We start from the raw sequence: 144,179 nt of genomic DNA on the forward strand, positions 1-144,179 counted from the left end.
GAATCAATATATATGGGGGATTTCTTTCCATCTATAGAATATGTAACGGAAAAGGAAATTTGAGGGTGGAGTCTGACTGAAATTAGGCTCTGAAGTCTAATTTGCCATAAGTATTTGGTTTATCCTGTTGGATATAAAGCACAATAATTAACAATTTGCTAAGAATAAGGGGCTAGGGATTTGTAAGCGTGAAACTGCTGGGGGCCAGGAGGCAGAGCCTGTGGCTGCCATGGCGACGGCCGCCTGAGTGACAGTCCGCGAGGCGCTGCCATGGCGACGGCCCCCTTCCCCCCGCCACTCTGTCCCCGAGTGACAGCCGCACGGCGTTTGCCATGGCGACGGCCGTCTGAGTGACAGCCCCAACGCCCGGCCCGGCGAGACAAGGCGTTCAGACACCGGGGTGGATTCAGGTGAGAGAGAGAGAGAGAGAAACTCCCTCGGCCAGAGTGAGCGGGGGGGCGGGGAGAGAGGAAGCAGAGGCTGATCCGGGCCCTGCCTCCCCCGTCCGCACTTCCCGTCCTTTGTTTCCAAACACCGCGAGGCCTAGTTGGCGGCCTACGCAGCCTGGGACTCGAGTGAGTGAGTCAGCGAGCCTGTGCGGCCTAGCGCGAGGAGGTGGAAGGGGGCCAGGGCCCGGTCGCAGGCTGTTGGTTTAACATATATATGTAGAGAGAGTGTGAGGGCGTTTTGAGGTAGGCGGTGACGGGCGGCACTTCCTTTGTTTGGATCAAACCCCCATGTGGCCCTGGCCATTTATTTTGAAGACGGGGCATACGGAGTGCTGCCCCCGCCGCGTGATCCACTCCCCATTCTAGGCCGCTGCCGGGTAATTGTTCAATAAAGTCACTCATCATTCGGCTTTCATTGATGAGCCTTGTGGAAGGTAATTTTTCGATTTTAAGATCTTCGGCTGTCTTTTTTGCACCCCAGAGTTTAAAAGGCGTCTTATCCAACATCGAGCTCTAACTAAGTGGACTACTGTTCACTCACACTCTTTTGTTCCAGGTCCGTGTCACTCCACCCCCCTCCTCCTTTTCAGACTATATTAGACTAGTTACTGCGGTGACTTGTGCATTTTTACCATAATACTGCATTTAATGCCAACTCCGCGCAGCGTGATGATCCCTTTGAACGCATCAATGTTGTAAAAATCGGACTCTGATTCCTGTACTACTGCAGCAACCAGCTGTTAATGAAAAGTTCTGTCTGCTCTGATGGGATGAGATGCCTCTATATATTAACGTAAAAGAAGCAAAAAGGATTCAGCCACCCTCCTCCTACTCCCGTGTTTATAACTAAATTGCTAATTCACAGCTGTCACAGTGTACTTTGGAATGAAGTGGTTAGAAACTTTACCCTCACTTACAAATGTGGCAAAGTATTTGAGTTTAAAAGCCTGTGAGGAATTGAACGCTTTTATTCTGATCATCTCATCAAAGAAATATTGTTTGAACAATAAACATTTTAAAATTATACTTTGACCCCCATCTTATCTTATTAATAGCCCTTTTTAATGGGAAATAACCCTGTGTTTCAAGGTGAAACACATTGTGTTTAGAAGTGCCCCCCCCAATATCATCATCTCGAGGTGCAGTTTTATTTCCTGCTCTGTGGCTGCACATGTACTTCATGTCTGCTGTGAGATCACGTGTGCTGCCTTGTTCCATCCACTTAGGATGCGGCTCTTCTGTGCGCTATGGTAATTAGTAGAAATGAATGAGACTGTGCATGCAGCACTAACTGAAGTGACGGTCTTTGTGTTTTGATGAAGCTCCTAAGGACAAAGGATACCCGCCTTAGCAGTGTTTCCTCCTTTCACAGGCCTACTATTTAAATATTGGTAACCTTTGCATATATTATATATATATATATATATATGTACATGTATCTATTCCAGAAATTGGTTGCTAAACTTTTGCGTCTTAACTGTGCAGATCACTGTCTTTTGATGTTCTGTCTTTGTCTGTTATGTTGGGGCTTCAGTGTTGTTGGGGGTGGGGGGTGTGGGGGGGGGGGGGGGGTGTGGGGGGGGGGGGGGTGTGGGGGGGGGGGGCGGGGCGGGGGCGGCAATGTGGTGTGTGACACTGATTTAATAAGAGCCCCATATACTGTTGTTAGTGTAAAAGGTTATTAATTGGGCAACTGCAGTTGGGACAGGGAGTCTTTCATTGACTTCATATTTCCAATACATGCATGTCTTTTTCCAAAATTAATGTAACTAGGTAGTTTTTATTTACACTTATAACTATATTATATTTGGAAGCTGAATAGCTGTTAAACAGATAATTTATTTTGCCGTAATCTTCTGATTCCCTATGGCAGTTTTTTTTTTTCAAAAACATTTTTTTTTGTTTTGACAACTTACGATATTTTACAAATCTGTTGGAACCCAGCTCTAGACTATTGCATGAAGTTATGGACACTCTTAGCATGCAGATGATTGTTCCTGCAAGGCACTTTTATGATGAGGTTTCAAATAAGGGAATCGACAGTCAACAAATTCGTATTTGATAGAAGTTGCTGGTTCACATTTGTATTTAGAAACTAAAAATATGGGATGATATTAATGTTTTAAATAATACATATGAAGCCATACCTCATTTATAAGCTTCTGTCTTGAGAGGAAAGGTGTACCAATGGAAGGAAAATGTGAGAAAAGAATAAAAGGGGTGTTGCATGTAAATAAAATGTACAACTATTTAATAATGGTACTTGGCTATACTGAGTGAGGTCAGGGCTATACTGAGTGAGGTCAGCCTATCTTGGTCAACAAAAATCATTTCCCATTCTAAAGAGTTAACCAGCCTCATCACAATATATTCCATTTGGTCTCAAAGCCATAGATGAGTTGCTTCCTTTCAAGGAAAGAGATGGGCTGATTCAGTTTCTTCCCAACTAAATACTTGATATATGCCCCCCTGTATTGAGTATGTACTCTGGTAATGCTGCATTGTCAAAGTTGCCGCTATTCTTTACGGGCTGTCATTTTTGAAAATTCAGGCAGATGTTAAATAATATCATGATTCTTTTCAAAGCAGTGGGAGATTCTCCCAGGATCCTGGCTCTCCAGGACCAATTCGCTCTAGTAACACCATGCGAAATAGATGAACTTGACTTTTGACGTGTGAGATTCTGCTACACACTTAATCTATTGACCCAATAACGGGATCTTCAATATGTATAAGAAGTTACTTGACATGTTCGAAGATATTCTGTAGGAACATCTATTGATGTAAGAGACTACATAACTTTTGTGAAATAGTTTTTCTAATTTTATATACAAAGATAGTGTTGATTTATTACTAATTGATACTATTAAATAGTTATATACTTTTTTTTTTGTCCCCCAAGAGCAGAGTGACGTAGAAAAGGTCCTGTGATGGAGTCGGGACAGGACCAGGCTGATGGCTTACAAAACAGAACAGATGACATAATTAATTTCAGCATCCCTGTGGATTATTCTGTTGATTGTTCAAGAAATGAAAGAGAGGAGCTGCAGGCAAATGACCCTTTAGAACTATTGCATAGTGGGACCATGGATATGCAATACAATTTGTATACTAAAAACACAGCTGATGACTTGGAGACCAACACTGGGTCTACTGTACCTCAGACTGACAAGGTACACTTGGATGATGCCATCTCAAGTACCACAGTCACTGTTTCTTATGTCAATCGGCCTCACCTGTTCTCTTCCCAACGGATATTGCAGCATTCCTTGCATGAGCAGCCATTGTCATCGCTCTTTATTCCATCTGTTTGTGTACAGTCGCAGCAGATGGTGCCAGCCTCATTAGATTCATGCATACCTACCGATTTTGTTGACTCATCATTTGAGAGCTCTGTGTTGGCACAGTCTGGTGATCTGGAATCCATTAGAAGAGGCCTTGAAAATGGAATAGACTGTAGTCTTAAGAACCAGCACAGATTCAAAACATTGGACTTGGATTTACCATTAGCTGCTTCTGCAGACCTTGAACCTGAATCATGTAATAGTCCACTCGAACAGACGTTAGATACTGTGGAGGAAACCTTGTACGAACAGTCTAGTGTTTCTTCTGATTTGGAAGCGCATGACTCTGTATGCCAGTTTTCTGAAGAAGTACATCCGGAAAATGAATGGCTTGATCCTGTAAGTCCTGCTGAAACTGAACAAGACTCCAAACTGCTTGTAATAGAACTAACTGGATCTCCGACACCAGAGAACAATCCAAAAAACAAAGAGCAGTGTGACAATGGAAACCAGCTGGGTCAAATGGACCTCTTTGAAACACAGAATGGCTTCGCTGGTGTTAAAAGCTTGAGTAACCAGTATGATGAGAGAGAGCTTCAGCCTGTCCGTGACTTGAATCGAAACTGCAAAGACCAGGCAACAATGACAATAAAAGTAGAAAATGTCATTGAATGTTCAGAACTCGCAGTACCCGCTGAATCCGAAGCAAGATCGAGTGAGGATGCATTTGATCAAACATATCCAAAAGATTTAAAAGAAGGGGAGCATAATGTTTCACCAGTTTGTGAGGGAAGTGGAGTATCTTCAAATTCAATACAACTATTGCAAAGTTTAATAAGCCCAGATGGTTGCCAGAGAGCATATACGGAAAATGTCGGGACCAATGTGTTATCAACTTGCAGCGACGCACCCAATGCATATAATGTGCTGCAAAATTCAGATAAAGCGAGGCTTGCTACAAGTAACATTACAGTCCTTCAACATGTGCAAGAAAATGATATCTTATCACAGCACGGTATGAAAGCTGCAGAATGGCCATGTGACCAAGAAGTGGCTTTAACATCTGACCTAAATAACACCCAAAGTAACAGCCCAGTTCAATTTGAATACAGCTCACCAGATAGTGTGACTTCTGCATGCAGTAGAGATCTGACACCAAATTTTGAAATAACTAACCAACTTCAAAGTAATGATGATAGCTGTATGGAAGCTCAAAACCAAATTTCTAGTAATGATGCAAATGATACCCTCTCTGCAGCCAAATTGGATTTGAAGGAGATCCCTGAATCAGTGCACATAATTAACAATGTGTGTGAGAACAGCAGAAATTCAGCTTCATTTAGCGAACAAATGTCGTCTTCCTTGCAGAAGCCATCAGCTTCAGAAAGTAGCCATCCGAGGATAAAGCCTTGCTCTCTTGAATTGCACAAACTAAATGTTCTTGAAGCAGAGGGGAAGTGTGACATTCGAGGATATGTATTAGACTTGAAAAAAAATAATGTTGCATCGATGTCGTGCAGCATTTCTATGAGTCTCTCTTTAGCTAAATCTGGAAAAAACATTGATCCTGGAGAGGAGGGAGACCCTGATGCGAACTCTGAAGGGAAAAGTGGTCAGAGCTCCAGCAGTGACGATGTGTGCGAAGCCCTAGCTGGTCAGGCAGTACCACAAATTCCTAACCGAAGGAAGCAGACCTTGGTGGCCAAGTCCGAGGACAATGATGTAGTCTACATCTCTGATGAGGAGAGTGATAGCTGTTTGGTTACAGAAGCTGATCTACACCAGGATCAGGCTCAAACTCAGGATCTTAAGAATTGGAGGATGGCAAGCCAACAACATGTGAATCAGAAGAAACGTTCAGATCAACCTCTCCAAAATGATGGTAGTGCTGAGCCCAAACATTTTGAAAGGAAGATTCTTCCGCCAAGGCAACGAGGAATGAAACTGGAGCAGATTGTGCAAAATATTGTAACTCAGCCCAAGTCGAGAACGTCTAGCAGCCTCACTGAGAGACTAAGAAGAAGCAGAGATGCAAAGACTCCTACCCGGTTTCAACCACCAAGAAGCAAATCATTCAGCTCCACTGCAGAACAGAAGTCCAAGAGTGGTGCTGGACTCTCTCTCTGCAGCAGAGATTCCTCACAAAAAATGAAGTTGAAGTGTAAAATGCAAGAACAGAATGAGGCTAACAATGGAGAAGCAGGCACAGTAGCTGTGGAGAAACTGAACAAAAATAAATCTACCTCAATTCCAGGCACTTGCCAGGAACATGCAAAAAAACTGAGCACTTCTCTTTCCCCTGCCACATCTTTGTGCAGCGCCTCTTCATCTTCAAAGCAGTTGACAGATATTTGCTGGAAGGGGCATACTTCGGGCAGTAAACAAGAGTTTGGTAAAGCTGACCTCAAATGTTTAGACAGGAGCAGAAGGAATGCCAGTCAGCCAAAGAACTGCATATCGCCCCGTCAACAATCTTCACAGCAGAGGACAAGGGGCACAGCAAGGAAAAGAATACGCAAACCGGCAGGTAAAAAGCGACAGACACGGCAGGGACTACCTTCGACATTCTTTGCTCCTGATGAGCCTGAGATCAAGCTCAGAGCATTGACTCTTAAAACTGAGGACCGACGTGATAGATATGATAGTTTTTCACCTTACATTAGGATAGAGACAAAGGGTTATTCCATGTGCACAGTAATAAACTACGCCGAGGAGGATAGTAACAATCTTAAACAAAAAAAACATTCCCAGCAGCAGTCGCATGGTGCAGTTCCAAAGTCATCTTGCTTGACATTGGGTCCTACAATTAATGAGGCCTCTCAGAAAAGCTTTCTAGTCTGTTGTCTTTGTGGCCAGTCTGCAAATGCTATGGAGCAAGGTGATCTTTTTGGGCCGTTCTATCCTGCAGGATATACACCTTTGAACAACCAAACTGCCCGGTCAAAAGATATCAAGATTGATCAAGTTGGTACAGTTGTCTCTAGCCCTAGTTGTAATTCTATTAGGAATGCAGTAAATAAAACTCCAGGACAAAATCAGGAGTCTAGAACAAGGGAAGGGGCAACAACCCGTGGCCAGAAACGCAGAGGTTTGGACAGTGTTGAAGAGGCCACAAAAGGTTCCGATAGTAAGAAGCCTAAGAGTGAGCTGTCTTTGGAAGAATGGTACCAGCCTCCCTTAGTCCCAATGGACGTTAATGAATACTGGATGCATGAAGACTGTGTGACTTGGTGTGCTGGTATATTTCTTGTAAGAGGGAAGCTGTATGGTTTGCTGGAGGCTATCAGTATCGCACGGGAGACGGTAAGTAAGATGAGGAATTTTAGAGTATTGTACAGGTCCTGAACGTGTAAACCGTCTCAATCTTTTTTGATCTTTAGTGAATGAATGGCAGGCACTGTCTTTAGACCAATATTCTGGAAATTTATTACAACTTCAGAATATTCAGAAATAATCAAGGAGTGGAAAATTGTGATAACCATCTTTTATTTTCATTGCAGTAAATCATTTCAACCGAGCAGGTAGAAATAAAAGCAATTTTACAAATTAGTTTTGGTTAAAGCATTCCAGGTCTTAGAACCTTCTATAGACATTTTCTTAATCGCGTTGTATCAGAAATTTGAAGGAGGTGTGCTGGAGGTGTCCAGTAAACTATTTGGTGTGGTTTGCAATTCCAGTAAGAAAGCTTGGGAAAGGCAAAGGGATGTGAGCCTTTTCCTGTGGATAAAATATAAGTTAATTTGTACACCCAAGATTGACTAACCCATGTTAAACAACACTGGTACTTAAATGAGAATTTTAGGGAAACCATGGTTTTTGTCTGGAGCAGAGAAACTTCCTATTTTAAATCGCTTTCCCCTTTCTAATGAAGCAAATGCAAAGAGATTGCAGCTGCATGTTCCCAGTTGCACACAGCCTGATCCCTGGCTGCAAATTGTATACGACAGGCATTATAAGGTTTATTTACCACCTCTGTTTCTTTTTGGTGCTGATTTTGAATGTCCAAGTCCTCGCTAACTCACTGCATTACCCAGTCATCCTCTATTTGTTTCCTTCGATGTTGTCTCTCACATTGCCCAGCTCATTCCAGCCATCTTGCTGAAAGGAAATACACATGAGTAGGCCAGCTGATTCTCACTTCCGCACTCTTGCCTATTGCCCCTTGACACATCTAACATTGTCAAATTTGTGTCTTCCTGTTTCAGTCTACTGCTGTTGACTGTGTCAGAAACTTTAAATATCAACTTAAAATGAGTACATTTATTTTGTGAAAGTCTTGAGTTGGATAGTGCTTGGAGCTCCAGGAGGACGTAAAGTTGAATGCTCATTAAAGACCAGATAATTGCCCAGGAGGTGCATATAGACTTTGCTTTTTTGGAGATGGACATTGCATCACATTGCACAGTGCAACCTCTAGTTTACTTAATAGAGTGAGACCATTTTATTAAAAGTTTTTGTTTTTAAGAATTTGTTAGAATAGTTCCTGGTTTGTGTAAATTTGATTATAATTGATACAGGAGCTCAAACCTCTGATGCAAAGACACTCAGCAGGACAGTGGTTAGTACTGGTGCCTCACAGTGCCAGGGATCTGGGTTCGATTCTGGCCTCGGGTCACTGTCTATGTGGAATTTGCATGTTCTCCCCATGTCTGCGTGGGTTTCCTCCTAGGTGCTACAGTTTCCTCCCACAGTCCAAAAACGTGCTGGTTAGATGGATTGGCCATGATCAATGCGTGGGTTATGGGAATAGGGTGGGGAATTGGGCCCAGGTAGAATGCTCTCTTGGAGGGTTGGTGCAGGCTCAATGGGCCGAAAAGCCACCTCCTGCACTGTAGGGATTCGGTGGATTCTCTGATAGACCTTAGCAGTCCTGTAAGGTTGTAGTAATGAGGTTTGACTGTATTCACACCAGTGCCTTTATAATTAAACACAACCGCCAGATTTAATCTCCAATATGGAATTACTGGAGTGCATTTTCAGCTGTCCGGGGGTCAACTTAGCTTCATTTTGTAACATTTGCATTATTGATCAGTTAACAAAAGAAATCATGTGACCCTCACCTACCCTTTCCTTTGGATTGTTTACACTTTCTATTTATCATTCTGATAACTTGAATTTTGTATAGGTAACAAAGAATTTGATTTGTCTGTGGCCCTCGTATGAAGCAGGTAGTTGCATCGCGTTTCTGATTGGCTACTTAACTGGGGCAGTAACTAAATGTATTTTATGCCTGCAGCTTTAACATGCCTTCCAAAAATCTGTTTCTCTTGTCTGCTCTTTGATATTCCCGGTGTTATTTCAGTATGTGCTCTTAATATTTTTTCTTCAGTATGTGGTTGTTTTTGTATCGTCAGTCTTCCCTTGGAGAATAGTGGGAGGATTCTCGGGCTAATTGACAGTTGTAGTCCACCATGTGAATGTTCCTGTCATGGTCATCACCAGACCAATGAATGGTTAGTGCATCTGAAATGGTGAGGCGGCTTGCAGGGGCAGGGGGAACTCATCTGCTGGACATGAATATCCCACTGAATACCCTGAAACCAGAATTCAGAGCCAGAAACTGGCAGAATTCAGAGCCCAAAACCCCTATCTGGGCTGCGGTTAAAAGCCTGTACCTTCTGACTCTGAGGCGGGAGTGCTCCCACTAAGTTGAAGATTTGTCCCATTATGTGGTGTGTCGTACCCGCGTCATCTCCGTTTCTTGATTTGCTCGCTGCATATTTCACACTATTATTCTCTGCTTCCTCCTTTTTGATATTTTCAGTTTCTCCCTGCATGTTTTTAGAATCACTTGCTTTTCAGCTGCTCTGAAACCCTTGGTTGCAGAGTTAAGCTATTCGCTTTCTCAGTTGAGCCTCCTTTACAGTTTGCAAGTTTACGATGGTGATTTTTACTGTACTCTAATGCCTTATTAATACTGTGCTCCAATGCCTTGTTGATGCAATACACTCAATGTCCAGAGAAAATACTCCATTGTATTCCACTTGTTGAGAAATGAAGTGAAGTATGTTTGGTTCTTCTCCATCTAAATGCGTTGTAATTAACCATTTTAAATCACAATTTAATATGAACGTGCATCATTAAAGCTATCTTGACAATGGAATATGTTGCACATTTGGATGATTTTGTTTTTAAATTTAAAATATCCAATTCCTATTATTCAAATTAAGGGACAATTTTAATGTGGCCAATCCAGCTACCCTGCACATCTTTTGAGACCCACGCTGACACGGGGAGAATGTGCAAACTGCACGTAGACAGTGACCTGGAATCGAACCCGGGTCCTTGGCGCTGTGAGGCAGCAGTGCTACTTCTGTGCCCCCGTGCCGCCCCTTTGTTTTGTTGATTTTAGCAAAATGGCCTCTTCGCAAGCTCTGACACTGTTTGGCATATCAGTTTCGCTTTTTATTTCAGTCAAATATATTATATTATCAACTTTATAGATTTTCCTTAAGCCCTTATGAAGAGCCTTGGAATGTTTTTTCTATGTTCAGGGTGCAACATACATGCAAGTTTTAGTTTTACTACTATTTAAGATATGTGGCTAATAATTCTCATGTAGCTATAACTTGAAGAGTAAAACCGGTTGAGATCAAAGGGAGCACAACCTAGCCCTATAGCAGAGGAAACATTTTAGCCCCTCCTTTCTCCTACTAGTTTCTACTATGACCTCTATTTGGCCTAAAAGCAGTGACTCCTTTCCGAGGCGGGCTCTATGGTCAATGGCAGCACCTCGTGTCCCAAATGGTGCTAATTCTGCTCATGTGAACTTTGCGAATGAATCAGCAGGCTATTGAAATTTGTAGGACTTCATGTCTATTTGATCCTCTTCACCCAAGAGCTACACAACTGCTTTTCCAGTTGGAAACAATGGCAGCCTTTGCTATTTTTTTTTCTTCCCACTCTGACTCTTTAAAGTATGAACGGTGGTATGTCTGCTACCACTATCCAATCTAAGATCAGCTAACACAGCACAGACAAAGGAGTGACCCTGGATCTTCCTTGATCGATATGGCTCGGTTCTAACTTGGTGAGTCTTCAGGATGGATGGCTAAGATCTTGTGACTGAGTAGCATGGAGGTATCCAAAGAAGGATATATTGTTTAATATATTCATAGAATCCCTACAGTGCAGAAGGAGGCCATTCAGCCCATCGAGTCTACACCGACCCACTGAAAGAACACCCTACCAAGGCCCACTCCCCCATCCCACCTAACCGTTGGACACTAAGGGCCAATTTAGCGTAGGCAATCCACCTAACCTGCACATCTTTGGACTGTGGGAGGAAACCGGAGCACCCGGAGGTAACCCACGCAGACACGGGAAGAAAGTGAATACTCCACAAAGACAATATTGAAGCCATTGTGCACCTCATACGTAATATACTCGACCATGGGGGATCATCAATCTGCAGGATGTTCTGTTAAAAAAAACACGACCTTGACTTGTTTCTCCCAACCAAAGCAAGTATCTGTCTCAACTTCCATCCTTTGTTATTTAATCCTTGGCCAATTCCTTTCCATATTTTAATATCCCCATCACTCCAACAACCCAGGAGCTGGTGCACTCTGTAAGATGTGATTGCTGCTTTCTAAACCACAATCCCACTCCTAACTAGATAATCAGTCAACTGTTTTTATTCCCTTAAGGTGCTAATCAGTGTTATCTGCTTTAGGTGCTGGTTCATTCCACATATCCATTACTCTGGAATGGAAAAAATAATTCTCCCTCATCTTGAATCTTAGTTGAGGCTTGTTAATCTTGTATGCATGCCTAAGTTAAATAGCCTACTTTACATCTACATTAACTGTTCCTTCTAGCATTTTAAAGATTTGGATTATATTATCTTTTGGTTTTCAGTAACAATCAACAACTTCCTCAGTTACAAATACATAATCATTTTGATCCGTGAAAGTTTTTTTTTGCACCAAATGAGGTAAACTCAAGAAATGGATCTGACAACATTTTACTTTCTTGTAGAAAGGAACCAGAACAGCGCCCAACCAGAGTGTGTTTAACTGTTGCATCTTTATCATACATAATTTTTATCTTATTTATCACAAAACAGTCATGACAGCCCAGCAAGGAGTATTGCTGAATGCAGAGCTACAAACCATCAACAGCATTAACTACTTCATTTGCAGCCTGACAACTTGTTGTGGCAGGTCTTCAATTGCCTCGTGTCACTTAGCTGCTTCCTGGAATTGCTGCTGTGTTTTTTTAAAACAAACATACGGTTATATTGAGCAACTTTGTAATTCAACAGATTAGTCTTTCGGAAGAAGACTGACTGAAATAGCCTGGTGTTTTTGACCTGCTTTTTAGGCAAAATTCAGTTTTCCTTTTAAATTGGAAAATAAATCTGAAAATCAAGATACTTTTGACACCAATGTGGCTGCGCTCCAAGGGGATTACCGTATTCCCATTTTGTCTGCCCCAGCATAGCAAGCGCACACAGCCTGACGCCAGTTGAATTATTGAGAGTGCAATTGATTTAAAAGAAAATTAAGCTACCTGCGACTGCCTTAACTTTACCCGGACAGTAATAGTTTAGTCTAGATAATGGCTACATTTATCTTTGAGAAGATTTAAAGTAATTTTTTTCTCACTTCACTTCGCATGTATGATTCGCCCTTTTGATTGGGGACTTGACCTGCAGTGGACCTCTTGTCGAAAATGATTTTAGTTATTACCAGCCGTTTTGTAATTTTCCTTTATTCTCTCCCTCTTTGTGTGGTGCTTGCCCTTTGGAGAATTCTGGCCTTTCTTGAGTGCCTATTATCGACAATGCAACAAAACCCATTGTTTTAATGCTTGAGTTTGAAGCTTCATTTTTACAGATTCTGTGTTGGAACATCAATACACAGTTATGATTCTGTGCTCTCAATTAATGTTGCATCTACAGACAAATTAAACGCGTTCATCCTGACTCTTTGACGAAAACGTGCTCATTTCATTGCAGTGATGTCTTGTGCAAGTGATCTGATGTTTCTATGAAGTGATTAAGTGTGCGTCATGTGGTTGGGAAGCTAAAGTCCTTGCTGAGCACGTTTGCCTCTAGTTTTCAGACTAAACAAAATTCATGAGCATAAGCAGTCTGAGTATCAGACCTGCTGCCACACTGATGACTACTAGTTCCCACTTTTTTTATTGCACCTATTCATCAGTCTTTTGTGAACTCTCTTCTTTGTTCTCCTCTGTTTATCTGAACTGATTTTTTTTTCCACATTCCAGCTTCTGCTGTTGTACGTTAGGCTCATTTTGTACAATCTGTATTTTTAATTGATCACTAAATCTCAACCTTTTATTTAAATGTAAATCTAATTTTGTTGGATGTACAGTACTGGATGGGTGATTCCAGCTTGGGTCACTGTCTGTGCAGAGTCAGCACATCCTCCCAGTGTGTGTGTGGGTTTCCTCCAGGTGCTCCGGTTTCCTCCCACAGTCCAAAGATGTGCAGGTTAGGTGGATTGGCTGTGATAAATTGCCCTTAGTGTCCAAAATTGCCCTTAGTGTTGGGTGGGGTTACTGGGTTATGGGGATAGCGTGGAGGTGTTGACCTTGGGTAGGGTGCTCTTTCCAAGACTCGATGGGCCGAATGGCCTCCTTCTGCACTGTAAATTCTATGATGATCTATGAACGCATCTATCTTGCACTGCAGCCCTGAACTTCAAATGCTTCTTGCTGATACTTATATGGAAGGGCTTTTCTAGTTTGCACATTTTCCTTGATGGAGAGACTGGCCCAGATAGTCTAATCTCCAGATCTTCAGAGACCGGACGTATCCCCCAAGCTGTGCTGGTGGATCCCTCAGAAGCCCCAATGCACTGACTCTGGCAATTGCCCTGGAAGTTTAAGTTCCAATGGGCAATTCCTCACCTCCATAGAACCCTCTGAAAAAGTCTCTCGCTCAGAGTTAGGATCGAAGATGTTGGTTGTTTTTGACTTAAGTCACCTGAATAATTATCTAGAAAATGTTACGCAGAAAAATCCCAATCTAACCCTGGGTAATGAGTCAACTGATGTCCCCAACACCTGACTGCCCCTGCCTTGCCCAGTCCAGCCCTCACCTGACCCGACCTCACCGTCCTACTTGCCTGCTACTTGACTCCCTTACCCATTGACCTCTCAAAGCCTATCCCTTTTCCCACCAACATCAGTCGAGTGAACCTTCTCTGAACTGCTTCCAACACATTTATATAGTTTCTTAAATAATGAGTCCAAAACTACACAGCACTCTAGATTTGGTCTCACCAACACCCTGTACAACTTCAGAAAAACATCCCTGCTTTTAAATTCTATTCCCCTTGCAGTAAACAACATTCCATTTATCTTCCTAATCACTTGCTGTACCTGCATACTGACTTTTCTTGATTCATGTATCAAGACACCGAGCCCTCTGTGCCACTATGTTCTGCAATCTCTCTATTTAAATAATATGCTGCTTTTCTATTCTTACTACGAAAGTGAAAAAGTTCATTTTTTCCCACGTTATGCTGCTAAACTCTTTGCCCACTCACTTAAATCATCTGAATCCCTTTGCTGACTCCTGAAGCCCTCTTCATAATCTCATCTACACACACTTTTCAGCTGTGATATCTTTGGTTGTGTGTAGGGTAGTCCACTGTTAACCATTTGTGCACCACCCATATGCACATTCTTCCCTTAGTTTTCAGTTTGAATAACAAGTGACCTTGTGCTTGTTTTATGCCATTTAACACCAGTCTATCTCCTCTGGCGTTAAGGCTTATGATTAGGTTGGAGGGTGGTGGATAATTGGACCAGGATGTACAGACCATATTGTGTTCCCACTTTGGAGCTCCATTTTGCAGCCATAAATCTTGTGGTTTTTGTATTTTCTTTATAAGTTCTGATGTTCACATTTAATTGGAAACTGTAGAAATAAATGTTTCACACTGTAATTACACCTATGCTCCAGTGGGCCTAACTGTCCACTGCAAACGGAGTGGGGTGCAAAGAGAGTCAAGGAGGTTAATTACAATTCTCATGTGCCATTTCATCTGTAAAGAAATTGTAAGATTTTATTACAACAATCTTTTTTTAAAATATGAAGCAAGCAAATAATTTCACTTCTGACCTGGAGCCTGAAATTTATAAACAGCTACAGCTTTGCAGTTGTTGATTTTGGAGTTTGCGAGGAGCCACCACATCCTGGGTTTGCCTTTTAAACCAGCTCCTCACAGAGTGCTTGAGAAATGGCATTAATGGAGCCAACCAGGTTAGCTGGCCCACACACCAGTGCACCAGATCCCGGAGTACCATTGACTAATCCCACAGGAGGTCAGCAATTCTAATAGTGAGAATTCCAGATCTCGGTAATTTGCAAGATTTATTTTTATTGTTGAGAAAAATGAACTGTTCTAAATAACTTTTATTTCTCTTCATCGTTGTACTCCTCTGCTTTGTTGGTAGTAAAGACTTGAAAAGAAGAAGCTGCTTCATTTCTCGCTTCTAAACAAAGGGAATCTAATAAACCCTGTGAGACAAAACTAGCTTAAAAATCATCCTTCCTCAGTTAACCTAATAATGAACACTCCTAGACCAAACTTAACGTAATTGTACTGTATTGAAAGAAGGAGCACAGTGTCATTGATTTGAATTCCAGCCAACCACTATAGCCTTGTACTGGTACCAGAGTCTTGTATGAGACCCATGTGCCCTGGTAACGTGTCTCTCACAACCCAATCAATTCCGTTTTTTTTTTTGTTGTCCTTCAGCTCTGCTATTTGCTGGTAGAACTGTTTGAGAAAGGTTGTACCATTGGAGAATAGTGTCCGTTGTCTGCCAGTATCACCAGCCTGAGCTACGTGTAAATTAAGAAGATCATTGTATTAAATTTTGAGACTCCATAGCCATGAAATTAGATAAGTTCCAAAAATGGATATCGCGATCTCAATGTTTGATTCACTCCCACCCAATGCTTTCAATACAGGCAACACGTAAACATTGAGCTGCCTACTCATTTAAATGATTGCAGCATGCAGTCGGTGCTAAGCGCACTGCTGAATGGCTGCACACCTGAACAGCAGGGCAGAAAAGTGTGAGAGGCGAGCACAAGTTAAAGCCAGCCAACATTACTCAAAGCCAGCCTGTGCCTCTTAAAGGGAAGAGGTGCACGTTGACTGGAGCAGGAATTAGAAGTAATTGCTAAAGTGAGTTAAACTTGGGAAAGATCCAAGAATGGCAATACATGGCAGAGAGAGCAGGTGCTAATATTTTTCAAAGCTGAACTGGAGTCCTCGTTCAAGGAGGCCTCGCAGGGAAACATCTCAAAACATTGGAACCAGATAGAATGCAGCGGACAGTGTAATGGGTCGAACCCCAAGTATGCAGTGCCACGAGAAGTTCAGGATCAGTGAATGCATCTTTAAATGCCATAGCCACTAACTGCCCACCAGTCTCTCGAACTGCTTAATACACCACACCAAAATCACTTGACTACCGTCCATCTCTTATCAATTACAATTCATACATAACGTTTATAGCTTCACTTCACTCACACAAACTTGGCACTGCTGCATATCTTGCACTTGCATCTCACAGTTTGCACACAACGTCAGGTACTAAATCTATCATTTTGGCCAACCTTTGGGCCATGTGCCCTAATATTTGTCTTGGTGTCAAAGTATGCTTTACAACAGGAAGGGCCTTGGGATGTTTTGTAATCTAAAATGAGCAAGTTGTTTTTATGATAGCCACATCAGCCAAACACTGCACCACACTTGCTGACACGCTCCTTGCAGGACAGGGTGGTGCATAACTAGAGGCAGCAGTACCTAACTGGTCGGCTGCATGCGTATAACTCTTACAGAAGCAACAGTACACATCATAACCATAAGATACAGGAGCAGAATTAGGCAACTCTGCCCATCGAGTCTGCTCCATCATTCAATAATGGCTGATATTTTTCTCATCCCCATTCTCCTGCCTTCTCTCCATAATTAACCCCTGATCCCATATTAATCAAGAACCCATCTATTTCTGTCTTAGACTCTCATTGATTTGACCTTCACAACTTTCTGCAGCGAAGAGTTCCACAGAACAGATTCACCACTCTCTGGCAAACGAAATTCCTCCTCATCTCTGTTTTAAAGGATCGTCCCTTTAGTTTGAGGCTGTGCCCCCTGGTTCTAGTTTTTACTATTTGTGGAAACATCCTTTCGCATCCACTCTATCTAGGCCACTTAGTATCCTGTAAGTTTCAATAAGATCCCTCCCTCATCCTTCTAAACTCAAGTACAGGCCCAGAGTCCTCAACCGTTCCTCATATGGCAAGCTCTTTATTCAAGGGATAATTCTTGTGAGTCTATTCTGGACTCTTTGCAAGACCAGCACACCCTTCCTTAGGCCCCAAAACTGCTCACAATACTCCAAGTGGGGTCTGACCAGAGCCTTGTACAGCCTCAGAAGTACATCCCTGCTCTTGTATTTTGGCCCTCTCAGCATGAATGCTTACATTGCATTTGCCTTCCTAACTGCCGACTGAACCTGCATGTTATGTCTTTTGCTCCTATCTGACATTTCCTCTCTGCATAAATATCAAGTTGCATGACAATGTTTCCTGCCCTGAATTCATACCCTTGGGGGGGGGAAAAAAAGAACCTGCACGTTAAGCTTGAGCTAGGACTACTAAGTTCCTTTGTGCCTCTGATTTCCTAAACCTTTTCCCATTTATAAAATAGTGTATGCCTCCATTCTTCCTACCTACCAAAGTGCATAACCTCATACTTTTCAACATTGTATTCCATCTGCCACTTCTTTGCCCACTCTCTTAGCCTATCCAAATCCTTCTGCAGCCCCCTGCTTCCTAATAACTACCTGTCCCTCTACATATCTTTGTATCATCTGCAAACCTAGCAACAGTGCCCTGAGTTCCTTCTTCCAGATCGTTAATGTATATTGTGAAACATTGTGGTCCCAACACCGACCCCTGAGGCACAGCACTAGTCATCGGCTGCCTGAAAAAAGACCCCTTTATCCCTACTCTCGGCCTTCTGCCAGTCAGCCAATCCTCTATCCATGCCAATATCTTGCTCTTAATTTAATAACAGCCTCCTATACGGCACCTTGCCAAGGGCCTTCTGATAATTTAAATAGATTACATCCACTGGTTCTCCTTTGTCTAACTTTCTTGTTAACTCCTCAAAAAATTCTAACAGATTTGTCAGACATGACCCCCCCCCCCTTGACGAAGTTGTGCTGACTCAGTCCTATTTTGTCATGCACTTCCAAGTACTCTGCAATCTTATCTTATCAGGCCTATAATTTCCCACCTTCTGCCTCCCTCCCTTCTTAAACAAGGGTGTTACATTAGCCATTTTCCAGTACTCTGGGACCCTCCCTGTCTCCCGTGATTCCTGAAAGATCATCACTAATGCCTCCACAATTTCCTCAGCTATCTCTTTTCGGACCCTGGAGTGTAGTCTATCTGGTCCAGGTGACTTATCCACCTTCAGACCTTTCAGTTTCCCCAGAACCTTCTCCTGAGTAATGGTCACTGCACTCACCTGTGCCCCCTGATTCTCCTGGAGCTCTGGCATCCCACTGGTGTCTTCCACCATGAAGACTGATGCAAAGTAACTATTCAGTTCCTCTGCCATTTTTTTGATTCCTATTATTAATTCTCCAGCCTCACTTTCCAGTGATCCAATGTCTTGCCTATCTCTTACCTTTTATACATTAAAAAAACTCTTGCTATCTTCTTTTATATTACTAGTAGCTTGCACTCATATTTCATCTTCTCCCCCTTATTGCTTTTTTAGTTGTCCTCTGCTCGCTTTTAAAGACTTCCCAATACTCTGACTTATTGGGTTATTGGGATGGGCAGACACATGGTGGATGAAATTGAATGTAGAGAAGTTGAAGTGTTTCATTTGGTGCCTTTCGCTTTTTAAAAAATATTTTTATTCAAGCATTTTCAATTATTTACAGAAAAAACACGGCACCAATAACCGTCGCTCACAAACCATACTCTGAATACAAGACCCGATTCCCAACCCACAACCCCTGCCCCATTTTCAAAATATAATAACCCCCCACCCCACTGACACTTTACCACTCCTTTAAAGAAATCAATAAACAACCTCCGCTTCAAGAAGAACCATTCCTCTGAACCCCCAATAGCAAACTTTATCTTTTCCAGATGCAGAAATTCTGCCAGATCGCTCGCCCACGCCACTGCTTTAGGTGGGTCCAGGTCCCGCGAACCTAACAACATCTGCCTCCGGGCTATCAGAGAGGCAAAGACCACCACATCAGCCTCTCCTCACCTACACTCCTGGATCCTCCGACATCCAAAATATTGTCACCCACGGGCTCGGAGCCACTTTCACCCTCAGAATCTTCGACATAGTCACCGCAAAACCCTCCCAGAACTCCTTCAACTTCGGGCATGCCCAGAATATGTGGACATAGTTCGCCCCACACCCTGAACACCGCCCGTACCTGTCCTCTAATCCCGAAAAGAGCCAACTCATCCTTCATACTGCTTTATGCATCACTTTAACCGGAATGAGACTTAGTCTCGCACATGATTTGGATTTGATTTATTGTCATGTGTACCGAAGTACAGTGAAGAGTATTGTTCTGCATACAGTCCAGACAGATCGTTCCATGCATGAAAAAACAAAGGACATGCATAAATACACAATATAAATGCATAGGTACAGGCATCGGGTGAGCATACGGAGTCTAGTACTGCTCAGTAGAGATGATGTGTGAAGAGATTGGTTCAGTCCATAAGAGGATCATTCAGGAGTCTGGTAACAGCGGTTTTGAACCTGTTAGTGTGTGTTCTCAGACTCTTGTATCTCCTGCCCGATGGAAGAAGTTGGAAGAGAGAGTAACCTTGGTGGAAGGTGTCTTTGATTATGCTGCCTGCTTTCCCAAGGCTGCGGGAGGTGTTAGGCAGAGTCAATGGATGGGAGGCGGGTTTGCGTGATGGACTGGGCTGTGTTCACGACTGTAGTTTCTTACGGTCTTGGGCCGAGCAGTTGCCATACCAGGCTGTGATGCAATCAGATAGGATGCTTTCTATGGTGCATAAGTAAAAATTGGTCAGGGTCAATGTGGGCATGCCGAATTTCCATAGTTTCCTGAGGACGTATAGGTGCTGTTGTGCTTTCTTGGTTGCAGCGTCGACGTGGGTAGACCAGGACAGATTTTTGGTGATGTGCACCTAGGAATTTGAAGCTGTCTACCATCTCCACCATTGATGCAGGCAGGGGTGTGCACAGTACTTTGCTTTCTGAAGTCAATGACCAGCTCCTTAGTTTTGCTGATGTTGAGGGAGATGTTGTTGTTGTTACACCACGCCAATAGGTTCTCTATCTCCGTCCTGTACTCTGACTCATCATCATTCGAGATCTGACCCACGACCACTACGGTCATGTCATAAGCAAGCATGTAGCTGGAGTTGGAGCTAAATTTTGCCACACAGTTGTGTGTGTATAGGGAGTATAGTAGGGGCAAGTACATAGCCGTCCGGGGCCCCGGTATTGAGAACTGTCGTGGAGGAGTTGGTGTTGTGTATCCTTATTGATTGTGGTCTATGGGTCAGGTAGTCGAGGATGCAGTTGCAGAGGGAGGAGTCAAGTCCTAGGTTTTGGAGTTTTGATATGAGCTTGGCTGGTATTGTGGTGTTGAAGGCGGAACTGTAGTCATTGAATAGTAGTCTGTCGTAGGGGTCCTTGTTGGCGAGATGAGCGTAGGGCTAGGGATGGCAGCTCTGGACTGGTTGTGGCGGTATGCGAATTGCAGTGGATCAAGGCATTCTGGGAGTATGCAGTTGATGAAGATGAGTTTACCCATCTCAGGGCCTCACTCCATACCCAGCTTCTGATGCCCCCCTAGCTCCTCTTCCCATTTCTGCTTGATTTCTTTCCCTGAGGCACTCTATCCTCTGCCGCCTCCAAGCCCTGAACGTGGAATCTGACGCTGCCGGAATAATCCTGTGTTTGCCACGTTTCGGCACCCACAGTGACTTTCCATGCTCTGAGCAATGCAACCACCTCTGGGCTCATGGAGTATCTGGCCAGCTAGAACAGGAAAGGTGCAAGTAGCAATGCCCTTAAACTACACAAGGTCTCCTCGATCCACCCCCACACGGTCCTTTCCTCCACCGCCCACTTCCTGACGTTTTCAATGTTCGCCACACAATTGTAATTCAACAAGCTCGACAGCGCCAACACCCCTCGCCATCTGTCTCCCTCCAAAAATGCAATTTTAATCTGAGGTACCTTACCTGCCCATATAAACTCCAAGATAATCCTGACCGAAAAAAAGATTTGGGGACAGAAAACATGAGGTTTTGGAAAACAAACAGGAACTTCGGCAGCACCGTTACCGTTACTGTCTGGACCCTTCCAATCAATGAAAAAGGCAGGACTTCCCACCTTCTAAAGTCCTCTTTCACCCCTCCACCAAGATCGCCAATTTCAGCTTGTGCAACTGGGCCCAGCTATGCGCCACATGTATTTCCAGGTATTGGAAATTCGACCCAACCAGCCGAAACGGCAACTTCTCCAAGCCCTTCCCCTGCACCCAAGCGATTACCGGGAACACCTCGCTCTTTCCCACATTGAGCTTGAATCCCGAGAAGGACCCAAACTCCGCCAATATCCCCATAATCCTGTCAACACTCTCCTTCGGAATCGTAACGTATAACAACGATCATCTGCATACAGGGAGACCCGGTGCTCCATAGACGCTATTACCTTGGCTTCGCGGCCCCTCCGAGGGCATCATGATCATATTCAACAATTTCTCATTTTAGCCGACACCCCTTCATGAACCCCATTTGGTCCTCGTCTATCACTCCCTGCACGCAGTACTCTATGCGCGTTGCCAACAACTTTGCATCAACATTCAACAATGATATCAGGTGGTATGATCCACGCTTCTCTGGGTTCATGTCCTCCTTTAAAATAAGTGAAATAGACACCTGAGATCATGTGGGCGGAAGCGCCCCTTGCCCACTGAGTCATTGTACATCTCCACTAGTAGGGGTCCCAATTCCGTGCCAAATTTTTTATTAAACTCCACTGGGAACCCATCTGGACCCGAGTCTTCCCAGACTGCATCAAACCCACATACCCCATCACTTCCCCCAGCCCGATCGGAGCACCCAACCCCTGCACTTTACTCCTCCTTGACCTTGGAAGTTCAGGCCATCCAAAAACAGCCTCATGCCATCTTCCCCGCCGGAAGCACCAAACTGTACAGTCCCCAATTAAAGGCCTCAAATACCCCGTTCACTTCCCCTGCTTCAGTGACCATCTTACGCTCCTGAATCTTTCATCCCCCCCCCCCCCCCCCTCCCCCCCCCAATCTCCCTCGCCAGCGCCCTGCTGCCTCAACTGGGGCACAGACATCCTACTCGTTAACCCCTGCTCATTTATCGCCTCCTGCAGCTGCCCCACCACATTCCCTGTAGAGATCAGCTCAAACTCCAGCATAGTTGCGTATAGCCACCCAATCTTTTTGCAGTCCCCTTTATCGGCCAACAGCCCCACATCCAATCTCCACTGTGGCCACTGGGAACGTTCCCTTTCCACATGCAGGTCCACAAGATGCGGCACAATCGGCGCATCCCAGCAATCCCTGCCAATAAACATCTTGTCCAGGACAAAAAAATCAATCTGGGAATGCACTTGGTGTACATGCAGAAAGAACAAAAATTCCTCTGCCAAATGTGGCGTGTTCTGACCTGGAGCTGCAAATTTAAAAGCATCTGGTCAAGTTGCAAATTCCGCGGCCTGCCAAACTGCCATGGGTCGGACCCCGTCCCCCCAACCGCTCCATAAACCTCAAGAATTCTCTTGCCGTCGCCGACACCTTCAGGCACTTAGAACATGTCCGATCTGTCCTTGGACCCAGAAACTTATGGAAATCCCCCCCCACTCCCGGAGTCAACCGGTACATGTCCAGGTTCGGGACCTATGCCAGCACCCTCTTCATAAAATCTGCATCATCCCGATTGGGAGCATATGCATTCACCAGCACCATGGGCGTATCCGCTCCAGTCTCTCACCCACCATCACATACCTACCATCAAGGTCACCCACGTTATTGGCTGCCAAAAATGCCACCCTCTTACTAACCGACACTGCTACCCTCCTCGCCTCAATATCTAACCCTGAATGAAATACCTGCCCCACCCAAGCTTTCCTCAACCTCGTCTGATCCGCAACCTTTAAATGAGCCTCTTGTATGAACACGTCTGCCTTCAAACTCTTTGTGTAAAGACAGGTGACCTCTTGACTAGCCCATTCAGTCGTCTAGCATTCCAAGAGATCAGCCTGGTCAGAGGGCTCCAGGGCTCTCCCCACTCTAATCAGCCACATATCCATTTTTCAATTAGCTCCTCCAGGCCCATGTCCCACAGCACCCCCCAGGCCTCCTCAAGATGACGGTCGCACCCCCACCATAACCAACTGTGCAACAGCAACACCATCAAATTAGCACCCCACCCCCAAGCCAAACACCCCACCGCCCCAAACCCACTATTTTCCCCCCCAGCCACAAGCAAACTATCCCAACACAAACATTCCCCCCCCCCCCCCAACTTCTTGCACAACTCTACCCCCCCACTTCACTTTTCCACTTTTCTTCCGTTAACTAGCCTATCTGCTAGCAGGGTGATTTCCCCACCCGAGGAAAACAACTTTTGCCATAACGTAGTGCCCTTCCACCTGTTGCGCCCAGCCCCCCTGCCATCCCAGGCTCCTCCATGCCCACCCTCCTCTCTTTCCTCCCCCCCCCCCCCCCCCCCCCCCCCGCACAGCCCACCAAGAATCCCACACTTTAATGTATATCCAACACTGCTCCCAAAGCTGGGAGGGCAAAAAGGTACAAACAAACTGTTTTAACATACACATCTAAACAAAGTGAGTTATATAAACGCCAAACATTATATTCCAAAGCGATCATTGCAGTTCCCCATATTTCCTGAGCGCACCGCCACCAGTCCATTTCATGGTGAATCCCCTCCCAAAATCCGATGTTCCCACAAGTCCCCCAGTCCTTGGTCTCTTAAGAACTTACTCGCCTCCTCCGGCATATCAAAGTAGTGCTCCTGTCCCCCATGCATGACCCACAAACGAGCAGGATATAGTGTTCCAAATCGCACCTTGTTCCTTAATAGGGCCGCCTTGACTCTACTAACCTTGCCCACCGCTTTGCCAGCTCTGCTCTCAAGTCCTGGTAGATGTGAACTGCAAGCCCTTGCCAAGAACACACTCAGGCCACCTTCGCTCACCGTAAGATCTCCTCCTTATCCAGGTAGTAATGCAGCCACACAATAATTGCCCTCGGCGGCTCTCCCGCTTTCGGCTCCCTCCTCCGAGACCCTTGCGCCTGATCCTCTTCAGGACGTTGGTCAAAGACGCCCCCTCCCCCACCAACCTCTCAAACATCCTAGCCACATATTTCGTGGCTTGACTTCCTTCGATCACTTCAGGCAACCCCACCCACGATCCTTAAATTCTGCCTTTTTATGAGGGCCACGAAGAATCCAGCACAAGTTTGTCGAATAGAAATAAATAACTTTATTTACAGTTACATATATATATATATATATATATATATATACAGCAGCAGCAGTACTCTCTTGCTGCTCACTCCTCTCTAGCTGGTTCCATATTGGCCAGCTATATTTACTCAGGGACTCTGCTAATGATTTCTCCGCCCCCCCCCTCATTGAGGAAGCTTATACTCCGTGAGGATTGTGGGATTGCCATTATTCCCCAGCCAGTGGTAAGCAGGCAGGTTATAACGTTCTTCCCCTCCCCCCTCCTCGTTTTGTCGCAGGCCGGACACCATTTGCAGGAGGCGCTGGATCGGGGGGCGTGTAACGAGATGGAGAACGGTGCTTCCCAGATGAACAGCGTAACGGTTGTACAGCCACGGCCCTTGAGACCGAGGACTCCCCCTCTGAGACGTCCGGTGCCTCCATCTCGGAGTCGGGGTTCACTGCCTCCGTCATCTCTGCGTCCCTATCTCCATGCGGTTCTGCAACAACCTGCACAGGCTTTGAGTGCAGCGCCAGAGGAAGATTGTGAGGAATATCCTCCACTCTGTCTGGTCTCTGCGGCTGTAGAAGTGAGTTCCGGGGACAGGGAATCTTTGGAAGAAGCGGCCTTCTGGACTGTACATGGTCTACATGCTTGCGCTGGAGTCGACCCTGAGCTTGCACCTGGTAAGAGATGGGGCTTGTTCAGCGAAAGATAATGCCAGGGACCCACTGGGCACCACCAGCAAAATTTCGAACGAACACTGGGTCACCGGGCGCAAACTGCCGAATCGGCCGATGCCGAGAAATGCCATGTCCCTGCCGTTCTTGAATGCGACGTACTTCTGCGCGAATGTCTGGGGAAACCATGCTAAGGCGATTGCGAAGTCTTCGGCCCATTAGGAGTTCTGAGGGAGCTACCCCAGTCACCGCATGTGGAGTGGTCCTATATAAAAACAACAAACGAGCCAGTCTCGTGTCCATAGACCCGAAAGGCTCTTTCTTCAGGCCCCCTTTGAATGTCTGCACTGCGCGCTTCGCCAACCCATTGGAAGCCGGGTGGTATCGAGTGGAGCGGATATGGCGTATGCCGTTTATCTTCATCAACCTCGTAACTCCTCACTTGTGAAAGGAGTGGCGTCCGTGACGAGGCCATACGTACTGAAAGACAAACTCATCTTCTCGATCGTTGCGCAGGACATTCTGTTTACCATCTTACGCACCTCTAGCCCTTTAGACTGGGCATCGATTAATAGAAGGAACATGGATCCTTGAAAAAGCCGGCGAAATCCACATGCAAGCACGCCCATGGCCGCCCTGGCCATTCCCATTGATGTAGGGGCGCGGCCGGCGGAAGCTTCTGATGCTCCTGGCAAATGGAGCAGTTTTGGGCCACCTTCTCTATGTCGGTGTCGAGGCCAGGTCACCAGACATAACTCTGGGCCAGCATTTTCATTTTGGTCACACCCGGATGCTCATTGTGTAAGTCCTGTAGTATCAGCTCCTGTCCTTTTTATGGGATGACCACACGCATCCCCCTCAAGAGGATACCGTCTTCCACGCTAAATTCTGACAGCTTGGAGGAAAATGCCCGCAACTAGCCTGGAACTGTCTATGTTGCTCACCATACAGGACTATGTGCCGAACCTTTGACAGGACTGGCTCCGTCTGGATCCACTCACTGGTCTGTGATGCCGTGACAAGCAAGGAGTCCATAAAATCTAGGGTTGCAACCACCTCGCCGGTCGTGGGGGTCAACATGGGGCGGTCAACAAAGGCAATCGGCTTATGCTGTAATGTTTATGCTGTAGAGAATACTCTTGGGCAGTGAGCAACAAAGCCCAACGCTGGATCCATGCGGAAGCAATAGGCGATATTGGATTATCCTCTCGGGGAAAAGTCCCAGCAGAGGCTTACGATCAGTCACGATAGTGAAGTGGCGGCTATGCACTTAACTGGTGGAAGCGTTTCACTGCAAAGACCACCGCCAGGCCCTCCTCAATCTGCGCGTACTTCTTTTCCGCTGCAGTCAATGCGCAGGAGGCAAAAGCTATTGGCCGCTCAGCACCGTTCTCCATCTCGCGGGACAGGACGGCTCCAATACCATATGGGGATGCATCACACGTGATGAGCAAAGGCTTTCCAGGATTATAGTGGGTTAGTAACCCAGACGACGACAATTGCTGTTTTACCTGCCGGAAAGCGGTCTCTTGCGGCTGACCCCAAACCCAGGTGTGATTCGTCTTTAGGCGCAACGGGGCCAGCGTAGATTCCAGATTGGGAGGTACTTCCCGTAATAGTTTACGAGGCCGAGAAAAGAACGAAGATGCTAAATTGCCCTTAGTGTCCAAAAAGGTTAGATGGGGTTATTGGGTTACGGGGATAGGGTGTAAGTGAGGGCTTAAGTGGGTCGGTGCAGACTCGATGGGCCGAATGGCCTCCTTCTGCACTGTATGTTCTATGTCAGTCGGACCTGGGGCCTATTGAATTGCACGCACCCCGTCGCAGAGAAACCTTCGCGGTCCACCTGATAACCCAGGTAGAACTCTTCCTTCACCTGAAAGACGCACTTTGTGCGACGTAAACAGATTCCAGCCTCTGAAAAGCGTCTAAGGACAGCCTCCCAATTTTCCAAATGTTCCAGCTCCAACATCCCATCCTCGTCGCCAGTTTTGTGAGGGCCACGAAGAATCCAGCACGAGTTTGTAGAATAGAAATAAATAACTTTATTTACAATTACATATATATACAAGAGCAGCAGTAATCCTTTCTGCTCACTACACTCTAGCTAGTTCCATACTGGCCGGCTCTATTTATGCAGGGACTCTGCTAATTTCTCCGCCCCCCTCAATGGGGAAGCTCATACTCCCTGAGGATTGTGGGATTGCCATTAGTCCCCACCCACTGGTAAGCAGGCAGGTTATAACATGCCTCCTCGAGCGTTGGCTACCTTCTCTCTCGGCTACTTCTGACCATCAGCATTTCTGCCTCCAACAAGGCTAGCCGACCCTCATGGTCAGCCACTGACTCCTCCACCTTCTGGAGCGTCGCATCCTGCGCCTCCAGCCTCTGCCCCACTCTCTCCAGAGCAGCCGGAATCTGCTGTGCCACCCTAACCAAACCTTCTGAGGCCGCCTTCCTCTGCTGCTGAAATTCGGCCATCGGAAACTCCACCAGTTGCTGTGTTGAGTGTAGGCAATGGCACTATAGATCTCTGCCATCTTTCCCTCTGCTGTGCCACGCATGTCCCTTTGGCCTAACTGTGGCTTTTGTTTGTTGCATTCCTCGTTTGATAGGGTTGAGGTAAAGTTGTACAGCATGTGGCAAACTATGACAAATCTTGACATGAGGGCTAGCAAGCACTGCAGGGTTCCTCAAGGCATCAAAATAATTTAAGGATCCCAGTGGTCATGTTTTGTGTGGCAGAATGGCATTTATTTTGTGTATGCTCTCCAGGTGTGTGTGTGTGAGGATTGTGAACTGGAGTCATGGGCCATGTGATCAACAGATAGCCCTGGTCACCCAGTAGCCACTGTCTGGTTTGTTAGAATAGCTCAAATGTAGACTGTAGACCAGACTGCCATGAACTAAAGACATTGATTTGAAACAAACCTGTTGGACTTTAACCTGGTGTTGTAAGACTTCTTACTGTGCTCCCCCCAGTCCAACGCCGGCATCTCCACAGCATAGCCATAATACTGGGCATTAATATGAGTATGGTTGCACACCAGCTGGATGTTGAGCAAGTTGAACCCCTCATAGCTGCAGTACAACGCAAGTTGACCTACAGCAGGCCCATGCGGAAGGAGGTAGACCCCCTCCAGATTGCGGGCGCCTGCCGATAGGCCCGATCGTGGGCCAGGACCCCGCGGAGTCAGATCCCCCCCACCCCACCAGGACGTCCACCGCGGCCGTGGGTCCGAGATCCCGCCGGGAATACCAGGTTGGAGCCACGCAGGCGGACGTTCGGCCGGTCGACCGCAGAGAATCGCTGAGGGGGCCTCTTTCAGTGGCCCCTGACCGGTTGCCAAGGCAACTGCGATTGGCGGCGATTCACGGTCTCCGGCGAATAGCGTCTGGCGTCAGAGCGGCGTGGTGGGAATTTCCCGCATCCCCGCCAGTTCTCCGACCCGGCGCGGGCTCGGAGAATCCCGGCCGAGGTGTCCCAAAGTAATGAGTGCAATGATTGGCACCTTGCACACAAGACGTCAACAATACTCTCAAAGTCATATACTTGTTCCACCAGCTTCTCTCTGGCAAGTGATATAGAATATTGAAGCCGGTTAGAGACTAAAAGGGAGACTGCCTTGTGGAGGCCAAGAGCATGTCTGAGGTACTGAGTGAACATTTTTGCAGAAGATGAGGATTCTGCCAACATCAGAGGAAAAGAGGAGGGTACAGAAAATTTGGGTAGGATAAAAATAAAATGAAGGAAAAGGTTGGCAGCATACATGTGGAAGATTATCTACTTATTGAATGCTTCCTTACAAAGCAGCCCTCCAATTTAACTGTATTCTGTCAGTGTGAACGTCAGTTATCAGTAAAAAGTCAGTACAACTGGAATTGGGCGCAAATCCTCACTGTCCTCAAGTCCCAGTCTTCCAGTTCCAGCATTGCTCCTTGCTTTCTATGAATGTCATCTTCTTGAATCATTTAATGATAATCAAATCCATTTGACTCCATTTCCTAATATCAGGATGGTAATGGCGGGAAATTAACAGGTTATCCAAGAACACTGTCTAATCTAAGGATATTTCTTTCTCTTTCCAGCAGTGGGGATTTGCACCCAATTCCAGTTGTACTGATTTTTTACTGAGTGCTGTACCACCCAGGAGGTGAACCCTGGCCAAACCCAAACGTCTCCAGTACCTCTGAGGTACTTCCATTCGATCAGGTTGATATTAATAAAGAGGTGATGTTGAGCACCTTAAAAAGTATTAAAGTAGATAAGTTCCCAGGGCCTGATGGGATCTACCCCAGAATACAGAGGGAGGAAATTGCTGGGGCCTTGACAGTAATCTTTGTATTCTCATTGGCTACAAGTGTTATGGGCCAGGGTTTAGAGAACCCCAAAGTGTATCATGGAGTTCACCTGACCCACAACTTTTAAAAGATTGTGGTATGGGGAGCACACGGCCCACTTTACAGGTGTGGTAGAGCAGAAATGGAAAAGTATTTTTTAAAGCAAAACAATGTTTATTCTATGAACTCAAGTTAACCTTTTTAAAACATATAGTGAACATCAATTCAAATACAACCCCCAAAGAATACAACACTAAGTAATCCTTAATAACTTCCCAAACAACACCCAGAAGACAAAAGAAACACCTTTGAACAGAAGCACATTAGGTTTACATTCACGGGACTTCCGGTTGCGGCTATGCCTAGGTACGTCGCATGTTCGGCAGCTCCCGCCGGGAACGGACTTTTGGGCTCTTCAGAGGGGCCCCAACGGCAATTGTTCGACGGCTCCCAGTGTGGGAAGGTGACAGCAAGGTTCCCCCGACATTATATGGATTGGACCAGGAGTGGAGCGGTTAAAAACAGTGATCCTGGTGCAGTGGAAAGTGCGAGGGAGGAAAACCAAGATGGTGGCGGGTGGAGACCAAGCAGCATGGGCGCAGTGGTCGCAGGAGCAGCAGGAATTCCTTAAACGCAGCTTTGCGGAGCTGAAGACAGAAATGCTGGCGCCAATGAAGGCGGCGATTGAGAAGCTTGTGGAGACCCAGAAGGCCCAAGGGGCGCGGCGATCCAGGAGGTGAGGCAAACCGCCTCGGAGAACGAGGACGAGATCTTGGGCCTGGCGGTGGAGGCGCACGAGGCGCTGCACAAGAGGTGGGAGGCAATATTTCAGGACCTGGAGAATAGGTCGAGGAGGAAGAATCTTCGGATTCTGGGTCTCCCTGAAGGAGTGGAGGGGCCCGATGCTGGGGCATATATGAGCATGATGCTCAATTCGCTGAGGGGCGCGGGAGCTTTCCCGAGACCCCTGGAGCTGGATGTGCGCATCGGGTCCTGGCAAGGAGACCCAAAGCCGCCGAGCCGCCAAGGGCTGTAGTGGTGAGGTTCCACCGCATTATGGACCGGGAGCGTGTCCTGAGATCGGCCAAAAAATAACGGAGCAGCAGATGGGAGAACACGGAGATCCTTATTTACCAGGACTGGAGTGCGGAGGTGGCTAAGAAGGGAGCTGGTTTTAACCGTGCTAAGGCGGTTCTCCATCGGAAGGGGGTGAAGTTCGGGATGCTGCAGCCAGCGCGATTGTGGGTCACGTTCCAAGATCGGCACCACTAATTTGAAATGCCTGATGAGGCATGGAACTTTATCCAGGCTGAAATGTTGGACTCAAACTGAAGGTTTGTCGTGGGGGCATGTTTACTGCGTTTGGGGAATGTTCTTTTTGTTTCGGTGCTGGGTGGGGATGGGTGAATGGATTTGATATGGGGGCTGATCCGGCTGATAACTTGGAATGTGAGGGGCCTGAACGGGCCGGTCAAGAGGGCCGGCTGTTCGCGCACTTAAAGGGACTGAAGGCAGACGTGGTTATGCTCCAGGAGACACATCTGAAGGTTAGCAGATCAGGTTAGGCTGAGAAAGGGATGGGTAGGGCAGGTCTTTCATTCAGGGCTGGATGCGAAGAACAGAGGTTGCAATACTGGTGGGGAAGCGGGTGTCGTTCGGGGCACTGAATATTGTAGCGGATAATGGAGGTCGATATATGATGGTGAGTGGTAGGTTGCAAGGGGTGTGGGTGGTACTGGTGAACGTATATGCCCTGAATTGGGATGATGCCGGATTTATGAAACGGATGTTGGGTCAGATTCTGGAGGTAGGAAGCTTGATAATGGGGGGGGCACTTCAACACGGTGCTGGATCCAGCACTGGACCGTTCTAGGTCCAGGACGGGTAAGAGGCCGGTTACGGCCAAGGTGCTCAGGGGGTTTATGGACCAGATGGGGGGAGTGGATCCATGGACGTTTGCCAGGCCACAGGCCAGGGAATTTTCCTTCTTTTCCCACGTCCATAGAGCCTACTCCCGGATCGATTTTTTTTTTCATTTTGAGTCGGGCGCTAATCCCGAAAGTGGAGGGAACGGAATACTCGGCCATAGCCATCTCGGACCACGCCCCGCAATGGGTGGAGCTGGAGTTGGGGGAGGAGAGGGACCAGTGCCCGCTGTGGCGCCTTGATGTGGGACTGTTGGCGGATGAGGAGTGTGCAGGCAGGTGCGAGGGTGTATTGAAAGACACTTGGAGGCCAACGACAATGAGGATGTGCAGGTGGGGGTAGTCTGGGAGGCGTTGAAGGCGGTGGTCAGGGGAGAGCTAATCTCCATTAGGGCCCACAGGGAGAAGAGAGAGAGGAGGGAGAGGGAGAGGGGGAGATTTTAAGGGTGGACAGGAGTTATGCAGAGGTCCCCAAGGAGGGGCTACTTAGGGAGCGACGGAACCTCCAGACGGAATTCGACCTGATGACTACGGGGAAAGCAGAGGCACAGTGGAGGAAAGTGCAAGGGGCTGTTTATGAGTATGGGGAGAAGGCGAGTTGGATGCTGGCACATCAGCTTCGTAAGAGGGAGGCAGCGAGGGAGATTGGTGGAGTTAGGGATAGAGGGGGGAATACGGTGCGGAATGCGGTGAGAATAAACAAGGTATTTAGGGACTTCTATGGAGATCTGTACAGGCCTGAGCCCCCAGCGGGGAGGAGGGGATGTGACGATTTCTAGATCAGCTGAGGTTCCCGAGGGTGGACGAAATGAAAAAATGAAAATCGCTTATTGTCACAAGTAGGCTTCAAATGAAGTTACTGTGAAAAGCCCCTCGTCGCCACATTCCGGCGCCTGTTCGGGAAGGCTGTTAAGGGAATCGAACCGTGCTGCTGGCTTTCTTTGGTCTGCTTTCAAAGCCAGCGATTTAGCCCTGTGCTAAACAGCCCAGGTGGAGGAGCAGGTGGCTGGTTTGAGGGCGCTGATTGGGCTGGAGGAGCTGGTTAAAGGATTGGGGACCATGCAGGCGGCGAAGACCCCGGGGCCGGATGGGTTCCCTGTTGAATTTTATAGGAAATACGTGGACCTGCTGAGCCTGTTGCGAGTGAGGACTTTTAATAAGGCGAGGGAGGAGGGGACCATGCCCCCGACCAATGTCCAGGGCGCTGATTTCTTTGATCTTGAAGCGGGACAAGGATCCATTGCATTGTGGGTCGAACAGACCGGTCTTGCTCCTCAATGTTGACGCTAAGTTGCTGGCGAAGGTGCTGGCTACGAGAATTGAGGACTGTGTCCCAGGGGCGATTCATGAGGACCAACCAAACAGGATTCGTGAAGGGTACACCGCTAAATACAAATGTGCGGATACTCCTCAATGTGATTATGATGCCCTCGGTGGAGGGGGAAGCGGAGGTAGTGACAGCTATGGACGCGGAGAAGGCCTTTGATCGGGTGGAGTGGGAGTATCTTTGGGAAGTGTTGCGGAGGTTTGGGTTCGGGGAGGGGTTCATCAGTTGGGTTAGACCCCCGGTGGCGAGTGTGGCTACAATCCGGCGGAGGTCGGAGTACTTTCGGCTGTACCGGGGGACGAGACAGGGGTGCCCTTTATCCCCCTTGTTGTTTGCACTGGCAATTGAGCCGCTGGTTGGTGGAGCAGATGGAGGAGGATTTTAAAAGATGGGATCTGCTGCCACTCTCACTGGCGGGTAGGGTGCAGTCGGTAAAAATGACGGTCCTTCTGAGGTTTCTCTTTGTGTTCCAGTGCCTTCCCATTTTGATCCCCAAGGCCTTTTTCAAACGGGTAAGCAGGAGCATCATGGGTTTCATGTGGGCGAATAAGACCCCGAGGGTGAAGAGGGTGTTTCTGGAGCGTAGCAGGGATAAGGGGGGGCTGGCGCTGCCGAATCTGTGTGGCTATTATTGGGCAGCCGATGTGGCGATGATCCGTAAGTGGGTAATGGAGGGAGAGGGGGCGGCGTGGAAGAGGTTAGAGATGGCGTCCTGTGGGCACAAGCCTGAGGGCGCTGGTGACGGCACCTCTGCCGCTTTCGCCGACAAGGTACACCACGAGTCTGGTGGTGACGACGACGCTGAAGATACTGGGGCAGTGGAGGCGACACAGGGGCGAGGTGGGGGCCTCGGTTTGGTCCCCAATTCGTTCATCCCAGGAAGGATTGATGGGGGGTTTCGGAGCTGGCATCGGGCAGGGATTAGAAGAATGGGTGACCTGTTCATCGATGGGACGTTTGTGAGCCTAGGGGCGTTGGAGGAGAAGTTTGGGCTGCCCCCGGGAAACGCTTTTAGGTACATGCAAGTGAGGGCATTTGTGAGGCGGCAGGTGAGGGAATTCCCGCTGCTTCCGGCACGTGGGATTCAGGACAGGGTGATTTCGGGTGGGTGGGTTGGAGAAGGCAAGGTTTCGGCGGTTTATCAGGGAAGAGAGGAGGCCTCGGTGGGGGAGCTAAAGGGCAAGTGGGAGGAGGAGCTTGGGGAGGAGATAGATGAGGGTCTGTGGGCTGATGCCCTGAGTAGGATTAATTCATCCTCCTCTTGCGCCAGGCTCAGCCTAATACAGTTCAAGGTTACTCACAGAGCACATATGACAGGGGCGAGGTTGAGTAGGTTCTTTGGAGTGGAGGACAGATGTGGGAGGTGTTCGGGGAGCCCGGCAAATCACATCCATATGTTCTGGTCGTGCCCGGCACTGGATGGGTTTTGGAGGGGTTTTGCGAGGAATATGTCCAAGGTGGTGAATGCCCGGGTCAAGCCAAGCTGGGGATTAGCATTATTTGGGGTATCGGATGAGTAGGGAGTGCAGGAGGCGAAAGAGGCCGGTATTCTGGCCTTTGCGTCCCTGGTAACCGGCGGAGCATTTTGCTACTATGGAAGGATGCAAAGCCCCCTAGTGTGGAAGCTTGGATCAATGACATGGCATGGTTCATCAAGCTGGAGAGGATAAAGTTTGCCTTGCGTGGGTCTGTGCAGGGGTTCCTCAGGCGGTGGCAACCATTCCTAGACTATCTCGCGGAGCGTTAGGAGGAGGTCAGCAGCAGCCCAGGGGCAGGGGTTGCGGGGGGGGGGGGGGGGGAGAGAGGGAGGGGGTTTCTCTTGGGGTGGTGTTTGAGTTAAGGTGGGTTGTTTTTTTTCCCTATTTGTGCTTTTTACTGTTAGATGGTGGTTACTGTATATGGGGGAAATCCAATGTATAATTTCTACTTGTTGTGTTCTTGTTGCTTTCTTTTTGTTGGGGGGGGGGGGGGGGGTTGTTGAAAATTTGTTGAAAAACTTGAATAAATATATTTTTAATAAAAAAAGGTTTACATTCACTACTGAGAGCATTTATAATTCTGAATTCACCAAATGATCAAGAGATAGTCTTTTCATGGCAGAGAGATCAACAGTACACCTGCTCTGTCTGGCTTCAGCTCCAACACTGAAAACGAAACTAAAACACACCCTGCAGCAAACAGCCTAAAACAAAAGTAAAAAGCTGACAGACAGCCCAGCTCCACCCACACTCTGACATCACTGATAAGCACCCATTTCTTAAAGGTACCTTTCTTAAACACCCATTTCTTAAAGGTACTCTGACATGACACAGGTGAAATTCCTGAGAACTGGAGAGTAGCCAATGTTGTTCCATTGTTTAAGAAGGGCAGAAGGGATAATCCAGGAAATTCTAGACCGGTGAGCCTTGTGTCTGTGATAGGGAAATTATTGGAAAAGATTCTTAGAGATAGGATTGATTCACATTTGGAAACAAGTGGACTTATTAGTGATGGACAGCATGGTTTTGTGAAGGGGAGATCATGCCTCACTAATCTGATTGAGTTTTTCGCGGAAGTGGCAAAGATGATAGATGAGTGAAAGGCAGTAGATATTATGTACATGGACATCAGTAAAGACTTTGACAAGGTACCTCATGGTAGACTGGTACAAAAGGTGAAGTCACATGGGATCAGAGGAGAGCTGGCAAGGTGGATACAGAACTGGTTTGGGCACAAGACAGAGGGTAGCAGTAGAAGGGTACTTTTCTGAATGGAAGGCCGTGATAAGTCGCGTTCCACAGGGATCAGTTATGGGACCTTTTGTTGTTAATAGTGTATGTAAATGATTTGGAAGAAAATATAGCTGGTCTGATTAGTAAGTTCGCAGACGACACAAAAATTGGTGGAGCCACGGACAGTGAAGAGGATTGTCAGAGGATGCAGCAAGATATAAACTGATTGGAGCCTTGGGCGGAGAAATGGCAGATGGAGTTTAATGCGGATAAGTATGAGATAATGCACTTTGGAAGGTCCAATGCATGTAGGAATTACACAGTAAATGATAGAACTCTTGGCGAGTATTGACAGGCAGAGAGATCTGGCATTCATGTCCACCGATCACAAAGTGGCAACACATGTGGATAAGGTTGTCAAGAAGGCATACAGCATGCTGGCCTTCATCGTTCGGGGCATTGAATATAAAAATTGGCAAGTCATGTTGCAGCTGTACAGGACCGTAGTTAGGTTGCATTTGGAATATTGTGTACAATTATGGTCGCCACACTACCAGAAGGATGTGGATGCTTTGGAGAGGGTACAGAAGTGGTTTACTAGGATGTTGCCTGGTATGGAAGGCATTAGCTATGAGGAGAGGTTAGATAAACTCAGTCTGTTCTCACTGGAACGACGGAGAGGCAACCTGATAGAGGTCTACAAGATTATGAGTGGCATGGACAGAGTGGATAGTCAGATGCTCTTTCCTAGGGTGGGAGAGTCAAGTACGAGGGGGACATAGGTTTAAAGTGTGTGGGGAAAACTTTAGAACAGATGTGCAAGGCAAGTTTTTTTACACAGAGGATGGTAAATATATGGAACGCGCTGCCTGGGGAGGTGGTGGGAGCAGGTACGATAGCGGCATTTAAGGGGTATCTAGACAAATATATGAATAGGGTGTGAATGGTAGGATACGGAATCCGTAAGTACATATGGATTTAGTTTAGGCAGGTACCATTGTCTGCGATGGCTTGGAGGGCTGAAAGGCCTGTTCCTTAGCTGTATTGTTCTTTGTACTTTGACTCTGTCAAAGGCCTTTTCTGCGTCCAGGGAGATGATCACTTCTGGTGTTCTCTCCCCTGATGGGGTCATTATCACGTTCAGCAGGCATCTGATGTTCGATGTTAGCCGCCTGCCCTTGACAAAGCCCGTCAGTTCCTCCGCGACTACCTCTGGCACTCAGCTCTCCAGCTGCCTCGCTAAGGATTATTGCGTCAATATGTTAAGATGTGAGATAGGCCTGTAGAACGCGCACTCCGCCGGGTCTTTGTCCTTTTTGGATTATCAGCGATATTGAGGCTTGTGCCAATGTTGGTGGGAGAGTGCCCCTAACTAGCGAGTCTGCGAACATCTGCAAGTGCGAAGCCAATGCTGGCACAAATGTTTTGTAGAAGTCTGCCTGGAATCCATCTGGCCCCAGCACTTCCCTGCCTGCATGGAGTTGATACTCACCATGACTTCCCCAGTTCTAATGGTGCTTCCAGGCCCCATCTCTTATCTTTCCTCACGATCGGCATGTCCAGGTCGTCGAGGAACTGCTTCATCTGCAGGGGCTGGTTTAGCACAGTGGGCTAAATAGCTGGCTTGTAAAGCAGACCAAGACTAGCAGCGTGGGTTCAATTCCCGTATCAGCCTCCCCGAACAGGCGCCGGAATGTGGCGACTAGGGGCTTTTCACAGCAACTTCATTTGAAGCCTACTTGTGACAATAAGCGATTTTCATTTCATCTTCGGGTCCCCCTCCTTGGAGGTGTACTGCCCTTGGTATAAGGTTGCAAAGGCTTCATTGATATTTTCTGGCGCAGCGACTAGCCTGCCGCTGCTGTCTTTAGCCTGAGCTATTTCCCTTGTGTCTGCCTGCATTCTCAGCTGGTGAGCTGGTTTTGTCTCCGTATTCGTAAAGTGCCTGGCAGAGCTGGTGCACTGTTTTCCCAGTGGGGCGCAGGCCAAAGTTCATCTATAGCTTTTTCCTAACTGCCAGTAATTCCACGGACGGGGTTGAGGAGTACTGCCGATCCACCTCCAGTATGGAGTCAACCAGCTGTTGCCAAGCCGCCCTCTCCTCTCTATCTTTGTGCGCCTTGTACACAATAATTTCCCACGTTATCACAGTCTTCAGTGCCTCCCAGACGTGGAGGGTGAGACCTCCCCATTTTGGTTGTACGTACCCATCTATGGCCTGTGATATCCGTTCGCAGAATGCCTTATTGGCCAGGAGGGCTGTGTCTACCCGCCATGGGGTGGCGGGGGGGGGGGGCATTGCCGTTGTGCCTGGCCCGTCTCCAACCTCACATCCGCGTGGTGTGGATCGTGTTGGAGATTACTATTGCAGAGTACTCTGGTCCTACTATCCCTGGAAGCATCACTTTCCCAACTATGAAGAAGTTGATCCTCATAGAATCATAGACGTTTACAGCATAGAAACAAGCCCTTCGGCCCAACCAGTCCATGCCGCCCAGTTTTTACCATTAAGCTAGTCCCAGTTGCCCGCACTTGGCCCATAACCCTCTATACCCATCTTACCCATGTAACTATCTAAATGCTTTTTAAAAGACACAATTGTACCCGCCTCTACTACTACCTCTGGCAGCACATTCCAGACACTCACTACCCTCTGAGTGAAGAAATTGCCCCTCTGGGCCCTTCTGAATCTCTCACCTTAAACCTATGCCCTTTAGTTTTAGACTCCCCTACCTTTGGGAAAAGATGTTGACTATCTACCTTATCTATGCCCCTCATTATTTTATAGACCTCTATAAGATCACCCCTAAGCCTCCTACGCTCCAGGGAAAAAAGTCCCAGTCTATCCAGCCTCTCCTTATAACTCAAACCATCAAGTCCTGGTAACATCCTAGTAAATCTTTTCTGCACTCTTTCTAGTTTAATAATATCCTTTCTATAATAGGGTGACCAGAACTGCACACAGTATTCCAAGTGTGGCCGTACCAATGTCTTGTACAACTTCAACACGACGTCCCAACTCCTGTATTCAATGTTCTGACCAATGAAACCAAGCATGCCGAATGCCTTCTTCACCACCCTGTCCACCTGCGACTCCACCTTCAAGGAGCTATGAACCTGTACTCCTCGATCTCTTTGTTCTATAACTCTCCCCAATGCCATACCATTAACTGAGTAGGTCCTGGCCTGATTCGATCTGCCAAAATGCATCACCTCACATTTATCTAAATTAAACTCCACCTGCCATTCGTCGGCCCACTGGCCTAATTGATCAAGATCCCGTTGCAATCCTAGATAACCTTCTTCACTATCCACTGTGCCACCAATCTTGGTGTCATCTGCAAACTTACTAACCATGCCTCCTAAATTCTCATCCAAATCATTAATATAAATCACAAATAACAGTGGACCCAGCACCGATCCCTGAGGCACACCACTGGTCACAGGCCTCCAGTTTGAAAAACAACCCTCTACAACCACCCTCTGTCTTCTGTCGTCCAGCCAATTTTGAATCCAATTGGCAACCTCACCCTGGATCCCGTGAGCTTTAACCTTCTGCAATAACCTACCATGCGGTACCTTGTCAAAGGCTTTGCTAAAGTCCATGTAGACAATGTCTACTGCACTGCCCTCATCTACCTTCTTGGTCACCCCCTCAAAAAACTCAATCAAATTTGTGAGACATGATTTTCCACGCACAAAGCCATGCTGACTGCCCCGAATCAGTCCTTGCCTCTCTAAATGCTTGTAGATCCTGTCTCTCAGAATACCTTCTAGCAACTTACCTACTACAGACGTTAGGCTCACCGGTCTGTAGTTCCCAGGCTTTTCCCTGCTGCCCTTCTTAAACAAGGGCACAACATTCGCCACTCTCCAATCTTCAGGCACCTCACCTGTGGCTGCCGATGATTCAAATATCTCTGTTAGGGGACCCGCAATTTCCTCCCTAGCCTCCCACAACATCCTGGGATACATTTCATCAGGTCCCGGGGATTTATCTACCTTGATGCGCTTTAAGACTTCCAGCACCTCCTCCTCTGTAATATGCACACTTCTCAAGACATCACTATTTATTTCCCTTAGTTTCCTAACATCCATGCCTTTCTCCACCGTGAATACCGATGAGAAATATTCATTCAGGATCTCACCCAACTCTTGTGGCTCTGCACATAGATGTCCTTGTTGATCCTTAAGAGGCCCTACTCTGTCCCTAGTTACTCTTTTTCCCTTTATGTATCTGTAGAAGCTCTTTGGATTCTCCTTTGCATTATTTGCCAAAGCAATTTCATGTCCCCTTTTTGCCCTCCTGATTTCCCTCTTAACTCTATTTCGACAATCTCTATACTCTTCAAGGGATCCACTTGATCCCAGTTGTCATATTATGTACGTCATATGCCTCCTTCTTTTTGACCAGAGTCTCAATATCTCGAGTCATCCAGGGTTCCCTACTTCTACCAGCCTTGCCCTTCACTCTAAAGGGAATGTGCTTACCCTGAAACCTGGTTAACACATTTTTAAAAGCCTCCCATTTACCAGCCGTCCCTTTGCCTGCCAACAGTCTCCCCCAATCTACCTCTGAAAGTTCCTGTCTGATACCATCAAAATTGGCCTTGCCCCAATTAAGAATTAAGATATACACCTGTGTACCTGGGAGAAGAAGGAGAACACCTTCTCCCCTGGATGTGTGAACCTCCATGAATCCACTGCCCCCATCTGTTCCATGAATTTTCTTCGTGAATTTGTGTCGTCCTAGTTGGGAGCGTGTGCACTTGCAAGGACCACTGGTGCCCCTTCCAGGACACCACTAACTATGATGTACCATCCCCATGGTCTGTAAACGTCCTCGTCACTCTAAATTGTTTTTTAAAAAAATATATATTTATTAGAGTTTTTTAACACAATTTTTCTCCCTTACAAATAATAACACCCCCCCCCCCCTTCGTAACAAAGAAAAATGAGAAATCGCACAGAGCAAGATATATACATGGCAAAATGATATATTTACACAGCTTTGTACACTGGCCCTCACCCGTACGTGCCAGTTTCCCCAACCCTTCATGTTATCTCTTGCTCATCCATCCTCCCAGGCAGTCCACCCCCTCCCAGGATGTCGTCCCCCGCTGCTGCTCCTGACCGACCTTCCTCTAATGCTCCGCGAGATAGTCTAGGAACGGTTGCCACCGCCTGTAGAACCCCTGCGCAGACCCTCTCAAGGCGAACTTAATCCTCTCCAACTTTATGAACCCAGCCATATCATTTATCCAGGCCTCCAGGCTGGGGGGCTTCGCCTCCTTCCACATTAGCAAGATCCTTCGCCGCCGGCGGTTACTAGGGACGCAAAGGCCAGAATGCCGGCCTCTTTTGCCTCCTGCACTCCCGGTTCGTCCACTACTCCAAATATTGCTAGCCCCCAGCTTGGCTTGACCCGGACTTTCACCACCTGAGATATTGCTCCCACCACTCCTCTCCAGAACCCCTCCAGTGCCGGTCATGACCAAAACATATGGACATGGTTCGCCGGGCTCCCTGAGCACCTTTCACATCTGTCCTCTACCCCAAAGAACCTACTCAACCTCGCCCCCGTCAAGTGCGCTCTGTGGACCACCTTAAATTGTATCAGGCTGAGCCTGGCACACGAGGAGGAGGAATTAACCCGACCTAGGGCATCAGCCCACAGACCTTCCTCTATCTCCTCCCCCAGCTCCTCCTCCCATTTACCCTTCAACTCTTCTACCAGCGCTTCCCCCTCTTTCAACTCCTTGTGTACCGACACCTTGCCCTCCCCGACCCATACACCCGAGATCACCCTATCTTGAACTTCTTGTGCCGGGAGCAACGGGAATTCCCTCACCTGTCGCCTCACAAAAGCCCCCACCTGTCACACTAAATTGTTGAGCAGCATGGCCACCCCCATAGCCCTCGTGCCATAGCACGATTGGCAAGTCTGTCCCACCTAGCTCTTTCTTACTGCAGTCAGCCCTTCTCCCTCAGGGTGGTCACGGTAGCACAATGGTTAGCACTTCTGCATCACAGTGCCTGGGACCCGGCTTCTATTCTTGCCTCAGGTGACTCTGTGTGGAGTTTGCACGTTCTCCCCGTATCTAGATGGGTTTCCTCCGGGCGCTCTGGTTTCCTCCCTCAGTCCAAAGATGTGCCGGTTAAGTGGATTAGCCATGCTAAATTGCCCCCTTTGAGTCCAAACGTTAGGTGGGGTTACAGGGATTGGTTGAGGGCGTGGTCCTAGGTAGGGTGCTCTTTCAGAGGGTCGGTGTGCTTCAGGGTTTCCCTCTGTTTGGGGACCTCCGAGATGACTTTGCAGTGCCTTTGGTTTCCATTGTCGCTGTGTGCAATCTGTTGTAGCCAGCGTTCTATTCCCCATCACCCTTCAACTTTTCCCCTGGGCCTGTCTGCCCCCTGCCCCTGTTTTGAGCCTCAGCTTTCCCCCCACCTGGAGCTGCTCCCCGACTTTGAGTGAAGTGACTTGTGGAGTTTGTCCACTTCTGGGGCTTTGAGGAGGTTTTCCCTTCCAACCAGCTTGCCCAGCATCTGGGCCACATAGTCCATGGGGGTTCCTGCCCCCGGTACACTCCGATACGCCCGACAGCACGAGCGGTATTCCTGGTCCTCGACCTTCCGTTTCAGCGTCCCTTGTGTTGCCACTAACCTTGCCATCTCCGTCTCCAATGTGGTGATCTGGTCGCTTTGGTTGGTCGCAGCCTTCTCCAGCTCTTTGATTGTCATCTCCTGTGTCTCCAGTCACTCTCCGCTTTTTCCAGGGCCGCTTGGGAGGGGACTAGTGCCTCCGTTACCGCCGCCTTCACCGTCGCCATCATTTCTAATTTGATGGCATCTCTGTGCGATTGGAGCTCCTGTGTTAGGAGTCCCATCCATTTGTTTATCGGGGGGTAGCCCGGCATATGTCCTGTCGGCCCATCCCATTCGGATGCGGTCAATTCTTCATCACCTCACATGTTCGTTGTTGCCTCATTCCTCCTCTCCAGGCTTTTGCTGATTCTGCCGACCTTTCGGCTCCTCAAATTATTGCCTGCCATGTCTCGTTTGTTGTGGTGGTGTTGGAGGAGGGTGGGGCTTTTTCCTGGGTTTAGCGGCCTATGTTTGGACTAAACATGCCTAATTTCAAATTTCCAGGATAGTCACCTTTCACGAGTCCGCTCAGCACATCCCCGTCACCAGAACAATCTAGCTTGTTAAAGATTTCTCCACCCTTATCACTCGCATGGGTCAATGAGTAGTTGAGACAGAAAGTATTACATATTTAAAGGAAAAGAAATGGGCACATAATCGAAGGAGAGGGGACTTTCGGTGGCGGCATGTAGGGAGTAGATGCACATGAGGTGGCTTCCGCCAGGGCACCGTAAGCCCTTTTCACCCAGTTTTTAGCAGGTGTTTGGGTTAAAACTTCTCTGATTTGTTGGGATAAGATTCCCACACAAGAGAAATTCCCAGCAAGACCAGGACAATGAAGCCAGCAAATAAAGATTCGTCGACAAATTTAGAAGACTCTCGAGGCTCTTTTGCTGTGAAAACATCGCAAAGATGTTTGAGAAGATGGTGGGGAGGCCACCGGTCACTGAGACAGAAACCCTGTTCTGGCGAGCCACCACGGGCAATCATCGTGAGGATTCATAGTTTACAGAAAAAGGAACGGGTCTTGAGGTGGGTGAAGGATCATCAAGACGATAAATAGGGGGGCCATGCCATCAGTTCTATCGAGGTGTCGGTGAGCAACTTGCTAAAAGGGAGGCTGCATTTAACAAGGCCAAGGCCGCATTGTGTGAGAGCGTAGTTCGTTTTGAATGGTACACTCTGCATGCCTTCAATTGATAAGGTATGAAGGACTAATATTTCGATGAGGTTGATGCTCTTGCTGGGGAGCATGGGCGATGGGCGAGTTAATTGTAATTTTCACGAGGTCTTTGTATTATTGGGGAGGTCATGTGGTTATGGGGACTTGTTGGGGTTACTTGTACAGGTTTGTATTTTCTTGTTCTTGTGTGGGATGGATCTTTTTCTATGATTATTAAATTGTGTTGGGGGCGGGGCTGGTTGTTATGGCTATTTGTCTTTTCTCCAGGAGGATCCGCCCTGCTAGCTGAAAAGTTAGCTAACAGGAGCAAAGTGGTGGGTGTAATTGCAGCTCATTATTTTATGCTAGTTTTAGATAATGAGCTTGGGGTTTTTGATTTGTTTTGAGCTAGGGGTATTTGAGGTAGGGGGCTTGGGTTTTTTGGTTGTTTGATTGTTTATTTGGGTGTGGTATAGTTGGGAAACGGGGAGGGGGTGGGGGGCAGGACTAGGTTTCTGACGGTGACTATAGCTGCATCGTTGTTTTGCAGACTCTGTTTGATGAGGTGAAGTGGGGTGGGGATGAGCTGGGTCCAGTTTTTAATGGAGGGGGTGTGTGGAGTGAGGCTCTTCACAGGTTCAACTCAACCTCCTTATGTGCTAGGCTCAGCTTGATTCAGTTCAAGGTGGTGCACAGGGCACATCTGACCAAGACGAGGATGAGTGTTTTTTTCTCTGGGTGGAGACTAGGTGCGAACGTTGTTCCCGGAGGCTGGCAAATCATTCCCATATATTCTGGTTGTGTCCTAAACTTGTAAGATTCTGGGTCTCTGTCTTTAACACCATTTCATGGATTCTTGATATCGAGCTGGAGTCTTGTTCACTGGTGGCCAGTTTGGGGGTTTCGGATTTTCCGGTGCTGCAGACAGGGGTGAAGGCAGATGACCTCACCTTTGCCTCGTTGATAACCCGGAGGCAGGTTCTGCTGGGGTGGAGACCTCTGCCCAGTATGGAGCCTGGTTCGGTGATCTAATAGAGTTCCTATATCTAGAGACGGCCAAGTACACAATTAGAGGGTCGATAGAAAGGTTCGAATTGAGATGGCTAACATTCATATCCGTTTTCAGAGAGTTAGGCACCGTCAGCTGTTAGGGAGAGGTTTAGTTTTTAGTTTTATGTTGAAGGGTTTAGTGGTATTAATTATTGATTGTGCTATTCATGCCTTGTACCTTTATTTATTTGTGGTTTAGTGTAGCATTGCTTTGTTGCAATGAAAATTTGTTCACCGACAACCACAGCCACCCCACTTTTGCCAGTTGCAATCTGACGTCACCTTTGCATGGAGCTTTTTTGTGAATGTTTGGACGAAGGCTGTAATGAAACTGGAGTTAAGTGGCCCTTTCTGAGGAAAGAAACAAGTTACCAACCTGATGGAACGCAGCATTCATAAACATTGCAAAATATGTTTAGCATTTAAAAAAAAATATATATGAAAATATATTAGAATGTTTCTGTTTTGATGTAGATGCAGATGATTGCTTTCATCACTGATTCCAAGTCTTTTAATAAAACATTTTGTTCAACCTTTGACAGAAATGTTTTGATGTATTTCTTTCACTTTCCAAATATCATCAGCTTGCGATAATGCAGAGCTGTGATGCTTTTAACAATTAGCAGAGGGACTTCCGGTGGCAGCCATGGAGGAGTAGGTCGCACATTTAATAGCTCCCGCCTGTGACGGACTTTTGGATCTTTTCCCCCCGGTTTTTTTGCGATTTTATGGGATAAATCGGTGAAGAGTGAGACATTGAGGAGAACTCCCCCTCCAGTGTATGGAGATGTGGACCAGAAGTGGCCGTGTGAGAAGACAAAGTCCTATAAGGAAGACGAGCAGAGCTGGCAACGTGGGAAAGCATAGCAGAGAGCAAGGGCCACGGCGAAACGGCACAGTGGTCGACGGAACAGCTGGTGAAATTTTTCGAAGACTGCTTCGCTGAAGAAGGACACGCTGGACCCGATTAAGACTTCGATTGATCAAGTTGTGCAGAATCAAGAGACCCACGGAAGAGCGATCCAGGAGGTGGAGAGAAAGGTGTCCGAGCATGAGGATTACATAACCTTGCTGGAGACCAAGGTGGAGATGATGAACAATTGCCAGAAAAGAATGCAGGAGAAGCTGGAGGACCTGGAGAACAGGTCCAGGAGGCAGAATCTTAGAATTGTCGGTCTCCCTGAAGGCAGTGAGGGATCGGATGCAAGGGCTGATGTGACGGACATGTTGGAGAAGTTGATGGGAGCTGAGGCGTTTCCTCGGCCCCTGGAAGCCCCGAGGGGCTGTTTAGCACAGGGCTAAATCGCTGGCTTTGAAAGCAGACCAAGGCAGGCCAGCAGCACGGTTCGATTCCCGTAACAGCCTCCCCGAGCAGGCGCCGGAATGTGGCGACTAGGGGCTTTTCACAGTAACTTCATTTGAAGCCTACTTGTGACAATAAGCAATTTTCATTTTCATTTCATTTCAAGTGGATAGAGCGCACAGAGCCCTCGCGAAGAAGCCCCGAGCGAATGAGTCGCCAAGGGCGATGGTGGTACGATGGTAAAACCCTGCGAGTGAAGAAGCTGTTGCTGGAGCGCAGTCGGGGGGAGGGTGGATTGGCGCTGCCGAACATCTGCAATTACTACTGGGCAGCTAATATAGCCATGATTAGGAAGTGGGTAGTGGGCGTGGGGGGGGGGGGGGGGGGGGGTCTGTGTGGGAGCGGATGGAGGCAGCGGCATGCAAAGACACAAGTTTGGGAACACTGATGACAGCACCTCTTCCATTCTCGCCAGCCCGATACGCCACAAGTCCGGTGGTGGTGGCGGCTCTGAGAATCTGGGGGCAATGGAGGAGATATAAGAGAATGGAGGGAGCATCGGTTTGGACCCCGATTTATAATAATCATCGGTTTGTATCGGGTAGGCTAGATGGTGGGTTCCGGAGATGGCAAAGGGCAGGATTTAGGAGGATGGGGGATCTATTTATAGACTGGAGCTTTCCCAGCTTGAAAACCTTGGAGGATAAATTTGAATTGCCAGCAGGGAATGGGTTTAGTGCAAGACTTCCTGAGAAAGCAGGTTCCGGCCTTTTCACTGCTGCCGCCACGGGGGATACAGGATAGAGTAGTCTCCAGTACCTGGGTGGGAGAGGGGAAGGTATTGGATATTTACCAGGAGATCTCGGAGGGGGCGGAAACCCCGGTGTAGGAGCTTAAGGGCAAGTGGGAGTACGAGCTAGGAGGAGAGATAGAGGCGGGTCTGTGGGCGGATGCCCTAAGCAGGGTTAATACGTCCTCATCATGTGTCAGGCTTAGCCTGATACAATTTGAGGTCGTCCACCGAGCACACATGATGGTGGCCCGGATGAGCAATTTTTTTCGGGGTGGAGGACAGGTGTGCGAGGTGCCCGGGAAGCCCAGCAAATCATGTCCACCACATGTTTTGGGCATGATCAGAAGCAATGGCAATGGCCACGGTACTAAAAACACGGGTGGTGCCGAGTCCGGAGGTAGCGATCTTTGGAGTGTCGGAAGAGCCGGGAGTTCAGGGAGCGAAAGAGTCTCTCTCTCTCTCTCTCTCTCTCTCTCTCTCTCTCTCTCACTTCCTCCCTTCCTGGGTCTCGTGGAGGGTTGGGTCAGGTGGTGGCGTGGTTGGCTGGTCAGTGCTATAGTCACTCAGAAGTTAGAAGTGAGGGGGAAGCACGATGATGCAGCGATTAGCACTGCTGCCTTGCGACACCAAGGACCCGGGTTCGATCCCAGCCCCTGGTCACTGGTTAGGAGGGGTTACGGGGAGATGGTGGAAGTGAGGGCTTAAGTGGGTTGGTGCAGACTCGATGGGCCGAATGGCCTCCTGCACTGTATGTTCTATGTTCACTGTCCGTGTGGAATTTACATGCTTTCCACTTGTCTGTGGGTCTGACCCCCACAACCAAAAGATGTGCAATGTAGGTGGATTAGCCATGCTAAGTTGCCCGTTTATTGGAAAAATTGAAGAAAAATCAAGAAGCTAGAAGTGATTTTAATTCTTTTTTAAAAAAAATATGTTTATTCAAGTTTTCCAACAATTTTTGACAACCCCCCCCCATAACAGAAGATAAAAGAAACGCAAACACAACAATTAACATTGTACAAAACATTTACATTGGGTTTCCCCATGTACAATAGCCCCCCATATGACATTTAAAGGTACTCGCAGGGGAACCCCCCCCCCCCCCCCCCCCACCCTAGGGTTGCTGCTGCTGACCTTCTAACGCTCCGCGAGATAGTCTAGGAACGGTTGCCACCGCCTGAAGAACCCCTGCACAGACCCTCGTAAGGCAAAGTTTATCCTCTCCAGCTTAATGAACTCTGCCATGTCATTTATCAGGCTTCCACACTGGGGGGCTTCGAGTCCTTCCATAATAACAAGATCCTCCGCCGGGCTACCAGGGACGCAAAGGCCAGGATACCGGCCTCTTTCGCCTCCTGCACTCCCGGCTCGTCCGTTACCCCAAATAATGCCAACCCACAACTTGGCTTGACCTGGACTTTCACCACCTTGGACATAGTCCTCGCAAGACCCCTCCAAAACCACTCCAGTGCCGGGCACGACCAGAACATGTGGACGTGATTTGCCGGACTCCCCGAGCACCTCCCACACCTGTCCTCCACCCCAAAGAACCTACTCCTCCTCCCCCCTGTCATATGCGCTCTGTGAGTAACTTTGAACTGTATTAGGCTGAGCCTGGCGCAAGAGGAGGAAGAATTAACCCTACTCAGGGCATCAGCCCACAGACTCTCATCTATCTCCTCCCCAAGCTCCTCCTCCCACTTGCCCTTTAGCTCCTCTACCGCGGACTCCTCTTCTTTCAGCTCCTGGTAGATCGCCGAGACCCTGCCCTCTCCAACCCATACACCCAAAATCACCCTGTCCTGTGTCCCCTGTGCCGGGAGCAGCGGGAATTCCCTCACCTGCCGTCTCACAAACACCCTCACTTGCATATACCTAAAAGCATTCCCTGGGGGTAACCCAAACTTCTCCTCCAGCGCCCCTAGGCTCGCAAACGTCCCATCTATGAACAGGGCCCCTATTCCCCTAATCCCTGCCTGATGCCAGCTCCGAAATCCCCCATCCATCCTTCCCGGGACGAACCGATGATTCTCCCAAATCGGGACCCAACCGAGGCTCCCACCTCGCCTCTGCGCCGCCTCCACTGCCCCCAGATCTTCAGCATTGCCACCACCACCTTGTCGGCGAGAGCGGCAGCGGTGCCGTCACCAGCGCCCTCAGGCTCGTGCCCACACAGGACGCCACCTCCAACCTCTTCCACGCCGCCCCTTCTCCCTCCATTACCCACTTACGGATCATCGCCACATTGGCTGCCCAATAGTATCCGCACAAATTCGGCAGAGCCAGCCCCCCCCGGTCCCTACCCCGCTCCAGAAACACCCTCTTTACTCTCGGGATCTTATTTGCCCACACGAAACCCATGATGCTCCTGCTTACCCGTTTGAAAAAGGCCTTGGGAATCATAATGGGAAGGCACTGGAACACAAATAGAAACCTCGGGAGGACTACCATTTTAACCGACTGCACCCTGCCCGCCAGCGAGAGTGGCAGCACATCCCATCTTTTAAAATCCTCCTCCATCTGCTCCACCAACCGCGTCAAATTGAGTTTGTGCAGGGCCCCCCAACTCCCAGCCACCTGGATCCCTAAATACCGAAAGCTCCTTTCCACCCTTTTCAGCGGCAGATCGTCTATCCCCCTTCTCTGGTCCCCTGGATGCACCACAAAGAGCTCGCTTTTCCCTACATTCAATTTATAACCCGAGAAGTCCCCAAACGCCCTTAGGATCCGCATGACCTCCGCCATCCCCTCCACTGGGTCTGCCACATACAGCAACAGGTTCTCCGCATATAGTGACACCCGATGTTCCTCTCCCCTACGGACCAGTCCCCTCCATTTCCTGGACTCCCTTAGTGCCATGGCCAAGGGCTCAATTGCCAGTGCCAACAGCAAGGCGGACAGGGGGCAACTGGGGCTCTATATAACAATCTGACCCAGCCGATAAACCCCTCCCCGAACCCAAACCTCCGCAACACTTCCCAAAGATACTCCCACTCCATCCGGTCGAAAGCCTTCTCCGCGTCCATAGCTGCCACTAGTTCCGCTTCTCCGTCCATCGAGGGCATTATAATCACGTTGAGGAGCCTCCGCACGTTAGTATTTAGCTGTCTGCCCTTTACGAACCCCGACTGGTCCTCATGAATTACCCCCGAGACACAGTCCTCAATTCTCGTAGCCAGCACTTTTGCCAGCAACTTAGCATCCACATTAAGGAGCGAGATCAGTCTATACGACCCACACTGCAGTGGGTCCTTGTCCCGCTTCAGGATCAGAGAGATCAGCGCCCTGGACATTGTCGGGGGCAAGGTCCCCCTCTCCCTAGCTTCATTGAAAGTCCTCACTAGCAACGGGCCTAGCAGATCCGCATACTTCCTATAAAACTCGACCGGGAACCCATCCGGCCCCGGGGCCTTCCCCGCCTGCATGCTCCCCAATCCTTTAACCAGCTCCTCCAGCCCTATTGGCGCCCCTAAACCAGCCACCTCCTGCTCCTCCACCCTCGGGAACCTCAGCTGATCCAAGAATCGTCGCATCCCCTCTTCCCCCGCTGGGGGCTCAGATCTGTACAAATCCCCATAAAAGTCCCTAAATACCTAATTTACTCTCACCGCACTCCGCACCGTATTCCCCCCTCTATCCTTAATTCCACCTATCTCCCTCGCTGCCTCCCTCTTACGAAGCTGGTGTGCCAGCATCCGACTTGCCTTTTCCCCATACTCATACATAGCCCCCTGCGCTTTCCTCCAACGTGCCTCTGCTTTCGGAGCATATACATTTACCAGTACCACCCGCACCCCCTGCAGCCTACCGCTCACCATCACATCTCAACCTCCACTATCCACTACAGTATTCATTGCCTCAAATGACACCCACTTCCCCACTAGTATTGCAACCCCTCTGTTCTTCGCATCCAGCCCTGAATGAAAGACCTGCCCTATCCATCCCTTTCTCAGCCTAACCTGATTTGCCACCTTCAGATGCGTCTCCTGGAGCATAACCACGTCTGCCTTCAGTCCCTTTAAGTGCGCGAACACCCGGGCCCTCTTGACCGGCCCGTTCAGGCCCCTCACATTGCAAGTTATCAGCCGGATTGGGGGGCTGCTCCCCCCCCCCCCCCCCTCCCGACTAGCCATCTCCTTTTCTAGGCCAGTCACGTGCCTGCGCCTCCCACACCCTCCAGTTCCCCAGACAGCGGACCCCCGCCCCGACCACCTCTCCTACTTCCAGCTCCCCTTTGGCCAATGCAGCAGCAACCCTATCTCCCCCCCCCCCCCCCCCCCCCATTACCACCCCCCCCCCCCTCCCCCCGCTAGATCCACATCTAGCCCTTTTTGCTCCCCCCATAACACTCCCGTAAGTCAGCTGACCCCGGCCTCTCCCGCCATTCCATCAAACCCCTCCAGTGTGAGAATCCCCCCTCCCCCTCCCTGGCAGTCAATGTGCGCCCCCCCTCCAGCATCATCCATCCCGTCCTTCTCTAGCGCGGGGAAAAGCCCGCGCTTTCCTGAGCTGGCCCCGCCCCCTCTGGCGCAGCTCCTTTTGCGGCCTTACCCCAATCCCCTCCCCGGGCCTCCACTCCCCCTCTTCCCTCGTGGGGGTCTGCCCCTCCAGTACCGACGCACACACACTCCCACAGTCTCCCCATCAAGTCCCTTCACCCATCCCCACCCAGCACCCTGACAAAAAGAACATTCCCCAAGCGTAGCAAACACAACAAACATCCCCCCACACCAAACCCTCAATCTGAGTCCAACTTTTCAGTCCGTATGAAGTTCCATGCCTCATCAGGCGTTTCAAAGTAGTGGTGTCGATCCTGGAACGTGACCCACAGTCGCGCTGGCTGCAGCATACCGAACTTCACCCCGTTTCGATGGAGCACCGCCTTGGCCTGATTAAAACCAGCTCTTTTCTTAGCCACCTCTGCACTCCAGTCCTGGTAGATTCGGATCTCCGTATTCTCCCACCTTCTGCTCCGCTCTTTCTTGGCCCATCTCAGGACACTCTCTCTGTCCATAAAGCGGTGAAACCTCACCACTACAGCCCTTGGCGGCTCATTGGCCTTGGGTCTCCTTGCTAGGACCCGGTGAGCCCCATCTAGCTCCAGAGGCCTCGGGAAGGCTCCTGCGTCCATCAGCGAATTGAGCATCGTGCTCACATATGCCCCGACATCGGGCCCCTCCACTCCCTCAGGGAGACCCAGAATCCGAAGATTCTTCGTCCTCGACCTATTCTCCAGGTCCTCAAATCTTTCCGCCCACCTCTTGTGCAGCGCCTCGTGCGCCTCCACCTTCACTGCCAGGCCCAAGATCTCGTCCTCGTTCTCCGAGGCTTTTTGCCGCACCTCTCGAATCGCCGCCCCTTGGGCCTTCTGGGCCTCCACTAGCTTCTCAATCGCCGCCTTCGTTGGCGCCAGCATTTCAGTCTTCAGCTCCTCAAAGCAGCATCTAAGAAACCCCTGCTGCTCCTGTGACCACTGCGCCCATGCTGCTTGGTCTCCACCCGCCGCCATCTTGTTTTTCCTCCCTCTCACTTTTCGCTGCTCCAAGATCACTTTTTTCACCACTCCACTCCTGGTCCAATACATATACTGCCAGGGGGGACCTTGCTGTCACCTTCCCACACTGGAAGCCGTCGAACAATTGCCGTTGGGGCTCCTCCAGAGAGTCCAAAAGTCCGTTCTCGGCGGGAGCTGCCGAACGTGCGACCTACCTAGGCATAGCCACAACCGGAAGTTCGATTTTAATTCTTCGAACATCTAAGTAACTATTACTGTAAGGCAGTCAAAACCATCCAAGCTTTGCGATTTAAATCTCAGTATCCGATGGTTTCCATTCCTGGTCAGTTGCCCAATGGAAGCTTGAACTTTCCTTGTAACTGCCGTTCAATCCATATCTGAGGACGTGACGGGAATTTCCCAGCACATCTTTGGAGTACTGTTCAGTTAAGACACCCCAGAGCTTTCTCCTTACAGGCTGGTATGCTGCTAAAGTGTCACAAATGTAAACTTGATTGCTCATGAGAAGGGTTAACCGTGCTGAGCAGTTCAGGAGCCTTGTTTACTTCATGCAAACAGCTTCCTTGATGTGTAGACTTTCCCTTTTGCATGGTGCCATTTTTGTTACTGGGTTGGGGGGGAAGTTTGTAAAGAGACGGATCATGCAACTTGTATTGTTTCCTCAATCAGATAAAATAAAAGCTAAAATCATTTTTTATAACAATCCTATCCAGAGGAATTTTATAGGTTCTTCCCCCCCCCCCCCCCCACTTTTAAAATTAGGCATGGCATCAAGCACTCCTGGCATTCAAACAAACCCTGCTGTGCCTTCCATTGAGATTTCAAAGAGAATCAGTAAAATGGGTGCTTCAGCTGAAGAATGGTAAAATCCAGTTGTGCTGTCCTATAAAATTTTACCTAACTTGTATTTGTTTTGATTTCTGTGAAATGCTTTCTATTTTTCAAAAGCCTTTCTGATTCTGACCTTGTTTCTACAGCTCTGTTCCATGTGTCAAAAAAACGGTGCCACTTTAGGCTGCTACATCAAAGGCTGTCCCCTAAAATACCACTATGCCTGTGCATTAGATAGTAGTGAGTATCTCTTCAGTTATTTTTAATTACTGATTATTCGATAACTACGTCTGAAGAACTGAATGCAATCACTTTGTAAAGGATACTGGTGATTTGATTTGATGAACTGTAGTGTCATGTGTGACAATAAAAGTAATTACCCAGTTTACTTCTGATACTGTAGTTATTTTATTTTTTTGCATCCCCACAAATTTGAATAATCCAGAAATTCAAAATGGCCTATAGTGTAATTGGGATTGTTCAAGTTAACAGGAATGGGCAGTGTATCATTTATTCTATTCTAACTAACACTCCTATTAGATTTGATGCAACTGTGAAACTGCTGCAGAGCTGAGTCAGTATTTGGTGCAGCCCTTTAAGCTCTTTAAGACGAGTTTGGGGACTGGATCATTGATGCGTGGTTTAGCGTATTAATACTAATATGCTTCAGGCAGAATTGTACTTAAGTCAATGTACTTTCATGTTGTGTGTTATGTTCTTGCATGATGCTGTTAATTCATCCCCATTCTACCATTCTCGCCACTGCCCCATCAGCAATGACAAGCCAGTACTTCCCACAAGTGCTCTACAACTCAGAATATTCTCTTCTGACACAGTCCTAATTTGGGAGAACAAGCCTTGCTGTTGATAATTTCATGCTCCCATTGCAATGCACCGAAATCTCAGTGACAGTGCTGATAAAATGTATTTTTAATTAACCAGATGAATTCGTAATTTTGGGGGGGAAGGGATGGGTTAGAGGAAGAATAGAAAGGGCAAAAGAGACGGGGGTTGAAATTATTTTCGGTGATACGGAGAAAAAAAAGCAATTAAAGCACAGCCAGAGAGCTTGGTTCTGTACTGAAAGGCTTTGCATTGTCCTAGTGGGCTGGTGAATGGTTAATGGGATCTGTCAGTGTTTGATGCATTGCCTGATGAATCCATTATCCCGCTATTGACCTTTCGGTACTGAAGACTTCTCATGTTACAAAAATCTGCAGTGTCATTGCTTTCCCCCCTCCCTTTTAAAAGTGGAGGGAAAGATGGTAAGCAAGCACACTAAAAACCATCTGTTACAACAGAGCATCCGAGACAGATGACTGCCAACAGTTTAGGGGGGGGGGAAAACTTTGTTGCCTCCCCAAAATGAGCATCACCATGACCATGCAGTCACCAAATTATATGGGACTTTATTTGTTTTCTGCATTACAATCGCGTTGAGACTGATAACTTTTTTAAAATAAATTTGAATTCCCAGTGGCCAACTTAAAGGAATTTCACAAAATATTTCAAGTTTTAAGACTCCTACGGTAACAAACAAACAATAAGCAGCCATGGCTAAACATTACCTTGTAGGCAACAAATTCTCTAAACTATAAGAAAGGTACCCTTATTAATATTTTAACCCGACTAATATCCCTATGGGACAGCCATATACATTACAGCAAGCTCTTCATAGGATTTACAGGAACAGCCCACAATTGCTCCCAACTTCCAATGAGTTCATGTCTCAATGTTTTCCCCAAAGCGTAATGTTAAATGATCTTCAAAAGGCACTTCCCTCATTTCTCCGAGAAATCCTGAACCGACTGCCAGCAGTAAGGCCCCATTCCGGCAAATCCCTTCCTGACCTCACCAGGGCAAATCTTTTGAGTGCCATGGGATGGGTTTCTTCAACTAGGGACTGTCCTCCCTCCTGCGTTCTGCCTGGTAGCTCACAGAGGACCTGCACACTTCTCCTTTCTGCTGACCACATCAGCTACAACCTATTGTCTCTGTGAGACTTGCTCTCTCTCTCTCTCTCTCTCTCTCTCTCTGTCCAAATACCCAGAGATCAAAATTCTGTCCATAGTCAATCCAGCTGCGCGAGTCTTTGTTTTCAGGTGCTTTAAAAAAAAAAAACTTTCCAATTAAGGGACAATTTAGCATGGCCAATCCACCTACCCTGCACATCTTTGGATTGTGGGGGTGAGACCCACACGACACGTAGAATGTGTAAATTCCACATGGACCGTGACCTGGGGTCGGGGTCCTCAATGCCATGAGGCAGCAGTGCTAACCACTGCGCCACGTGCCACCATTGTTTTCAGGTATGAGTTACGTGTCAATAGCTTCTGACCTGGACCCCCAGTCCCCATGGTAACCAAGTCACATAGTCTTGTTGTCAGGCAGAACTCCTAGTACATCACGTGATTCTTCATTTCTTCAGTTTACTTGGAATTAAAGAGACAGTCCAGGACAATATCATCTTATAAAATCGCACATTCGTCACACCTAGGCTGGTCTTTCCCTTTTTAAGTGGAATTCTGAAATGATGCTCACTATTGCAAGAAAGCAATAACATTGTCATTTGCTGTTGGCCGCAGATGATATAATCATGCATCACATCAGGAGACCATTTGACCCATGACCCATTGTGCTTGTGCTAGCTCTTTGAAAGAGCTTTCCAGTTACTCTCAGTTTTGAGATATTGGTTAAAATGACATGAGAATGAAGTTGACAAATTGCTTTTACAAATAAATGAGGTCAGATGTTGTGTTTGCAGGGCAGGGGGTCAGAAGTATCGGTACTTAAACACATACAATGGTGAAGCAGTGATTTTTATCCACTTGTGGGCAGCAAGGTAGCAGGATCAGCACAGTAGCATAGTGGTTAGCACTATGGCTTCACTGTGCCAGGGTCCCAGGTTCGATTCCCGGCTTGGGTCATTGTCTGTGAGGAGTCTGCACGTTCTCCCCGTGTCTGTGGGTTTCCTCCGGGTGCTCCGGCTTCCTTCCAGAAGTCCCGAAAGACGTGCTATTAGGTAATTTGGACATTCTGAATTCCCCCTCCTGTGTACACGAACAGTTGCCGGAATGTGGCGACTAGTGGCTTTTCACAGTAACTTCATTGCAGTGTGACAATAAAGATTTTAATTACAGTGGTTATGTAGTCTGTGTTTTGACTGGTAATTATATTATTGACTGGTAATTGATTTCTGCATATTGAGGCATGTTATTAAAAGCGAGGAACCCTTGATGAAATGCATTTACTCTTTATTCCAGGATGTTTCTTAAATGAAGATAATTTCTCAATGAAATGTGAAAAACACAAGGTATGGCATTAGTACATCTTTTAACATCTATAAATTGAGCATTGATTTTACGTAGAGATGATATTCTGCTTTTCATATATTTACTTATTTTTGTCTCTGAACTTGTGTAATCGGATTGTGTCTGGTAAAGATGTCTGTGAAATCCTGATTTGCGGAAGAACTTTTTCTCTCCGAGTGGAGAATATTTGGAATTCTTTGCCCCAGGAAGCTGTCAATAGGTCCTTAATCAGTAGGGTTATGGAGATGAGGCAGGAAAGTGGACTTATTGAGTGTTGGATCAGCCATGACCTTATTAAATGGCAGAGCAGGCTCGAAGGGCTGAATGGCCTACTCCTGTTCCTATTTCTATGGTCTTAGACTTGCTGTTCTGTTTCTCTACCGCTAGACAGTAACAGAATAATTTGCGTGTTTTGTGAAAGCATGTAACTAAATGACACTCTTCAAATTGTGAATTCTCGTCAGCGCCCACCATTCAGTGGGAAATTGCATTGCAGCTTTTAGGATAAATGAAGCAATGCTGTTTCTCAATGCAGGAAATCTTGGATATGTTGCACATTTTTTTTTTAGGAAACATTCTATTGAGGCATTTATAATTTTAACATTTAACATATTAACATTCTAAATAACAGAACGGTCCGACACACGCAAAAACCCCACAGCGTCATAACCAACTTCTCCCTGCCCTAACTCCTAGCTACCCATATATTAGATTCCCTGCCCTCATTCTCCTCTTCCATGCCTCCCCATTCTCTTCCCCCCCCCCCTTCTGCTGACGGTTAGTTTTCCTGAAAGAAGTCGATGAACTGATGCCACCTCTGAGCGAACCCCTATATTGAACCCCTTAAGGCGAAATTAATCTTCCCTAGCCTGAGAAACTCTGCCATGTCACTGACCCACACCCCCGACAAGAGGCCAAGACATCAGCCTTTCTCCCACCTGGGCTCCCGGACCTTCCGACACTCCAAACATTGCCACCTCTGGATTCGGAGTCACCCTCCCTTCCAGGACCTCTTACATGACATCTGCGAATTCCTGCCAAAATCCACTTGGCTTCGGACATACCCAAAACATATGTACATGATTCGCCGGACTTCCCCCGCACCTCCTACACCTGTCCTCCTCCACCTCAAAAAACCTGCTCATCCGGGCCACAGTAATATGACCCCTGTGGACGACTTTGAACTGCATCAGGCTAAGCCTGGCACACAATGAGGATGCATTGATTCTTTTCAAGGCCTTCTCCCACAGCCCAACCTCCAACTTGTCTTCCCACCTCCTCTTCACCTCCCCGATTGGGACCCCTACCCACTCCATCAATTCCTTATATATTTCAGAGACCTTCCCCTCCCCAACCCCTGTTTTGACATCACCTTATCCTGTAGTCTTCCCTTGGAGGGAGGCGAGGGAAGCATGTGACCTGCCTCCAGACAAAGTCCCGAAATCCGTTCCCACCTGGTAACTCAAACTCTTCCTCTAGCTCCTCCAGGCTCAGGAAACCCTCCTCCATGAAAAGGTCCCCAAATCTCTCAATCCCGGCCCACTGCCACCTCCTAAAGCCCCCATCCAGTGATCACATTGACACCCCCTCCAGTCTCATATGCTGCCTCCATTGCCCCCACACTCTCAGGGCTGCCACTACCACTGGGCTTGTTGAGTACCGAGACGGCGAGAACGGCAGAGGTGCCGTTAACAGAGCCTCCAGACTTGTGCCCTTACACGACGCCGCCTCTACCCGCTCCCACACCGACCCCTCCCCCACTACCCACTTCCTAACCATCAAAATATTAGCTGCCCAGTAGTAATTAATAAAGTTTGGAAGGGCCACTCTCCCCACGCCCCCGCTCAAGTAGGACTATCTTCACCCTCGGGGCTTTCCCAGCCCATATAAAATCCGAGATCGCCGTGTTCATTTTGCTAAAAAATGCCTTGGGGATAAAGATTGGGAGACACCTAAACACACACAGCAATCTCGGGAGGACTGTCATTTTCACAGTCTGTACCCTCCCCGCCAATGACAGTGGGAGCATGTCCCACCTGCGGAAGTCTCCTTTCATTTGCTCAATCACCCTGCCCAAATTTAGTTTATGAAGCTGACCCCAGTCCCTTGCCACCTGAATCCCCAGATACTTAAAACTCCTTCCCATCACTTTGAACGACATCTCCCTCCATCTTCTCTCCTGCCCCCTTGCCTGGATCGCGAAGACCTTGCACTTGCTCATGTTTAGTTTGTAGCCTGAGAACCGGCCAAATTCCTCCAGTATTCCCATAATTCCTGCAATCCCCTCCAACGGGTCTGTTATATACAGGAGCAAAATGTACGCATAGAGCGAGACCCTACGTTCCACCCCCCCTCTCACTATTCCCCTCTATCCATGGCCACCTCCATCTCGACCTCGTGCCCCTCCGCAGGCACCATTATCACATTTTGGAGCCATCTAATATTGGATGTCGGGTGTCGTCCCTTCACAAATCCCGTCTGGTCCTCCCCTATTACCTCCGGGACACAATCCTCTATGCGCATGGCCAAGATCGTTGCCAGCAATTTAGCAGCTACATTCAATAGGGGGATAGATCATACGACCCACAACTCTCCAGATCCTTATCCCGCTTCAAAATAAGGGAGATCGATGGCTGCGATAATGTTGGAGGGAGCACTCCCAGCTCCTTGGACGCATTAAAAGCCTTTACCAGGAGCGGTCCTAGCAACTGGAGAACTTTTTATAAAATTCAACCAGGTATCCATCAGGTCCCGGGGCCTTACCCGATGGCATCGCCCCCAACCCGTCTATAACCTCCCCAAGCCCAATTGGGGCTCACAAACCCTCCCACCAACTCCTCATCTATCTTCGGGAACTCCAGCCCCCCCAGGAATTGCTTCGTACCCTCGTCCCCTGCTGGTCTTCCGATTTGTACAATCTACTGGAAAACTCCCAAAATGCATTGTTCACCCCTGCCGGATCCAAAACCAACTACCCCCCCCCTGTATCTTTTACTTTCCCAATCTCTCTCGCCGCATCCTGTTTCATGAGCTGGTGTGCCAACATCCTCCTGGCTTTTTCCCCATATTCACATACAGCCCCCTTCACCCTCCTCAGCTGTCCCTCCGCCTTACCTGCGGACAGGAGCCCAAATTCCAGCTGCAGTCTCTGACGCTCCTTCAGAAGCCCGTCATCCGGAGACTCCACATACCTCCTGTCCACCTGTAAAATTTCACCTACCAGCCTGTCCAACTCTGTCCGCTCAGTCTTCCCCTTATGTGCCCAAATTGAGATGAGTTCCCCCCCCCCTAATAACCACTTTCAGTGCCTCCCACACTGCCCCTGCTGAAACCTCAACTGTGTCATTGATCTTTATATACAACACTACCCCCGAATGGCCTCCCTCACCTGCTCGCACACCTCCTCCTCTGCTAACAGCCCCACATCCAACCTCCATTGCAGCTGCTGAGCCTGTCCTTTGTTGACTTGCAGGTCTACCTAGTGCAGGGCGTGGTCTGACACCACAATTGCTGAATATTCAGCATCCACCATCTCAGCCAGCAGCGTTTTGTCCAACACCAAGAAGTCTGGGAATATACCTTGTGTACATGGGAGTAGAATGAAAACTCCTTACTCCTTGGCCTCCCAAACCCCCCCCCCCCCCCCCCCCCCCCCCAAATGTGCTCCATAAACACCCGTAGCTCCCCCATAGCTGACACCTTCCCAGACCTGGAAATCGGCCGATCCAGCCTCGGATCCAGGACCGTGTTGAAATCACCCCCCATAATCAGTCGATATAAATCCAGGTCCGGGATCTTCCCCAGCACCCGTCTGACAAATGTCCGACAAACTCAACATCATCCCAGTTTGGGGCATATATATTTACCAATACCACGGCCATTCCCTTCAACTTTCCACTAACCATAACATATCTACCCCCCCCATGGTCCGCCTATGTCTTCCCCACCTCGAATGCCACCCGTTTATTGACCAGGATTGACACCCAGCTCGTTTTAAAGTCTAATCCCGAATGAAATGCCTGCCCAACCCATCCCTTCCTCGACCTGATCTGATCTCACACTTCAGATGTGTCTCCTGCAACATGGCCAGGTCCGCCTTCCGTTGCCTCAAGTGCGTGAACACATGGGCCCATTTGACTGGCCATTCAGCCCCCAAACGTTCCACGTGAACAGACTGGTCGGGGGCAACCACCCCTGCCGATCAACCATAACCTCTCCTAGGCCAGTCTTCGGCCATGTCTCGCATCTCCCCTGGCCCGTCCTCGGGCAACCACCGTCATCAACCCTCCTCCTCTGCCACTTTGACAGTCCCCTCCCCGTCAACAGCCTAGTCCCCCCCACCCAAACCCCCCTCCTCTCCCATCTCCTCCCCCTCCACATCGGTCTTCAGCTCACCTCCCACTTTGCTTCCGTGAACTAGCCCTCCCAGCTAGCCTGGCAGCCTCCGCCTATGGTGCCTAGCATGTTGCCTCCCACTGGTTCCCCTCCTCCTCGCACTTAGTGCAAAGAGTCGAAACAAAGGAAATAAGCAAAAACAAACAAACAATCCCTCCCAAGGTCCGAGCACAAGGCCCACCCCTCCTCCCTTTATAAATTGCTATATACCAGCCTAACCCCAAACCGAACCGAAAGAAAACAGCAAGAAACGAGCAAAACCTCCAAAATAAGTCCAAACAACACAGATCCAAAGTTTTACAAAACATAGTTCAGTTCTCCTCAGTCAAAGTTCAAGATCCTCCTTCATGAAGTCGCTGCCTCCTCCGATGAGCCAAAGTACCACTCCCGGCCCCCGTAGGTCACCCATAGGCAGGCCGGGTACAGTCGTCCGAACTTTATGCCCTTTTTGTACAGGGCCGTCTTGACCTTTTTAAAGCTCGCCCTCCTTTTTGCGAGCTCTGCCCCCAGCTCTTGATACACCCGGATCTCGACATTCTCCCACGTACATCGCCTCGACTGCCTGGCCCACCCCATAATGTGTTCCTTGTCCAGGAACCAATGTAATCCCACCACCATCGCCCTCGGCAGCATACCCCTCTGGAAGTGCCCTGTGGGCCCGATCCACCTCCAGTGGTCGATCAAACACACCTTCCCCAAGCAGCTTCTCCAACATCTTTCCCACATACGCACCAGCGTCCGATCCTTCGATTCCCTCCAGCAGACTCACGATCCGAATATTCTGCCTCCAAGAACAATTTTCCAGGTCCTCCACTTTCTCCAGCAGCCTCTTCTGCTGGCCATGCAGCATCCCAATCTCTGCTGCCATCGAGGTGGACTGGTCCTCATGCTCCCCGCCAGCACCTCCAACCTCTGGATCGCCTGACCCTGGGCCGCCAGTTTCGTATCCACGCGGTCAACCACCGCCTTGATCGAGTCCACCGCCCATGCCAGGTCCTCTGCACTCTCCTTCCGTTGTTGAGTGAACTTCTCATTTAAGAAGCTCGCCAACTGGTCCATCGACCACTGAGCTGACAGGGTCTGACCCTGTTCGTCCGCCATCTCCACTCGCGTTGTCCGCTGCTCACTCGCCACCACTGCCTGGTTCGTTCTATTCCGATGACTTCTTGGCCGCATCTCCATAAACTGGGGGTCCCTTTTGTCTGTTCTTGTTTCTACACCCCTTCTCTACAAATTTCCTGTTTAAAAGCCACACAAAGACCACCATGAGTGGGAGCTGCCAAATGTGCGACCGTTCACTCCATGGTCACCACCAGAAGTCCGATATGTTGCACATTTAATAACTGAAATCCCCACAACTACCTCACTGTTTTAAAACTTTGAAGTATTTTTTCTTCTATGTACCCATTGCATGAGTCCTACAGTATAGTGTTTACTGATGTTATTTCTCAGTTAGGCTGAATACTGGCTAATTTATTGGAGGTTAGAAAATAGACTAGAAAGAGTAATATTTTGCTCTTCTCACCCAGTTGACCAAAGGTTGCCTATTGATATGTAACCAACTGGTGTTTCTGTAAACGTGCCCTGCACTCGTGGGTCCCTTTATAAAATAATTTTTATTAAAGGTTTTCATAAAATATCAATAACAAAATGAGAAAGAAAAAGAACCCAACAGGGTTAAGTACAAAACACAATCTAAAAAAGCAACCCCCCAACCCCCCCCCCCCCCCCCCCGTACCTAAATAATAAATTAACATTAACACCCCGACTTAAGACAACAGGTGTATACACCCCCTCAGACCCTTCCAGTGTAAATAACATAAACAAAAATAAAGTAACCCCCCCACCCACTGCTGCCATTGACCAATGTCTATCGTTCTGCCAGAAAGTCTAAGAACGGTTGCCACCGCCTAAAGAACCCTTGTACCGACCCTCTCAAGGCGAATTTCACCTTCTCCAATTTAATGAACCCTGCCATATCGCTGATCCAGGATTCCACGCTTGGGGGCCTCGCATCTTTCCACTGAAGGAGAATCCTTCGCCGGGCTACCAGGGACGCAGAGGCCAGAATTCCGGCCTCTTTCGCCTCCTGCACTCCCGGCTCCTCTGCCACCCCAAATATTGCGAGCCCCCAGCCCGGTTTGACCCTGGATCCTACCACCCTCGACACCGTCCTCGCTACGCCCTTCCAAAATTCCTCCAGCGCTGGGCTTGCCCAGAACATATGGGTGTGATTTGCTGGGCTCCCTGAGCACCTAACACACCTGTCCTCACCCCCAAAGAACCTGTTCATCCTTGTCCCGGTCATGTGTGCCCTGCGCAGCACCTTAAACTGTATGAGTCTGAGCCTCGCGCACGAAGAGGAAGAGTTCACCCTTCCTAGGGCATCTGCCCACGTCCCCTCTTCCATCTCCTCCCCCCAACTCCTCCTCCCACTTACCTTTCAACTCCACCACCGAGGCCTCCTCCTCCTCCTGCGTCACCTGGTAAGTTTCCGAGATCTTCCCCCCCCCCCCCCCCGAGAGCACCCTGTCCTGTACTGTGTGTGGCAGTAGCTGTGGGAATTCCACCACCTGCTGTCTGGCAAACGCCCTTACCTGTAAGTACCTGAAGGTGTTCCCCGGGGGGAGCCCGTACTTCTCCTCCAGCTCACCCAAGCTCGCGAACTTCCCGTCCACAAACAGGTCCCCCAACTTTCGTATCCCTGCCCTGTGCCACCCCGAAAACCCTCCACCTGTTCTTCCTGGGGCGAACCAGTGGTTCCCCCGTAATGGGGTCCACGCCGAGGCCCTAACTTCCCCCCTATGCCGCCTCCACTGCCCCCCAATTTTGAGGGCCGCCACCACCACCGGGCTCGTGGTATACCTCCTTGGAGGGAGCGGCAGCGGCGCCGTTGCCAGCGCCCCCAGACTCGTACCCACACAGGACGCCGTCTCCAGCCTCCCGTGGGTCCCTTTAAACATTGCAAACTCAAATTTTAAATAGAACTCTTGCGAATGAATGGAGCACATTTTGATTGCAACATCTTCTGGTAACCTCTATAGTCAGCCACATGGGATCATTTTAGCTCATCAGGACTCTGGTAAGGGCAACAAATAAGCAGAAAGAGTCCGAGCAGCAAGACTCTGGGCAAAGAAACGCTTGGGGACTTGTTCTTACACCGAAATCAGCCCAATTTCACCGGTATTGTGTAGTGCTGGTTGTGTGAATAACTCTTTGACTCCTTTATTCAAGGATCTCTTGTCATACAAAATATATGTAGGATTATCCTTAATTTACAGTCTGCAAGGGTTAATTATTTTTAATAGATAGCATTGTTATAGAAATATTTTAAATGATCAAATAGGTAGGAATACTTAATGAAAATGTCATCTCTAGATTCAGATGATAAATTGTTTTTTGTTGTTTTATGACATCATTTGAACCACTTACTGTGATGATTTCCCTGTGACCCATTCCATTATTCTCCACATCCAACAGTAACACCTCCCAACATTATTTTTTGCTAATTTTTATGTAATGCAGACACAGTGGCCATCTAGTCACCAGAGAGTCAACTCTATAACTAATGTTGTGAAACTGACCATGATTATTTGAACAATAAACAGCAGTGTGATTTTGTTTTAACTGGAATTCCGTACCTGAAGATATCTTTATTCAGTCAGCAACATGTTGACTTGATCCTGTGGAACATGCCATTCAAAGCTATATATTATTTTTAACTTAATCTGCGGCTATGTTGGGGTATACCTCACAGGCCTTGTGGATTTTTTGTAGAGAGAGAACACACATCTGTGCTTGATGCCTTTGTTCAAAATGCAGATAATTTTCTGCCACTCCCGTTACATATTTTAAAACTTTGTTTCAATCATTATCCCGATGTTCACCAAGCAACTGGCATTTAATCTCTGTTAAAGGAGGAACAAATGGCAAAACATTTGCTGGTTACAATATTAAAAAACTGGAAAAACCACTTCAGAAACAGAATTGAAGTATTGCATGGATAGTGAATGCAGAAATGCTCCTGCAATGGAATCACATTGCCACTATTTTAATGTGACAGTGAATTCTCCTATTTCTTGGGATAGTTAACTGGATTGTCTCCATGGCACCTGTAATTTTTTTTAAACATTCTTCTTGTTGACCTGCCACAATTTTATGATATGTGATAAGCTGATGCTTTTAGCGCAGGAGTGCTACATTGTTTAAGGTGCCATCTCTGATGACCCAGTGCCCTGTCTGCCATTCTCAAGTGGACATAAATCTGAATAGAGAAGACCAGGAAGTTCTCCCCCTTATCATGGCCAACCTTTCTCACGACATCCGAAATAGATCATCGAGTAATTCATTTATTTGTTGGTTATGGGATCTTGCTGTGTGGCAGTTACCTAACCAACAACAGTGGCTACACTTCACTCCATGAGCGTGTGGAAGGTATTATTTATTGGTGAATAATTTTTATCTCCGTAAGGCACTTGTGATAGTGCACAATTATTCCAGTGATTAGTCACTTTCTTTGTGCTAATATCTATGCAAGTGTTTGGCTCCCTACAGCGTAATGTTCCAAAGACACGGTAGTTTGTAGTGCTTTAAGAGGGATGTTAGTGTTTGCCTAAGGAAAACAAAGTAACTTTAAAATCTTTCATAAAAAATAATTAAAATCCGCAGAAATGATTTTGTAAATTGCAACTCTTCTAATGAACCTCACAGTCATGTCAAACTATTCATATATAATTTTTTTTAACGCAAAGTGTCCTGTAATGTCTCAATTTGTGCTATGAAAGCATACGCAGCTTTTTCTAATAGGTAATAAGTTTGTAACATTTCAATTTATTCTGTAGGTCGCAGTGATTTTAAGAACAAATTAATTAAAAACTTTGGTTTCAGCGTTTCTGGGACTCTTTCTCCAGGTACATAATTAAACAAGTTTTTGAAAAAAAGGCCGGTTATTCATGAATGCTTTAGCATTATCAAATTCTTGGCTTCCGGTGGTGGCCATGGTGTGAGTGGTTCCCGTCCCCCCGGTGTGGCATGTCTGTTGGTTACCAAACATGGCAGAAGAAGTTGAAAGACCTGGCCAAGGAGTTGGAAGAGACCTGTGGCGCAGCAGCTATTGGAAAGATGGCAGAGGGGGAAGCGTCAGTGCAAGTTGGAAGGCCCCAGATCAAACAGTTGATGGCCTTCAATAGGGAAGAATTCTGTCAGCAGAGGAAGGAGATGCAGGAGGACAGATCAAAGTGGCTGTGGCACCCCTGAAGGGCATGATGGAAAGGGTTGAAAAGTGTCTGGGCACAGGGGCCGCAGGGAGCTGGGGCTCTTGGGAGACATCTGCAAGACGTTGAGAGCAAAAGTGAAAGAGCAAGTAAACGGGCCGAGAAGGCAGAATTTGCGAATCGTCGGCCTGCCTGAAGGAGTGGAAGGCACGAGTGCCTCGAGTTGTGTCTCGAGGATGCTGGCGGCTAAGGGGGTGCTGGACAAGGCCCCGAGGTGGACAGAGTGCACAGGTCTCTGAGGCAGAAGCCAAGAGCTGGGGAGCCTCCATGGGCAGTGATCGTAAGACTCCACAAGTTTGTGGAAAAAGAGAAGATCCTGCTGTGGGCCAGGGAGAAGCGGAACTGCGAATGGGAGGGGAACAAGGTCCGAATATACCAGGACATTAGAGCTGAACTGGCAAAATGGCGCGGTGGGTTCAACATGGCTACGGCGGTGCTGTACAGACGACAGATCAGGTTTGGGCTGCTCTACCTGAAGAAACTGTGGATGACTTCTGAGGGCCAGGAATATTATTTTGAGACTAGCAGAAACGGCCAATGACTTTATCAAGGAGCTCAAACTGAGGGAGAACTGAACATTTTTGGCAGATGGAGGTGCCGGCATTCTGGAGTAATGGAAGATACGGGTAGAATGGGGGTTGGAGGGAGGGTTTTTTCTCTCTTCCTCCCAGGTGGCGGGTATTTCTGTTTCCTGTTGAGTCGACGATGGGTAGCAGGGGTGAAACCAGCCTGTGGTGGTGTTTTTTTGTTTGTCTTTGGGGGAGGGGATCTGTGGTCTGAGATGTGTTTGGGTAGGGAAGGGTGAGGTCCATGGGGAGCAGCCTTCACAGAACAAGGAGATTGGGGGGCGGGGGGGGGGTCGTCATGCTGGCAGATCATCTTGGTGAACAGAAATTAGGTCTGTGTGTGTGTTTGGGGGGTTGTAGAGGGAGATGTGACGTGGCAGGGTTGGAGAAGAAGCGTGGTCAGGGGCGGCGAAGGGGACCACCTTGGAAGGATCAGGTACAGGGTGAAATCAGAGGGGGGAGAGCTGAAAGGGGAGGACTGCGGACGGTGGAGGGGAATGGAGGCCCAAGCCCCCGGTAAGACATAACATGGAACGTGCGAGGGCTCAGTGGACTGGTGAAAATGGTGGTCTTTCTGCAGGAGACGCACCTCTGCGTGAAGGACCAGGTTAGGTTGAGAAAGGGATTGGTGGGTCAGATATTTCACTCGGGGTTTGACTCAAAGTTGCGGGGTTGTGTGGGCGGCAGGGTTGTGGAGTGGCTAGCATTGCTGCCTCACGGCACTGAAGACCCGGGTTCTATCCCGGCCCTGGGTCGCTGTCCATGTGGAGTTTGCACATTCTCCCCGTGTTTGCATGGGCCTCACCCCCACAACCCAAAAGATGTGTAAGCTAGTTGGATTGGCCACTCTAATTTGCCCTTAATTGGGAAAAGAACTAATTGGGTACTCTAACATTTTTTTTTTTAAAGCCGCCGGGGTTGGCCATCCTGATGAGCAAGAAGACGGGATTTGTAAGTGCAACGGAAGTGAGGGATCCGGGTGGGTGATATGTGATGGTGAGCAGGGTATCGGAGGGGACACCGGTGGTGTTGATGAATGTACACGCACCGAATTGGGACGATGTAGGTTTTATGAGGGGGCTGCTGGCAGCGATCCCGGACTTGGACACACGCACCAGTTGATAGTGGGAGGGGATTTTTTTTCATTACTTTATCAGTTACAAAGACAGAGCTCAGCGTGTGGACAGGGGAAACCCCTAATGCAGCTCCTTGCCTGCTCCAAAAACCAATTCAGATTGGTTTAAGAACCCATGGGGAAGGGAGTACTTTTTTTTTCTCTCATGTTTACAGGGGGTATTCAAGACTAGACTATTTTGTGGTTAGCCAGGAGCGGTTGGTAGGGGTGGAGGGGGCGAGAGCACACGGGGATAGTAATTTCAGACCATATGCCCCATTGGCTGGAAATTTGGCTTAGATCTGGAGGGGAGCAGAGACCAGAGCGGAGGCTCGATTTGGGATTTTTGCAGATGGAAGGTTCTGTGATAAGGTGCAGTCAATGATTAAAGGCACTGAAGAGTTGAACCAAAATGGGGAGGTGTCAGCGGCCTCATTTTGGGAGGCACTGAAGGCGGTGGTCTGAGGGGATATTATCTCATTCAAGGCACATGAGGATAGGGAAAGGAGGGAGGAGTATGAGCACTAAATGAATAAGATAATCAAAGTGCATAGGGAGTATTTGAGGCCGTCCACCACGAAGGGATTGGCGAGAAGGAAAATGTTGCAGGGGCAATTTGATGGGTTGACGACTGGGAGGGTGGTGAGGCAGCTGCGCAGGACAAAGGGGGGTGCAGTACGAGTATGGGGAGAAGGCAAGCCGAATGTTAGCACATCAACTACGGAGGCAAGCTGCATCCAGGGAAATATTAAAGATACAGACAGAGACGGGGGAGGTGGTGACAGACACGGGAGGGTAAATGAGACGTTTAGGGAATACTATAAGGAGTTATACAGGGCGGACCTGGAGGGGTGAAGAAGGGGACATGGGGTGGTTTTTGGATGGGCTAGGGTTTCCGCAGTTGGAGGAAGAGAAGAAGCAGGTGCTAGAGGAGCCCTTTGGGGCTGAGGGAGGTATTGGACAGTATAAGGGGTATGAAGTCAGGGAAGGCCCCGGGGCCTGACGGTTACCTGGCGGAATGTTATAAGGAGTTTGCGATGGACCTGGCACCACATCTCTTGGGGCTTTTAATGAGGCGTTGGAGAAGGGGAGCTGCCGGAGACGATGATGCAGGCAACAATCATATTAGTACCAAAGAAGGGGAAAGACCCGTTGGAATGTGGGTCGTACAGGCCCATATCACTGTTAAATACAGATGTGAAAGTGCTGGCTCAGTTGATGGTGGGGAGGATGGAAGGTTGTGTTCCGGGGGTGGTCGCGGAGATCGAGACAGGTTTCATAAAGGACAGGCAGCTCTCTAATAATATAAGGAGGCTGCTGAATGAGATCATGACTCTGTCGAGAGGTCGGGTACCGGAGGTAGTGGTGTCCATGGATGCGGAGAAGGCGTTTGACCGGATGGAGTGGCAGTATTTGTTGATCCTGGGGAGGTTCGGGTTTAGGCCGAAGTTTGTGGCATGGGTGCACCTGTTGTATATGGCACCGGTAGCGAGCGTACGGACCAACGATATGGACTCACGAAACTTTGAGCTACACAGGAGAACAAGGCAGGGTGCCCGCTGTCGCCGCTGCTGTTTCCACTGGCTATAGAGCCTCTGGCAATGGCTCTTCGGGGGTCCGCAGAGTGGCAAGGGATTACAAGGGGGAGGAGGGAGTATCGGGTGTCTCTATTTGCGGACGACCTGTTACTGTACGTGTCGAACTCTCTGGAGAGCATGGGGAGGATCACGGGCCTGTTGGGGTAGTTTGGGGCGCTCTCGGGGTATAAATTAAACGTAGGGAAAAATAAAGTGTCCTGGTGAACGGGCTGGCAATTAATGATTTTGAAAGGAAATTGAATGGGCACTTCAGGGAAATAAACTTGCAGGGCTGTGTGGATAGAGTGAGGTAATGAAACTGATTGGATTGCTCTACTGAGAGCCGACAAACAATCCAAGGGCCAAATGGCGGCCTCCTTTGTCGTAATGACTGTGTAAATGAGTGCATGAATCGACACACTGATGGATTAAAAAAAAAAGTAAGTTATGCTTTCCTGGGAAGCTTGAACACTCTGAGGGTACAGTTGAAGGTACTTTATTCTGAATCTGACTATGGTGTATTGTGTGCCCAAAGTATTCCATTTGCTAGTTGCAGCAGAAACCTTTCACAACAAATTACTTTTTTTGGTGAAAATTGATTAAGCTAATTCCTTCTGACTTAATGCTGTGAAAATAGTTTATTCTGGTAATATCCTGATTTCATCCCATTGGGAGACTTCTGTAATTAAACCAAAACTAATCTGAACCTGAATGAAGTATTCTTTTGGGCAAAGGTTATGAGTTCTGTTTGCCTCACTTTCTATTTGCTCACTTATCAGGACAAATCTCTGAAAGTTTCAGTGAAGGGGGAAAGCAGGTGACAGTGATATTGAGGCTCAAGTCTGCTGAACTGTAAGTAAATTCAGTCTATATCTGAATAATTTATTTAATGTGACCTGTTTATAATGTAGCAGCAGTGCTGACTTGAAAGTGCAAAATGTGTGGCTTTTACCCATGATTAACTTCATGCAGCCAGTCTGTTCATGTGATACAATCGGCAGTTACTATTGTTTTCTCAGAGTCTTGCCACAGATGAGCCTACAGATTTGAATGATTAATCCCCTAAAGGTGAATCCCAAAACTAGGGTCAAAACCTGGAACATCAACATGTGTAACAGTTCTGTTTAGTACAGGAAGCACCGGCATCTTCAGCCACCTGTCCCACAGAGGCAGCATGAAGTTCTGTAGGGGATGAGGTTCCCTGGTCCATTCAATGTATATAACACTACCTCTTGGGAAGATGGTCGGCAGATTTTATTATTCTTGGTACCGTCTTTTGTATGCAATATTAAACCAAAGCATTGTCTGCCCCCTTCAGGGATGGACATAAATGCTCCTATGGTGTTAAGAAGATTAACGGAGTTTTCCCTGGTGTCCTGGCCAATATTTATCCCTCAACATCACTAATACAGATTATCTGGTCATTTTATCTCATGCGCAAATTACGTACTATGTTTCCTACATTACAACAGTGATTGTACTTCAAAAGTGCTTCATTGGCTTTAAAGTGTTTGAGATGTCCTGTTGTTCTGAAAGACACTACATAATTTTAATTTTTTAATTTTTATATATCTGTATCAGCTGTGGCTGATTCACCTCCAGGGAAGGTCATGGGTTCAAGTCCTAGTCCAGAGACTAAACATAATATAAAAATTAGGGGCAGGAGTAGGCCATTCGTCCATCAAGCCTACTTTGCCATTCAATAAGATTATGGCTGATCTGATGTGTTCTTAACTCCATTTTCCTTCCTGTCCTTGCAACCCTTGACTTTCTTGTCAATCAAAAAATCTCTATCCCACTCCATCTAGTCTATCTCAGCCTAGAATATTTGTAATAACCCAGCTTTCACTGCCCTCTTTGGAAGAGAATTCCTCCGAGTGAAGAACTTGCTCCTCACCTCTGTCTTAAATAGGAGACTCCTTAATTTTAAACTGTTAGTTTTGGATTTCCCAGAAAGGGGAACATCCTCTCAACATCTACCTGTCATGCCTACTCAGAACCTGTTAGCATGTTTCAATAAGATGACTTCTCATTCTTCTAAACACAAATGAACATAGGCCCAATCTGCTCAACCTTTCCTCTTAAGGCTACCCTTTAATCCCAGGAATCAGCCTGGTAAATCTTCCTTGACCTGCTTACAATGCAATCCTTCCTTAAGGTGAACAAAACTGCACGCAGGTGGTCACACTAACACCGTGTACATTTGTAGCAGCGCTTCCCCACTTTTATACCCTATCTCTCTTGCAATAAAGGCCATCATTCCCTTTAGCACACATTCTTGCCTGATGCTTCCTATGCGGTGCTGAAGGAGTGCTACTGGTTGGATAAGACATTAAACTAAAGCCCCATCTACCCTCTCTGGTGAACATAAAAGATCCCGTGGCAACATTCAAAGCAGAGGAGGAGCATTCTCCCAATGTCCTTTTCAGCACTTGTCTCTCAACCAAAATCTAAAACCGATCATTTGGTTGTTCATTGCTGTTTATGAGATCTTGCTGTGCACAATTTGGTTGCCATGTTTTCTACATTAAATGGTAACTATACTTCAGAAGTATTTCATTGGCTGTGAAACATTTTGGGATGTCCTGAAGTTGTGAAAGCGCTATAAATGCAAACAATTCTTTTTGTTGCGGACATGAGCCTAATTCCATTTACAAACATTCTATTTTTTTTTAACCTGAACACAGTGATTTAGTCAATTCTGTTTTCACTGGATTTATATCACGTTTTTAAAAAATCTTCAATTTAGGAAAGATGAAATCTGACAGTTTTATGAATAGAGTTTTGGTCAGCAGCGAAGATAGTATAAATGAAATTCATTGTGTTTAAAGTTCTGCTCAGGCGAACCAGTTAGCAGTTTGGAGCTACAGTCTGCAGGGAGACCGCTGTTCAGCACCTTCATTTCAGGAGGAATTAGACCCACATAAAGCCCCAGTTGTTGCACAATCGGATGAGGGTTTGGATTCACATCAGTAGTTGTGCAGCATGGAGAGAACAGCAACTTAAAAAAAAATAAAAAAATTTAGAATACCCAATTCATTTTTTCCAATTAAGGGGCAATTTACGGTGGCCAATCCATCTACCCTGCACATCTTTGGGTTGTGGGGGCGAAATCCACACAAACACGGGGAGAATGTGCAAATTCCACACGGATAGTGAGTACACCAGATCCGGGATCGAACCTGGGACCTCGACACTGAGGCATCAGTGCTAACCACTGCGACACCGTGCTGCCGAACAGCAACTTCTTTGAGTTTTATTCTCATGAAAATATTATCATTGCAAAACTGGGGCAAGTGTAGCTCTGCAATAGGAGTAAGAGTAATTTCAAGCAGTTCTCATCCCCTCTTTATGGTGTTACGCCACCCTGGGCAAGTCCAGCTCCATGTGCCCCTGAGTCCCAACACAAGTGAATTAACCAATAATTCTACAAATTACAGTTACCAGGTTTGTAAGTTGAAACACAACTTGCTGCTTATTTATACCAAGAACTATCATGAAATATGTAGTAAATATAACTGAATAACAACAAGCTAATCCCTAATTCCTACTATCCCCTTTAACTGTCTCACTCTCTATCCACATACACAAGACAGACAAACACAGGGATGGAAAGGGGTAACATAATGAGGATGGAGGTCAAGAGATAAGAGTCTTTGCTTCAATTGGTGATTCTTTAGCACACTTTCCTCCCAGCACACTGGTTGGTCAAAGTCTCTGGTTTACAGCCCATTGGAAATGGTCTTGCAGAGTCATTCATTCAGGGTCCTCGCAGGCTAGAAAACACAGTACTTACAGGCTTCCTGGAGCAAAGGTTTATTTCTTATCAAACTGGGTCTTCAGCTCGGGATTCGTCTTCAGGCCTATATCTTTCTGTACAGACACTATTTTCACATCAAATCTTGCTTACGGCTCGTGGTTTTATTTCAGGCCTGTGCCATCTCAAGGGAATGACACCCAGACTTCCTGGGGAGAGAGAGAGAGTCAGTCCACACAGTAGCCGACTGAAGAGAATTCGTTAGATCTTTTTTGGAGAGAGTTAGTTAGATCTCTTCATCCAGGCTACAGAATCAAATGTTAAACCAAAAACTCAACCCTTGAAGCTCTGAAACATTCCAGTAGGATCAACCCTTGAAGCTCTGAAACATTCCAATGGGATCAGATCCAATCACCATCTGTTACCAGGCAGAGCACAGCCCCTGGGCAAATTCATTGGCCACCAACCAAATCAATCAAACAGTCAACACTGATGCTGGCCAATCTGACATTGGTACCGGTCCACCTGCAATCACCAATTTAAATCAGCACAGCCTTCTGGATCCTTCTGTTTGAATTAAAAACATAGCCCACTGCTTTCTTCTGCTTGAATTAAAGATGCAGGCTGCCTTAAAGACACATGTCCGTAAATCATCCATGGATCAAAAATGTAACGGCAAAAATAAAAGAAAGGGGAAATAAGGGAATAGACAGGAAGGAACCTTACAATGGGAGCTTACCGATGAACTGGAGCCACTTTTACATTGGTGCCGTTAAAATGCAGAGTCTAAAAGGTGCATATTTGTCAGCTGTAACTGCAGCTGAGCTAAGGAAGCCAGGTTTAGGAGCAACAATATCCTGAGGAATCTGCTCTCTGAGAATCCCAATTGCTTTAAAAAGCAGGTTTTGACAATGGCTTGTGAGCTGATTACCTCCCTAATGTACAGGTTCAGGATTGTACAAAACGGAGTGAAGGGAATTGAGTGAGGGGTAAGGTAATAAATCTACCGTAACATCACTGAGCTGAGCAGTTGAACGATATGCTTGACTTGGTTGACGAATGAATATTAATTCCACTGTCAAGCTGCACTAAATTGCATTAATTCATTAAATCTTGCATGTGTTCTTCAGACAAAAAGAAACATGCGAAAAGCCTTGCTCGTTTGATGGATTAATCATATTCCTAGATAACACTTCAGCTCTGAAGACCTGCAACACCATCTTGTATAGAAGTTCAAGGAGACAACTCGCTACCACCTTCTCGAGGGCAGTTAGGGAGGGACAATAAATGCTGGCCTTGTTGTGGAAAAGAATAAAAACAGAAGATGGCCCTATGATCCAAAACGCCACAGCTAAACAGTGGTTATTTTAAAATATAATTTGTGCCTTGATTCAAGGAAGTGCAATAGAGGGGAGCTGCTAATCCAGTCATTGTGCTACTGAATTGTCAATTGTATTAAAGATTTTGGTGGTGTGAACAGTTTCAGACCATTTCAGTTTCTGTGCATCTCTCACTTTGAATAAATAGCAGTGTGCCTATACAGACAGTGCATCGTTGCTATGTTTGTGAAAGAAATGAGATTGGGAACTCTTGTGTAATATTCCGCTAAAATACTTTTATAGGCCATAGGCAAAATGTAAAAGGGTTTCAGTTTATGTAACATAGTTTGAAAGGAGTTCAATGGAGATAAAGAAATAAAATGTGCATTTATATGGTGCTTGGTGCTTTTTCTAGCCTCTTAAGTCCCAAAGTGCTTTACAACCAATGATGCACTTTTGAAATGAAGTCATTCTTAAATCTAAGTGCACAGTTAAAACAAACTTGCTACAGTTGTCACTAATTTGCATTGTAATCTTTTATATTAATATTCACTTAGGTTCCTCTTCTTCACAGATTGCCTGGAGATGGACAATGATGTTTTGAGAGAGAGAGTCAGGCTTCACTTTAGCTGCTACTTGTTGCCTTTACAATGAAGCAAACTGAAGACCTGAAAGAAAGCACTGTGGTTTCCCATGCCCTTTATTGCATCTGTTGGTTAAGTAGAATGAGTTAATGTTCACGGTACTTCCAGGACCTTATGGCATTATTAAGAAGATTCTTTTTCCCTAATGTTAATGAGACTGTTCTGTGGCGGTGGGGTTTGCGGGGAGGGGGGTGGAGGGGCGGGAGGGAAGGGGGGATAGTTGGGCGGGTGGTGGGGGTGCATTTCTCTGCATTGTCTGTAAACTTTACACCAGAGTTCAATACATTCACCACATATTTCAGAGTGAGCTGCAACAGGCTTGTGTATGTCTGGTCAAGGCAAACCTCATATTCACAGCATTGATTGGGTTGTGCATTCAGAGCAGGCATGAGAACAGGAAGCGATTGAGATACCAAGTATGATACCATAATTATCTCAATGGTTCTTCTGTAAGTATTGTCAGAGTTCCTATCACCAGTGGTCCTATTTCTAGTTATTAACCCTGTGCACATTTTGTATGGTGATACTGGAGTGGACTGTTCTTGACTCTAAACAGCAGCACTTGGGTTTATTTGGGCCCTTGAAAGCTGTGGTGTCCTATTCAATTATCCGCATAGTATAGCAGCATTGTTCTTCAGTTGAAACAGTCGATCTTCAGTTAGGTGCCCACATTAGAGGAATGCTGCTGGACCCAGTGTGGACAGGGCAGAAAAAGACTGCCTCTACACATTCAAATCTTTTGGAAATACTCATCGGAAACAAAGAACATACTATTTTGCACCTGCTGAATGAAAGGGCTCAGAGTGATTTTTTCCCTGTGATCCTTTTACTCTGTAGGTGCAGGTAGCTATTGTTATCAGGTCATATATTAAAGCATGGAAAATTGCCACTTCACTCCCCACTGCTAATCCATGTAAGGTTACTTGTTCTACAGTGTTTTTGAAAACCTTGCTATAAATGGCAACCTCAATATTTTGTCCTCTTGTAAAAGTCGAAACTACTCCTATTTTTCACATCCAGGTTGTTTTAATACTTTAAAACTGATTGGTTTTGATAATCATTTGAGAAGCTATGGTTCCTTTTAAGCACATAATTGATCTTTAAAATAGAGAAGAATCCGAACTGCATTTTTGTTGCTGGATTAAACAGCAACTATCCCGCTACACTTCTCACAACTCGGTTAACCTGATTCTGGTTAAGGATGGATGTAACAATCTGAAAACAATAAGAATTACAATTTGAAGCCATTATTGTGGCTTGAGTTAGAACTTCGAGTTTTGCTCCTCTGCCTTAAGCCCCTAGTTTAAATGTTGCATTGTGATACAGGTTTTGTTCTATTTAATGGCTTTAGTGTAGGGTTATGTAGTTTTTTTGTTTTTTTTAAAAAAAGGTATAGGCCAGCCAAGAGGGCTACTACAGTGCAAATACCACTTTTATCATATATATATAGATATATATAAATATATTTATTTTTAAAATTAACCACGCTAAGAACTTTTTTTAACTCCCTTAAATTCAATGTGTTCTCCTTGCACATTATTCGGTGACTTACACAGCACAAATATGGCTCAGTTAAGTTAAGCCATCTTACAGGAGTTATTACTGCTGCCGTCTCAAAAATTCATAATTAAGATGCATGAAACAAGTCACATTACCATTATTCAGTCGTCCAGAAACTCCTGTGTGCTGATAAAACTAGGCAACTCTACAGTTCTCACAAGTGCAGTGACAGGTGCTTTGAGCTTTTAAACGTGCCCCCCAAACCTTGCCAAGTATTGATGGCCTTGCAGAGTACTTACATTTTCATATCTTATTTTATCTGACAATGTTTTTGTTTTTAAAACAAATGAATTTCTTCTCAACATTTACCCCGTTGAGGCGGCATGGTGGCACAGTGGTTAGCACTGCTGCCTACGGTGCTGAGGACCTTTCAATCCCAGCCCTGGGTCACTGTGTGGAGTTTGCACATTCTCCCCGTGTCTGCGTGGGTCTCACCCCCATAACCCAAAGATGTGCAAGTTAGGTGGATTGGCCACGCTAAATTGCCCCTTAATTCGAAAAAGTTATTGGGTACTCTAAATTTATTTTACCCCATTGGCTAAATTGATTTGATGAATTTCAGTTTCCTCTCCAAAAACCTGACATCACATTTAATTCTCCTACCATTTGGATGGATACAGTTTGCAGAATGAAATGAAGCTGGTTTAATTTTAGAAGGCTGGTTTAAAGTTCATTTTGGAAGAACCATCCCTGCTGGTATGTTGCTCAAGTTGAGAGGTTCATGCTGTCCCCCAAATTAAGAACCCAACAGAACTAGGACAGGTATCGTTGAACCTTGGATTATTTTTGTTTGCTGCAGAGTTTTAGTTTACCTCAAATACATTTCCCTTCAATGTGTCTGCAACTTGAGCCATACAAAGTCAGGAAGGTCACAGGTTGGACTCCCATTTTATGCTGAGTTGGTTAATCTCAGCTGGGTCAGATCTTGCTGGCCCCAGGCTAAATTGGGGAAATAAATTGGTCACGGTTCTACTCCTAATCACTGTCCTGTTGGGAATGTGCTTGTAGACTGCTGACAGTATCATACTCAGTTGTCAATTAGCCTGCTGATGTTCACTTGCATTCACACACATGAAGAATGTATTACTGGGCCCAACATTGAGCACTTCAGGAAGAAGAGTGCGACATAGCTTGAGATGGGGAGAAATAAAAGGGCAGTTCTGTTGGTATATTGATTACAATCCAACTGATGGATTTATCTCCTAGTCTTGGCCAATTTTCTTTTAAACCTGTCACATGATCAGTTTGGCAAGTTACGGGCCCAGGTCATTATGTACAGAACTTGAACATTTTGCTGGGAAGACGAGGGAAAGTTGAAGTGTCACAAGGCCTCTTGGAACATTTGACCAACTGGACAAACTGGCATTTATGCTAATAGTGTGTAATGAAAAAGCCAAGGGGAGAACATATACCTAACTTTTAACATCTTTTCTGCAAATACTTGGGAATTCACTGCAGCTGTATAATTGTTTGTAAATCTGCATGTACAAGGAGGCGGGCAATTTCTTGAACAAATACTTTTGGCACGTTAGATTGTGACAGGTTGGATTATTGCGAAGGACAGTGGTTTATAAGTTCCATTGATTAACTGGAAGATAATTATCGTTAGTTATCTTAATGTTTGTAGTTAAAATTTTGTCTTTGGTTAAGTTGTGACATGGTTGAACTCTGAAGCTAGCTGATGCCATTTAGTTGTTCCAAAGAAGCCTATAAATGTGAAGGGAAAAATTAAAAATAAATATCAAATTTGGTTCATTTTGTATTCTAAAGGTTTTTATTGTTGTTTTCCCCCTTTTTTCTGTGGTCCCTTTGTGCTCGGCTCCTAGTCGTCTTCCAGTGCTGATGTATGACTCACTGGCAGGTGTGGTATGAGGGAGGTGCCTGGCCTTACTTGGCACTTCACCAAGTCTCAGAACACAGATTAGTAATGAAGCAAGCAAATTACAGCTGCCACTCTTTTGTACCCTCTTGGTTCATGAAACACTGTCTGCTCTGAACATTTTTACATTGGTTCTATTTTTGCCTGGTGGTTTTGTATTTTCTCCTCTTTTCCATCTCCTCCTCCACTGTTCCTGTTTACTCAAACCAATCGGCCGACAGAGAGTAGGCAGCCTGATCTCAGATCCGTTCCAATGAGGCAGCAGCACTCCAGTACGGAACATCAGCAGTTTTATGATCACTAATATTTCTGTGAGGAATATTAAGGTGGAGGATTAATTTCCCCTTTGCTTCAGAGACCTAGTAAATGTCCACCATTATTTTGATTCTTCTCTATTTTCAGGTATTTTCTCTATTTAAAGGTAAAGTGCAGATTCCTGTCTATGGATCTGATTGACAAAACCATTGGAATGCAAATTAAATTGTCACACCTTTATTTATGTATAGCTTCCACTTTCTTGGCTCTGGTATTACATAATTATTACTATGTGATAAGTTTATTCTTTGAATGATCTCAGTGGAGGGCATGTTGTGGGGCCTTTCTAAATTTCACCTGAGCCTGATCCTTTTCTCATCCCACTCCACACTTGCCAGCAGGGGTATCTGGACAGTGACCAGGAGTAAGAATACAGGCCAAGCCCAGGAGAGCTGATTGCTATATTTGCTGAGAACAACTGGCACCAATTGGGATCTGTAAGGTTCGGCTTCTCACCAGATAGACGTTACCTGGCCATATAATTATTTATAATTCTCATGTTTAGAAGTGAGAGCTTAATAACACACCATCGAGAATAAGCGCCTCTCCTACTCTGTAATCTGTGCAAGTTAAGTATGGAATTAATTGGGGCAGACATGAGACCGTTCAAACTGGGAAATGTAGCATTCTCTTCTTTCGCACTGCATTTTGGCAAATCTTAGCTATGCAAATAATTGACCACATTTTTTTAATGTCAGCTGTGAAAGACTACAAGAATAGATCTGAGACAAAGATTATTTTTAATGGATATGCGATAGCTGTAGTTAAGACACCTTTGACGAGTATGAGCTAGTCATTTTTATTTTCTAGTGAACTTAATGCCAAAAATGACCAACAGGTTCTTTTGAATTGGCTTGCAACAAACCTATAGTCAATGTAAAAACAAACATGTTTTAGAGCAGCTCTTTAGAGGCAGGCTACAAATTAAATTTCTGAACCATTTTTCTTCTGGATATTTCTCATCTATCTTTAACCAGTGTCACTGTGGTAGGGTTGTAACTATAGCTGATGGTGTTGGTAGAGCTGTCCTATAGGGTGTACAAGATGCTGTCAACCAAAATACTGCATTTTTCTCGATTCACTCTCGACTAGAAAACGGATTAAAAAATGCTTGTTTGTCACGTTGCCCCAAATGAGGCCGAATCTGAAACTGTCCGTGTCCTTTCTTTACCATCTCCACTCAATCCTCGTTTGCCTTGCGGTTGCCCATTAGTGTAAGAATGCTTACTTCATGTTACTCCTATGCTGCCAATACTGCAATTACTCAGCCATGCTTATTGTTTGAGGTGTGTCCTTTGCAAGGCTGTGCTGTTGGATAGAGTTGCTTTATGGGAGCCTGTTCTCAGCTAAGTATAGATATGTTCCTGTCGTGATGCAGGGTGGAACTGGGTATAACCGCAAACCAAAATGGACTATACTCTGTTCTGATGCTGCAAGTAGACATGTAGTATCACTCCGTATCCTTTATGTAATGAAACTGGATATCGCACATGTGAAACTGCACATGACCAGAAAGGGCAAAAGGTGTTGCACATCTTAAGTCAGCACTCAGGAAGCTGAGGCACTTATCAGAATCCTGTAGTGGAAGTTGTTCTCCTCATACACCAGCATTCACTGCGAATTGGATGGATGTTTTACCCCACAGTGAATGCAGCCACTTGTATATGAGCTTGGTGAAAAGTGCTCGGCTTGTGGGCTGGGATTTACTGCTTTTCCATTATTTGTATTTCTTTGTACCGGCCACTTTTTTTTTCCAGCTGAACTGAGATTTTTTTTATATATATATAAAAAACAAACTTCCTTTTAAATTAGGCTGCAAGAGTTTTATGTGCTTGTTGTATTTTATTTTTAAATTTGAGTGGTAACTCATGTCATTTCTGTACATTTCTTTCCATAAATAAAGATGAACAAGTTTTGGAAATAATCAATTCTTGGGGAGTTTAATTTATGTGCAAAGTGACTGTGTTGTGTGCGGGTGCATGTGTGAATTCATTCATTGCATTACTCAGGAGTAGGCAATTTCAGCTCCTCGAACCTGTTGGCATACAATTAGACTACCGCTGACTGTTGCTCCGTTTACCCTTCTTGGTTCTGCAGCCCTTAACCATCCATGTTGAGCAAAAATCCATCAATCTCAGTATTGAAATTTTCAATTAACCTAATTTGGACGCCAGTTCAATTTTGTGGGAGAGTTTTTCAGATTTCCACTACAACAGAAAGCTGTACTTTTATAGCACCTTGAAGGTAATTGTCGATTCGAGGAATTTTGCTCCGGCATTGTAAAAAAAAAAAAAAATTAAAAAGATTTTTTAAAAATGACATAAGACACACAGATATTAAGACAGATGGCCAAAAGCTTAAAGAGATTTTAGAGAGCGTGTTAAAGAAGCAAAGTGAGGGTGGAGAGGTTTAGGGAGGAAATTCCAGAGCTGGAGGCAAGGTCAGCAATGATGAAGCAATTGACAATCAATGATGCTCGAAGGCCAGAATTGGAAGAGTGCAGATATTTTGGTGTGGAGGGGTCGGGTTGTGGGGCTGAAGGAGATTACCTGAGTTGGGGAGAGATGAGGCCTGGGAGTTATTTAAAAATAAGGGTGAGAATTCCAAAGAGGCAGGGGTGGATTGGTATGATGTGGAGATGGAAATAGATTATCTTAATGATGGCATGAATATCTGATTGGAAGCTGATCGCAGAATCAAACATGACAACAAAGTTGCAAATAGTCTAGATGAATCTAAATTGCCAGGGAGAAGGGTGGCGATTGTGGTGTGGACTGAAGACTAAGGCTTTGGTCTTCCCAATATTTAATTGCAGGAAATTTCTGTCCATTGGATAAGTAGTCTTAATTTAGTGATAGTGGAGGAATTGAGAGAAGTGGTAATGAGGTAGAGCTGGTTGTTGTCAGTCTTATACGAATTATCTAATTCTGTGCTTTTGGCTGATGTTACTGAGAGGCAGCTTGTAGATAAGAAATAGGAGGGGACCAAGGATCAACCCTTGGGGGACACCAGCGATAACAGCTGGAGTGGAAAATAATGGAATTGGGTGAATGCAGTCCCATCCAGCTGGCTGATGGTGACAAGAAGTTGGAAAAAGATTGTATGTCTTGTTTAGAGGAAAAAGGAGACTTATGTAAGGCTGAGGAAACAAGGTTCAGACAGGGCGCTGGACAAGATAGCCAGGAGGGAACTGAAGAAAGGGATTAGGAGAGCTAAGAGAGGGCATGAACAATCTTTGGCGGATAGGATCAAGGAAAACCCCAAGGCCTTTTACACATATGTGAGAAATATGAGAATGACTAGAGCGAGGGTAGGTCCGATCAAGGACAGTAGCGGGAGATTGTGTATTGAGTCTGAAGAGATAGGAGAGGTAGTACCAGGGGATTGGAGAGTGGCGAATGTCGTGCCCCTGTCCAAAAAAGGGACTAGGGATAACCCTGGGAATTACAGGCCAGTTAGTCTTACTTCGGTGGTAGGCAAAGGAATGGAAAGGGTACTGAAGGATAGGATTTCTGAGCATCTGGAAAGACACTGCTTAATTAGGAATAGTCAGCACGGATTTGTGAGGGGTAGGTGTTGCCTTACAAGTCTTATTGAATTCTTTTGAGGAGGTGACCAAGCATGTGGATGAAGGTAAAGCAGTGGATGTAGTGTACATGGATTTTAGTAAGGCATTTGATAAGGTTCCCCATGGTAGGCTTATGCAGAAAGTAAGGAGGCATGGGATAGTGGGAAATTTGGCCAGTTGGATAACAAACTGGCTAACCGATAGAAGTCAGAGAGTGGTGGTGGATGGCAAATATTCAGCCTGGATCCCAGTTACCAGTGGCGTACCGCAGGGATCAGTTCTGGGTCCTCTGCTGTTTGTGATTTTCATTAATGACTTGGATGAGGGAGTTGAAGGGTGGGTCAGTAAATTTGCAGACGATACGAAGATTGGAGGAGTTGTGGATAGTGAGGAGGGCTGTTGTCGACTGCAAAGAGACGTAGATAGGATGCAGAGCTGGGTTGAGAAGTGGCAGGTGGCGTTTAACCCTGAAAAGTGTGAGGTTGTCCATTTTGGAAGGACAAATATGAATGCGGAATACAGGGTTAACGGTAGAGTTCTTGGCAATGTGGAGGAGCAGAGAGATCTTTGGGTCTATGTTCATACATCTTTGAAAGTTGCCACTCAAGTGGATAGAGCTGTGAAGGCCTATGGTGTGCTAGCGTTCATTAACTGAGGGATTGAATTTGAGGGATTGATGATGCAGCTGTACAAAACTTTGGTAAGGCCACATTTGGAGTACTGTGTACAGTTCTGGTCGCTTCATTTTAGGAAGGATGTGGAAGCTTTGGAAAAGGTGCAAAGGAGATTTACCAGGATGTTGCCTGGAATGGAGAGTAGGTCTTACGAGGAAAGGTTGAGGGTGCTAGGCCTTTTCTCATTAGAACGGAGAAGGATGAGGGGCGACTTGATAGAGGTTTATAAGATGATCAGGGGAATAGATAAGAGTAGACAGAGACTTTTTCCCCGGGTGGAACAAACCATTACAAGGGGACATAAATTTAAGGTGGAAGATATAGGGGGGATGTCAGAGGTAGGTTCTTTACCCAGAGAGTAGTGGGGGCATGGAATGCACTGCCTGTGGAAGTAGTTGAGTCAGAAACATTAGGGACCTTCAAGCAGCTATTGGATAGGTACATGGATTACGGTAGAATGATATAGTGTAGATTAATTTGTTCTTAAGGGCAGCACAGTAGCATTGTGGATAGCACAATTGCTTCACAGCTCCAGAGTCCCAAGTTCGATTCCGGCTTGGGTCACTGTCTGTGCGGAGTCTGCACATCCTCCCCGTGTGTGCGTGGGTTTCCTCCGGGTGCTCCGGTTTCCTCCCACAGTCCAAAGATGTGCAGGTTAGGTGAATTGGCCATGATAAATTGCCCTTGGTGTCCAACATTGCCCTTAGTGTTGGGTGGAGGTGTTGACCTTGGGTAGGGTGCTCTTTCCAAGAGCCGGTGCAGACTCAATGGGCCGAATGGCCTCCTTCTGCACTGTAAATTCTATGATCTATGATTAATTTAGGACAAAGGTTCGGCACAACATCGTGGGCCAAAGGACCTGTTCTGTGCTGTATTTTTCTGTTTTCTATGTCAAAGGCTGCAGGCAGGTCAGGAGTAGCAGGAGAGGATTAGTTCACGTCTGGCACACTCGCATAGCATGTCATCTGTGACTGAGAGTCATTTTGGGAACTTGATCAGAGTGAGGGGTGCAGTATTCAAATCGAGTTCCATAAGATGTGGAGCAGAAGTAGGCCGTATAACCCATCAAGTCTGCTCCATTCATGAGATGACTGATTTAATATGAAAAATACTCAACTCCACTTTCCTGCCTTCTCCCCATAACCCTTGATTCCCGTTCTGATTAAAAAATCTATCTCCACCTTGGAACATTCCTAATGACTCTCTACAGCCTTCTGCAATAAATAATTTCACAGATTCATTAGCCTCGGAGAAGAAATTCCTCATATCTGTCTTAAATGGACGACACTTTATTCTGAGATTATGCTCTATGGTCCTAGATTCACTCACGAGGGGAAGCAACCACTCATAATCTACCCTGTCAAGCACCCTGCCCCCCCCACCCCCACCCACCCACCCACTCCCTGAGTATCATATGTCTTCATAAGGCACCTCATTCTTCTAAACTCCAATGAGTACAGCCTACTCCACCTTTTGTCATAACTGGGCTCAACTTACTAAACTTTCTCTGGACTGCCTCCAGATAAGGGGACCAAAACTGTTCACAGCTCGTACCTTGTATAATTTCAGCAAGACTACCCTGTTTTTATGCTCCATTCCCTTTGAAATAAAAGCCAACATTCCATTTGCCTTCCCTTGTGTATTGCTTTTATTTTCTGTTTCATGTGCCTAGAAAGTTGCTGGGAATGTCCCTCAAATAGGCTGCACTTTTAATTTGAAAAACAAACAGGACACCCCCAGCAGATGTGTTAGTTAGTCTGACCTCAGGATTCCCCCCCCCCCCCCCCCCCCCCCCCAGTGAGATGGGCTGCTTGGTTTGGTCCAATGATGACTCATATTGGTGCACTTGGCTGGCAGTCAATCAGTTACTTTAAATTCCCGGAACTAAATAGATCCTCGGTGCTGATCATTCCGGGATGTTCTTACCTTGTGAGACTGGGTGATTTTGCTTTCGGTATTGATTTGACTCCGAGCTAAACAGAAGTCTGTCAAAATGTCTTTCCTAGAAAGATTGGAACTCTCTAGTATCTCGGCTAGGACTCACTCCAGGTAAACGGAGCAGCCAGTGCTTTTCTCCCTATCCAGCTACAGAATTCAACGCCTGAAGACGAGAGCTGGGTGGCGGGGGGGAATGTTCTGGATTCCTCTCCCTATAAGGTTACCAGATCACTCTTAAGGCCCTGTGGAAGCTGCCTGTGTGATACTCTGTTTATCTGAGACAAGCTGTTGGTCCGTCTGCTGAAACTGGCAACGATTAAGAAATTTAACAGACCTAAAGTTTATCTTCCCTGTGAAGGCCCAGGTTAACACAAGTTAAAGTGACTCCCCAGAGAGTCCGGCCTGAATGTTCCAGCCAGAAGATCCAAACCAACTAGTGGTTTCAGCCATCTGCGTTCTGGGAAAATAGCTGGCTATAACGATCTCAATATCAGCAACAAGAACACCTATCTCTTTCTTCCATTTTAATCCTTAACATGTTTACCCCTTTCCCCTGTGTGTGTGTGTCTGGTGTGTGCTTGGGTAGAGAGTAGGACGGTAAAATGGGGGGGAGGGGGAGGGGGGAGAAGGATGCAATAGATTAGCTGTCCAATATTCTATGATAATCATTGTATTTCTTATCCCTAATAATATTACTAATAAACAGTATTTTGTGTATGATTTACTTACAAATCTGGTGCCTGTAAGTTATTGGAACAGTTAAGGGTCAAAGATCTCAACATATTTATGGATTATTGGTTAATTCACTTGTGTTGGGACTCCGCGACCTGTGGGCTGGAATTGACTGCAAATTAGCCTAGCATGTTTTAGCACATGTAACATTCCTCTATCTTTCAGGGGCTGGTTTAGCACAGGGCTAAAGAGCTGGCTTTTAAAGCAGACCAAGGCAGGCCAGCAGCAATTCCCGTACCAGCCTCCCCGAACAGGCACTGGAATGTGGCGACTAGGGGCTTTTCACAGTAACTTCATTTGAAGCCTACTTGTGACAATAAGCGATTTTCATTTCATTTCATTTTCTTTCTGTAGACTCTTGTGTCATCCTCATCACTTGCCTTCACACCTATTTTGTGTAATCTGCAAATTTGGCAATCGTGCCTTCATTGCCCTCATCCAAATCATTAATATATATTATGGATCCAAAGTCCATAGTTTTCACAGTAACTGTGCTTTATTTAAAAAGCTTTATTAAAACAAAAGAAAAATAAACGTTAAAAATTACAAAGCAATTTTTCTGCTGTTAACGAAGCTCCTTCAGAACCCTTTTCGAAAGCCTGTCTTGGGGACAGGTTTCCATGATCGTTTTCGGTGACTTTTTATCTGTTCAAAAACCCTCTTTTGCTCCCCTCCCTACCTCCCCCACGGACAAAAGAGGCCCTCAGACTCTGTAATGGGCTAATGGCTGGTCAAACAAGAGTGTCCCGAAGGACAGTGGAACTCGAGTAAATCACCTGGCTGAACAGGGGCATCTTGTGTATTCCCACTAGAAAGTTTATTCGAAATGGGCCAATGTAACTCAGTCCAGGTGTGGGCATATCCCCCTGACTCCATGCTTGCAGTTTTTCCCTCAGTCTGTTTAACCCCTAAATTGCCTATAACATCTTCAGTCCCATTTCCCTAATGTCTCCCTCTCGTAACACCTCCCTACCTAGAGAAAAATGAGCCATCAAAGTACACCGATGTCTTCATCTTCTGAATCCTTTTCAACTTTACATATTTCCCTCCACTCTACCAACCAACACCCCAATAACTCAAAATAATAGCCCCCCAATTCCCTAACCCCCTACCCTATTCCCCTAGCAGCTGAAGGTAACCAGCTCCTTAAAGTGAAGAATAAACTGACCCCAACTCTTGTGGAAACTCTGAATCCCCCCCCACCCCTCAAAGTAAACTTAACCTTCTCCAAATGCGCAAACCCCATCAGGTCCCCAAGCCGTCCTGAGGCACTGGGCGGAGAGGCGAACCTCCACCCCAACAGGACCTGCCTGCAAGCAATCAGTGAGACGAAGGCTAAAACGTCTGCACCTGCTCCCATCTGCAGCTCCGGCAAGTCCGACATCCCCAAATAAGGGCTTTCAGGGGACTGGAAATGGTGCTGGAAAACGAACCCCAAATTTCTCCAACTTCGGGTAGGACCAGAACACATTTCCATGGTTGGCCAGAGCTCTCCCACACCGCTTGCAACCCCCTAAACAACCCGCACATCCTCAACCTCATCAGGTGCGCCATGTGTATCACCTTTAACCATATTAACTCCAGCCTCGCACATGAGGTTGAGGCATTCATACTCCGCAACACCTCACACCAAAACCCCTCCTCCAATACAACCCCCAGCTCCTCCTCCCACTTAGTCTTAACCCCCTCCAGCGACACCATATTCTCCTCCAAAATCTTCCCATAATTTGCCGAGATGACCCCCCACCCCACCTCATCACTGACAACATCCCCTCTAACAACGAGGAAGGAGTTGTCACCAAAAATATCGGGAAAACCTTCCTTGCAAAGTCCCGCACCTGCAGATACCTAAATCGCATCCAGTCTCGCCAGCTCAAAACACATGGTTCTATCGAACCGGCATCAACTTGGACCGCACCCTTAACCTAAAATGCTGCCAAAATTGCCTCCATATTTTCAGAGTGGCTATCAGCACCGGACTACCCTAGTATTTATTTGGGGCAAACGGGAGCTGGGCCTTGCCGGTGCCTGCAAACCCAGCCCTGTACAAGATCCTGCCTCCATGCTCACCCACATCGCCTCCGGCTCCTTATCCCAACCTCGCACCTTATCGGTGTCCACGGCCCAATAATAATATATCCGATTCAGAAGAGCGAAACCCCCCGACTGGTTGCCCTCACTGAATCCTCACCACCTTACCTGCCCATACGAATGACAAAATAAAACCGTTCCACCACCATGAAAAACGCTTTCGGCAAAAAGACAGGTAAGCACTGTAATAAAAATAAAAAGCACGGCAAGAAATCCATTTTTACTGCTGCACCCAGCCTGCCAACAATAGGGGGAGGCTGTCCTGTCTCAACAAATTACCTTGACCCTACCCACCAGACTCATAAAATTCAATTTACTGAGCCGGACCCTATCCCGAGCCACCTGCACCGCCCCCGGAGAGGAAACCAAAAACCACTTGCTCTTTTCCAAATTCAATTTATATCCCGGAAAAGCTCCAAATCACCTGAGCAGCCCCGTGGGACCAGGGTTAGAAATATACAACAAAAGGTCATTAGCATACAGGAACACCTTATGCTCCACCTTATCAATGGTTTTGAATCCTGCTTCTTTTGCTGTCTGTTGAGGATAGACAAAAATATTTGGTAACAGCTGGTACATTTGAACAGTGTCAAACACCAGTCATTGCATGTTGAAAAGTTTGCGCACTATTTTTGTTTCAATTGTACCAGCTCTTCAACCTCCATATTCCATATTCCACCATGGACGATGCTGTCTGTGAAACGTTGGGACAGCTTTAGTCCTTCATCTGTCACTCCTGACAAGATCCTCATGTCATCACTTCCTGTGTGACCATTACGATAAGAATTTGACTGCTCTTGGAGCTCTGCAGTTTCTTTCATTACGACCTGCTCTCTCCCTTGTTGTGGTTGTTGTTGCTCTTCTTTGACCTCATGCAGCTGCTTGCTGGTAAGCTGGAGTTCCTGTGCAATCTGATGCTGGATCTTTGCTTTCTTCCGAATCTACCTTTCCAGACTAGCTTTGTCTTCCATGCAACCATCACTGATACTCCCTGCTGGATGACGTTCCCATGTCAGCTGCTACCTCGCCTTCAGTTCTCCATTGAACTCTGTCAAGGAGTTCTATTTGTCGTTTACGTACATCAGCCACCCCCATATGTACCTGTGCTGTCATTAGTGGATTGAGCTGGCATGGGTGTTGTTTAACGGGCACATCATTTCTGCTAGCTACATCCTGTGTAATTTCATTTGTACGTACCAAGTTATTCCCCCTCACAACCCTATACGACTGTAATGACTCTTTCAGGTCATTTTGATTTACCTCCGGAAGGTAACTCAAAATTTATCCCAATTTTTGAATGCTTTCTCATAATCCAATCTAATTTGAGGAATGTCAAATTCAGAACTGTCTCGATTTATCTCTTTTCCCTGAGTTAGGACTAACACTTAGAACATAGAACAGTACAGCACAGTACAGGCCCTTCGGCGCACAATGTTGTGCCAACCACTTATCCTAATCTAAGATCAACCTAACCTACACCCCTTCAATTTACTGCTGTCCATGTGCCTGGTCAAGAGTCGCTTAAATGTTCCTCATGACTCTGACTCCACCACCTCCGCAGGCAGTGCGTTCCACGCACCCACCACTCTGTGTAAAGAACTGACCTCTGACAACTCCCCTAAACCTTCCTCCAAGGACATTATGTCCCCTCGTCACAGCCATTTCCACCGTGGGGAAAAGTCTCTGGCTATCCACTCTATCCATGCCTCTCATCACCTTGTACACCTCTATCAAGTCACCTCTCTTTCTTCGCTCCAGTGAGAAAAGCCCTAGCTCCCTCAACCTTTCTTCATAAGACATGTCCTCCAGTCCAGGCAAATCTCCTCTATACTCTCTCCAAAGCATCCACATCCTTCCTATAATAAGGCAACCAGAACTGGACACAATATTCCAAGGGTGATCTAACCAGGGTTTTATAAAGCTGCAGCAAAACTTCGCGGCTCTTAAACTCAATCCCCCTGTGAATGAAAGCCAACACACCATACGCCTTCTTAACAACCCTATCAAACCTGGGTGGCAACTTTGAGGGATCTATGTACTTGGACCCCAAGATTCCTCTGTTCCTCCACACTTCGAAGAATCCTGCCTTTTACCCTGTATTGAGCATTCAAATTCAACCTTCCAAAATGAATCACTTCACATTTATCTAGTTTGAACTCCATTTGCCACTTCTCAGCCCAGCTCTGCATTATGTCAATGTCCTGTTGTAACCTGCAACAGCCCTCGACACTATCTACAACTCCACCAACCTTCGCGTCATCGGCAAACTTACTAACCAACCCTTCCACTTCCTCATCCAAGTAATTTATAAAAAACACAAAGAGCAGAGATCCCAGAACAGATCCTTTTGGGACGCCACTGGTCACCAACCTCTAGGCGGAATACCTTCCATCCATTACCACTCGCTGTCTCATTTCCAGATTTCCCTGTATCCCATGCCCGCTGACCTTCTGAATGAGCCTACCATGGGGAACATTATCAAGTGCTTTGCTGAAATCCATATACACCACATCCACTGCCTCCTTCTTTCTTTCTCTATCAAAATACCTTCTGAGCATATTACCGTGATACACACTGTGAGTCCTCCTTCTGGCTGGCCTTATCAACGAATTCATCTCACTCAATTTCCTTTCAATTTGATACGGTCCACGAAATCTTACTTTTAATGGTTCCCCTACCATGGTAACAATACTTTCTCCCCACTAATAAAGTTACGAATTTCGGATTTCTTATTCACCTCTTTCTTTATCACGTTTTGTGACAATTTTAAATGTTTCCTAGCCAACTCACCAACCCTGTTTAATCTCTCCCTTAAGTTTGACACGTAGTCCAACAATCTAGTCTCTGACTGCTGATGCATCAACTTTTCTTTGATCAATTTAAGTGGTCCTCTCACCTCATGACAAAATCAATTCACGTGGACTGAATTTAGTTGATTCATTAGTTGCATCCCTAATTGCAAATAGTGCATATTGAATTCCTTTATCCCAATCCTATGGAGAATCCTGACTATAGGCCCTTAACATGGTCTTTAGAGTTTGATGCCATCTCTCCAATGCCCCTTGTGATTCTGGATATGTCGTGGAGTTAAATTGCATTACTCCTAAGCCACCCATAACTTCCCTGAATAACTTGGACATAAAATTGGATCCTTGATCTGATTGAATTTCTTTTGATCGTCCATATCTAATAAAAACTTTGGTTAGCTCCTCGACAACCCTCTTGGCTGTCATGTTTCTTAAGGAGATTGTCTCTGGAAATCTAGTAGACACCTCCATTATGGTCAACAGATTCCCACTTTTTCTTTTAGGCAGGGGTCCCACGCAATCAATTGGGACCCTCGTGAATGATTTCTCAAATGCAGGAATGGGTATTAAAGATGTTGGTTTGATTACCGCCTGAAGTTTCCCTCTTACCTGACATGTGAAACATGTACAGCAAAATTCAATTGCATCCTTATGCAGTCCAGGCCAATAAAAATATATTTTTGCTTGAGTCTTCCTTATCCCTAAATTACCCCTTACTGGAACCTCATGCACTACCTGCAAAACCACATAGACACGGGGAGAACGTGCAAACTCCGCACAGTGACTCAAGCCGGGCATCGAACCTGGGACACTGGTCTCCATTTTTTCATTAATAAATTACTTGTAATGTAATAACACTCCAGTATGCACTCAGATTCCATTTCCATGGAGGTTTTCTGATATAACGGCTTTATCTCTGAATTTCTTTGTTGCAATTTAACCAACTTGCTTGAACTAAAGACATCCACTTCATCCACCACCTGCTCCTTATCTTGACTAACCATCTGATCAAACATGGTTTCTGACAATTGAATGTCAGCCTCCCTATTGGCCCTCCTCAAGTTCTCTTCCTCCTGTGGCTTTTTCATTGGGTTACTACACAATCAGGAAATACTCCCGGATATTCGTCTTGCAACACCTCTGTTGCATGACTTTCCACTGGCTTTTCAACTACAGTAGGCTGCACGCCCACCTGTGATCCAGCTATATCATACCCAGGATAAATTGTACCCCTGAAACTGGTACTTTGTCTTTTATCCCTACTACTACTACAGACTCTCTCACCTACCTTACATAGTAGCACATGCTACTCTCACCACCAATCCAACATATTGCCACCCTTTCTGTCAAGGTTCCCTCCAAATCACATATCACATCATCTCTTACCATTAAAGGTTAATTTGTTCCTGTATCTCATAACATCTTAATCTCGCTATTGGGCGGGCAATCGGTTCCGACATCAAACTTGAGCCAGGAGCCAGTTTCATGCCAAATTGCAATTCTCTATTGCCTTGACAGCGGCGTCAATGTGTTCCAGACTGCACGTACGGCAAACACACGTAGCTGCGGATTGTACCACTGACAAGAGCAGTGCCAGCCCCTGGCAGCAGTGATGAGTCCCCACGGTGCGGGCACCGACAGGGGTGGGGGTGGGGGACATGTGGGGGCGGAGTCCGCAGTGACACTCAGAGGCACCATATAGCCCGTTGGACCTGATTGGGCATGGGGGTACGCACCATGCTAACATGATGGCCTTTCACCTCCTGCAGATTGAAATTGGAACACAACCAGCAATGGTGGCCTTCCTCCTAGTTGCTGCAGCCCCAGAGGATGCCCTCTGGTTGTATGAGCTGGAGCTGCTCTAGGAGGAGGAAGCTGCAGCAGCGGAGCGTGCAGCAGCAGGGCCTGCCCCAGATGAACAGGAGGCCGTGAAGGAGGAGGTGCTGCATGAGGCCTCGCATGTACCGGCAGCGCCTGTCGCTCGAGGACCTACCGTCCGGGCATGCCATTGAAGACTCTGGCTGAGCATGGAGACAGTGCAACATATCTGCCAGACCATGGTGCACCTGATACCGCGGGAGCATGGGGGAGGACACCCGCTCTTGGTGGCCGTTCAGGTGATGTTTTCCCTGAACTTTTACGCCAGGTGGCTTTCAGGCGCCAAGTGGGGACCTGTCGGGGATCTCGCAGAGCTCAGTGCACAGGTGCATCCGCGCTGTCACGGAGCCCCTATATGCCCGGTCGGCACAATATATCCATTTCAATGTGGACCGAGCCCACCTGGATGCCCGGGCAGCAGGGTTCTTCACTATCGCCGACCTGTCCCGGGTCGAGGAGTTGATCAACGGGATGCATGTCACCCTACGAGCACCTGCGGATGACAGACCACTCAACAAAAACCAAAAGTGGCTCCACTCGATGAATGTGCAGCTGATATGTGACCATCAGATTCGGATCATGAATGTCTGCGCCTGATACCGGGCAATGTGCACGACCCTTCATCTGGGCAAGGTCGGACAGGACATGGGCCCAGGAAGACACGGGAGGCCGCACGACGTATGTGCTAAGCCCATCGCGCATGGGACTCTCTGATCAGCTCCAGGTTCACCTGGAACTGGCCAGGACCCAGGACACCACATTCCACTCCCCCCCCCTGTCACCACCCTGCCTGCAACCCCCTCCATGATACATAGCTGCCTCACTGCAGGGTGTGGGCCCTGGGTTGGCAGTAACACTGGGTCTGGTCCGTGGGATGGAGGGTGATGACAACCAGCACAGTGATGAGCTCTGGTGCCATCAGACCCCTGGGATGACAATGGCGGGGACGGGGTGGGGATGGGGACGGGGGGCCAGCCCACCCGCAACGTCCGACAATTCCCTCCCCCTCCCCCCACTCGCACCCCTCTCTGGCCAGACAGACCACCTCTCACACCCATCTGACAGAACACTAAGACAGGTTATAACAGTGTTAACAGGTGTTTAATGTGCACAAATGTTTACAGATGCATGCCCTAGCCCCTATAACTAAACTGTCCCCTGCATTAACCTAACTGGTGTCTAACTTTCTGACCTTAAGGGCCCTTACCCTCCATCTAGGTGGATCCCCAGGCAGTATATCAGGAGGCCTGTTGTGATTCCCGCCCTGCGACCTGGGTCCCCTTTGGCAGGTGTCTTCTGGGGCGATCGGCCCTGGATGGGCCCGGCTGCTGCTCGGGTGTTCCAGGTGGCATAGTGCCGCTCTGTTCTGCCCACTCCCCACCAGATGCAGCAGGGGCAGGAAGGGGGGAATGCGAGGCTCTGCGTTGTTCCAGCACCTCCCCTGCAGGAGTCACCAGCACGGCCCCCATCACCTCCTCCTCCCTCGGGGTGTCGGTTGGCTCCCGGGCTGCTCCATGGGACAGGAGTGTGAGCGGAGCTCTTCCCCATGGCTCCCCCACCACCTGCCGCTGCCTGTCCTGGAGGTCTGCTTTGGTCTGACCAGAGTGGTGGTGGTGGTAGTGGGGGTGAGGATGGTGTGGGGGTGAGGTGAAGGTGAGGGTGTGTTGTGGGCTGAGGGTGGGGTTGAGAGTGGCATGGAGCGAAGTTGGGTGTGAGGGTGGTGTGGGGGTGGGGGTGAGGGTGGTGTGGGAGTGGGGGTGAGGGTGGTGTGGGAGTGGGTGTGAGGGTGGGGTGGGGGTGGGGGTGAGGGTCGTGTGGGAGTGGGGGTGAGGGTGGTGTGGGAGTGGGGGTGAGGGTGGTGTGGGGGTGGGGGTGAGGGTGGTGTGGGAGTGAGGGTGAGGGTGGTGTGGGGGTGGGGGTGAGGGTGGTGTGGGGGTGCTGTTTGGGGGAGGGTTGACACATGTGGCGCGGGGAACCGCAACTCAGCGGGGTCTCACTTCCTCACCCCTGGCCGAGCTCCACCTCGATGACCTCCCTTTCCTTCGGGCCGCCGACCACGTCCAGGGCCCTCTGCTCAGCCACAGTGAGAAGCTGCAGGTCCAGCGGTCCCCCTCCAGTTTTCTCCCACTCCCAGCGGTATTGGGCGGCCTTTTCCGGGAGGGGGGTGGGGGTTGCGGGGGAAACAGAAATGGACACATGCAGCCCAGCAGATGGGTAGCTGGTGGCCTCAGTGGCCAGGGCACCCGACCATGGTGGCTGGCATAGGTGCATGTGGTGCAGGGTGGGGTTCGGATGCCCTTCGGATTGGGGAGCGGGGTGGGTTGGGTTACAGGTGTGTGAGACCACGTTACTGCTTGGGGCAGAGTGCTGCCTACTCACCCTGGCTGCCCTGAAGAGCTTGTGCAGTTCTTCCAGCACTGCAGGTTGGTTCGTACAATGTTGGGGGTGGCCCTGACTGCCTGTGCCACCAGCGCCCGGCAACGGCGAACAGACTCCTTCCCGGGCTGGGGTACAGTCTTGAGCTCGGCATCAGTGAATCTTAGCACCACTCTCCTCGCTGCCATATTGCGGGCTGGGATGGTGTGTGTGTGTGGGGAGTGAAGTGTGCACATATAGCTGCAGCTTGTCAGCCTCCTGATTGTCAATTGCGAAACTGGCAAATCCCGCACTGTTTCCCATTGGAATCGATTGTGTTCCACGTGGCGCCGGTGCTAGCCCCTCAACAGTTGCTGGATCGGTCCAGCTGCGGTGCCATTTTTGCTGTCATGGAAGTCCACGTGACCTCCGTCAGCATCAACACAGTCTCAGGAACGGAGAATTCCACCAATTATCTCCCGAAGCACCTCATACGTTTGGTTTATTTTTAGTGCTCTTGTCCACCTCTCAAAATTAGCTTGTTTAATTCTTTCAGATTCTAGAGAGGTCTAAACTTCTTAGATTTCAAAACTTCTGTCTGTAGGTTCTGGCACTAGTTTGCAGGGATTTAATCATAGATTATCATAAAATTTACAGTGCAGAAGGAGGCCATTCGGCCCATCGAGTCTGCACCGGCTCTTGGAAAGAGCACCCTACCCATGGTCAACACCTCCACCCTATCCCCATAACCCAGTAACCCCACCCAACACTAAGGGTAATTTTGGACACTAAGGGCAATTTATCATGGCCAGTCCACCTAACCTGCACATCTTTTGGACTGTGGGAGGAAACCGGAGCACCCGGAGGAAACCCACGCACACACGGGGAGGATGTGCAGACTCCGCACAGACAGTGACCCAAGCCGGAATCGAACCTGGGATCCTGGAGCTGTGAAGCAATTGTGCTATCCACAATGCTACCGTGCTGCCCATATTTAATGTGGCTTTCTTCACCACATCATAATCCTCAGATACCTCCTCTGATGGTGATGCAGACACATCACTAGCTCTACCTACCAACTTTGTTTGATCCAACAGCACCCACATGGTCTTTGGCCAATTCAATTGTTTAGCTACTTTCTCAAAGGAGATGAAGTGCGCTTCAACATCCTTCTCATCAAATCTTGGCAACACTTGCATATATTTAATCATGACCCACTAAACCTTTGAGTAGAGGTATTCCCTTAAAACTTCCTCAGCTCCTGCCTTTGCCTCCAACACTTTATGTTGTTGCTCTCCTTGCAGTGATAGTTTCCAAAGTTCAAATTCTCTCTCTTTCTCATTTTGCTAATTTTTCCCTTTACCTTTGAAAAACCCTCTCATTTTCTTCTTTGGCTTTCTTTGCCATCTCCATTTAGAATCACTACAGTGAAGGAAGGCATTTGACCTATCGAGTCTGCACCAACCCTCTGAAAGAGCCCCTCCCCCCCACTATAACCCCGTGATCCCACCTAACCTTTTGGACACTAAGAAGCAATTTAGCATGGCCAATCCAGCTAACCTTTGGACTCTGGGAGGAAACTGGAGCATCTGAAGGAAACCCACGCAGACATGGGGAGAACGTGCAAACTCCATACAGACAGTCACCCAAGGCCGGAATTGATCCCTGGCTCTGTGAACAAAGAACAAAGAAAATTACAGCACAGGAACAGGCCCTTCGGCCCTCCCAGCAGTGCTAACTGTGCTGCATTTTGTCCTGTGCAGCTTTTACTGCCTTTCCAATTCTTTCATTTTTATTTGGATTTGAGCTAATTCTAATGGGTTAGACCCTGTCACTGGTAAGTTTAAATATTGAGCTATAGCTTGTATTATCTCTGCCTTCTTTGCCCCTTTTGGCAGGGCTAACTGCAGCTTCTCTGCCAAAATCCAAAGCTTTGCTTTAGATTCCCCTTGTAAATCCTGAATAATTTTTTCCCACCCTCAAGACATCTATTGCAACTGTAACTGTCCAGTCACTCCCTATTCAATATTTCAAACCCAGAAAGAATGCAATCGATCCACACACACTCACTGTCTTTAAGTTCGATAACCTCAAGCCAAACTAGGACTTGTATGTGAGAATTACAGCCATGAGCCCCCAATTTGTTATGGACTCCTGGCCATCTCTCAACAGTGGTTAAGATACTCAATCAGAACCAGAACATTTTTAAGTTTTAAGGTGGTACAGAAAGATTGATTTGTTCCAGGAGTGGTAACATAAGAAATAGGGCTTGGTTATTTTACAAACAAACTTTATTAAAACAAAAAGAAAAAAAAACATTTAAACTTTTAAACTTCAACCCTAACAATAACAGATCACATGTAGTTTCTTCACCCTAACACATGAGCTCCCATTGAATAACACTTCAAATTAACATACAGCTCCCATTCCACTTACACGGGAAGACAAAGATGATACTTGCATTTATGAATCATTTTTTCTGCTGTAAGTGAAGTTCTTTCAGAACCCTTTTTGAAAGCCTCTGGGGCAGCTTTCCATGACCTCTTTCGGTGGCTTTTCAAATCCTTCTCCTCAAACAATATTCTCTCTCTCTCTCTCTCTCTCTCTGAGCTGCACCCAGCTGCTCAAACAAATATTCTCTCCTGGGGTGTCCAGACTTGAGCTGTTTGATTTCCCACCCCTATTTAATCAAAATAACAGAGCCATGCTATTGATATGCAACTAACCTCCCATTTACGGACAAAAGAGGCCATCAGACTCTGTAATGGGCTAATGACTGGTCAAACAAGAGTGTCCCAAAGTACAATGGATCATAAGTGAATCACCCTGGCTGAATTGGGGGCATCCTGTGTATTCCCACCAACGGGTTTAAGTCTGAATGGGACAATGTAACTCAGGCCAGGTATGGGTGCATCCCCCTGACTCCATGCTAGTATTTATTCCCTCAGTCTGTTTAACTCTTAAATTGCCTACTACATCTTCAATCACAATCTGGGCCCAATGTCCTAATATCTCCCTCGCATAACAATATTCTGAATAATTGTGGCCCCAACACTGATCCCTGTGGCACTCCACTAATTAATGGTTGGTATCCTGAAAATGCTTCTCTTATCCCAACTCTATCTTCTATCAGTTAGCCAATCTGCTATCCAAGCTGATATACCACCCCAACACCATGGGCTCTTATTAAGTAGCCTTTTGTGCGATATCTCATCTAACACTTTTTTGGAAATCCAAGTATATTACATCTACTGGTTCCCCTTTATCTATCCTGCTCATTACCACCTCAAAGAATTCTAATAAATTTGTCCGGCATGATTTCCCCTTCATGAAGCCACGCTGATTCTGCATGATTGTATTCTGCATTTCTAAATGCTCTGCTTTAAATCCTTTATAATGGATTTTTAATATTGTCCCAGTGACAGATGTTAAGCTAACTGGTCTATAGTTATTTGTTTTTTTGTGTCTCTCCATTTTTAAATAAGAATGTTACTTTGGCAGTTTTCAATCTTCTGGGATTTTACCAGAATTTAAGGATGTTTAGAAGATTACTACCAGGGCATCCAGTATTCTTGTAATTACTTCCTTTAATATCCAAGGTGGTGACCCATGCGATCCAGGAGACCTATCGGCATTTAGTCCCATTAGTTTCTCTAGTAATTTTCGCTAGTGATAGTTATTGTATTTATTTCCTCCCCACTTTTGCCTCTTGATTATTTAATATGTTTGGAATGTTATTAGTGTATTCCATTGTGAAGACTGACACAAACCATTTCCTAGTTCCACATTATTGTTTCCCCAGTCTCATTCTCTCAGAGGCCTATGCTCACTTGGGCTCTTTCTTCCTTTATACATATTTAAATAAGCTCTTACTGTCCCATTTTTATATTACATGCTAATTTACCCACAGTTTATCTTCTCCCTCTTTATTTTTGGTCATATTTTGTTATTTTTTGAAACTTACCCAATCCTCTGGCTTACCACTAATCTTTGCCTCATTGTATGTTTTGTCTTTCAGTTTAAGACATTAACTTCCTTGGTTAAGCATTATTGCTTTATCCCCTGCCTAGAATCCTTCTTCCTCACTGTTACATCCTGGTTGTGAGTCATGAACTATTTTAAGAAATTTCTGATTAATTGCTGATTAATCGTCTTTTCTGCTAAACTCCGTTCCCAGTCCACTCCAACCAACTCTGTCCTTCTTCCTTTATAATTACCCTTATTTAAGTTTGGCACAGTTGTTTCTGATCCAAGTTTCGCACTCAAACTGAATGCTAAATTCTACCATGTTATGGTCACTATTTCCTAGAGGATCTTTTACTCTGAAATTGTTTATTAAATCTGCCTCATTACACATTGCCAGATCCAAAATAGCCTGAGCCCTGGTTGGATTCACAATATATTGTTGCAGGAAATTGTCCCAAATACCCTCTGAACTCTTCTTCATGGTTATCTCTGCCAATTTGATTTTCCAAGTCTACATGAACATTAATAATAATAATCTTTATTAGTGTCATAAGTAGGCTTACATTAACAGTGCAATGAAGTTACTGTGAAAATTAATGTCACCCATGATTAATGTCGTACCTCTGTTATGTGCCTTCATTATCTCCTGATTCATTCTACATCCTGCAGTATAGGTACTCTCATCTTCCGCTTGTTATTTCTTACCTCCACTCATATGGATTCTACATCTGATCCAAGATCTAAAGATGTGCAGTTTAGGTGGATTGGCCATGCCAAATTGCCCTTCGTGTCCAAAACCGTTAGGTGCGGTTACTAGGTTACGGGGATGGGCTGGATGTGTGGACTTAGGTAGGGTGCTCTTTCCAACGGCCGGTGCAGACTCGATGGGCCAAACCTCCTTCTGCACTGTAAATTCTATGATTCTATGAATCTATGATCATTTCTTGCTATTGTACTTATTCCATTTCATACTAACATCAATTTGTGCTGTTAATTAATTTATTTTGGACCGAATGCTACCTGCATTTAAGTAAAGAGCCACTAATTTAGCCTTTTTTACCAAGGGAAACCCTTTGACCCTATTTGTTGGGACTGGGACTGCTTCGTAAGAGAGAGGGAACAAGTCTCACTGTTTATGCCTAACCAGTGGGATTGTCCTTATGCCACGCCAGTTACCTTGGCTGCCACCTACGCCTGTGTGAGTCTCTCTCCTGTTGATGGTGGAATGTCACCCGGAAGTGCCCCACTAGTGCAACTTCTCAAGAGAGAGAGAAAGAGGGACCACTGTTCATTCCTAACCAGTGGCCTCTCTTGAGTGAGTGTGTTCAAGGCACTCGGATTCCTTTTGGGTCCTCGACTACGGAATTATGTTCTCGCAATTATTGTGACTCAACCAGAGTGGACAGTGGAAAATAGGTGAGACGACAACAATGGTAGATTTAAAAATAAATAATTTATTCAAGAAAATTAGGCCCTCCACAACTCAGACTATAACACGCAAACACTGGTTATAAATATACTATGGGAAGCAAGAAACTAAACGGCATATCGAAAATTCTTACTTTTACACAAGTTTACTTAAACACACACAAATCATATATATATATATCCACTCACCCACCGCAATCTCAACAATCTAGCCTAATGGGGAGTTTCTGTGGACTGAGGGAGTATACTCACGGATGTCTCTGGCTCTTCCTCAAAAACTGACTGGTCCATTTGTCTGCTGGGCCTGGAACCTGGTATTCCTTCTATTTTGTAGTCTGGTAGAAGCCCCATAGCAAGTGAAGAGGGAACGAAGCAAGAGAGAGCGAGGGCCTCTGAGTCCTGTATTTTTAAGGACAAAAACCTGAATGGAGCTGACTGGCCGCTCCCACAGGTGAGTTCCAGGACAAAGGCCTGCTAATTGCTGGCAGGATGAAATTGATTTGATCAGTTTCTCCACAAAAAGTTCCATAATGTCTCCGGAGACCGCTGATCTCTTGCAAATGGCTCAAGTGGATGTTGGGGAAAACTTTAATCATTTTCCCATTAGTATAGTGCAATTTTGTCTGGCCGGGCAAAACTGATTAACATCCATTGTTTCTCTTGGAGTGAAATCGGGCTGTTTAGATCTTCCCAAATACTTTTTTCGTTGGCCCTGTCATGACTCATGGCCCTGCTTTGTTCCGATCTGAGGTGAGTCTTAAGGATGTATATTGTGTGTCTGTCTGCAGACATGGATTCGGTTTTCTGTACAGCATTTGTCCTTTTTAAAATGGAATATATCCTTTCCAATTTTTGTCCAGATTTGTTCAGTTTATTTTGGTTCAGCTGATGAGTTGCTATAACTTACACCTACGCCAGCAGCCCCCCCCCCCCAACACCACCCCCAGCCTCCCAATCAATTTAGTTTAAAGTCCTCTCTACTTCCCTAGTTATGCGGTTTGCAAGATCACCGGTCCCCGCGTGGTTCAGTTGTAGGCCGACCCAGCGGTACTGCCCTCACTTACCCCAGTACTGATGCCAATGCCCCACGAACCAAAACCTGGCAAGAACTTGTCTGCTTAAAGGCACATACAGAATGAAGGCTGCTGGGGTGGTACGGGTTCTTATACCCCGCCTAGCAGGGCGGAGCTACCATACATCCTAACCAATAGAAAGCATACAGTTTCCACCAATGGTGCTCCAGCCTATCAGGTACCGTAATACCTATAATGCCACATTCACCCCTGTTAAAAAAGAGTCCGGCGGGGGTGGTGGCCTGGTACTACAAACAAGGCAACATGGTAGAATTAGTTATGGAGGTACTGTAATACCTCCGTACAGTGTTTTGTAACTATTTACAATTCTGATAGATATGTACATTGGATGGTTTACATTTACAGTTTACCGTTTACAGTTTACAATTTAAAATGGAGCAATCGGTTTACAGTTTACAGTCTACAATTTAAAATGAAGCAATCAGTCGATCGGGGGCCGTGGTCGTCCTCTGTGATCGTCGGAGCTTCAGCGGTGACTCCCGTGGAGGCTCGGGCGTCTGTGACTCCGGGAGCGTGGCTTCGATCTCCATGGCAGCTTCGGCACCCCTAGACGGCGCTGGTGGGGAAAACAGTTGACCTGGGAAGGGAGCGCCTGCGGGGAGCATTGGTATGTGGGGGGGCCTAGACGGGGCCGGCGGAAGGACCGATGCTCCTGTAAGGTGCCCCGGTGGAGGGGAGGGTGGGACTAGTGGCAGGGGTGTGCGTGGGACTCCGGCGGGCGGCAGGTCTTGTAGGGAGACCGTATATTGTCGGCCGTCGGGGTACGCCACGGAGCATGGAGCAGATGGACCCTCTCGACGAACGGGTCCGACTTGTGCGCCCGCACGTGTTTTCAGATGCAGGATGAGTCCGGGTGCTGCCAGCCAGGTCGGGAGCGAGGTCCCAGAGGAGGACCTCCTGGGGAAGACAAGGAGACGTTCGTGAGGTGTCTGGTTGGTGGTCATAAAAAGCAGTGACCGGATGGAGTGGAGGGCATCAGGGAGGACTTCCTGCCAGCGGGAGACTGGGAGGTTCCTGGATCAAAGGGCCAGTAGGACGGTCTTCCAGACCGTTCTGTTCTCCCTCTCTACCTGTCCGTTACCCCGGGGGTTGTAACTAGTCGTCCTGCTCGAGGCGATGCCCTTGCTGAGCAGGAATTGATGCAGTTCGTCGCTCTTAAAGGAGGACCCCCTATCACTATGTATGTAAGCGGGGAACCCGAACAGTGCAAAGATGCTATGGAGGGCCATGATGACGGTCATGTCGGGGCAGGGGGTGGCGAATGGGAACCGGGAGTACTCATCAATCACGTTCAGGAAGTACGTGTTGCGGTCGGTGGAGGGGAGGGGGCCTTTGAAGTCCATGCTGAGGCGTTCAAAGGGACGGGAAGCCTTTATCAGATGCGCTTTCTCTGGCCGATAGAAGTGCGGTCTGCACTCCGCGCAGATTTGGCAGTTCCTGGTGGCTGTCCTGACCTCCTCGATGGAGAAGGGCAGGTTGCGGGTCTTGACAAAATGGAAAAAGCGACTGACCCCCGGGTGGCAGAGGTCCTCGTGGAGGGCTCAGAGGCGGTCCACTTGTGCGGTGGCACATGTGCCGCGGGACAGGACGTCAGGAGGCTCATTTAGCTTCCCGGGACGATACAAGATCTCGTAGTTGTAGATGGAGAGTTCGATCCTCCACCGCAAGATCTTGTCTTTTTTTATCTTGCCCCGCTGTGCATTATCGAACATGAAAGCAACCGACCGCTGGTCAGTGAGGAGAGTGAATCTCCTGCCGGCCAGGTAATGCCTCCAATATCGCACAGCTTCTATTATGGCCTGGGCCTCCTTTTCGACTGAGGAGTGGCGGATTTCGGACGCATGGAGGGTACGAGAGAAGAAGGCCACCGGTCTGCCCGCTTGGTTGAGGGTGGCGGCCAGAGCTACGTCGGACGCACCGCTCTCGACCTGGAAGGGGAGGGACCAGTCGATGGCGTGCATCGTGGCCTTTGCAATGTCTGCTTTGATACGGCTGAAGGCCTGGCGGGCCTCCATCGACAGGGGAAAAGCTGTGGATTGGATCAGGGGACATGCCTTGTCCACATAGTTGGGGACCCACTGGGCGTAGTAACTGAAAAACCCTAGGCAGCACTTCAGGGCCTTGGAGCAGTGATGGAGGGGGAACTCCATAAGGGGGTGCATGCATTCAGGGTCGGGGCCTATAACTCCATTTCGCACTACGTAGCCGAGGATGGCTAGGTGGTCGGTGCTAAACACGCGTTTATCCTTGTTGCATGTAAGGTTAAGGATTTTTGCGGTCTGGAGGAATTTTTGGAGGTTGGTGTCGTGGTCCGGCTGGTCGTGGCCGCAGATGGTGACATTATCGAGATACGGGAATGTTGCCCGTAAACCGTACCGGTCAACCATTCGGTCCATCTCGCGCTGGAAGACCGAGACCCCGTTGGTGACACCGAAGCGTTGCGCAGGTCAAAGAGACACAGCCTGAGCGAGTAAGACGCACCCAGAGTGGGAATTTGAAACTTGGCAATTTGGTGCAGTGAGGTAATTCGGTGCAGAGTGGGAGAAGGTGCTTTTTCCCTACTGTTTTGTTCTCTCTCTTTCTTCTGGCCTGTAACTTTTAATCTGCAGGGAGAGAACCAGAGAGCATCTGAGACCCTCAGAAGGTAAGTAAGTGAGTTTTACTCATTTCTACTTTTATTACCTTTTCAAATTGTGTGTGTGTGTGGGGGGGGGGGGGGGGGGGGTTGCTGAAGTTACATCACAGAAAAGCTGTGACCTGAGTGGATGGTTGGGAATCTACACTAAATTAAAAAAATTAAGCATTGGTAGACTAATTAAACATAATTACTTAATTATAATTTAGAGGGTTATCTAAGCCAGAGATCGGAGAGTACTGCATTTAGCTTTCACATTAATAGTAGAAATCTAGTGCTAGGAAACAGATAGTTAGCAGTAACTTTTTTAATTTAAAAAAAAACTTTTAATGTGAATTTAATGTCAGTTAGAGGGGTGCAGTGCTCTGACAGTGAGATGTGGCAGGTCCAGCGTCCCGGATTGCTTCATCTGCAGAAAGTGCACCCAACTGGAGTTCCTCACAGACCGCATGGTTCGGTTGGAGCAGCAATTGGATGCACTTGGGAGCATGCAGGTGGCGGAAAGCGTCATAGATCGCAGTTATATAAATGTGGTCACACCCAAGGTGCAGGCAGAGAAATGGGTGACCACCAGAAAGGGCAGGCAGTCAGTGCAGGAATCCCCTGTGGTTGTCCCCCGCTCCAACAGGTATACCCCTTTGGATACTGTCGGGGGGGGATAGCCTATCAGGGGAAAACAGCAGCAGCCAGAGCAGTGGCACCACGGCTGGCTCTGATGTTCAGAAGGGAGGGTCAAAGCGCAGAAGAGCAATAGTCATAGGGGACTCTATAGTCAGAGGCTCAGATAGGCCCTTCTGTGGACGAGAGAGAGACTCCAGGATGGTATGTTGCCTCCCTGGTGCCAGGGTCCAGGATGTCTCCGAACGGGTAGAGGGCATCCTGAAGGGGGAGGGCAAACAGGCAGAGGTCGTTGTACACATTGGTACTAACGACATAGGCAGGAAGGGGCATGAGATCCTGCAGCAGGAGTTCAGGGAGCTAGGCAGAAAGTTAAAAGACAGGACCTCTAGGGTTGTAATCTCGGGATTACTCCCTGTGCCACGTGCCAGTGAGGCTAGAAATAGGAAGATAGAGCAGCTAAACACGTGGCTAAACAACTGGTGTAGGAGGGAGGGTTTCTGTTATCTGGACCACTGGGAGCTCTTCTGGGGCAGGTGTGACCTATATAAGGACGGGTTGCATCCAAACTGGAGAGGCATAAATATCCTGGCCGAGAGGTTTGCTCATGTCACACGGGAGGGTTTAAACTAGTATGGCAGGGGGGTGGGCACGGGAGCAATAGGTCAGAAGGTGAGAGCATTGAGCGAGAACTAGGGAATAGGGCCAGTGGGGCTCTGAGGCAGAGCAGACAGGGTGAAGCTGCTGAACACAGCGGGTCTGGTGGCCTGAAGTGCATATGTTTTAATGCAAGAAGTATTACGGGTAAGGCAGATGAACTTAGAGCTTGAATTAGTACTTGGAACTATGATGTTGTTGCCATTACAGAGACCTGGTTGCGGGAAGGGCAGGATTGGCAGCTAAACGTTCCAGGATTTAGATGTTTCAGGCGGGATAGAGGGGGATGTAAAAGGGGTGGCGGAGTTGCACTACTGGTTAGGGAGGATATCACAGCTGTACTACGGGAGGTATATGGGTAGAGATCAGGAATAAGAAGGGTGCAGTCACAATGTTGGGGGTTTCCTACAGGCCTCCCAACAGCCAGCGGGAGATAGAGGAGCAGATAGGTAGACAGATTTTGGAAAAGAATAAAAACAACAGGGTTGTGGTGATGGGAGACTTCAACTTCCCCAATATTGACTGGGACTCATTTAGTGCCAGGGGCTTAGATGGGGCAGAGTTTGTAAGGAGCATCCAGGAGGGCTTCTTAAAACAATATGTAGACAGTCCAACTAGGGAAGGGGCGGTACTGGACCTGGTATTGGGGAATGAGCCCGGCCAGGTGGTAGAAGTTTCAGTACGGGAGCATTTCGGGAACAGTGACCACAATTCAGTAAGTTTTAAAGTGCTGGTGGACAAGGATAAGAGTGGTCCTAGGGTGAATGTGCTAAATTGGGGAAGGCTAATTATAACAATATTAGGTGGGAACTGAAGAACCTAGATTGAGGGCGGATGTTTGAGGGTAAATCAACATCTGATATGTGGGAGGCTTTCAAGTGGCAGTTGAAAGGAATTCAGGACCGGCATGTTCCTGTGAGGAAGAAGGATAAATACGGCAATTTTCGGGAACCTTGGATAACGAGAGATATTGTAGGCCTCGTCAAAAAGAAAAAGGAGGTATTTGTCAGGGCTAAAAGGCTGGGAACAGACGAAGCCTGTGTGGAATATAAGGAATATAAGGGGGAGGGCAAACAGGCAGAGGTCGTTGTACACATTGGTACTAACGACATAGGCAGGAAGGGGCATGAGATCCTGCAGCAGGAGTTCAGGGAGCTAGGCAGAAAGTTAAAAGACAGGACCTCTAGGGTTGTAATCTCGGGATTACTCCCTGTGCCACGTGCCAGTGAGGCTAGAAATAGGAAGATAGAGCAGCTAAACACGTGGCTAAACAACTGGTGTAGGAGGGAGGGTTTCTGTTATCTGGACCACTGGGAGCTCTTCTGGGGCAGGTGTGACCTATATAAGGACGGGTTGCATCCAAACTGGAGAGGCATAAATATCCTGGCCGAGAGGTTTGCTCATGTCACACGGGAGGGTTTAAACTAGTATGGCAGGGGGGTGGGCACGGGAGCAATAGGTCAGAAGGTGAGAGCATTGAGCGAGAACTAGGGAATAGGGCCAGTGGGGCTCTGAGGCAGAGCAGACAGGGTGAAGCTGCTGAACACAGCGGGTCTGGTGGCCTGAAGTGCATATGTTTTAATGCAAGAAGTATTACGGGTAAGGCAGATGACTGGAATATGTGGAATTTTTCGAGGAGGTCACTAAGATGATTGATGCAGGTAGGGCAGTAGATGTTGTCTATATGGACTTCAGTAAGGCCTTTGACAAGGTCCCTCATGGTAGACTAGTACAAAAGGTGAAGTCACACGGGATCAGGGGTGAACTGGCAAGGTGGATACAGAACTGGCTAGGCCATAGAAGGCAGAGGGTAGCAATGGAGGGATGCTTTTCTAATTGGAGGGCTGTGACCAGTGGTGTTCCACAGGGATCAGTGCTGGGACCTTTGCTCTTTGTAGTATATATAAATGATTTGGAGGAAAATGTAACTGGTCTGATTAGTAAGTTTGCAGACGACACAAAGGTTGGTGGAATTGCGGATAGCGATGAGGACTGTCTGAGGAGACAGCAGGATTTAGATTGTCTGGAGACTTGGGCGGAGAGATGGCAGATGGAGTTTAACCTGGACAAATGTGAGGTAATGCATTTTGGAAGGGCTAATGCAGGTAGGGAATATACAGTGAATGGTAGAACCCTCAAGAGTATTGAAAGTCAAAGAGATCTAGGAGTACAGGTCCACAGATCACTGAAAGGGGCTACACAGGTGGAGAAGGTAGTCAAGAAGGCATACGGCATGCTTGCCTTCATTGGCCGGGGCATTGAGTATAAGAATTGGCAAGTCATGTTGCAGCTGTATAGAACCTTAGTTAGGCCACACTTGGAGTATAGTGTTCAATTCTGGTCGCCACACTACCAGAAGGATGTGGAGGCTTTAGAGAGGGTGCAGAAGAGATTTACCAGAATGTTGCCTGGTATGGAGGGCATAAGCTATGAGGAGCGATTGAATAAACTCGGTTTGTTCTCACTGGAACGAAGGAGGTTGAGGGGCGACCTGATAGAGGTATACAAAATTATGAGGGGCATAGACAGAGTGGATAGTCAGAGGCTTTTCCCCAGGGTAGAGGGGTCAATTACTAGGGGGCATAGGTTTAAGGTGAGAGGGGCAAAGTTTAGAGTAGATGTACGAGGCAAGTTTTTTACGCAGAGGGTAGTGGGTGCCTGGAACTCACTACCGGAGGAGGTAGTGGAGGCAGGGACGATAGGGACATTTAAGGGGCATCTTGACAAATATATGAATAGGATGGGAATAGAAGGATACGGACCCAGGAAGTGTAGAAGATTGTAGTTTAGTCGGGCAGTATGGTCGGCACGGGCTTGGAGGGCCGAAGGGCCTGTTCCTGTGCTGTACATTTCTTTGTTCTTTGTTCTTTTTGTTCTTTGAAAGTAGGAAGGAACTTAAGCAAGGAGTCAGGAGGGCTAGAAGTGGTCACAAAAAGTCATTGGCAGATAGGGTTAAGGAAAATCCCAAGGCTTTTTACACGTACATAAAAAGCAAGAGGGTAGCCAGGGAAAGGGTTGGCCCACTGAAGGATAGGCAAGGGAATCTATGTGTGGAGCCAGAGGAAATAAGCGAGGTACTAAATGAATACTTTGCATCAGTATTCACCAAAGAGAAGGAATTGGTAGATGTTGAGTCTGGAGAAGGGTATGTAGATAGCCTGGGTCACATTGAGATCCAAAAAGACAAGGTGTTGGGCGTCTTGAAAAATATTAAGGTAGATAAGTCCCCAGGGCCTGCTGGGATCTACCCCAGAATACTGCAGGAGGCTAGAGAGGAAATTGCTGAGGCCTTGACAGAAATCTTTGGATCCTCACTGTCTTCATGTGATGTCCCGGAGGACTGGAGAATAGCCAATGTTGTTCCCCTGTTTAAGAAGGGTAGCAAGGATAATCCAGGGAACTACAGACCGGTGAGCCTTACATCAGTGGGAGGGAAATTACTGGAGAGAATTCTTCGAGACAGGATCTACTCCCATTTGGAAGCAAATGGACGTATTAGCGAGAGGCAGCGTGGTTTTGTGAAGGGGAGGTCGTGTCTCACTAACTTGATAGAGTTTTTCGAGGAGGCCACAAAGATGATTGATGCAGGTAGGGCAGTGGATGCTGTCTATATGGACTTCAGTAAGGCATTTGACAAGGTCCCTCATGGTAGACTAGTACAAAAGGTGAAGTCACACGGGATCAGGGGTGAGCTGGCAAGGTGAATACAGAACTGGCTAGGTCATAGAAGGCAGAGAGTAGCAATGGAAGGATGCTTTTCTAATTGGAGGGCTGTGACTAGTGGTGTTCCACAGGGATCAGTGCTGGGACCTTTGCTGTTTGTAGTATATGTAAATGATTTGGAGGAAAATATAACTGGTCTGATTAGTAAGTTTGCAGACGACACAAAGGTTGGTGGAATTGCGGATAGCGATGAGGACTGTCAGAGGATACAGCAGGATTTAGATTGTTTGGAGACTTGGGCGGAGAGATGGCAGATGGAGTTTGATCCAGACAAATGTGAGGTAATGCATTTTGGAAGGTCTAATGCAGGTAGGGAATATACAGTGAATGGTAGAACCCTCAAGAGTATTGAAAGTCAGAGAGATCTACGTGTACAGGTCCACAGGTCACTGAAAGGGGCAACCCAGGTGGAGAAGGTAGTCAAGAAGGCATACGGCATGCTTGCCTTCATTGGCCGGGGCACTGAGTATAAGAATTGGCAAGTCATGTTGCAGCTGTATAGAACCTTAGTTAGGCCACACTTGGAGTATAGTGTTCAATTCTGGTCGCCACACTACCAGAAGGATGTGGAGGCTTTAGAGAGGGTGCAGAAGCGATTTACCAGAATGTTGCCTGGTATGGAGGGCATTAGCTATGAGGAGCGGTTGAATAAACTCGGTTTGTTCTCACTGGAACGACGGAGGTTGAGGGGCGACCTGATAGAAGTCTACAAATTTATGAGGTGCATAGACAGAGTGGACAGTCAAAGGCTTTTCCCCAGGATAGAGGGGTCAATTACTAAGGGGCATAGGTTTAACGTGCGAGGGGCAAGGTTTAGAGTAGATGTACGAGGCAAGTTTTATTACACAGAGGGTAGTGGGTGCCTGGAACTCGCTACCGGAGGAGGTGGTGGAAGCAGGGACGATAGTGACATTTAAGGGGCATCTTGACAAATATAGGAATAGGATGGGAATAGAGGGATACGGACCCAGGAAGTGTAGAAGATTGTAGTTTAGTCGGGCAGCATGGTCGGCACGGGCTTGGAGGGTCGAAGGGCCTGTTCCTGTGCTGTACTTTTCTTTGATCTTTGTTGTTCTTTGAAGGGAACCCTTAAGAAGTGGCAGAGCCGCCCATCTGCCTCGAAGGCAGTGTATTTGCGGTCACTAGTGCGGATGGGGAGCTGGTGGTAGGCGGACCTGAGGTCCACCGTGGAGGAGACCTTATAATGCGCGATCCTTTTACCAGGTTGGATATGCGGGGTAGAGGGTACGCGCCCAGCTGCGTAAACCTGTTGATGGTCTGACTGTAGTCGATGACCATCCTATGCTTCTCCCCGGTCTTTCCCACCACTACTTGGGCCCTCCAGGGGCTGTTACTGGCTTCAATGACCCCTTCCCTCAGTAGCCTATGGACCTCTGACCTAATAAAGATCCGGTCCTGGGCACTGTACCGTCTGCTCCTGGTGGCGACGGGTTTGCAATCCGGGGTGATGTTCGCAAACAGGGAAGGTGGGTCGACCTTAAGGGTCGCGAGGCCGCAAACAGTAAGGGAGGGCATAGGGCTGCCAAATTGGAAGGTTAGACTTTGGAGGTTACACTGGAAGTCTAAACCCAGGAGTGTAGCCGCGCAGAGGCGGGGAAGGATGTAGAGATGGAAATTTTTGAACTCTCATGGACTGTGAGGTTTGCTACACAAAACCCCTTTATCTCCACTGAGTGTGAACCGGAGGCCAGAGAGATTTTTTGATTAACGGGGGGGGGGATGAGGAGAGAACAGCGCCTTACCGTGTCAGGGTGTATGAAGCTCTCCGTGCTCCCAGAGTCGATTAGGCAGGGCGTCTCGTGCTCGTTGATGAATACGGTCGTTGTAGCAGTTGAGAGTGTTCGAGGCCGGGACTGATCCAGGGTCACCGAGGCTAATCGCAGCAGTTGAGATTCTCTTCGGGCAGTGCGTGGTCAGCCGAGCTGGGGTCCTGGGGGTTCATCCAAGATTGCGGCTCCCATTGGTCGCACATGGCCGGGGGTGCACAAAATGGCGGCGCCCATCCCTCCAACGTGGCGTCCGTGGAACAAGATGGCAGCGCCTGGTGTCTCCGCGTGGCCCTGGAATAGGAAGATGGCAGCGGCCGCTGGCCGCACGGGGACCGTGGAGAAGTTTGTGGTTGCGGTCCGCATTCGCCGCCGGAGACCTCGGCAACGGCACGGACCTGACATACCCCCACGAAATGGCCCTTTGTGCCGCATCCCTTGCAGGTGGATGCGTGGGCCGGGCAGCTCTGGCAGGGGTGCTTGGCCTGCCCGCAAAAGTAGCAGCGGGGCCTCCCGGGGTTGCCAGGCCGCCTGGCAGCGCAGGCCTGTGGGAGGATGGGGGGAGTCTCGGGGTCGGCCGCGGAGGGGTTCCACACTGCCGAGGGGGCTGCCGCGCGGTCGGGAACATAAGCGCGGGCGTTCCTGGAGGCCATGTCCAGGGAGCCTGCAAGGGCCTGAGCCTCCCTGAGACCCAGAGTGTCTTTTTCTAACAGTCACTGGCGGATTTGTGAGGATAGCATACCTGCCACAAAAGCGTCCCAGACTAAGAGTTCAGTGTGTTCGCTCGCCGAAACTTGCGGGCAGCTGCAGCTTCTCCCCAACACCAGGAGTGCACGGTAGAATTCTACCAGCGATTCCCCAGGGGTTTGTCGCCTTGTTGCAAGCAGGTGCCGGGCGTAGACATGGTTTACCGGGCGAATATGGTGTCCTTTTAGCTGCTCTATTGCTGCATCAAAGTCTTCCACTTCCTCTCTGAGGGTGTAAATCTCCGGGCTCACCCTTGAGTGCAGGACGTGCAGTTTCTGCTCTCCCGTGGGTGTGTTTTCGGCCGTCCCAAGATACTCTGTAAAGCACGCCAGCCAGTGCTTGAAGATTGCCGCTGGGTTCGCCGCGTGGGGCTGAGTTGCAGACACTCTGACTTGATTCGGGGATCTTCTTAAAAAACTAACTTATTAAATTGATGCACGATCAATGACCACTAAAGCGAGGTTGTCGTCCAACTGAAGGCTTTAATAAGCTAGATGTTTCCCCCAGCAGCTCAGGTACAGAATGAAGGCTGCTGGGGCGGCACGGGTTCCTATACCCCACCTAGCACGGTGAAGCTACCATACATCCTAACCAATAGAAAGCATATAGTTTCCACCAATGGTGCTCCAGCCTATCAGGTACGGTAATACCTATAATACCACAGGCTGGAAAGCAACTTGCAGTGGGAGGGGGAGGACCCCATTGTCGTGATCCATTAGGTACCAATGACATGAGTAGACCAGTCTTCGAGCCACGTGTTCATCTCTCTAATTTTATGTACCCTGGATCAATTTGCATGCGGCTGAGGTAGTAATCATAAGATTATAACTTTGGAGGTTCTATTGTTTAATTTAGTGCCTAGCTCCACAGACCTCTCGTTCTACTCATGTCATTGGTACCTAATGGATCACAACAATGGGGTCCTCCCCCTCCCACTGCAAGTTGCTTTCCAGCCCCTAGCAGATATCCCGAGCCTGGCACCGGGTAGGCAACACAGCCATCTTTGCTGCAGAGAACGTGTAAGAGTCCTTCCTGATTATTTCCTTTGTTCCCATTTATTTCATTTCTATTTTATTACTTTTGCTCCATGGACCCATACTCGGGATGTTCCTTTAAGCAGACGAGTTCTTGCCAGGATAATGTGTTCCTAGGTTTTGTATTTTGGTGGGGAAACCAGACTCGCAGCATCGAGTGAACCTTCAGAACCGGTTTTGGAGGAAGTTGGCTATTTGGCTAACAGGCAACCAGTAGATTGGCCAGAGACAGTTTTCTGCCTGACAACAGTCAGACATTGGTTCCTGAGTGTTGCTTACTGAGAGAGCTGGCAGAAGCCTCGAGACTCTCTAATGAAGGGGATCTGCGTTTCTCCATCTCTCTGCTGCTGGCTTCCTGCTCTTTTCGTGAGTCTTCTGTGAAGATAATTACAAACTGAAGGAAAAGAAAGTATCCAACAGACAGCCTAACCTTGAGAAAGAAACTAACTGGAAAATACCCATCTAAACAAAAGATCCTTTATTCTTATATAATAATAATCTTTATTGGAACAAGTAGGCTTACATTAACAATGTAATGAAGTTACTGTGAAAAGTCCCTAATCGCCACATTCTAGCACTTGTTCGGGGACACAGAGGGAGAATTCGGAATGTCCAAGTTACCTAACAGCACGTCTTTCAGGACTTGTGGGAGGAAACCAGAGCACCCGGAGGAAACCCACGCAGACCCAAGCCGGTAATTGAACCTGGGACCCTGGCGCTGTGAAACAACAGTGCTACCCACCGTGCTACCCTAAAATTAATATTTTCTTTAGCTCTCCACCACTGTTTTCTCTCTATGTTGTCCGTCTGTGTGTGTGGAGAGAGAGTGGAGGTAATGAGAAAGGGAAGGGGGTTAGTAGATAGCTGATTGTATTTTTGGCCTATTTAATTATGATCACTGTTAAAAATAAGAGGTTCCTTGTGTTTAAATTTACAAATCTGGTGACTGTAGTCAATTTAACTCGACTCTGGGTCAAGTGAGGCTGGAACCACGCATTAGCCCAGGGTGTTGTAACAACAGTGTCAATCCCCCCTCACTATACTGTCCGTACCTACCACTACATTCGTATGCGCTCACCCCACTTGAATGGCATCCTGTACCATAGTGGGGTCAATCAGCTCATCCACCCTCCAGCCTCCACTCTCATCCAAACAAGCTGAGAGAACCTCAAACCTGTTGGACAATTGCGGAGGTTGACACTCCAGCCCTCTGCCTCCCCTTACCTGCCTCAGCTGCAGTCACCGCTATTCCCCCCCCCCCCCCCCCCCCCCCCCACTCTACCCCCAACCCCAACCACTTTCCAAAGTGGAAGATTCCATCTTAAGGGGTGTGACCGCTTCCTGAAACCAAGTGTGCAGGTAACTCCCTCCCTCCCTCCCTGATGTGCGCAGTGTCTGCAGCTCAGCCTCCAGTTGAACTACTCTGACCCAAAGTTCCTCAAGATACAAACACTCAATGCACACGTGTTTGACATGGATCACAATATCATCCAGGAGCTCCCACACAGCGCAGCTTTGACACATCACCTGCCCTGCCATCCTTAATGTGTTTTAAATAATTACTTAATTAAATTATTTACTTCTTTACGGTGCTTTTTATATATTTTATTAAATAACACCAAATTGTGCGCTGTTTAAACCCTAGGGTGCACCCTGTTTTATTTTCTTATATAAAAGCTATTCTACTTTGGGGACAGTATAGTCAGGGGTTTGACACTGTTCTCTGCAGCAAAGAGCCCGAGTTCCGTATTCTACTTGTACCACCTTGCTATATTAGGCCCTTACTTTCCCTTGTTCCAGGCGCAAGTTTTTCACACACTGCCCCTTACCAACCAATCAATTTATCCACTTTGTGTGACTTTACAGTTAAATTTGTGTTCCCCCACCGCTGCCTCACAGCAGCTGAAGGACCCACCAAACATTCCTCCAATCCTGCAGCAGGGCAAGACCCACTTTCCAAAGGGTAAGAAAGTTAGAAAGCAAGAGAGCACCTCCCAAATTCCCAAATATACTGACTCCGACTGCGTCTCACTCAGGATGAGGTCATTCTCACAGCTCATGCGCCGACTTACAGAAAAGATGGACAAAAATTTGGGAAGTGACAACACATTTAAGGTTTTTCAAAAAGGAAAAGAAGGTTGGTGATGGGGACAGATTTTTGAGAGGATTGTTTTTTTAAGGAGAGGTAATGAGAGAAGATTTGAAGGCTAAATGAACCTGAGGAGAGAGAACTCTGAACATGGAAGCCAGGAAGGATCATTGGGTGGTCAGTAGTTTATTGGGAATAGAGCTGCAGTTGTTCAGGAAGGTAGCTCCCTATCACCTTCTCAAGGGCAATTTAGGATTGACAACAAATGGTGGTCTTGTCAGTGATATTTGTATCCCTCCATCAGAAATGGGGCTGTTTGTTGATAATTGCACAATGTTCAGCACAATTTGCAACTCTTCAGATACTGAAGCAGTCCATGTGCAAATGCAGCAAGACCGCGACAATATTCAGGCTTGTGTTGACATGTAGCAAGTAACATACATGGCACACAAGTGCCAGACAATAACCATCTCCAACAAGATAGAATCTAACCATTGCCCCATGACATTCAATAGCATGACCATCGCTGAATCCCTCACTGTCAACATCCTGGGGGTTACCATTGATCAGAAACTGAACTGGACTAGTCATATTAATACTGTGGCTGCCAGGGCAGGTCAGAGGCTAAGAATCCTGCAGCGAGTAACTCACCTCCTGACCCCCCAAAGCCTATCCACTCTCTGCAAGGCGCAAGTCAGGAGTGTGATGGAATACTCTCCACTTGCCTGTGTGAGTGCATCTACAACAACACTCAAGAAGCTCAACACCATTCAGGAGAAAGCAGTCCACTTGATTGGCACCCCATCCGCCACTTAAAACCTTCACTTCCTCCATTATGGTCACATAGTGGTAGCAGTGTGTATCATCTACAAGATGCAATGCAGCAACTCATTAGGATCCTTCAACAGCACTGTCCTCCTAGCCATCTGGTTTGGGAGTCTGTTTAGCTCAGTTGGCTGGACAGCTGGTTGGTGATGCAGAGCGAGGCCAACAGCGCGGGTTCAATTCCTGTGCCGGCTGAGATTATTCATAAATTCCCGCCTTCTCAACCTGTCCCTCGCCTGAGGTAAGGTGTTCCTCAGGTTAAATCGCCACCAGTCAGTTCTCCCTATCACAGGGGAAAGCAGCCTATGGTCATCTGGGACTGTGACGGCTTTACCTAGCCAGCAATGATAGCGCTCCATGAATGAATTAAAAAAATTAGGGTTGAGGGAGCAGATGAGTTTTAGGCAAAATGAGCTTGGAGATGACACAAGAGGTGATAAACTGGAGGGAGATACAAGCAGATGTGGGAGACCTGAAGGATGTTTGGCCTTGTGAATGAGGGAAATGGCAGAGGCAGCAGATAAGTTGGTCTCACTGGGATTATATTTGCATTCCACAATGACCTGGTATGGTAAGTAGTTCTAGCATACCGAAAATCGGACCTCCTTTATATTTGTTCATGGGATATGGGCATCATTGGCTAGGTCAGCATTTATTGACCATCCCTAATTGCCCTTGAGAAGGTGGTGGTGAATTGCCTTCTTGAACACTGCAGTCCCTGAGGTGTAGGTACACTCACAGTGCTGTTAGGGTAGGAATTCCAGGATCTGACCCAGTGACAGTGAATGAATGCCGATATATTTTCAAGTCAGGATGGTTTGTGGCTTGTGGTGTTCCCATGCATCTACTGCCCTTGATCAGGGGTTTGGAAGGTGCTGTCGAAGGACTCTTGCTGCACTGTGTGTCGGTGATGGAGGGAGTGAACACTGAAGTTGGTGGATGGGGTGCCAGTCAAGTAGGCTGCTTTATCCTGGATGACGTTGAGCCTCTTGACTGCTGTTGGAGCGATACCAACCCAGGCAAGTGGAAAGTATTCCATCACACTCCTGATCTGTGCCTTGTAGATGGCAATTTTTCCAATCCAAGGGGTTAATTCCTGCATCAACTTAATCAACTTAAATGCTCTGTTAGTTCTAAAAATAAAGGCTGGAATTCTCCGTGCCCGCTCTGGCTCGGAGAATCGGAGTAGACGCCGAGACTGGTAAAGAAGTTGGTAAATAAGTTATGTTATATTGTCAATCAAAAATATATATAATTCAAGGCTGAGTTAGACAGATTGTTGATCGACAATGGGGAACAGGCAACGAAGTGGAATTAATTCAGCCATGATCTTATTGAATAGCGGAGTAGGTTCAATGGTCTACACCTGGGGCGAGATTCTCCGACCCCCCCGCCGGGTCGGAGAATCGCCGGGGGCTGGCGTGAATCCCGCCCCTGCCGGTTGCAGGAGATTTGGCGGGGGCGGGAATCGCGCCGCGCCGGTTGGCGGGCCCCCCCGCGGGATTCTCCGGCCCGGATGGGCTGAAGTCCCGCCGCTAAAATGCCTGTCCCGCCGGCGTAGATTAAACCACCTACCTTACCGGCGGGACAAGGCGGCGCGGGCGGGCTCCGGGGGCGTGGGGCGATCTGTCCCCGGGGGGTGCCCCCACGGTGGCCTGGCCCGCGATCGGGGCCCACCGATCCGCGGGCGGGCCTGTGCCGTGGGGGCACTCTTTCCCTTCCGCCTCCGCCACGGTCTCCACCATGGCGGAGGCAGAAGAGACTCCCTCCATTGCGCATGCGCGGGAATGCTGTCAGCGGCCTCTAACACTCCCACTCATGCGCCGCCCGGAGATGTCATTTCCGCGCCAGCTGGCGGGGCACCAAAGGCCTTTTCCGCCAGCTGGCGGGGCAGAAATTCGTCCGGCGCCGACCTAGCCCCTTATGGTTGGGGCTCGGCCCCCAAAGATGCGGAGCATTCCGCACCTTTGGGGCGGCGCGATGCCCGACTGATTTGCCCCGTTTTGGGCGCCAGTCAGCGGACATCGTGCCGTTTCCGGAGAATTTCGCCCCTGGTCTTAATTCTTGTGATGAACGGTTACTGCCTTATCATCATGTAAGGTGATGTCCCCTTTAAGACGGGGCTTGGAACCCTAGGGACTCTGCCTAGGGACCACAGATGCCCCTTTCTGCGCCGCTCCCATGCAGGACCCGGCGCCCCCTACAACACCCCCCCCTTCCGGCCCTACCCCCCGTTGGTGAGCACCTACCGCGCGCCCTCCCCTTGCGCCCCCACTTTACACAGCCCACCGGCGCCGGCACCGCTACCCCCGGCCCTGCCTAGTCCCCCTGCCCCGACCCGGACCAAAGCTCCGACCGCTGTGCTCCTGGATGTGCCCTCAACCGGGACGTCTGTGCCGCCGCACCACCGCCCGAATTGAGGAGGTCAATGAGGACGATCCGGATGGACCTATGTTGGCACTTCACCCCCGCCGGACTCTTTTTAAACGGGGTGAATGTGATGAACGGTTACTGCCTTATCATCATGTAAGGTGATGTCCCCTTTAAGATGGGGCTTGGAACCCTAGGGACTCCGCCTCTGGCTCCGCCCATCTGTGAGCCATATATAAAGGGCTGCCTCATGGGCTGTGCAGCAGTCAGCACATGTCTCAGCTCTAGCATAGTTCTTAGTCTAATAAAGCCTTCTTTACCGTTTACACTCTAAGCGTCGTTATTGAGGGTACCTCAATTTATTAGACTAAACTAGATTCAGGATGGACGCAGGCCTAAAACCAGAGAAGCTCAATCTGGAAGCACGGACTCCGGAGGCGAAATAAATTTTTAAATACTGGCTGCGGTGCATCGAGGCCTACCTGGACTCCGCAGAGACTCCCATCCTGGGGCCATGCAAGCTGCGTCTACTCCACGCCCGGGTGAGTCACAGAATCTCCGCCACGCTCGAAAAGGCGACGACTTACGAAGAGGCGGTCGAGTTACTCCGCAAGCGGTTTGTCAAACCCATCAACGAGGTACACGCCAGGCATCTGCTCTCTACCTGTCGGCAGCGCTCGGGGCAATCGCTAGACGAATTCGTCGAGAAACTCATCGCGCTTGCCAGGGACTGTAACCATCAGGATGTGACAGGGGAAGTCCATATGAACCTGCACATCAGAGACGCTTTCGTGTCCGGCATCCGCTCGACCTACATCCGGCAGCGGCTGCTCGAAAACAGGGCAAAAGACCTCTAGGACATGCTAACGCTCGCCTCCTTGCTGGAGGTGGCCCGACATAACTTGGGTACGTACCCCGCGGACGCTGCGAGCCCCCCCCCCCCGGACTTCCTCAGACTCAGCCGTATTACAGGCCTGCGCCACGCGGTGACCTGCTCATTATGGGGGCACATCGTGCTACTTCTGCGGGCAGGGCCAGCACCCACGCCCACGCTGCCCAGCCCGCTCCGCGATCTGCAGCGGCTGCGGGAAGAAAGGGCATTTTGTGAGGGTCTGCCTGGCCAGATCCAGGGGCCAGAAAAACAAAGAACAGCCGGCCCGAAAATCAGGCTCTCAGGCCCGCAGGCCTCGCAATGCGGCTGCGCACCGACCCGACACGCCCCCTTCTGACGCGTCATCAGCCTCGTGCGAATCATGGGAGCGGCCACCTTGTCGACGGCCATCTTCTCGACCCGACACGTGCGACCGGCGGCGGCCATTTTACGAGTCCGACTCGGCTGAGGACTCCGACTACCCGCGAGTGGGAGCGATCACCCTCGACCAAACTCGGCCAAAACACCTGCAGAACTCTATGATGCAGGTCCAGGTCAACGGGCGCGACACTGCATGCCTCTTCGACTCCGGGAGCACAGAGAGCTTTGTCCACCCTGAAATGGTAAGGCGCTGCTCCCTACGCACCCATCCCGCATCCCAAACCATAGCCCTCGCATCCGGGTCCCACTCGGTACAAATCACGGGGTACTGTATTGCGGATCTCTCGATCCAGGGTGCCAAATACACCCGTTTCAAATTTTATGTCCTACCTCACCTCTGTGCCCCCCTGCTGCTCGGACTGGATTTCCAGTGCAGCCACCGAAGTCTGATACTGAAGTTCGGCGGACCCTTGCCCCCCCCTCACGGTATGCTGCCTTGCGACACTGAAAGTCGCTCCCCCCTCGCTATTCGCGAACCTCACTCCCGACTGTAAGCCCGTCGCCACCAGGAGCCGGGGCTACAGTGCCCAAGATATGGCTTTTATCAAGTCAGAGGTCCAGCTCTTACTGGGAGAGGGGGTCATCGAGGCTAGCAACAGCCCTTGGAGAGCGCAATTGGTGGTAGTCCGGTCCGGGGAGAAGAAACGGATGGTCGTGGATTATAGCCAGACCATAAACCGATTCACGCAGCTTGATGCGTACCCCCTTCCTCGCATCGCGGAAATGGTAAATCGGATCGCCCAATAACGAGTCTTTTCCACGGTCGACCTCAAATCCGCATACCACCAGCTCCCCATCCGACCAAAAGACCGCCCCTATACTGCCTTCGAAGCAGCCGGCCGGCTCTTCCACTTCCTCAGGGTCCCCTTCGGTGTCACAAATGGGGTCTCCGTCTTTCAAAAGGGCAATGGACCAAATGGTGGACCAGTACGGTTTGTGGGCTACATACCGGTACTTGGACAATGTCACCATCTGCGGCCATGACCAGCAGGACCATGACGCTAACCTCGAAAAGTTCCTCCAGACCGCCTGAGCCCTTAACTTGACCTACAACGAGGACAAATGCATTTTCCACACCACCCGGCTCGCCATCCTCGGCTATGTCGTGGAAGACGGGGTCCTAGGTCCCGACCCCATGCGCCCCCTGAAGGAACTCCCTCTCCCCCGCAGCCTCAAGGCCCTCAAACGGTGCTTGGGGCTTTTCTCTTATTACGCCCAGTGGGTCCCCAAGTATGCGGACAAAGCCCGCCCACTCCTAAAAAACCCAATTTTTCCCTTCTCGGCTGAGGCTCAATTGGCCTTCAACCACATCAAGGCCGACATCATCAAGGCCGCTATGCGCGCGGTGGACGAAACCATCCCTTTCCAGGTAGAGAGCGATGCATCAGACATCGCCCTGGCTGCTACCCTCAGTCAGGAAGGCAGACCAGTAGCGTTCTTCTCCCGAACCCTCACCGCCTCCGAGGTTCGACACTCTGCTGTCAAAAAGGAGGCACAAGCCATTGTGGAGGCTGTGCGGCGCTGGAGACACTACCTCGCCGGTAGGAGGTTTACCCTCGTCACCGACCAACGGTCCGTCGCCTATATGTTCGATAACACGCAGCGGGGCAAAATAAAAAACGATAAAATTTTGAGGTGGAGGATCGAATTCTCCACCGACACATACGATATCAAGTATCGTCCAGGGGAGTTCAACGAGCCCCCAGATGCCCTGTCCCGCGGCACATGCGCCAACGCGCAGGAGGACCGCCTGCAAGCCATCCACAATGACCTCTGCCACCCGGGGGTTACCCGGCTCGTCCATTTCATCAAGTCCCGCAACCTACCTTACTCAACCAAGGAGGTCAAGGCCATGGTCAGGGCCTGCCAAGTCTGTGCGGAGTGCAAACCGCACTTCTACCGGCTAGACAAAGTTCAGCTCGTGAAGGCCTCGGGTCCCTTTGAGCGACTGAGCGTGGACTTCAAGCGGCCCCTCCCGTCCACCAATCGTTATGCCTATTTCCTCACCGTGATCGATGAGTTCTCCCGTTTCCCATTCGCCATTCCCTGCCCCGACATGACCTCAGCCACTGTGATTAAGGCACTGCACAGCATCTTCACCCTGTTTGGGTCCCCGCTTATATCCACAGCGACCGGGGTACATCATTCATGAGCGATGAACTGCGTCAGTATCTGTTCAGCAAAGGGCCTTGAGCAGAACGACCAGTTATAACCCGCGGGGAAACGGGCAGGTGGAAAGGGAGAACGCGACAGTGTGGAAGGCGGTCCTTCTGGCCCTGCGGTCGAGAGGTCTCCCAACCACACGCTGGCAGGAGGTCCTACCCGATGCCCTACACTCCATTAGGTAACTCCTCTGCACGGCCACGAATGAGACCCCTCACACCGATTGTTTGTCTTCCCCAGGATGTCTACCTCCGTGGTCTCACTTCCACCTTGGCTGATGGCTCCGGGACCTGTTCTTCTCCGGAGGCACGTGAGGAGCCATAAAACGGACCCCCTGGTCGAAAAGGTCCGACTGCTCCACGCCAACCCCAGTTACGCTTACATTGAGTACCCCGACGGCAGGCAAGATACGGTTTCCCTCCGGGATCTGGCACCCGCTGGATCCCCCACCACAGATGCCCTTTTCCGCGCCGCTCCCATGCAGGACCCGGCGCCCCCTACAACACCCCCCCTTCCGGCCCTACCCCCCCATTGGTGAGCACCTACCGCGCGCCCCCCCCTTGCGCCCCCACTTTACACAGCCCACCGGCGCCGGCACCGCTACCCCCGGCCCTGCCTAGTCCCCCTGCCCCGACCCGGACCGAAGCTCCGACCGCTGTGCTCCTGGATGTGCCCTCAACCGGGACGTCTGTGCCGCCGCACCACCGCCCGAATTGAGGAGGTCAGTGAGGACGATCCGGATGGACCTATGATGGCACTTCACCCCCGCCGGACTCTTTTTAAACGGGGTGAATGTGATGAACGGTTACTGCCTTATCATCATGCAAGGTGATGTCCCCTTTAAGACCGGGCTTGGAACTCTGGGGACTCCGCCTCTGGCTCCGCCCATCTGTGAGCGATATATAAGGGGCTGCCTCATGGGCTGTGCAGCAGTCAGCACATGTCTCAGCTCTAGCATAGTTCTTAGTCTAATAAAGCCTTCTTTACCGTTTACACTCCAAGCGTCGTTATTGAGGGTACCTCAATTCTTATGATCTTGTCACTTTCTCCTCTGTGTTATAATGGACCTATATGCACCTTTGCCATTCTTTGTGATTTGTGCTTTGAAAGTACCTTAGAAGAAAGGCCTTGTGTGATATGCATAAAGACGGTTAATCTATCCAGTCTCCTGAAGCAGATTTAGCAGCTGTCCCAAATTGTAGACTCAGATTTGGCACCAACCCTTCGGCATATTATCTTATTTTACTCCCTGCCCAAGGACTATCGTGTGGTGCTGTTTAGGATCATTATGTTTTGTAAATTGAAGGATTTAAGTTCCGGTACATCTCACAAACTGACCCACTTCACCTTTTTATTTTGCAAGGACTATTGTACAGCCCTTTGTTTTAGTGCTTGCTACTGTGCACATCATCTTTTTTTGATAAGCTGGATACTGTATCGAGGGATAGTTCAGATGAAAAAAAACTACTTGCAAATTATGCAAATTTCATATTTCTGAAGAGACATTAAAGAGGTGCTCAATTTGCCATGAAAATCAGCAAAATTCTGCAGATGCTGGAATCTGAAAGGCACTCTCTGTTCTTGCTCTCTTTGCCTATTCTGGTGGTTTAGGGGAATATCAAAGATCTCGTGATATTATTCAAAGTGTAGTTGGTATCTTGGCTAAAATTCTGACCTTCACCAATAACAATTTAACTGCTTATGCTGTGTGCAACGGAATGCGGGGTCTTGCTTTGCATAACAGGCTACCTCATTTTCCTGCAAAATATAAATAATTAAGGTGGCATGGTGGAGTAGTGGTTAGCACTGCTGCCTCATGGCGCCGAGGACCCGGGTTTGATCCCAGCCCCGGGTCACTGTCCGTGTGGAGTTTGCACATTCTCCTCGTGTCTGCATGGGTCTCAACCCACAACCCAAAGATGTGCAGGATAGGTGGATTGGCCCTGCTAAATTGCCCCTTAATTGGGAAAAAAATAATTGGGTACACTAAATTTAAAAAAAAAATTGTATGGAAAATGTTGACTATTTCTAAGACATATTAAAGTATTCATTGCTCTGTGTTAACCTTTGATCCAGAAGCAGTAAGTTAGAAAAAATTGTAATTGCTTTAAAATGTTTGAAAAAGATTTTTCAAAGAGCAGGAAGGTTATGTTGGAGCTGTGCAACATTTTGGTTAGGCCACAGCTGGAATACTGTGTGCAGTTCTGGCCTCCTCACCACTGGAAGGAGGTGATTGCACTGTGAGGGTGTAGAAGATATTCACCAGGATGTTGCCTGGGCTGGAAAATTTGAGCTATGAAGAGAGGCTGGATAGACTCATGCTTTCTCCTTTAGAGCAGAGAAGGCTGAGGGGGGGCCGGACTGCGGTGTATAAGGGGCAGCACAGTAGCCTTGTGGATAGCACAATTGCTTCACAGCTCCAGGTTCCCAGGTTCGATTCCGGCTTGGGTCAGTGTCTGTGCGGAGTCTGCACATCCTCCCAGTGTGTGCGTGGGTTGCCTCCGGGTGCTCCGGTTTCCTCCCACTGTCCAAAGATGTACGGGTTAGGTGGATTGGCCATGATAAATTGCCCTTAGTGTCCAAAATTGCCCTTAGTGGTGGGTGGGGTTACTGGGTTATGGGGATAGGGCGGAGGTGTTGACCTTGGGTAGGGTGCTCTTTCCAAGAGCCGGTGCAGACTCGATGGTCCGAATGGCCTCCTTCTGCACTGTAAATTCTATGATAATCTATGATAAGATTATGAGGGGTAAGGACAGGGTGGATAGGAAGCAATTGTTCCCCTCAGTGGGAGGGTCAATAATGAGCGGGCATGAGGGCGGGGGATTTGAGGAAAACCTTTTTCATCCAGAGGGTGGTGGGAATCTGGAATGCACTGCCTGGAAAGTGGCAGATGGACTTCAACTCGGATCAGTGTGAGGTGATGCATTTATAATAATAATAATCTTTATTGTCACAAGTAGGCTTACATTTAGGGAGGTCAAACAGTAAATGGGAATACACAATAAATGGGAATATACTGAAAGAGATAGATGAAGTGAGACATCTTGGCATGCAAGTGCACAGGCCCCTAAAGGTAGTGGTACAAGTAGATAAGGTTGTAAAGAAGGCATATGGAATTCTCTCCTTCATTGGCAGAGGTATAGAATACAAAGGTAGGGATTAAATAATGGAACTGCATAGGACACTGGGGAGGCCACAGCTGGAGAATTGTGTGCCGTTTTGGTCACTACATTACCGTAAGGATGTAATTACTCTGGAGGGAATGCAGAGAAGATTCCCTGGAATGTTGCCAAGGCTATAGAATTGTAGCAACGAGGAGAGATTGGATAGGTTGGGGTTGTTTTCCTTGAAACAGAGAAGGCTGAGGGGTGACATGATTGAGGTATACAAAATGGTGAGGGGTAGAGATAGATTCGACAGGAGGAACCTGTTTCCCTTGGCAGAGAGTTCAAAAACCAGGTGTCATAGATTCAAGCTAAGTGGCAGAAGGATTAGAGGGGACATGAGGATATGCCTTTTTACGCAGAGGGGGTGGGTGTCTGGAATTCACCTGCCTGAGTTAGTGGTGGAGGCAGAGACTCTAAACTCTTTTTTAAAAGTACCTAGATCTGCACCTTAAGTGCTGAATGCTGCAGGGCTATGGGTCATGGGCAGGAAGATGGGATTAGAAAGAGCACCTGGGTGTCTTTGGGTCGGCATGGACAAGATGGGTCAAATGGCCCCCTTCTGTGCTGTTTCATTTCTATGGTTCTATGGTAGCAGAGGCAGGAAACGTCACAACCTTTAAAAAGTACTTGGATGAGCACTTGAAGTGTCATAACATTGAAGGCTATGGGCCAAGAGCTGAGAAGTGGGATTAGTGTCGATTTAATGTTGTTTTGTTGGTGTAGACCTGATGGGCTGAAGGGCCTGCTCTGCTTTGTATGACTCTCTGACTATGACTCTGCTAAGAGTTTACATAGCTTGTAAAGGATCAATTGGAATTTTTGGATAATAAGAAATACTGGCCCATGTGATGTGGCAGCCCTTGACCTGAAAGCAATGCCAGAAGGATGAAGTTAAAATATGGAGGCTGTGTGGGTTCAGGTCTGCAGCAGGTGGGAAAACAGAGAAAGAACATGCACGATGGACTGAAGTGCAGTACGTGAAGTAGAGTCAGCCTGAGTGAGACAGCGAGAGTGAGGTTTGAAGCTAGGTAAATTGGGAATTTGGTGAAGAGTGGGAGGAGATGCTTTTCCCCTTTTGTTTTGTTTTCTTTCATCTGGCTTTGTAACTGTTAATCTGCAGGGAGATATCCAGAGATCATCCTGGGAAGGTAAGTGACACAAATACCGTTTCAAACTGTGGGGGGAAAATTGAAGTGACATCACAGTAAAACTGTGAACTGATTGGTTGGTAGAGAATCTGTTAAAATTTAACAAAATAACATTGAAAAAAGTAATGAAAACTAATTGATTCACTAGGTAGAGGAGTAACTAAACCGGAGGGCAGAGATTAGTATTTAGCATTTAATTTTACAGTAAAAAAATCTAGCCCCAGGGCCATATAATTAATTGTAACTGAATCTAATAACACTTTAAGTATTTATTTTCAATTAATTAACTAGTGCTTAAATGTCACTCAGCGGGGTGCAGTGCTCTAACTGTGAGATGTGACAGATCCGTGACGCTTCCAGCGTTCCGGTCAACTACGTTGGCAGGAAGTGTAACCAATGGCAGTTCCTCACAGACCAAGTGGTTCGGTTGGAGCAGCAGTTGGATGCACTTAGGAGCATGCAGGTGGCGGAAATCACAGATCATAGAAGAGATCATAGATCATAGAATTTACAGTGCAGTAGGAGGCCATTCGGCCCATCGAGTCTGCACCAGCTCATGGAAAGAACACCCCACTCAAGCCCATGCCCCCACCCTATCCCCGTAACCCAACCTAACCTTTTTGGACACTAAGGGCAATTTAGCATGGCCATTCCACCTAACCTGCACATCTTTGGACTGTGGGAGGAAACCGGAGCACCCGGAGGAAACCCACGCAGACACGGGGAGAATGTGCAGACTCCGCACAGACAGTGACCCAAGCAGGGAATCAAACCTAGGATCCTGGAGCTGTAAAGCAACTGTGCTAACCACTGTGCTATCATGCATCATAGATAGGAGTTATAGGGACGTGGTCACACCCAAGGTGCAGGCAGACAGATGGGGGACCGTTAAAGAGGGCAGGCAGTCAGTGCAGGAATCCCCTGTGGCTGTCTCCCTCTCTAACAAGAATACCGTTTTGGATACTGTTGGAGGGGTTAGCCTATCAGGGGAAAACAAAAGCAGCCGGAACAGTGGCACCACAACTGGCTCTGTTGCTCAGCGGGGGAGGGCAAAGTGCAGGAGAGTGATAGTTATAGAGGGCTCTATAGTAAGGAGCATGGATAGGCACTTCTGTGGAAGTGAAAGAGACTCCAGGATGGTGTGTTGCCTCCCTGGTTCCAGGGTCAAGGAGGTCTCTGAACGAACACAGGACATTCTGAAGGGGGAGGGTGAACACCAGAGGTCGTAGTACACATAGGTACTAATGACATAGGCAGGAAGAGTGATGCGGTCCTGAAGAAGTTTAAGGAGTTAGGCAGTAAGCTGAGAAGCAGGACCACTAGGGTGTAATCGCAGGATTACTCCCTGTGCCACGTGCCAGTGAGGCTAGAAATAGGAGGATAGTGCAGCTAAACACGTGGCTAAACCAGTGGTGTAGGAGAGAGGGTTTCAGATTTCAGGACCATTGGGATCTCTTCCAATGCAGTGGGACCTGTACAAGAAGGATGGATTGCATTTAAACTCGAGAATCACCAATATCCTGGCTGGGAGGTTTGCTGGAGTCACTCGGGAGGATTTGAACTAGTTTGGCAGGGGGTTGGGAGCCAGAGCATTAGCTTAGAAGGTGTAATAATTGAACCGGAAATACAGAACAAAAATAAGAGAACATCACCCTCAGGCAGAGCAAAAAAGATGACAAGTGTGAGAAGGGAGGTGGTCATTGCAGAACTGAGGGTGTTGTACCTTAATGCGCGCAGTATACGGAGCAAGGTTAATGAGCTTGTTGCGCACATTGAAATTGGCCAGTATGATGTTGAGGGCATCACAGAGAAGTGGCTGCAAGGGGATCTGGGCTGGGATCTAAATATACAAGGATATGTGGCCTATCGAAAGGACAGGCAGATGGGAAAAGGAGGGGGCGGGGTTGCATTGTTAGTAAGGAATGAAGTTAAATCAATAGCAAGGAGCGATATAGGATCAGAAGGCATAGAATCTCTATGGGTAAAGTTGAAGAATCGCAAAGGTAAAAAGACCTGATGGGAGTTATGTACAGGACCCCTAGCAGTAGTCAGGATATGGGGCAGAAAATAAATCAGGAGATAGAGAAAGCACGTAAAAAAGGCAACATCACAATAATCTTGGGCGACTTCAATATGCACGTGGACTGGGAAAATCAGGTTGGTAGTGGATCCCAAAAAAAGGAATTTGTGGAATGTCTAAGAGATGTTTTTTTGGAGCAGCTTGTGACAGAGCCTACTAGGGAACAGGCAATTCTGGATTTGGTGATGTGTAATGAGGCAGAATTGATTAGGAAACTTAAGGTGAAGGAAACCTTAGGGAGCAGTGACCACAATATGATAGAATTTACCCTGCAGTTTGAGAGGGAGAAGCTGCAATCAGATGTAACGGCATTACAATTAAATAAGGGTAACTACAAAGACATGAGGGAGGAGCTGGCCGGAGTTGATTGGAAAAGGAGCATAGCAGGGAGGATAGTGGAAAAGGAATGGCAGGGGTTTTGGGGGTTATTCAGGGGGCACAACAGAAATTCATACCAAAGAGGAGGAAACATGCAAATGGGAGGACAAGGCATCCATGGCTGACGAGGGAAGTCAAGGACAGCATAAAAGCAAAAGAAAAACATACAAATGACGAGGATTAGTGGGAAGCCAGAGGATTGGGAAGCCTTTAAAAGCGAGTAGAGGACAACTAAAAAAGCAATAAGTGGAGAGAAGATGAAATATGAGTGTAAGCTAGCTAGCAATATAAAAGAAGATAGGAAGAGTTTTTTTTCAATATATAAAAGGTAGAAGAGAGGCAAAAATAGACATTGGACCACTGGAAAATGTGGCTGGAGAAGTAATAATCGGAAACAAAGAAATGGCAGAGGAACTGAATAGTTACTTTGCATCAATCTTCATGGTGGAAGACACCAGTGGGATGCTAGAGCTCCAGGAGAATCAAGGGACAGAGGTGAGTGCAGTGGCCATCACTAAGAGAAGGTTCTGGGGGAACTGAAAGGTCTGAAGGTAGATATATCACCTGGACCGGATGGACTACATCCCAGGGTTCTAAAAGAGATAGCTGAGGAGATTGTGGAGGCATTGGTGGTGATCTTTCAGGAATCACTGGAGGCAGGAAGGGCCCCAGAGGACTGGAAAGTGGCTAATGTAACACCACTGTTTAAGGGAGGGAGGCAGAAGTTGGGAAATTATAGGCTGGTTAGCCTGACTTCAGTCATTGGTAAGATCTTAGAGTAAATTATTAAAGATGAGATTGCGGAGTACTTGAAAGTGCATGGTAAAATAGGACTGAGTGAGCATGGCTTAATGTCTGACAAATCTGTTAGAGTTCTTTGAGGAGGTAATAAGGAAATTAGACAAAGGGGAAACAGTGGACGTGATTTATTTAGATTTCCAGAAGATGGTTGACAAGATGCCGCATAGGAGACTGTTGAATAAGTTAAGAGCCCATGGTGTTAAGGGTAAGATCCTAGCATGGATAGAGGATCAGCTGACTGGCAGAAGGCAGAGAGTGGGGATAAAGGAGTCTTTTTCAGGATGGCAGTCGGTGACTAGTGGTGTGCTGGGACCACAACTTTTCACAACATACATTAATGATCTGGAAAAAGGAACTGAAGGCACTATTGCTAAGTTTGGAGATGATGCAAAGATCTGTAGAGGGATAGGTAAATTTGAGGAAGCAGGGAGGGCTACAGAAGGATTTGGACAGGCTAGGAGAATGGGCAATGAAGTGGCAGATGAAATACAATATGGAAATGTGTGAGGTTATGCACTTTGGAAGGAGGAATGGAGGCATAGACTATTTTCTAAATGGGTAAATGCTTAGGAAGCACAAAGGGACTTGGGACTCCTTGTTCACGATTCTCTTAAGGTTAACGTGCAGGTTCAGTCAGCAGTTAGGAAGGCAAATGCAATGTTAGCATTCATGTCGAGAGGGCTAGAATACAAGAGCAGGGATGTACTTCTGAGGCTGTATAAGGCTCTGATTCGACCCCATTTGGAGTATTGTGAGCAGTTTTGGGCCCCATATCTAAGAAAGGTGTGCTGGCCTTGGAAAGGGTCCAGAGGGGATTCACAAGAATGATCCCTGGAATGAAGAGCGTGTCGTCTGAGGAATGGTTGCGATTCTGGGTCTGTACTCATTGGAATTTAGAAGGATGAGGGGGGTGAGAACAAAGAAAAGTACAGCACAGGAACAGGCCTTTCGACCCTCCAAGCTGCGCCGACCATGCTGCCTATCTAAACGAAAATCTTCTTTATTTCCGGGGTCCATATCCCTCTATTCCCATCCTATTCAAGTATTTGTCAAGATGCCCCTTAAACGTCACTATCGTCCCTGCTTCTACCACCTCCTCCGGCAGCGAGTTCCAGGCACCCACCACCCTCTGTGTAAAAAACTTGCCTCGTACATCACCTCTAAACCTTGCCCCTCGCACCTTAAACCTATGCCCCCTAGTAATTGACCCCTCTACCCTGGGAAAAAGTCTCTGACTATCCACTCTGTCTATGCCCCTCATAATTTTGTATACCTCTATCAGGTCTCCCCTCAACCTCCTTCGTTCCAGTGAGAACAAACCGAGTTTATTCAACCGCTCCTCATAGCTAATGCCCTCCATACCAGGCAACATTCTGGTAAATCTCTTCTGCACCCTCTCTAAAGCCTCCACATCCTTCTGGTAGTGTGGCGACCAGAATTGAACACTATACTCCAAGTGTGGCCTAACTAAGATTCTATACATCTGCAACATGACTTGCCAATTCTTATACTTAATGCCCCGGCCAATGAAGGCAAGCATGCCGTATGCCTTCTTGACTACCTTCTCCACCTGTGTTGCCCCTTTCAATGACCTGTGGACCTGTACTCCTAGATCTCTTTGACTTTCAATACTCTTGAGGGTTCTACCATTCACTGTATATTCCCTACCTGCATTAGACCTTCCAAAATGCATTACCTCACATTTGTCCGGATTAAACTCCATCTGCCATCTCTCCGCCCAAGTCTCCAAACAATCTAAATCCTGCTGTATCCTCTGACAGTCCTCATTGCTATCCGCAATTCCACCAACCTTTGTGTCGTCTGCAAACTTACTAATCAGACCAGTTACATTTTCCTCCAAATCATTTATATATACTACAAAGAGCAAAGGTCCCAGCACTGATCCCTGTGGAACACCACTGGTCACAGCCCTCCAATTAGAAAAGCATCCTTCCATTGCTACTCTCTGCCTTCTATGACCTAGCCAGTTCTGTATCCACCTTGCCAGCTCACCCCTGATCCCGTGTGACTTCACCTTTTGTACTAGTCTACCATGAGGGACCTTGTCAAAGGCCTTACTGAAGTCCATATAGACAACATCCACTGCCCTACCTGCATCAATCATCTTTGTGACTTCCTCGAAAAACTCTGTCAAGTTAGTGAGACACAACCTCCCCTTCACAAAACCATGCTGCCTCTCCACTAATACATCCATTTGCTTCCAAATGGGAGTAGATCCAGTCTCGAAGAATTCTCTCCAGTCATTTCCCTACCACTGAAGTAAGGCTCACCGGCCTGTAGTTCCCGGGATTATCCTTGTTACCCTTCTTAAACAGAGGAACAACATTGGCTATTCTCCAGTCCTCCGGGACATCCCCTGAGGACAGTGAGGATCCAAAGATTTTTGTCAAGGACTCAGCAATTTCCTCTCCAGCCTCCTTCAGTATTCTGGGCTAGATCCCATCAGGCCCTGGGAACTTATCTACCTTAATATTTTTTAAGACACCCAACACCTCGTCTTTTTGGATCTCAATGTGACCCAGGCTATCTACACACCCTTCTCCAGACTCAACATCTACCAATTCCTTCTCTTTGGTGAATACTGATGCAAAGTATTCATTTAGTACCTCGCCCATTTCCTCTGGCTCCACACATAGATTCCCTTGCCTATCCTTCAGTGGGCCAACCCTTTCCCTGGCTACCCTCTTGCTATTTATGTACGTGTAAAAAGCCTTGGGATTTTCCTTAACCCTATTTGCCAATGACTTTTCGTGACCCCTTCTAGCCCTCCTGACTCCTTGCTTAAGTTCCTTCCTACTTTCCTTATATTCCACGCAGGCTTCGTCTGTTCCCAGCCTTTTAGCCCTGACAAATGCCTCCTTTTTCTTTTTGACGAGGCCTACAATATCTCTCGTTATCCAAGGTTCCCGAAAATTGCCGTATTTATCCTTCTTCCTCACAGGAACATGCCAGTCCTGAATTCCTTTCAACTGCCATTTGAAAGCCTCCCACATGTCAGATGTTGATTTGCCCTCAAACATCCGCCCCCAATCTATGTTCTTCAGTTCCCGCCTAATATTGTTATAATTAGCCTTCCCCCAATTTAGCACATTCATCCTAGGACCACTCTTATCCTTGTCCACCAGTACTTTAAAACTTACTGAATTGTGGTCACTGTTACCGAAATGCTCCCCTACTGAAACATCTACCACCTGGCCGGGCTCATTCCCCAATACCAGGTCCAGTACCGCCCCTTCCCTAGTTGGACTGTCTACATATTGTTTTAAGAAGCCCTCCTGGATGCTCCTTACAAACTCCGCCCCGTCTAGCCCCTGGCACTAAGTGAGTCCCAGTCAATATTGGGGAAGTTGAAGTCTCCCATCACCACAACCCTGTTGTTTTTACTCTTTTCCAAAATCTGTCTACCTATCTGCTCCTCTATCTCCCGCTGGCTGTTGGGAGGCCTGTAGTAAACCCCCAACATTGTGACTGCACCCTTCTTATTCCTGATCTCTACCCATATAGCCTCACTGCCCTCTGAGGTGTCCTCCCGCAGTACAGCTGTGATATTCTCCCGAACCAGTAGCGCAACTCCGCCTCCCCTTTTACATCCCCCTCTATCCCACCTGAAACATCTAAATCCTGGAACGTTTAGCTGCCAATCCTGCCCTTCCCTCAACCAGGTCTCTGTAATGGCAACAACATCATAGTTCCAAGTACTAATCCAAGCTCTAAGTTCATCTGCCTTACCCGTAATACTTCTTGCATTAAAACATATGCACTTCAGGCCACCAGACCTGCTGTGTTCAACAAATTCTCCCTGTCTGCTCTGCCTCAGAGCCCCACTGTCCCTATTCCCTAGTTCTCCCTCAATGCTCTCACCTTCTGACCTATTGCTCCCGTGCCCACCCCCCTGCCATACTAGTTTAAACCCTCCCGTGTGACACTAGCAAACCTCGCGGCCAGTATATTTATGCCTCTCCGGTTTAGATGCAACCCGTCCTTATTGTTGTGAATATATGTAAAAAGCCTTGAATAAAATTATTTTCAAAAAAAAAAAAACTCCATACCCCTTTGAACAAGTTTTTGGCCATATGTCCTGGCGAGGCTGTGTCTAATTTTAACTTATAACTACCCTATGAAGCACCTTGAGATGTTTTAGTATGTTAAAGGCACAATATAAATATGTGTTGTTGTTCCTGAACACAAATAATATTATTTGTTGTGTGCTGTTAAATCATCTTTCAAAGCATTTATCCAAGGTCTTGGTTAGTGTTTCCTGCAATAAGCACTTGCAACTGTTAAAAACATTTATATACTTATGTGTTGGTTTCTTATAAGTTTTGCAATCACAGTTATGTTTTGGTGCTTTTAAACCCATTTTTTTTATTCCAGTGGATAGGTAAAGGGGTTGGCTAGATAGTTTCCTGCTGAATTAGCATTAAAAAAAAATTCCTATCTCCTGTTGTTGCACCACCGTTAGCCAGACAAAACTTGGCAAAGGCATTACCAATTTCTCCAAATGCTTCACATGAACAATTTAAGAAATCCTTTGTAAAAACTGGGGCCAAGCAAATTGTAAATGAAAAAATGGCAAAGTTCAAAAGAGCTGCCAGTCAAACGAACGTTGAAATTTGTTGAATGTTGTTTGTTTCTGAATCGATGGTCCTTCGCTTCAATGATTGTATCAAAATAAGATTGAACAATTATTTTTCTGGGAATCCAGCTGTTTTTAAACTCCTGATGTATTGTGACAAAATTAAGATAATTCACATGAAACTTTCCTAAAAATTTGGATTTTAAAAATATGAGGCAGACCTAGCTTGAGAGAGGTGGAGTGTATAATCGGGGAGGGGAGGTGCTGAGAGGCATATCAAAGGAATCATTGCTCGAGTACCTGCAGTTTCTTCTTCAGCTCTGCCTGAAGACAGATCCTTGACAATTATTCACTGAACCACAGCAAAGTGGTGTGATCATTTTTACAGTGAGTATGGAGAGGAGTCAGGTCCAGAGTCATATGGACATACGAACTAGGAACAGAAGTAGGCCACTCGGCCCCTCTAGCCTGCTCCGCCATTCAATAAGACCGTGCTGATCTAATTTTAACCTCAATTTCCTGCCTACCCCAGATAATATTTCACCCCATTTTGTATCAAGAATCCATCTATTTCTGCCTTAAAGATATTCAATCTGCCTCAACTACCTTTTGAGGAAGAGAATTTCTAAGTCTCATAACCCTCAGAGAATTATTTTCTCCTCATCTCTTTCTTAAATGGACAACCCCTTATTTTTAAACAGTGACCCCTGGTTCTAGATACTCCCACATGAGGAAACATCCTCCCCACATGCACCCTGTCAAGATCCCTCAGGATCTTGTGTGTTTCAATCAGATCACCTCTTACTCTTCTAAACTCCAGTGAGTACAAGCCAGTCCAACCTTTCCTTATAAAACAACCCACCCATTCCAAATATTAGTCCAGTAAACCTTCTCAGAACTGCTTCCGATGCATTTATATCCTTACTTAAGTAAGGAGATCAATACCATACACAGTACTCCAGGTGTGCTCTCAGCAATTCCCTACATAACTAAAGCATAACCGTCTACTTTTTTATTCAATTCTCTTTGCAATAAATGATAACATTCCATCAGCTTTGCGAATTATTTGTTGCGTCTGCATACTGACCTTTTACGATTCATGTACAAGGACATCCAGATCCCATTGCACCTCAGAGCTCTGCAAGCGCTCAACATTTAGATAATATGCTTCTTTTTTATTAATTCTGCCAAAATGGACAACCTCATATTTTCCCACATTATAATCCATGTTGAAAGTCTTTGGCCACACCTAACCTATCGATATCCTTTTGCAGTCTCATTTACTCTTCAGAACTTGCTTTCCCACCTATCTTTGTGTCATCAGCAAATTTAGCAACTATACCATCAGTCCCTTCATCCAAACCATTTAGATAAATTGTAAAGTGTTGAGGCCCCAACACTGATCCCTGTGCATCTTGCCAACCAGAAAATTACCCATTTACACCTGTTCCCTGTTTATTGTTAGCTCGCCAATCTTCTATCCATCCCAATATGTTACCCCCTATACCATGAGCTTTTATTTTCCTTAATAACCTTTGATCTGGTACCCTATCAAAACCTTCTGAAAATCTAAGTACAGTACAGCCACTGGTTCCCCTTTATGCATAGCACATGTTCATCCATCAAAGAACTCCAATAAATGACATGTTGACTCTGCCTGATTACCTAACATTTATCTGTGTCCTCTTATAACATCTTTAATAGTAGCTTGTCGCATTTTCTCTATGACAGGTTAAACTAACTGGCCTATAGTTTCCAGCTGTCTGTCTGTCTCTCTCTCCCTTTTCGAATAAACATTAGCTATTTTCCAATCTATTGGAACCTTCCCTGAATGTAGTTAATTTTGGAAAATCAAAACAAACACATCAACTATCACACTAGCCCTCCTTTTAAGATCAGAGGATGAGATTCATCAGGACCTGGGAACTTGTCAACCTACAATTGTTCCAACAATTTGTAATTTTCCTGAGTTCCTCCCTCCCTTCCAATTCCTGATTTACAGCCATTATGGGATGTTACTTGTGTGCTCTATAGTGAAGACCGATGCAAATCTGTTAATTCATCTGCCATCGTATTTTCCATTATTAACTCCCCAGACTCACTTTCTATAGGACCAACGCTCACTTGTTAACTCTTTTTAAAATATCCATAGAAATATTTACTATCTGTCGTGATATTTCCAGCTAGCTTTCTCTTGTACTCTAATTTTTCCCTCCTTGTTAGTTTTTCAGATATTCACTGCTTTTTAAAATATTCTGTCCAATCTTCAGAATATACCTACCAGTCTACATCAGCCAGAATGGGGATCAAGCCCTGTGCTGTTAGCATTAATCTGATCCACACACTAGCTGTCTAACCAATTGAGCTAACCAGCAACCTCTCCCACCCTACCCCTCACCTATAATCTATCTGCATGTGAAATCCAATTCCAAGCTTATTTTGAGACAACACTAACAAAAGTGGACAAACAGATAAAGGATGTATTGAATGCATTTTGATTGGAAAGCAATAATATTGTGTGTCGTGAGACATCTTGAGGATCTGAAATACAGATTGTTTCGATTTCTCATATTACAAAACTGGGTAGACAAATGAACATGTGAGATGTTTCACACTGAGTCAGTAAATGAAAATTCACACAATGAAGGAAATTAAATTACCCTCTTTAACTCTTTCTGTTGCCTCTTCAAAAAACTCCTGCAAGCTAGTTAAACATGATTTCCCTATTAGTAATCAATGCTGGCTCTTCCTAATCAACCCACAATTTCCCATGTGAATACTAATTCTATCCTGTGTAACTATTTCTAGAGGCTTCCCCACAACCAAAGTTAAACTGGCCGGTCTGTAATTGGTAAGTTTATCCTTAAAGTTTTTTGAACAAGAGCATAATGTTTGCAATTCTCCAGTCCTCTGGCTCCACCCGAGTCTAGAGAAGATTGAAAGATCCTGGCCAGTGTCCCTGCAATTTCCGCTCTCACTTCCTTCAATATCCTTGGAAGCATCTCATCCAGTTCCAGTGCCTTGTCAACTTTAAGAACTGACAGTTTATCCAACACTTCCTTCCCATCAATTTTGAATCCTTCTAGTGACAGAGTTTCCTCCTCTATCACCACAGACTACCTCCTTGCTAAAGATAGCGCAAAGTCATATCTTAATACCTCAACAATGCTTCCTGCCTCCAGGTGTAAATTCCCTATCAGGTCCCTAATTGGCCCTACTCCTCCTTTTACCACCGTTTACTATTTATGTGCCTTTCGAGGGGCGGGATTCTCCACTCCCGCGCCTAAGTGCCGACGGCGTGAAACGGCCCCAATCCCAATTCAGGGCCCGATAATGGGCTAGGATCGGGGCTGCGTCATCTACACGCGCCAGGCCTGGTCGCTGCGTAAAGGCGGCGCCGCATACATGACGCGGCCGGCGCCGCATAACTGGCGCCAACCCACAAGAAGATGGCGGACGGATCTTGCGGGACCGCGGAATGAAGGAGGTACTCCTTCAGAGAGGACGGCCCGATGATCGGTGGGCACTGATCGCGGGCCATCCCACATTTGAGGTACCCCCCGGTGCAGGACCCCCAGCGTTCCCGCGCTGTTCCCGACAGCAGCGACCAGGTGTGGACGGCGCCGGGGGGAACCCGCCGTTTTGGCCTGGCCGCTTGGCCCATTCGGGCCTGAGAATAGCGGCGGTGCCGGAGAATCGCCATTTTGGGTGTCTACGGCAATTCTCCGGCCTGTGGCCCGCGGAACTCGACGGGGCCGTTCCCGTCGCTTGGGAGAATTGCGGGAGGGCGTCGGACCGGTGTCCCGGGAAATTTTGGCGGCCCAGGCAATTCTCCCAACCGGCGAGGGAGTGGAGAATCTCGCCCGAGGACTTTGGGATTCCCCTTTATGTTGGCCGCCAGTCTTTTCTCATAATCCCTCTTCGCTTCTTTAATGTGCTTTTTCACCTTGCCTCTGAACCTTTTGTATTCACTTTGGCTCTCAATAGTATTTTCTTCCGGAAATCTGTCATAATCACACTTCCTCTTATCTTAGGTTCTATCTCCTATTTCATCTAGCAGGCTCTGGATTTGTTGGTCCTACCTTTGCCTTTTGAACGAATATACCTTGACTGTGCCCGAACCATTTCTTTTTTGAAGGTGGCCCATTGTTCAGCTAGTTTTCCCACCAACCTTTGGTTCCAGTCTACCTGGCCCTTCGTTCTTGCCCCATTTAAGTCGCAAGTCGCTGGCCCCCAGTTAATTATTCTTATTGTGAATTGCCTCTTGTCCTATTTCTATCATCACCCTAAACCTTACAATATGATGATCACTGTCTCCTAAATGTTCGCCACCTGACACTTGATCGACTTGGCCTGTTTCATTTCCAAGAAACAGGTCCAACAGTCCCTCCTTTCTTGTTGAACTGGACACATGCTGCTGAAGATGTTCCTGAGCACAATCTAGGAATGTTTTTCCCTCTGCGCTTTACACTACCACTGTTCCAGTCTACATTTGGGTAATTAAAATCCCCCATTATAACTACTCTTTAATATTTGCATCTCTCTGTAATTTCCCTCCAGATTTGTTCTTCTACATCCTTCTCACCAGTTGGCAGTCTATAGACTACACCAAGCAATGTAGTTGTATCTTTTTTTGTTCCTTGGCTCAAGCCAACTGGATTCTGTCCTTGAGCCCTCTGGGACATTCTCTTTCTCCAACACTGCAATTCTCTCCATAACCAAGACTGCCACCCCTCCTCCTTTCCTATCATTTCCTTATACACAGGAATATTTAACACCCAGACCTGCCCTTTCTTGAGCCAGGTTTCTGTTATCACCAAAACATCAGATTTCCTTAATCTTATGGAAACCTGCATTTTTAACTCCTTAATCTTATTCACTATACTCTATGCATTCATACATGCACAGTAACTCTAATTTAGACTTCATTATTTTCTACCAAGCCCCAACTCCTCCCATGCTCCAACTCCATTTATTAACTTGTTATTCTCTATACTAATGCTACCCGTTTCTTTTTATTAAAAAAAAATTGAGAATACCCAATTATTTTTTTCCAATTATGCAATTATGGGCAAATTTAGCGTGGCCAATCCACCTACCCTGCACATCTTTGGATTGTGGGGGGGGGGGGGAGAAACCCACACAGGGAGAATGTGCAAACTCAACACGAACAGTGACCTGGGGCTGGGATCAGGCCCGGGTCCTCAGCACCGTGAGGCAGCAGTGCTAACCACTGCGCTGCCTTAGTGCTACCTGTTTCTCCCAGTATTTTGTGCACCTTGGTATTTCTCTCTAACATGCTCTTGGTTCCCACACCCCTGCCAGGTTAGTTTAAAACCTTCCCAACAGCACCAGCAAAACTTCCCACAAGGAACTCACTCCCAGCTGTGTCCAGGTACAAACCATCAAGCTTGTACAGGTGTCAATCTCCCCCAGAGCCAGTTCCAGTGTCCAGGAATCTAAAGTCCTCCCTCCTGCATCATCTTTCCAGCCACTCAATCATCTGCCTTATCCTCCTATTTCTGCACTCGTTTGCACGCGCACTAGGAGTAATCTGAGATTATTACATTTGAGGTCCTGCTTGTTCATTTTCTACCTAGCTCCCTAAATTCGTATTGCAGGGCCACATCCCCTTTCCTACCAAGTCATTGGTCGTAATGTGGACCATGACCTCTGGCTGTTCACCCTCCCCCAGAGGAATGCCCCACAACCATTCTGTGACATCCTTCACCCTGGCACCAGGGAGTTAACATATCATTCTGGAGTTACATCCAGAGAAATGCTTGTTTGTTCTTCTAATGAATCTCCCTTCACTATTTCTCTTCCTTTCTTCTTCCTCCCCTCCTGCATGACCAAACTGCTTGTGGTGTGACATACCTGGCTCTGACTGCACTCCTCTGAGGAACCAATCCCCTCACCAGTTTCCAACACAGAAAACCAATTTGAGTGGGAACCCAGGGAGATTCCTGCATCACCTGCCTGGTTCTCAGATTACCTGGTGGTCACCTATTCCCTTTGAAAGAGATTTTGAAAGAGTTAACTTATTATTTTCAATGTTGAGAGGCACACGTCAAGGAAAAATATGTTGGGATTTATAACTAAAACAGTTAAGAACATCTAATATAAATTAAGCTGAGGCCTTCGAATGGAATGGTTTAATTAATTTGGAGTGCAAGCTACAACCCTGATCAGTGTGCTAGTAAAGGGGGAGACAAACATTGAAAAGCAGGCAGGGGAAACCACAAATAATCTCCAGGAAGAAGGAGGTGATTTTTGTGAAGGTTAAGGTTAATTATTTCAATTGAATGTTTAAATGTTGGGGAAGTGGGTAGCATCCCTACCTCTGGACCAGAAGCTATGGGTTCAAGTTCCAAGTTGGAACTTGATCGCCATGGAAGGTGTGTTCATAATGTAGTCAAACAGGTCAATTATCAGCCTATAAATCCTCCCAGTACACCTGATGACAGGCAGTAAAGAGTGGGCGTGTTTCCTGGTCAATGACACGAAGCATACTGATATTATCTGCGAGATATCCCAACTTGGAACACCGGTTTGTGGGGGTGTACTATTTTGTTTTGGTGTGAGGTGTCAAGTGAAACCCCAGTGAGAATCAACAGCCCAATCATCATGTAACAATTATTAAATATTATTTATTAAAGAGACAAATACACATGAACAGGACAATTCTATTCTCACACATTTAAGATGTATGAATTACTAAACACACAATTTATATAGAACATACCCCTTGTTCCAAGATATATCTACAACACCTGAACTCCATAAGTCTTCCCCTATTCTCCAAACAACATTCAAATTAAATAACCAGCTTATAGTTACCATACAATACAGGATGATATTCAAGTATAGAAAATGTCTTTTCCTGGTCCAGAGAAAATATTTAAAACTGCCGCTTTGAAGGTTTTCTGCACTGCCTTGGCTCTAAGACTTAGAGGCTTATTTCATGGAAACTTGACCTCTAGGTTGCTCGCTGGAAAGCTGAAAACTGGCCTGTCTATTTTCTGAGGCTAATGGGTGTTACTGCCTCTCTGGCTTCTGGTCATACGGCCCATTATACCTTTAATCCTCTTTGACTATGCCTTCTGTGTATTTGGCTCTGTCCCCATCACGTTCTTAAACTATACATTAACATGTGTATACTTCAGTGATCTTCTTAAATGTCTATAAGCTGTTTCTCCTCATAAGCTATTCACACCTGATTATTGTCAGGTGGTACATTGGGGAGACCATGCAGACACTGGGACAACGAATGAACTTACATCATGTGACAATCACCAGGCAGGAATGTTCCCTTCCAGTCGAGGAACACTTCAGCAGTCAAGGGCATTCAGCCTCTGATCTTCAGGTAAGCGTTTTCCAAGGCGGCCTTCAGGACGCACGACAACGCAGAATCGCTGAGCAGAAACTGATAGCCAAGTTCCGCACGCATGTGTACGGCCGCAACCGGGACCTTGGTTTCATGCTTCACTACATTCACCCCCCACCATCTGGCCTGCGCTTTTGAAATCCTACCAACTGTCCTGGCTTGAGACAATTCATACCTCTTTAACCTGTGATTGACACTCTTCAGTCGCACCGTCTGGACCTAATTACCTGCAAAGACTCGCATTCAAAGTATCATCTTGCATCATTGACTTTGTCTATATATGTATTTGTGGAAGCCACCTCTTCACTCACCTGATGAAGGAGCTGCACTCCGAAAGCTAGTGATTCCAAATAAACCTGTTGGACTTTAACCTGATGTTGTAAGACTTCTTACTGTGCCCACCCCCAGTCCATCTCCACATCATGATTATTATCTAAGTGGCCTTCTAATCTTGTTATTGGAAGAGATGCATATCAATGGGGCTTTTTGAGTACTGTCTACTGCTGTCTCTCGGCAGAGTTCTACCTGTTGCTGGACAACTCACATCCTATTCTATTTTGTTAAATTAATTTACTACTATTGCTCGACAGTCATGAGAGTCAACCATATTGGAGAAGGCAATGGCAAACCACAGCAATACTTTGCCAAGCGTAAGAACAAAGAACAAAGACAAATACAGCACAGGAACAGGCCCTTCGGCCCTCCAAGCTTGCGCCGACCATGCTGCCCATCTAAACTAAAAACTTCTCCACTTCCGGGGTCCGTATCCCTCTATTAGGGCAGCACGGTAGCATTGTGGATAGCACAATTGCTTCACAGCTCCAGGGTCCCAGGTTCGATTCTGGCTTAGGTCACTGTCTGTGCGGAGTCTGCACATCCTCCCCGTGTGTGTGTGTGGGTTTCCTCTGGGTGCTCCGGTTTCCTCCCACAGTCCAAAGATGTGCAGGTTAGGTGGATTGGCCATGATAAATTGCCCTAAATGTCCAAATTTGCCCTTAGTGTTGGGTGGGGTTACTGGGTTATGGAGATAGAGTGGAGGTGTTGACCTTGGGTAGGGTGCTCTTTCCAAGAGCCGGTGCAGACTCGATGGGCTGAATGGCCTCCTTCTGCACTGTAAATTCTATGATAAATTCTATGATATTCACATCCTATTCATGTATTTGACTATCCACTCCGTCTATGCCCCTCATAATTTTGCAGACCTCTATCAGATCGCCCCTCAACCTTCGTCGTTCCAGTGAGAACAAACCGAGTTTATTCAACCTCTCATCATAGCTAATGCCCTCCATGAAGGCAACATCCTGGTAAATCTCTTCTGCATCCTCTCTAAAGCCTCTCATCCTTCTGTTAGTGTGGCGACCAGAATTGAACACTATATGTAATCATGGACCAATCTAATGGGAGTCTATGGCTGCCTACGCATATGTATGGCATGACCCTGAAGGAGGAGGGGGATTGAATGTTACACATCAGGTGAACCTTCATAGAACTTAAAGATGAATCAGGCAGCCGGACCACAGCATATCATTTAACACTGGACAAAGCACATTTAGTCACTGGGTGATAAAATTTTTAATATCATCTACTGAGCAAGCTGGTAAAGTAAAAGGCAATCGTGTATTCAAAAATGCAGTTCATCAGAAAGCTGGAGGAGTCAGAGTCCGAGAAGGATTGAGCTCAATGGGTAAAATGGCCTATGAAAATGAAAAATGAAAATCGCTTATTGTCACAAGTAGGCTGCAATGAAGTTACTGTGAAAAGCCCCTAGTCACCACATTCCAGCACCTGTTCGGGGAGGCTAGTACGGGAATTGAACCATGCTGCTGGCCTGCCTGGGTCTGCTTTAAAAGCCAGCGATTTAGCCCAGTGTGCTAAACCAGCCCCTATTGTCATCTTGATCTTTCTCTTGTGCTTTTAAAAAATTGGTCATATCAACAAAATGCATATCTCCATTCACAGCCCAGCTTGCACTGTGGCGGGCTCCTTGCTTCCATTACAGCAGTTACCAAATGCAGGAAACAGCAATTCATTTCAAGTTACACAACCAGTTGGGCAATCCACTCCTACACAAGTCTCCCTGATAATCCTGTTTCTTTCACCAACATATTTCTTTTCATTGGCAATAGCCCTTAGGAATGTGACCTGAATGTTTAATTGATGCTCACAACGTTGTGTAACATGAGCCCTGCTTGGTAATATTAAACCCCACGCCCGTGGTTTGAAAACAAGTAATATGTTCAAAAGTAAATGACCACATAAAAAAAAAGGAGCACCGACCAGAAAAATCTAGTCAGATTATGGTATGCAACTTGGTTAAATCCTTTAATATTAATATTCAGCCGAAAAGAAGCAGACCCAAAGTTAATTCATATACCTGCATTTGTCAGCAACACATGGGGATATCCTTTATTGGAAAAAACCAAAAGAGGTAGACAAGGTTTCTAGAGACCTTAGCATCATCATAGCAATAGCTAACCAGTAAGTGCCGTATAGTTCATCTCCCTGATTTTTCAAACGCACCAGGGCTGCTTTTAATTACACACGCTTCAATTTTAGCCAAGTTTTTGTGCAAAATCCAATCAAATATCTGCTGAAATTCCTGACACAGCATTGTCAAAATTTTCAGGTGTTGAGCTACATCAGTCACACCTTTAAGTGGACTTCCTATCCCTTATGATCTGGGGGTGCATCCTTTGCTACCTTGTAGATAATGAAATGATAGTATAGCCTGGAACTATAAAATTGACACCTTCTGGATGTGTCAGCCACTTAAATATTGCTCATGCTGCCCTGAGTGCTTCCTTTTCACAGAAGACTCTGTGGAAATGAGATCCTCCCCTACAAACTGGTTTGTTTTGCGAAAAATAAGTTTTCATTGCAATTGTCTTCATTTGATGCTTGTATTATGACAAAAACACGAACACAGTCATATCTGATGTCCTATTTAGCATATATGCAAAAAATATGGTTCTCCATTTTGTGACTGGCAAGAATGCTGAACGCCTTGAATATGCTCAGCAAATCCAAACAAAAACTTGGAATGGCCCTTTTAAGTATGAGGACCTTAAATGCCTTAGGCTATTTCTGGTCCGATTAGTCAATTTTCCCCTTTCGTTCTTGCTAGGCTGTTGAGTTTTTGTGCCTATTATTAATTCATTTTTTTGACCTGAGCTCCCTTTCCGGCACCTTTGGGTTTGCTGAAGGGAATCCGCAGTGCTGTCGTATTTTGAAGAGGAGAATCTGCAAAGGAATGCCAGGGAGATTCAGTGCTCATAGATGCTCGGTGTCTTTCTGTAATTTGCTGCACTTTTGCATATGCAGACAGGTAGCATGATCTTGTTTTAGCACATAGAGCTGCTGGAGACTTCTAATTTCAACCATCTGCTGTTGAAACAATTATCCATACTTTTGTCATCTCCCCTCCAGACTTAACCATTCCAATACTCATATTTTCCACCATCAATAAATGTCATATCATCCAAAGCTTTGTTACCCCTATCTGACTCGCACCAAGTCCCGCTCAACCACGTTTGCCGGCTTACCAAAGGGCCCCTGACAATTTAAGTGCTTCAAATTTAACATTTTTTATTTTTGTGTTCAAATCACTCCTTCCGATCTATGTAACCTCCTGCAGCCCTACATCCCGCGCGAATGCTATGATCCTGAAATTCTGCCTCTTAAGAATCTCCTTCATTCACGATTCTGCCTTCAGCTCTGTAGGTCTTAATCTTTGGAATTCACTCCCTATACCTCCCACTTTTCTCCTTTGAAACGTTCTTTAAAACCAAATACCCTGACCAAACCTTCAGCACCTACCCTAATATCTCATATGTGGCTGTGTCAAATTTTGTCTGATAACACCCCCGTGAAGTC

The 144,179-nt window shown here is 47.3% G+C and overlaps 1 protein-coding gene across 7 annotated transcripts; it reads left to right on the plus strand.

Moving 5' to 3' along the window:
* The first annotated feature begins 226 nt into the window (after nt 1–226).
* Nucleotides 227–74,644, plus strand: LOC140395377 (uncharacterized). Of its 7 annotated transcripts, none has more exons than XM_072483058.1 (6): nt 227–410; nt 3,352–7,036; nt 52,694–52,787; nt 55,811–55,860; nt 69,563–69,635; nt 74,434–74,644. In XM_072483058.1, the coding sequence occupies exons 2-5, from the start codon at nt 3,380–3,382 to the stop codon at nt 69,602–69,604; spliced, it is 3,843 nt and encodes a 1,280-aa protein (XP_072339159.1). In that variant the 5' UTR covers nt 227–410; nt 3,352–3,379; the 3' UTR covers nt 69,605–69,635; nt 74,434–74,644. The 7 variants fall into 7 exon arrangements, with proteins under 7 accessions (XP_072339159.1, XP_072339163.1, XP_072339158.1 ...); XM_072483062.1 differs by having other exon boundaries at nt 3,357–7,036; XM_072483057.1 differs by lacking the exon at nt 227–410 and adding an exon at nt 428–883.
* Nucleotides 74,645–144,179: the final 69,535 nt, after the last annotated feature.

This window comes from Scyliorhinus torazame, chromosome 18, assembly GCF_047496885.1.
Source record: "Scyliorhinus torazame isolate Kashiwa2021f chromosome 18, sScyTor2.1, whole genome shotgun sequence".
Classification (NCBI taxonomy): domain Eukaryota; kingdom Metazoa; phylum Chordata; class Chondrichthyes; order Carcharhiniformes; family Scyliorhinidae; genus Scyliorhinus; species Scyliorhinus torazame.

Bases quoted from the DNA above. Each gene is read 5' to 3' on its own strand.
- LOC140395377 (XM_072483058.1), top strand. From the start codon at position 3,380: ATGGAGTCGGGACAGGACCAGGCTGATGGCTTACAAAACAGAACAGAT. The intron at 7,037-52,693 runs GTAAGTAAGATG...TTGTTTCTACAG, and splicing joins TCAGTATCGCACGGGAGACG to CTCTGTTCCATGTGTCAAAA. The intron at 55,861-69,562 runs GTATGGCATTAG...CTCACTTATCAG, and splicing joins TGAAATGTGAAAAACACAAG to GACAAATCTCTGAAAGTTTC.